General features: G+C 44.5%; 1 protein-coding gene and 2 pseudogenes across 1 annotated transcript; 1 reads left to right on the top strand and 2 right to left on the bottom strand.

Moving 5' to 3' along the window:
• Window positions 1-47,433: 47,433 nt before the first annotated feature.
• Window positions 47,434-117,503, bottom strand: NSG2 (neuronal vesicle trafficking associated 2). Its single transcript, XM_019983062.2, has 5 exons — window positions 117,317-117,503; window positions 116,272-116,422; window positions 97,812-97,895; window positions 50,981-51,091; window positions 47,434-47,736 (listed from the first exon to the last, which is right to left on the bottom strand). Exons 2-5 carry the CDS (start codon window positions 116,398-116,400, stop codon window positions 47,545-47,547), a joined length of 516 nt encoding a protein of 171 aa, XP_019838621.2. The 5' UTR covers window positions 116,401-116,422; window positions 117,317-117,503; the 3' UTR covers window positions 47,434-47,544.
• LOC109574996 (non-histone chromosomal protein HMG-14 pseudogene) lies at window positions 86,221-87,469 on the bottom strand (annotated as a pseudogene).
• On the top strand, window positions 102,140-104,143 carry LOC109574994 (stress-induced-phosphoprotein 1 pseudogene; annotated as a pseudogene).
• Window positions 117,504-144,179: the final 26,676 nt, after the last annotated feature.

Below are 144,179 nucleotides of genomic sequence, written 5' to 3'. Positions count from 1 at the left end.
AATATTACAATAAATAAAATAGGGTGATGTGACAGATGGTGAGGGCTGGGGAAGCCTTCAAGGTGACAGTGACTTGAACTGCAGCATGAGTGTCAACTGTGCAAATGTGGAGTGAGGTGTTACAGGGAAATCACAGAGACAAGGGCCCTGGGGCAGTCATGAGTGTGGTGAGAAGCAGGCAGAGGGCCAGCCATCTTGGGCGCACAGGTCCTTCTAAGGGATCCAGGTAGCCACAGAAGATTTCCATTAGGGGTGGGATGTAATCGAGTTTGTGATTGGCAAAGGGGAGGGGTGGAAGCAGGGACCAATCAGGAGACTGATCCAGTCATCCTGATGGTGAAGAATCCACCTGCATTGCAGGAGACACGGGATTGATCCCTGGGTCGGGAAGGTTCCCTGGAGGAGGAAACAGCAAACCACTCCAGTGTTCTTGTCTGGAGAAGTCCATGGACAGAGGAGCCTGGGGTGTTACAGTCCATGGAGTCGAAATGAGTCAGACACAACTGAGCAGCTAACACTAGGATCAGAGGGCGAGTATTGGAACCAGAGAATTCAGTTAGTACATACCAGAGGTAGAGAAGCAGTAGACACAAATGAACGGGATTTGGAAGAGAAGGACTGAGAACTGCTCTCGTCTCGGGTTAATGGGGAGCTGCTTATGGAAACAGGAAACCTGAAAGGGGAGAGTCTGCAGTGTCTACGAGGCAGCCTCATATAGCTGATATGGCTCAACTGGTCAATAAAACCCACTGGATGAATGAATGAACGAATGGGACTCCATGTCCTCTCTAAACTTGGGATAATAATTCCTCCCTTTGTGAAGATCAGAGGAGCTCATGGAGGTCATGGAGAAAGAACCTTGTCTCATGCTGCCCGGAAACGGGACAAATGGCCCTGGTGGTCTGATCCTGAGGGGCCCGCCTCCCTTTCACCTGCCTCCTCCAGGAGGATGGGAGGTGGCACTCCTGGTGTCCTGGGGAGGGGCCAGGACTCTGCAGGACAAAGCTGCTGCTCATTCCCTGTGCTTTCCTGTAACCCCCTAACCCCACTGTTCTCCACACCCCTCAGCTCCCTCCTCACATCTGGTTTTTTCATTTTCTGGCAGGTATTGTCTCTGAACCAAAAGTGTCTGGAAACACTGTGGATTCGTGAAAATGTCAGTGCTCTTCTTTCTGCTCCATTTCACTGTAAATGCTCTTCAGAGAGACCTACAACTTCACAGTAGAGCTATGGGACCAGAGAGATTTGGGCTTAGATCTTGTTAGTCTTGAGCAAGTTGCTTCCAGTCTCTGAGCCTCAATTGCTCACCTACAAAATGGACTACTTGTTCAGCCTAAGTGTTTACCCTCAGACAGGCCCTAGACCCAGGCAGAAGGTCTGGACCAGAAGAGCAGCAGATTGAATGTTAATGCTCAGCTTTCTCCCAAATGGATGTAAAAGCACAGGCCCCAGGAAGCTCACTTCCGAGATTCAAACGTCTACTCTCCAGCTGTTCATTCATTCAGAAGGTATTCCTGAGGCCTGTCCTGTGTGCCAGGGCCTGGGCCAGATGTTGGAGCAGATGGAGTGTGAGTGAGACAGGGAATCCCAAATCTTGGCAAAGGAAAGTCATGTGAATGGGCAGAGAGTGGGCTGCAGGGGGATCTGGGAGTCAAAGGGCCCCCCTGCCCCGGTCAGCCTCTGCACAGGCTGCAGAGAGGATAGGTGTCTGAGCTGAAACCAGGAGAGGGAAGAGCTCCCAAAGGCAAGATGGGGAATGTCACCTACTCCAGGCAATCAACAGCTCAATGAAGCCTAGAGGAAAGGAAGCATTTGCAAAAAGGAGGGAGGAGGAAGCATAAAAGGGGGAGGCCTCGCATGCCATCCCATCCCTTCACAGAGGGCTTGGCAGCTTTAGGCCACACACAGCAGTGCTATTCAATTTAAGGAGTGTCCTGAGGGTACAGACCACGTGGGTGGGCTGTTAGCAGGAGCACAGGTCTGATTTCTGGTTGCTTTGCAGAGAATGAATTAAGGACAGTAGATGGAACAGGAAGTGCTGAAATCAGGCAAGAAATCAAAGCTGAATTTCTCTTCCACTCATGAGCCCTGGAATCAGAAGGGGCCTCAGTTTAAATCTCAGATTAATATTTAGGCAGACGTGGCTAAGTCACTTTTTCTCTCTAAATCCTGGATTTCTCACCTATAAAATGAGAGTAGTTGTAACATTCATCTTTGAGCAGTTGCGTGTGTGTGTGCGTGTGTGTGTGTGCACGCTTAGTCGCTTCAGTTGTTTCTAATTCTTTGTGACCGTATGGACCCTGGCCTGCCAGGCTCCTCTGCCCATGGGGATTCTCCAGGCAAGAATACTGGAGTGGGTTGCCCTGCTCTTCTCCAGGGGATCTTCCCAACTCAGGGATCAAACTTGCACCTCTTACATCTCCTGCATTGGCAGGCAAGTTTTTCACCACTAGCACCAACTGGGAAGCCTCTTGGAGCTGTTATAAAATATTAAATGAGTTGATCTATGGACAGTGGTTGGCACGGGACAAGTGAGCGGTAATCAGAAGGTATCACTTTGCTCCTCTTCCTCCCTGTTGGGCACGTAAACACTCACTACTCTAATACACCCTTGGATTTCAGGTGAATCTCTCCCCATTTTTATAGCCTGTTCCAAAGCAGCCACTGTCAGCAGGTCTGGGTTGAGGGGTGAGTCGCAGAAAGGCCTCACAGGACTTGTGCTGTAGCTCAGTTGCCTAGCAACAGCATCAGCCTCTGCATCATTGTGGAGACAGGCGGCATCCGGCACCCATCAAAACAAAGGCAGCAGCGGAGCTGACTCACAGCCAGTCACTGGGAACTGGTGGGAGCAGGGTCTTTATTGGAGGGTGAGGGGAATCAAGTATACCCAAATTCTAGCTCGATTCAGGGACCAGCCTCAGTTCCAGCTCCGGTTTTCTCCCCAGGGGCCCACCCCTCTCACCAGCCCCTGGACTCCCTGGTACCAGGAGAGGACTGAGAGTTGCTCAGGTGCCACTGTTTGCCAGAGTACCCTGTGGGCATTATGCATGCTGTCTTCAGGATGGTTCTTCTCCAGTTCCTCTGGAGGAGGAAACAGCAACCCACCCCAGTATTCTTGCCTGGAGAATCCCACGAACAGAGGAGCCTGGCGGGCTATGGCCCATAGGGTCGCAAAGAGGTGGACATGACTGAAAAATTGCACTGCACTCAAGAAGATCAAAACTGGGCTCCTCGTCATCCCTCACCCAGCTCTTCCCTCTCCTGAGTCCTCCTCTTTGTGATGGTATTAGCACCAACAGGGAAGCCACATGAAATAAAGTAGGTGTCCTGGTGGGCCTTCCCTCCCTCCTCAACTTCAGGCCTGTCACCAAGTCAGCAACTGTCCCCTCCCCACCCTTCTTCCCAGGTCATTAATCCAAATCACTGCTGACCCTGGTCTCCCGGCTGGTGTGTGCTCACCCCTGACTGGTGACGGCTTCCCACCCCACACTCCACCCCACAGCTCCTCCCAAAGGCCAAGTCTGACCCTGGCACTTTTTGCTTCAACCCTATATGGCTCTACCCACCACAGTTTAAAGCCCAGACTGCTTACCAGGGCCTGCAAGATCCCACTATCCAATTGCCATGCCACCTGCCTACTGCACACAGATACACACAGATACACACACACACACAGCCATCCTGGAAGAGGGTCCCGCTATCCATCAAACCTTCAGATGACTGAAGTATCAGCCACCCCCTGGATTAGTGTTTCATGAGAGAACCCGATCCAGAACCACCCAGCAAATCCACTCCCAGAATCCTGACCCACTGAAACCTTGAGATAATAAAGGTTGGCTGTAAGGTCCCAAGTTGTAGGGTGATTTCCTCCACAGCCATGGATAACTAATAAGATGTCCTGGAGGAAATTGTCTAATCTCTCTGTGCCTCCATTTCTTCGTCTGTAAAATGGGATTAATAAGAACACGTGGACAGTGTGAAAATGTGAAAAGAGTTAGTGACTAGGGACGGTTTATCACAGTGTCTGGCCTCTGTGAAACATTCAGTAATTATCAGTATTGCTTATAGTTTCCATTATTATTTATTATAAAATGTTTCTTCTTCATCTCCAAAGACTCTCATTTCCAAAGTGTGATTCTCCTGAGTAACACTGAAGAACTTTTTGGTATTTTATTTTTAAATATAACTTGCTACATTGGACAGTTTGTGGGACAGCATCCTTCAGTATTCTCCACTGTTTTGTTGTTTCAGTCCCTGAGGCATGTCCCACGTTTTGTGACCCTAAGGGCTGTACTCTGTCAGGCTCCTCTGTCCATGGTATTTCCCAGGTAAGAACACTGGAGTAGGTTGCCACTTCCTTTTCCTCAAGATCTTCCTGACCCAGGGATCGAACTGCATCTCCTGCTTTGCAGACAGACTTTTTACCACTGAGCCACCAGGGAAGCCCGTCTGCTTCTTTACCTGCTTTCTTTACACTCGGCAAATATGGAGACATACCAAACCACACCATGCTCTCTTTACCTTGAATTTTCAACCATCAGTTCAGTTCAGTTCAGTCGCTCAGTCATGTCCAACTCTTTGCGACCCCATGAATCGCAGCAAGCCAGGCCTCCTTGTCCATCACCAACTCCCGGAGTTCACTCAGATTCATGTCCATCGAGTCAGTGATGCCATCCAGCCATCTCATCCTCTGTCGTCCCCTTCTCCTCCTGCCCCCAATCCCTCCCAGCATCAGAGTCTTTTCCAATGAGTCAACTCTTCGCATGCGGTGGCCAAAGTACTGGATTTTCAGCTTTAGCATCATTCCTTCCAAAGAAATCCCAGGGCTGATCTCCTTCAGAATGGACTGGTTGGATCTCCTTGCAGTCCAAGGGACTCTCAAGAGTCTTCTCCAACACCACAGTTCAAAAGCATCAATTCTTCGGCACTCAGCCTTCTTCACAGTCCAATTCTCACATCCGTACATGACCACTGGAAAAACCATAGCCTTGACTAGATGGACCTTTGTTGGCAAAGTAATGTCTCTGGTTTTCAATATGCTATCTAGTTTGGTCATAACTTTCTTCCAAGGAGTAAGCGTCTTTTAATTTCATGGCTGCAGTCACCATCTGCAGTGATTCTGGAGTCCATAAAAATGAAGTCTGACACTGTTTCCACTGTTTCCCATCTATTTCCCATGAACTGATGGGACCGGATGCCATGATCTTCGTTTTCTGAATGTTGAGCTTTAAGCCAACTTTTTCACTCTCCTCTTTCACTCTCCTCAAGAGGCTTTTAAGTTCCTCTTCACTTTCTGCCATAAGGGTGGTGTCATCTGCATATCTGAGGTTATTGATATTTCTCCCGGCAATCTTGATTCCAGCTTGTGCTTCTTCCAGCCCGGCGTTTCTCATGATGTACTCTGCATATAAGTTAAATAAGCAGGGTGACAATATACAGCCTTGACGTACTCCTTTTCCTATTTGGAACCAGTCTGTTGTTCCATAACACTTGTCAAATATGGAAACATACCGAACCATACTATGCTGTATTTACCTCAAATTTTCAACCATAGCAGAGACTATTTCTATATAGGAAGACCAACTAATTTCTGTTACCACTCTCATTGTTTGCAAAAGATAAGAGAACAAAACAGTTTCTGGGAATTCAGCTTCCCAATGAGGGAAGCCCACATCATCCATATTAAATGGTAAATAGAAAAAAAAAAAAATCACCAGCCTATATTCTGTGATCGCTGGAAGTCAATATCATTACTCCGCTTAGAAAAAATTTCAGCCTGATGATTCTCAGCCTTTTCCTGTAGAGTGATGCTTACCCTAAAAACAATAACAATAATAATAAAATAATAGGTAGCCACAGTCCTTACTACCAAGCTCTCACTCTGCTGAGTGCCTTATGTGCATGAATCCTCATGTGCGGGAGCGTCCTCTCCAGGGACAGATGGCAGACTTGAAGCTCAGAGAGCTGAGAGCTATGGCCGAGGTGCCCCAGGGAGCAAGCTGCAGAGCCAGGACACAAACCTTCCCCAGGGGCATTTGGCGATCTGGCCTCTCTTCTCACCTCCTCAGGCTCTTCTAAAAGATTGAGCTGTGGCTGCAGCCAGTTTCTGAGTCTCTGTCTTTAGAACATGCTTCCACTTGCGCATCAGGGTCACGGGAACCCAGAGAGCTCTCCCCGAAGCCGGGAGCCTGGCTTTGCTTCAGGGTGTAGCACATGTCCCAACCCCCACACCATCCATCAGCTGCCCCAACAGCCCTCTGAGGCCTGCAGATGGAAAGAAGGCGCGAAGGCGTGGAGCGAGTGAAAGTGCCATCCAATCCCGGCTGGGTGACCCCAGCATCCCCTGGCTGAGATGTGACAAAGGCCGTGGCACCGGAAAGCAGGAGGGGCCTGGCTCCATGCTTCAGGACTTCTGATTCAGAGCTCTGCCATCAACACCCTCCTTGAACTTGTCTGTTTGGACAATTCCTGTTCCACCCCCTCTTCCACCCAACAGATGCCCCAGGAGGTGGCTGGCTGTGGCTGTGAGCCCAACAGTGACCTAGCCAGCAGCTATCAGGAAAGTCATATCTTCTGGCCCTTTGTCCTGGTGCCAGAACAGGAGAATGTGCAGAACTGAGATTCTGTCATCTGTGTGAGACCCATCAGATATTAAAGTTCAAAGACGTTGGGTTCATCTGCCAAAACACAAGCTAGCTTTCCGATCTTCTTTCTCACCCAGCAAGAAGAACTGGACACCATACAGCTAAAGCGTGAAAGAGGGCAGGCTCTCCTTTTGGTTATCTCCCAGAGGCAGGGGGACAAAGAGCCTTTATCTGGTGATGTGATGTTTGCACGACCTTTCAATAGGAAAGCCAGAACTTGAGAGTGGGCGGGAGAGGCCACACAGCCTGCCTTTCACCCTGTTGCCTCTTCTATTCCCTTGTTTAGGGATACTTAGCTTCTCCTTACATAACTCTACTGATGGAGAGCTTACCGCTTCTCAAGACAGCCCTCCCGGAACCCAGATTTTGGAATCAGAGCCCTGGACTGGGTATTCGGTCCAGCACATGACCCTGGAGAAGCCACTTCACTCCTGTCAGTTCCAGCCTTTCCCTTTCCATAAACAGGGCTCCTGGTTCACAGGTCTGCAGGGAGATTCATATACAATATTGGTTATGGATGTTTTGAAATGGCAAGCTGCATGCAGACGGCGAGGGTTATTTTTATCATAATTGCCGTTATTATGAGGCTGTGACACAGCGCTAATTGTTCTGGAGCTTCTCTGATGTAGCGCCCACACTCGCTCCCCATCAGCCTCTGTGCACTGGGTTCCCACCATGGGTCGATCACAGTGGTTGTGGCGAGAGAGAGAAGCATTTGTCCACTTTCTGAAGATGCCAATCCAATGTGAGAATTGTCATTCTGGAAAAATACTGACCAAGGTGGCACTCACTTAGACTCCTCACTAATGAGCCAGTCATAAGGTCATGTGCACCCAAGAGAGGGACATGCTCCCACCAACTCCCTCCCTCTCCTCCTTTCTGCCAGCAAGCATTCTAGAAGCTTCTGTGGTAGACCAGAGTCCTTCCCAGATCACCCAACATAGTCCCAACACAGGCCGCCCCCCTAGTTCTTCTCCTGCTAATATTTTTCCTTCTCTCTGCTTATAACCATCAGATACTTCTTATTTATTTCCCCCTAGCTGTCCTCTCCTGCTAGAGTAGGGCCTTCTCTTTCATGTTTTCCACCCAGGTCCCAGTGCCAGCCCCGGACCCAGCATAAGAGATATTGAATCTATGGCAGTTAGATGAATTTATAAACAAGTGGAGAACAAAGTGTAATCTCTGGACCCATAGAGCTCTGGTGGAGGAATAAAAGACAAGTATAAAGATGGTATCAATCCAGAGCGATTAGGGCCATGATGACAGATAACAAGGAATAGCAGGAACTCTGCTCCTGAGGTGTCTGGGAAGGCTTCCCTGAGTCCAGACTTGAGCTGGACCTTGACGGGTGAGTAGGAGTTAGCCAGGTGGATGAGGAAGCTCTGTGTCCAAAGAATCAGGGTGTGGAACAATGGGATGCATTGGTGGTAGGACATTTTGTTCTTATGGCTGCAGCTGAGGGTTTGTAGGCTCTGCTGAGACAAGGGGGGCTGGGGTGGGGAACTGCTTCTGAAATACAAGGTTAGGACCCAAGCACTTCATCATTAAGAGCAATGCAGTGTTCAGAGAGCTTCTTGGCATGAGTGTGGTGGGATACAATTACAGTTAGGAAGATCAGTTTGATGCCGTGGGGAGGAGAAGGTAGTAAGAGACTGGACGCAGCAATGGACAGGGAGGAGGCTGGTACAAGAGCGCGAAGGTGTGGTTTCAGGGGAAGGACAGGTCTAGGAGAGGGGTGTGTCCAGGGGAGGGGCATGTCTAGGAGAGGGGTGTGTCCCGGGGAGAGGAAGAGCCTCCTGAACAGGGCAGGAACTGGGAGCCAAAGATGCTGCCTGAATGAGAATGTCTGGAATCTGCATAAGAACAAAATTAGCAACTTCAAAGACCTGAGAGATTTTTACATGAAAAACTCAACTGCTTTGTGACATTAGCACTAGTCTAGATTCCAGAGGTAAAAAAAAGAAGGAGATAGAGCCACATGTATATATTTACTATGTGCCAGATACTTTTGGTTCATTGCTTAGCTTGGTCCGTGAGGTGGGCATTATTTTCTCCATTTTACAGGTGAGGAAAAATGTTAAGAGAGGTTCAAGAAGCTGCTCAATTTTTCATAAGTAAGGCAGTGTCAGGAATTAAACCCAGATTCTTCTGATGTTAAAAGCCAAGCTCCTCACCTTCTATCACCACCTCCCAGAAGACTCAGTGGGCATGGGTTTTAGAAAGAGGGGAAGAAAAGTAAGTAGCAAGGGTATGAACGTGTCCCCTCAAAATTTATATGTTGAAACCCTAACCCCTAAAGATGATGATATTAGGAGGTGGGGCCTTTGGAAGGTGCTTAAGTTCAGCAATGCTGAACACCACATTGCTCCTGTGAAGAAGTGCTCGGGTCCTGACCTTGCGTTTCAGGGTGGAGCGCTCATGAGTGGGATTAGTGCCCTTATAAAAGAGGCTCCAGAGAGCCCCCTCACAATTCTCACCATGGGAGGACACAGAGAGAAGGTGTGGGCTATGAGCAAGGAAGAGGACATTCCCTGGAAGGGGGCAACCATGCTGCATCTTGATCTTGGACTTCTAGCTTTCAGAAATATGACCAACATGTTTCTGTCATTTATAAGGTACCCAGTTACAGAGCAGCCTGGCAGGCTACAGTCCATGGGGTTGCAGAGAGTTGGGTACAAGTGACTAAGCGTGCACACACACACACACACGCACACAGTTGGTGGTATGGTATTATAGCAGTCCCAACCAACCAAGACATTGCTATTGGAGCCCACCTCCATGGGGATCTTTCTTTCTGCTAAATTCTGTCTTGTTAAGTGTTAATAGTAAAGAGAACAAATTATCTTTTTTCTTCTGTGCTAGTTAGGTTAACATCAAACATTTTTAAAAATCCTGCCTCATTCCTGGATTCAGGCACCATTTTCCTTTTCATACATTAAACTGAGACTGTGGAAATGCAAACTCTGACCTGCTTTGCTCCCTCTTTTCTGGCACCAATTGTTGGAAAAACCTTTGGCTTTAAAATGAGAATTTCAGAACAGACGGTCCAAGCTCTTAAAAGGGAAGGAAAATCCCAGTTATTGAATACCCAAGAGAGTGCTATTACCGGAGATGCCTTCTGTGCAAGATTGTTGAATCATGACATATAATCATCTTCATTTTACAGATGAGAAAACTGCGAGTCAGAGGTGAACTTTTTCACACCGGGTCACACTGGTAAATGAAGATCAAACATATCAGATCCAGCACATGGATCCGTGCCACCAAGTGGCAAAGGCCATGGCCGTTTCTTCATCACTGGGCACAGTATGGGTACTTAACAAATGTTTGTGGAATGCATGAGTGAGTAGATGGATGCGTGTCACCTTGCTCACTGTGACATCTGCTTCTGTACCCACATTTCCAAGTATACTACCTGATGACGAGTGTTACTCCAGCCAGGTTTATTGAGAAGACTGACAAATCATGTCCTTCTTGGTGCGGAGCAGCAGAACAGTCTCCTGCTGGGGTCCCAACAGTATACCCGTAGTACAGAGCTGTCCCTGCCCCCAGACCATGACTGACAGAGGGTCGAGCCATGAAGGTGGGCTTGTGTAGAGCCACCGCAGAGAAGGCAGGCTGGGAACTTACCCAACCCATCTGTCTGGTTTCCTAGGCATAGAGGGACCTTCCATTTGTACGCAGATGGGGCCATGTGACTGGAAGAGGGTATGATAAGAACAAAGAGCTTGAGTCAGAAAATAACAGGATTCAGGGTTGAGCTATTAATACAATAAAGTGGTAAGTGTGGCTGGGGTCTGCCATGGCCACTTTTACCCGACATGGCTTTTCTGGGGGTCATACAAAGTTAGATAAGGGGAAAATCTTAGGCAGCAGACTCCTCTTTGCTTTCTTCTTGGACCTGCCACGGAGAGATGGACCAGCTGAAAAGATGGACAAGAGCTTGAGCTTAATGGGAAGTTGAAGATGATGGGACTGAAGATGATGATGGTCCAGGAGGGTACCACTGCGTGGCTTTCAGTTGAAGTGACAAAAAGTGCCCTGACTCTGGTTCCTTTACTAAGAGCATTTATTTATCTCTCATAGAAAAAGTCAGAAAGTGACCCAGGGTTCGTATGTGAGCTCAACAGTACTACCAGGCTAGAGCAATACCCCTGGAGTTCTCTTGTCCTTCTCATAGTTGCAAGATAGCTGTCATGGCACCAGGCATCACAGCCTCACTTGATCATCTTCAAACACGGAGGCAATGGTGGCATGGGGCAGAGTTTATCCTCACACACCTCCTTCTTATTATGGAAAGTTTTCACTGGTCATACGCTGGGAAGAGACTAGTATTTTATGTTGCTGTGGTCACCATGCCCCCACAGCTGCTATTCAGTCTCTAAAGTTTATTGGTCAGTTCAGGACAAGTAGACAAACACATATTGAGCTAATCAGTCAGCCACCAGGAGTAACAGCTCTTCTTCGAACAGCACTTTATGATTATAAAATGAGTTCACATACATTATCTCCTTATGTCCTCAAAGGCAACTTTTCAGGAAGAGGAGATCATCCCCACTTTACAGATGAGAATACTGAGGCTCAGAGAGAGAATGACTAGCATATGGCAAAGCTACATTCATCTGACTAAAAACTTCCCCCGCTGCATCTACTTACTCTTCCTCCATCCAAACCATCTGCCTGGTTGGCTAAAGGGTTCTCACTGCCCAGAAGTTTCCTTCAGAAGGAAGGGGAAGGGGAGAGGGGTCCTGGGCTGTTAATCCTCCACTCTATGCAGAGAACAGATACACAAATCTCAGAGTGATGTCTCTAGATGGTCATTTGGGGTTAGTTCACATTCTAGGCTCTACTGATCTTTCTGTAGACTGGAGGTCTTGGCATGGCCATGTGGGGAATTTGGGTCATCCAAACAGGAAGACCAAGAGACAGACATGGCAGATGTGTGCCTTACTGACTCCCAAAATCGGCTCTGGAGAATCAACAGGAGAGGTTGTGCAGGAAGCGTGGTGCAGAGTTTATGAGCCTATATTTGAAAAAGAGAAGAGGGGGAAATTTACGCCTCTCTTGCCCTCACTTATGCCCCAGGCATGGAAGGAGTGAAACCGGGGAGTGGCTCTCTTCTGTGTCTCCCTCCCTCTCTCTCTCATATCCTTCCCTCCCTCTGTCTCTCACTCCCTCTGTCTCTCTGTCTCCCTCTTTCTAATCTGTCTCTTTACAACCACACACACACACACACACACCCCATCAGGAAATCTCAGACCGATCCTTCAAAACATAAGTACACAAGGGGTTGTCCCACCATCATTATTATTTCTACTTTGACTTTCTAGCCACCCTCACATCCTAGATCCCGCCAACGTCATCTCTCACCTGAATTGCTGCACAAGCCTCCTAACTTACTCCCACACTCATCCCGCTACATTTTCCTGGCCTCGGCAGTCAGTGTGTTCCTTTAAAACCACAGGTTAGATAACGACACTCCTCTGCTCAGACTCCTACAGCACCATCTCACCTCACTCAGCATGAAAGCAAATGCCTTCTGTGCCCTGCAAGGTCCCACCTGCTGCCCCCAGAACTATCTCCCAGTCACATCTGCTGTGTCCACTCAGCACCAGCCACTCCACTTCCTAGTTGCTGCTCAGACACACTGAGCTCACCCTCTAGCTCAGGGTCTTTGCACAGGATCTACAATGCTCCCCGGCTGGCACAGAACTGACTCCTTTAATGTATTCAGGTTTGGGCTCAAACACTACCTGAGAACCCAGTCTCTATAAGTTGGGAAACATGGCTTTGTCTAGTTCTTTCATGGCTGTATCCCCAGCACCTAGGACAGTGCCTGATGTTCCTTTGTGATCAATGAATACATACTGGATAAATAAATATCCCATATTGGCAACTAACCAAGGGTCAGTCAGGTGGAATTCTGGATATTGATGGATGTTGACAAAAACCAGATTAGCCAGCTCCTTCACTCCTCCAGATCTTAGGCTCCACTCTAGGAAGAAGCAGGGGAATATTTGATCATGTCCATCACCCTAGAACGGGGACTAAAAATAGAATTAATATAAATGATAGAAATGATGTTTCTTGCGCTAAGTGTGTGGCCTGGGATTCTCAGTAGGCATATTTTCCTTGAAGCAGAAATCATTAGCCAGTTGGGGGCAACCCATCCACAGCCTTTACAGTTTTCTGTAGGGCCAACTCATCTGCTTTTTTCACTTCTGGGCATACTTAAAGAGTAGTGACTCCCTTCTCTGTGCCATACCTGGGCTGGTGGGCACTAGGCTACTGCCAATAATAATGATTAACATATATTGGACATTTACAGTTTCAGAAACTTTGCTAAAGGCTTCCTAATGACCCTGTGAGGTTTGTAAGGCTTGCACTATTATTAACCACCTGTTAGATGGTCCCTGACCTAGAAGCAATCAGCGTTCCTTTGGGAAAGCAAAGACACGAATCAATAATTACCATACAGCACAGGCTTGAGCAGAAAGAAGCACAATGCTGCAGGAACACAGGTGGGAAGCTGATTAATTCTCTTTAGGGTGAGGATCAGCAAATGTTCCTTTTTGCAGCTACCCTCCCAGCCTCTTCCTTTTTAGGGCTTCCAAGTCACTTGTGCCTTCTTTCACATACCCTGTCCTGGGCTGTTCCCATAGCTCCTCCTCCTTCAGCTCTAGTCTCCTCACAAATCTGCCCCCCAAAGTAGGATCCCATCTCCCCCACTAGAATGCAAGCTCCCTGAGGGTAGGGCCCCTGTCTATCCTGTTCACTACATAACAGAGATGCTCAGTAGGTATGTATTTACTGGACCAATGTCTATAGGAGTGTGGGAGTAAGTTAACTGAAATTACAGCAGGCTTGGTAGGCTGAGGGGAGGGGAGAGAGGAGCAGAGCATCCTTGTTTTTGGATGGCTAAAGCTGGAGAAGGGTTGCCAGAATGGTGGCAGGAAAGAGCAAAGACCCATCATAGATGTCCCCTACCCCACTCTGCTTCAGAAACCTCGTGGTCATTATTACTGGCCCCTGGTATGAGTACTAGAGAGTTCTAATAGAGCCCTTAGAACACTAAGTAGAGTTCTTAGAACCTACTAGCGTCTCTTGATATTTGATGAATGAGGGAATAACTGGAAATTACTACCTTTCACTGGCAAGAAAGGACATGATCAAATATTCCCCTGCTTCTTCTTAGAGTGGAGCCTAAGATCTGGATGGGTGAAGGAGCCTTAAAAAGGAAGAGGCTGGGAGGGTAGCTAAGCAAATGCACAGCCAAACAGGGCGGTGCCTCCCGCCAGCTTTCCTTCCTCAGCGGGTAAATGACTGTTCTCACTGGCCCACTCACTGGAAGCTTTGATTTAGGCAGTTCTGAGTTGGTACCCCAACTCCACCACCTTGGAGAAGCTGCTAAGCCCCTGACCCCCAGCTTCTGCTCCTGAAAACAGAGGTGACAGTATCTGCATGAGAGCTGAGAGGACTGAATGAGATGAGGTGGTCTGCAAAGCCCTCTACATATGACCGATGCATAGTAAAGTCATAATAAATCACTGAGGATGAAGGAATGGATGGATGAATGAATGAATGAAAAAGGGAATATGTGTTTTGGTAAGACCTTAGAGTTTGTAAATATGAGACACCTGGATGCAAGAGAAGCTGAAAATCCACATTTCCAAGCATCCTGAGAGATCGAGCTTATTGAAAAGTGTGATGTGAGCCATGCTGGAGCCTTACCTCATAACCACCCTCCTGATGGAACTAGAGTGGTGGCTTTAAGGGCATTGTCCACGGACGCTGCTGTGAGGATCAGCATCATCCTGTCCTAGTCTGGCCAATCAACCAGAGGCCTACCCCAGCACATGGAGAAGGCCTCGCCACAGCAGAGACTGGGTGTTTTAGGCAGCTCCTAGGGAGCTTACTGGACTTTTGCAAACTTAGTTTAGTAGCCGAGAGTGTGCACTCCTGAGCTGTCTGAGTTTGAAAATCAACTGTGCTTTGTATTATTTGAGCAGCTTTAGACAAGTTACATGACCTCTCTATGCCTTGGTTTCCAAATCTATCAACTGAGAGTAAAACAGCATCTGCCTCTCTGGGTTGTTGTGGGGATTAGTGAGTTCTCACAGGGAAAGCATGAGAGTACGCCTGGAGCACTGTAGATACCCAAGAGATGGATACCAGTTGAAAGCAAAATCAAAGAGATTTTATAACCCTCCCTCACTCCATGTTTGCTCTGTTCTGGATTCTGGACTTGGAGGATACAGAGGTAAATAAGATGTGACTTCAGTCCTGACGTCACACCCCATCTGGTGAGGGAGGCAGCTGTGTCAACAGACGGTGGCCCACCATGGTGACCTTGGTGCCACGGTGGAAGACTAACAGGCCGTGAACCCCCACAACAAGGGCATCCAAGCCAATCTAGGAAACCAGAGAGTCCTTCCTGGAGGCGGTGAGGGACTTTAAGTGGGAAAGGGCACTGAACCAGGAAGAGAGCAGGGAAAGAGCATCCTATGTAAAAGACTGTGTGTGCCGTAGCCCTGAGGCGGGCGAGGTTGGCACAGGCAGGGCACAGGAGGGTGAGAAACACACTGGCAAGGTAGAGGGTGGTGGTCGGCGGGAATCTGCAGAGCTCACACTGTGTGCAGACCCTGTGCTCAGCGCTGGGAATGGGAAAAGCTGACTGGAGCAGCTCTCTAGGGGGCACGCACTCTAGGAAGAGCGATGGAAACCTAGATTACTGTATTATAGTCATAGTAATAACGTAATACGGAGGGCGCTAGGGCTAAATTTTGCCCAGGCGCTGGCAGGAGCCCTAGGCAAGCACATGAGAAGAGTTTTAGATGCATTCTCAGAGGAAAAAATAACTGCAACCATGTTTGTCCTTTCCTTCCTGCTCCCAAGAGGTGGCATGGAATGTGGTTGAGAGTGCCAGCCCTCCATTTAAATCTCAGCCCTGCCTATTTGCCAGGTTACTGTGTGGCCTTGGCTGAGTCTCTTAACTTCTGCATCTTCATTGGGATCATTATAGAATTACACAAGTTAACATAACTCAAGCACTGAAAACCATGCCCCCCACAAAAGTAAATGCTCTATACGTTTGATGGAACAGACCCACTTATTCAGTGACTGTGTATTAAGGTGCACTGCATGCCAGACATAGTTCTAACCACTGGAGACACGAACAGTTCAGTTCAATTCAGTCCAGTCGCTCAGTCATGTCCCACTCTTTGTGACCCCATGGACTTCAGCATGCCAGGCCTCCCTGTCCATCACCAACTCCCAGAGCTTGCTCAAACTCATGTCCATCGAGTCGGTGATGCCATCCAGCCATCTCATCCTCTGTTGTCTCCTCCTCCTGCCTTCAATCTTTCCCAATATCAGGGTCTTTTCTTTTTTTTTTTAACTTAATTTAATTTTATTTTTTAACTTTACAATATTGTATTGGTTTTGCCATATATCAAAATGAATCCACCACAGGTATACATGTGTTCTCCATCCTGAACCTTCCTCCCTCCTCCCTCCCCATACCATCTCTCTGGGTCGTCCCAGTGCACCAGCCCCAAGCATCCAGTATCGTGCATCGAACCTGGACTGGTGACTCGTTTCATATATGATATTATACATGTTTCAATGCCAATCTCCCAAATCATCCCACCCTTTCCCTCTCCCACAGAGTCCAAAAGACTGTTCTGTACATCAGTGTCTCTTTTGCTGTCTCGTATACACGGTTATCGTTACCATCTTTCTAAATTCCATATATATGTGTTAGTATATCAATATCGGGGTCTTTTCAAATGAGTCAGCTCTTCATATCAGGTGGCCAAAGTACTGGAGTTTCAGCTTCAGCATCAGTCCTTCCAATGAACACCCAGGACTTATTTCCTTTAGGATGGACTGGTTGGATCTCCTTGCAGTCCAAAGGACCCTCAAGAGTCTTCTCCAACACCACAGTTCAAAAGCATCAATTCTTCGGTGCTCAGCTTTCTTTATGGTGAGCTATTTCTCTGAGGATGAGAAGAAGACAGCTGGGAAAGAGCTGGAGACAGAGCTGGACAGTGACTGGCAGGCTGGATAACACTGGCTGAATGCATGGAACTCAGCCCAAGACTCACGCCAGAATATCTTCCAAGAGGTCGGGAATCCATGTGGCAAGTTCAAAGAGGAGAAAGCAGATCAGTGTGGCTGGAGCCAAGTTCACCAAAGGAAAAGTGGGAGGAAATGAATGAAACGTGGCCCAGAATGATGGGGTTTGATGAAGTCGGGGCACGGTGACCATTTGCAGGCCAAAGGCTCAGATGTGTGAGTCTGGTTCTGGCTGGACTTCAGGGTGGTTGGTGTGGGTAGTGATTGGAGAAGATGTTGCAGGGATAAAAAGGCACTTGAGCTCTAGCCTCCGTGCCATAGGAGCCACCATAAATCAAACTTGATGTTTTAGGAAGATCACCATACTGTGTCAGTCTCCTTGGGCTGCAGTAACGAAGCCCTACAAACTGGGTGTTTTAAAACAGAAATTGATTGGCTCACAATGTAGAGGCTAGAAGTCTAAAGTCGAGGTGTCAGCAGAGCTGTGCTCTCTCTGAGAGCGGAAGAATCCGGCATCGCCTCTTCCGAGCTTCTGGTTATTTGATGGCAATCTTCGCAGTTCCTTGGGCTTCCCAGGTGGCGCTAGTGGTAAAGAATCTGCCTGCCAATGCAGGAGACATAAGAGATGAGGGTTCTATCCCTGGGTCAGGAAAATCCCCTGGAGGAGGGAATGGCAACCCACTCTAGAGTTCTGGCCTGGAGAATTCCATGGACAGAGGAGCCTGGCAGGCTACAGTCCATGGGGTCACAAAGAGTCAGACACACCTGAGCTAATAACAATTTAATTGTTTTTTGTTCACTAATGATCTTCCCTTGATTACTTATTTCCAAATATAGTCATTTTCACAATTACCAGAGATTAGAATTTCAGCATATTTTTAGAAGATGCAATTAAACTTGCAAGAATGGATAACCTCAGAGTTGTCTCTGGGCCAAATTAGCACATATCTGTATACTGGAAAATAGAGGCTGGCCTGGGAGAAAAGGTGAAGACACATGAGAGCTGTTTTTTCGAAATTTCAGCCATAAACATTTGCCTTTAAAACCTTCTCAAAAATGTCTGGTGGGATTTGTTGCCTGGATCCAAACAGCGGTTACCTTCCTGCTGAGGATATGAATCAATAATCTTTTCTCAAAGGCTATAAAATTCAAGACCTTATCTCCCCACTAGAGAAGTGTTTGCCTCCCCTGACTTCAAATGCATTTCAGAGACACAGCGGTCCTCCTGTTAGCTCCACCTGAACAGCAGTGGGCTCCAAGGGCTGAATTCCATCTGCCCCCTGAGAGGGACATCTCTTTGCCTCTCTGGTCTCTGCAGTGGGAGGTAGGAGGCAGGGGTGGGGTGGAAGACTGAAACTTACCAAGCTCTGCCACATGCCCAGGGGGTTATGGACTCTGGAAAGAACCAGAATTTGAAACTAAAGATGCTAAACTTATCAGCCTTTGCCACAGTCATGCCTCCCTGCCTTCCTCTCTAGGCTAGAAGAGTGCTAAGTAGGTGCTTTCAGATCCTTTGTGTGTGTCAGAATAGACCAATTGCTGTAACAAACAACCCCTGCATTTTGGTGGATCATCGTAAGAAAGTCTCTTGCTCATTCACACAGAAGTTCAAAGTGAACGTGCCTGGGTGGTAGATTCCCTAGGTAATGAGGAAGAATCATGAGGCTCTAAGCTGGCTTGCCAGCACTCCATGGATGCTGGCAGAAGGCACCGGACTCTGGATCAGAGACAAACAAGCTGAGTGCCACATTCACATTGGCTCCCCTTGCCCCCAAGCCCCATGGCAGCCAGTCTGGTGCTGCACAGCCAGCTTACATTGGATGGGGAGACCCATGCTTCCGGAACCAAAATCTTTTGGCTTGGGTGGTAAGTCTACCTGATCTTTGCCCTGGAAGGAAGTATTATCTTTATTCTAAAGGCAGCAAACAAACCTGCCCTCTGCTCCAGAAGCAGACACCTCTTTATCTTCCAAAGCTCTTCACTGTAGAAACATCCTTGAAAAGAGTAGTCCAGAGTGAAAATTGCTAGTACCTCTGCTCTCAAGACATACAGAAAGGCAAGAGCCCCAGCAAACGCTGTCTCCCAGAGGGACTCCCCGCCAAACAAGGGCTCAAGGATCCAGCCTCCTTCCAAACCCTCCTCCAGATCCTTAGAGCTTTCTCTATGTAACTGGAGGATAGTGAAAGAGAATAAAGGATCAGGAGGAGAGAGAATTTAATGGTGCAGACCTGAAGTGGTGTGGCCATATTACACTGGCCAGAACTCAGTCACTGAGCCATGACTGTCCACAGAAGGCTGGGAAGCGTGGTGTAGCTTGTGGGCAGAAGGAAGAGAAAAAAGGAATGATTTCATGAACCGCTAGCCAGACGCTGCCATTCTTTTTTTTTTTCTTGAAGTATACTTGATTCGGAGAAGGCAATGGCAACCCACTCCAGTACTCTTGCCTGGAAAACCCCATGGACGGAGGAGCCTGGTAGGCTTCAGTCCATGGGGTTGCGAACACTCAGACACGACTGAGCGACTTCACTTTTACTTTTCACATTCATGCATTGGAGAAGGAAATGGCAACCCACTCCAGTGTTCTTGCCTGGAGAATCCCAGGGATGGCAGAGCCTGGTGGGCTGCCATCTATGGGGTCACACAGAGTCGGACACGACTGAAGTGACTTAGCATACTTGATTCACAATGTTGTGTTAGTTTCAGATATATAGCAAAGTGATTCAGCTAGAGAGATAGACAGACTTTTTCAGATTCTTTTTCCTTATGCTGCTGCTGCTGCTAAGTCACTTCAGTCGCAAAGAGTCGCACACGACTGAGCGACTGATCTGATCTGATATATATATATATATACTACATCTTTCTCATCTATCCCTCTGTTAGTAGACATTTAGGTTGCTTTCATGTCTTGTCTGCCATTGTGCTTTAATCCTAAGCTAAACTTTACAAAGATGTTTCAAGATTTCCAGGAATCTCCTAGGAAGCAGAGGTAAAGATAATGGGGAGTGGGATCAAGAAACAGAAATAAAGGGAGGACCACTTCTTTGAACATACAGTGAGGTATCTGTTTAACAAGAGTACAGAGACTTCCCTGGTAGTCCAGTGGTTAAGGCCTCCACCTTCCTATGCAGGGGGTTCAGGTTCAATCCCTGGTCAAGGAGCTAAGTAAGATCCCACATGCTTTGCAATCAAACATCCAAAATATAAGACAGAAACATCCAAAATATATACGGTAACAAATGCAATAAAGACTTTTAAAAGGTCCACATCAAAAAACCCTTAAAAAAAAACAAAACCACAAGATTTGAAAAATGAGAGGCACAATTTTAGAGACTATACTTAGTATATTTAAGAGACTATTTGAGACTGTATTTCCCTGGGATGACTCCTCACCCCAGTGTGAGGAATTCTTTGGATATGGGACTTTGGGTATTTGAAGCCAACTGAAGCAGCCAATCCAACCAGTCCATCCTAAAGGAGATCAGTCCGGTGTGTTCATTGGAAGGACTGATGCTGAAGCTGAGACTCCAATACTTTGGCCACCTCATGTGAAGAGTTGACTCATTGGAAAAGACCCTGATGCTGGGAGGGATTGGGGGCAGGAGGAGAAGGGGACGATAGAGGATGAGATGGCTGGATGGCATCACCGACTCGATGGACGTGGGTTTGAGTGAACTCCGGGAGTTGGTGATGGACAGGGAGGCCTGGCGTGCTGCGATTCATGGGGTTGCAAAGAGTCGGACACGACTGAGCGACTGAACTGACTGACTGACTGCCTGAAGCAGCCAACATCTTGGCTCTGTAGCCTCCAGAAGTGATTTTGCCTTTCTGAGCCCCACGCTCTTCACGTAGGAAGTGAGACATAACCTTGTCAGCTACCTTACAGACACTGTGCTGAGGGGCCCAGGAAGATGATGGGTGGGGAAGTCTTCTATAAAGGATCTCATGCATGTGAGCCAATTTTGAAATATTGTTTTTCTAGTTTTCAGAAACTAGGAGGTTGGGGTGGAGCAAAGGGAATTGGATCTAAGCAGGGGGAAAGCTCGGAGACCTCATCATTGAACTGGTTTAACCTATAAAAGAGGAATCATGAGACTCAAGGACAGTAGACCTGAGAAGACTCATCCAAGGCCCCCCAGGGAGTCTGTGGCAGATTCTGAACCCAGGCAGTGAATGCGTGCCTTTCCGCTGCCTCTCGTGGAGTCTCTGCCTTCCAATACCTGTATCTAGCAGGACCCTTGTGAAGTCTACTACATCCCACACAGATGAGTGTTCCTGAAAGCCATTTTTGCTGTAGATGGGGAGAGCCATCATAGATGCTCAAATCCTTATTCCCCTGCTCTTCTGCCCTTCTGGTTGCCTGCTGCTGCTGCTGCTGCTAAGTCGCTTCAGTCGTGTCCGACTCTGTGTGATCCCATACATGGCAGCCCACCAGGCTCCTCTGTCCTTGGGATTCTCCAGGCAAGAACACTGGAGTGGGTTGCCATTTCCTTCTCCAATGCATACAAGTGAAAACTGAAAGTGAAGTCACTCAGTCATGTCCAACTCTTGGCGACCCCGTGGACTTCAGCCTACCAGGCTCCTCCATCCATGGGATTTTCTGGTTGCCTACTGCTACGTAAATGGAGTGATCGCAAAAGGAAATTTTTTTCACTGCCATGAGTATTTATTTCCTTCAGTAAACTCTGGCATTGTATTATGAGAGCCCTAAAATATTGATATTCCCCATGATTTGGAGTCAATAGGGAATAAAGTACTTTGCACAAATCCTGGCTTATAACTCTGAGATTTAAAAATGAACTTCAGCATTTCTGTTCAAATTTCAAATAAAAACATTGAATTCAGTCTGAGTCTGCCCAATTTTCTAACCTTCATTGGAATATAAATATGATTTGCTTCCTTCTTAAGTCCAGAAATGTGTTTGACTAAGTCTCCTAACTGTTTTTGTTTGCAAGAAGCTAATTTAGCACGGCAGCTTGTGTAGGATTAGGCAGGGAATCTGCTCAGATGGACTGCCCCCGTCTTTATCTGCAATGAAATGTTCACACGCTTCATCGTGAATGCACCATCATGTATTAACAACCAAAATAGAATTCTTTTTTTTTCCACCCCAAACCTGGTTCTCTTCCCAGGTTCCCTGTCATAGTAATGCCAGTACCATCACTTAGATGCCCAGAAACACAAGAATATTCTAAACTCTTCCCTATTCCTCTCTGCCATAGTTAAACTGGTACACGCCTCATCATTTCTGCCTCGTCGTGTATGTCTCCTAAATCAGTTGACATGCCTCAAGCCCTTTTATGTGCTTAGTTCAAGTCTTACCCTCTTTCCCCCAGACTATTACACCAGAGCCCTGACTGGGTCCTCTGACCCCCTCCCTCCTCTGATTTCTATACCACCTAAGCTAGCAGTCAAACATCCTTCTGATGGTCTGCATTTTTCTTTGTTTTACTCTTCTCTCCTTCCTCCCTGATTCTTTCTGAGCATTATCCACCTCAGCACTCAGCTTAATCTATCTCGTGTGTGTGTGTGTGTGTGTCTGTGTGTGTCTGTGTTAATCACTCAGTTGTGTATGATTGCGACCCCATGGACTGTTGCCCACCAGGCTCCTCTGTCCATGGAATTCTTCACGCAAGAACACTGGAGTTACCATTCCCTTCTCCAGGGGATCGTCCCAACCTAAGGATCGAACCTGGGTCTCCTGCATTGCAGGCAGATTCTTTACCATCTGAACCACCAGGAAAGCCCAAGGTATCTCATGTGTGACATTAAATATGCATTGATTCCTATCAGTTAAGAAAGGTTGCTTTGTATAAAATGCATTTTAATTTAAATAAATAGTATCATGTTATTAAGTTCATTTGGTTTCCCTTCTCTCTCTGTTGTGTTGCATGGAGACCTTTCCAAGCAGCTATAAATATACCCGGTTTGAGGTTTCAGGCTTCTGCAGACTATCCCAGTGGGCATCTGTTATATTTCACTTGTTCTTGCCCCAGCGGTGTTCACTCAAGTTGCCTTCCATCCTCTCTTCCTCTTCCATTCAGAGCCTAGCAATGACTGTCCTAGGACATGCTCCTTTGCAGACCTCAGAAGGGATTTATCTGTGCTGTAAACCTAAGAATGTGCTAAAGGGAATGTACGGAATATGCAGGCTTCATTTTGCTAAGTGCTTCAGAGCACTTTCCAGAAGGACTCTGCCAATCGATGTTCCTGTTTCTAAGCCAGGGAGTTCTGGTCTCCCCACATGCCCATCAGCATGTAGAATTATTTGCTTATTAATGTTTGCAAAGTCATACATGTAAACTGGTGATCACAGTTGTTCTCACTTTCACTTTCCCCCTTTTCTAGTGACTTTGAGCCCTTCTTCATGTACTAATTAGCCATATGGATTTCCTCTTCTGTCCCTCTCTTTTGCCCAATGTCCTATTGAATCCTGCCTTAAAAAAATTGATTTGTAAGAGTTCTTACATACCATTGGCTTCCTTGGTGGCTCAGCTGGTAAAGAATCTGCCTGCAATGAGGGAGATCTGGGTTCGATCCCTGGGTTGGGAAGATCCCCTGGAGAAGGGAAAGGCTACCCACTCCAATACTCTGGCCTGGAGAATTCCATGGACTATCCATGGGGTTGCAAAGAGTTGGACACGACTAAGCAACTTTCACTCACTTTTATATACCATTAACTTGTTGATATGACATACTACAAAGACCACCACTGAGTCTGTCATTTGTCTGCTAACTTTTCTGGTGCAATTCCTCATTGAGGGAGAATCCTCCACTTTAATGTCAGATTCATCCAGGTTTGCCCTATGGCTTGTCAGGAATGCCCCCTTTCCTCCCGGTTTACTCCTGGTCCCAAGCAGGTGATGACTGCTGAGACAATCTCATGCCTTCAGGGTTATCTTCCCTTCATGGATACACGTGACTGAGTCACAGGAGGGCACCTGGCTTCGCTGAGCCAGTGATCTCATTATTAAGGAAAGTGAAATGGGGACTCAGAGCAAATCAATCAATCTCTTCCCAAGTGTGGCTATCAAATGTGAGAACTGTTGATGACTATTTTCTGCTGTGATAAAGCTTCAGGATGACCCCAAAATATAACAGATGTGTGGAGAGAAGCAGAAGCAGGACTCAACGGGAGGATGTTGCAACACAGATGTCCTCCCCACTCTCTTGCTCCTGAGGTCCAGCCCCCTAAGATGACCTAGGGATCTTCCTTCTTATATTTCCCAATCACCTTACAAAAACCAGTGTTTGGGCATTCAAACACCATTTTTTTTTTATATTGATCACATTCTTTCGCCACATCTGCTACTACTTGCTAATACTTTTCTCTCAATTGACTAGATACTTTTTTCTTAACACTTTTGATTTGAAGAGGAAATTTCATGCGAAGGCTGTAAATAAAAAGTTTACAGAATTTGTCTACCCAGAAATAATAATGGAAGTGAATATAATAGAAATTAAAGGATGTAAATGCTAACTTGGTACCATCACACGCTGAAGAAATGCATTCAGACAGAGTGGACCCAACCTGAGACTTTCTTCTCAATGTAATCAGGATCCACAGAGGTTTAGAGAAAACGTAACCCTTTCTTGGAGTCATTCAGTGTGACTGCATACCTTCTCTCCAACTTCCTAAAAGCGTCTTCCTGCCTTAGTGGTTCTGAAACGTGGACACCAAAGGGGAAGGGAAGTGGGATAAACTGGGAGGTTGAGATTGACATATATATATATATATATACGCTACACTGTGTATGAAATGGATGACTAATGAGAACCTACTGCGTAGCACAGGGAACTCTACTCAAAGTTCTGTGGTGGCATAAATGGGAAGGAAATCCAAAAAAGAGGGGAATATGTATAAGTATAGCTGATTCACTTTGCTGTACACCACATCATAAAGAAACTATACTTTAATAAAAAATTTTTTAATCTAAAAAAAAAAAAAAAAAGCTAGTTTTCAAATAAATCCCTTCTCTCTCCCTCTGATAGATTTGTTCTCCTTTATCTACATCTATTAACAGCAAGGAGATCCAACCAGTCCATTCTAAAGGAGATCAGCCCTGGGTGTTCTTTGGAAGGAATGATGCTAAAGCTGAAACTCCAGTACTTTGGCCACCTCATGTGAAGAGTTGACTCATTGGAAAAGACCCTGATGCTGGGAGGGATTGGGGGCAGGAGGAGAAGGGGACGACAGAGGCTGAGATGGTTGGATGGCATCACCGACTCGATGGATGTGAGTTTGAGTGAACTCTAGGAGTTGGTGATGGACAGGGAGGCCTGGCGTGCTGCGATTTATGGGGTCACAAAGAGTCGGACACGACTGAGCGACTGAACTGAACTGAACTGACTGATTAATAGTTTTCTGATCATGGCAACCAAACACATAACAACAAAATGACGTACTTGCAATTAAGGGGCCCAGTGGTTCTAATTAACCATTAAGAACCAGGCTTGCGAGAAGATGGTGTGCGTCACCTCCGTGAACAAGTAGTCCAGGACTTGGTTACAGGAACCCCTCCTAGAAGCAAGAGTCTGGGAAATGTAGTCCAAAGCTCAACAGCTAATTCCTTGCAACAACTCTATACCACAGAAGGAATGCATAGGTCTTTTGTGGACGGTATCTGCCACACACTGTCACAGCTAGCACAGGGCCGAACAAGTTATGGGAACTCAGTTGAGGGAGGGAAGAATGGTAGAAAAAAGGGACAGAAGAAGACAATTTGCCCTAGTTCTTTTCCTTTAGGTGGAAAAAAATTCTACTCATCCGTAAGTCTCATCATTTTAAATGAGCATGAACTACTTTTTCTACAGATGTATGAATAGTTAGGATAAAGCAGTGAAAACCTTATTGTTTTATTAAGCAGATTTATTTTCACTCCCAGAATCTTTTGGGGAGTATATCATGCATAGATTTATTCCTGAAAGGTCACTTGTAAAATACTTTTCTATAAATTAAATCTTATCTTCCCTTGACCTTCACAGCGCTATCAGAGTTGTTCTCCGGGAACATATTTCTAAGCCATATCCTCTTTACGAATCCAGTGAAACATGTAATGTCACAATCTTGAGCGTGTGTGTGTAAGATGGTCCTCGAAGCAAGTCACAAAGGGAAATGACCCGGGACTAAGAATTGCTTAGATACGGTATTCGTTTCCTAAGGATGCAGTGACTAAGCACCACAAGCTGGGGTCTTAAACAACAGAAACCGATTATCTCATGGCGTCTTCTGAGATGGGGAAGGTGCTGTTGGTCCCACATGTCGACTATGAGGAGGAACCTACCCTGTGCTTCCCTCCTGGTGCCCAGTGATTTGCTGGGCACCTTTGCATTCTTTGACTTGTGGGTGTGCCACCCTGCTCTCTGCTTCCAGGTTCCCAGGGTATTCTCACTGGGGCATGTCTGTCTCTGTGTCCAGATTTCCCCTTCTCGTCAGGACACCAACCATATTGGATTATATGACCTTAACTTGATCATCTGGAAAGAACCTATTTTCTTTTTTTTACCCTACAAATTATTTTTATAACTATATTTTGTTATTGATAACACTATTGATATTGCTCTTTCAGAATACCATCTATGTGGTATGGCTTCCTTTTTAGAAGAGTTTTAGGTTCACAGGAAAATTGACCGGCAGGCACAGAGATTTCTCACGTAGCCCTGGCGCCCACATATGCATCTCCTCTCTCACTGTCGACATCCCCCACCAGAGTGGCCCATTCCTTACAACTGGTGAACCTGCTGACGTGTGTCATTTCACCCAAAGTCTATAGCTGACTGAGGGTCCACTTTGGTTGCTGTACTTTCTATGGGATTGGGCAGATGTAAAATTACATATATCAACCAGTACAGTGTCATACAAAGTAGCTTCACTTTCCTAAAGCTCCTCTATCTTCTACCTATTCGTTGCCTCTCCTCCCTAAGCCCTGGCTGATATTTTGACCGTCTCCTTAGTTTTACCTTTTTCAGAATCATATCGTTAAAATCACATAGTTGCAACACCTTGGAAAAACTCTTTTTTCCAAAGAAGATCGTATTCTGAGGTCCTGGGGTGTCAGACTTGAACACATGAATTTGTCAAAGACATAATTCAACCCATAACAGTCATTGTCTCAAAATCAAAATGTCCAAAGGAGAAATAGCAGGCACCGTGTTGGAACAAGGCGCACTGCCCGGAAGCCAGTCCGCCTCTGTGATGCCTCCTGATCCGCAGCGAGAGGACAGAACACACCTCTGATTTCTCCAGGGTTCTTTACCAGGACTGAAAACAGGAACTGACCTCTAAATAATGGATTGTGGGCTCGTCAAGAGAATTAGACGGTGGGCGCTAGAGGCGGACGGCCTGGGCCCTGATCCAGGTTTACACTTAACCAACTAAACAAATTTATCACGAGCCTTTGTTTTCTCCTCTATAATCTAGGCTGATGCAGAGCTCATAAGATCATCGTAATGACTCAGTGAGCAAAACACCTGATAAGTAGCATCGAGCTAAGGCGTACAGAGCGATGCTTAGGACAAGCTTACCCTAAAAGAGTTTTATGGTGAACAGCCATGTGCCCACCACCTAGATGAGATTAGTGCTTTGCTACATCCCCCTAACAAACCTCTCCATCTCTCCACCTCCTCTAGCCCTCCATTACTGCATCTCATATTTGATATATTTCAAAGTAAGTTGCCAACATCAATACTCTGCCTCCTTAACATTTCAGCACTCATTCAGCATTCAATATATTTTCTGAGATAAAATTTAGCATAGTGAAATGCACAAATCTTAAAAGTGCCTTGTGTTTTGACAAGTGATACCCCTATGAAATGCAAGCAATTATCAAGACACAGAACATCCATCGACTCCAGAACTTTCCTTCTTGCCCCTTCTGAATCAATCTCTACACCCACCTACTCTGCAGAAGCAGCCGTTGTCTTGATTTCTATCATTAGAGACTAGTTTTGATTGTTTCAAAACTTTATATCCAGAATCAGACAGTAGGTTCTCTTTGCGGCAAGCTTCTTTCACTCACAACATGTTTTCGAGCTACCCCTGTGTTATCATGTCTCAGTGGGCTGTTCCTTTTGTCTCTTGAGTCATCTTCCATTACACAGATAGATCACAGCTTGTTTAGCTATCCTCCTACAAAGGGACACCTGAGCTGTTTTCTGTGTTTTGGTTGTTCTAAAAAACAGTGTTATGGATATTATTACATAAGTCTTTGTATCCGATGTGCTTTCATATTTCTTGGGAATTTAACTGTGGGTCAGAGAGTAGGGATATGCCTAATTTTATTTAAAAAAAAAAAACCTCCAGAGTGTTTTACAGTGTAGCTAAATCATGCTATGCTCCCAAAAACTTCCTAAGATTTTGAAAAAGGAAGATCACCCAGGTGGCCTCTCAGGAAGGTGAACTGGAGGAAGGAGGGCCCAGACCAGGCAGATGATGGACAGAGAGGCCTTTGCAACCTTCTGGAGCAGGGGACAGGAGCTGCGTAAGGGCCTCTTGAGTCCCCAAGACCTCTCTCTTCTGTTTAAAAGGTTCGTAATGCAGCAGAATTTTGATCCTGTGTGTGTGCTCAGAATAATCCCACACTACTACCCGGACACCAGATGGGGCTGAGAGAAAGAAGTCTCCATTCTGAATTTAGACAGTAATTCTTGGGAGAAAAGAGACTTATACATGTGGACTACTTTTGTTAGAGCATATTTTTTTTTTATTAACTCTAAAGAGGTTTGACCTATTTCATACCAAAAGGGGACAGTCTGGGCCTGAAATGAGGATATTTCTGTGCTGTTTCTCATTTGTTCTCCAACTGGAAGCCGGTGCAGTGAATGGTCTCCCTGGCAGCGTCCCCCGACAGGGTTGTGGGTGCTGCCCAGGGAGCTAGGCTTAGCTTGTGTTGGAGTCTCCAGCTCTCTTAACCAAGCTATGAACCTCTTAGAATTTTTTTTTTTTTTCTTTTGGCCACACCTGTGTGGCATGCGGGATCTTAGTTCTCTGACCAGGGATCAAACTCATGTCTCCTTCAGTGTAAGGCTGGAGTCTTAACCACTGGATCACTAGGGAAGTCCCACTTAGCAAACTTTTTTTATATTTATTACTTTATTTATTTGTTTCTTAGGCTGTGCTGGGTCTTAGTTGTGGCATGGTTTTGGTGGTTTTGTTGCTAAGTTATGTCCGATTCTTGTTACACCATGGACTGTAGCCCACCAGGCTCCTTAGTCTGTGGAATTTCCCAGGCAAGAATTCCTGGAGTGGGTTGCCACGCCCTCCTCCAGGGGATCTTCCCGACCTGGAGATTGACAGCCTCCTGCATTGCAGGCAGATTCTTTACCTCTGAGCCACCAGGGATAGATTGTCGCAGCATGTGGGATCTCTAGTTGCCACATGTAGGATCTAATTCCCTGGCAGGGATCAAAACCAGGCCCTGTATTGGTAGCATGGAGTCCTAAACTCTGGACCAGCTGGGAAGTCTCCTGTAGCAAATTTTAATCAACCCCTTTTCCTCCTATACTATGTGGCAATCTTCAAACCAAGGTGGGGAGCAGATCCCAGAGAGAATGCAAAGACTCAGGTACGTTTTGGGGACTCAGTTTCCAGATCTTCAGCCTTCAAGAGCCCTGTTTGTAAAATGCACCCTCAGGTCACTTCCAGGATCTGCCTGTTCTTTCCCTCCTTCTCTTTCACAATCATGCCTCTTGCAGTTCACAAAAGAAAGCTTGCTTTTCCTCCAGGGTATTATTGCTACAAAAGTCAAACACCCCAGGACCAAAGAAAGGGTAAGAGTCCAGATGACCAGCTCCCAGCTGAGGGAGTCCCTGAGCAGTGAGGAGTCCCTCCCTGCAGTGAGGAGCTCCAAAGCAGACACCTTGCAGGAGCCCTCTAACTTGATTCAAATATCTGTCTGTCTAACTTATAGTTTTTGTTTTTCAATTGTTTTTGAAATATAGTTGATTTACAATGTTGTGTTAGCTTCAGATATACAGGAAGTGATTCAAGTTTATATCTTTAAAAGAATATATATATGATGTGTGTATGTATATATGTATGTATATACTTCTTAAGATTCTTTTCCATTATAGGTTATTACAAGATATTGAGTCTAGTTCTCTGTGCTATACAGTAGGTCCTTGTTGGTTATCTATTTTATATACTAATTTAGAATTCAGAACTACAGTAGTTACCTCATGGTCAAGTTTATTTGAAGTAAGTAATGAAGCTAGATGTTTTCTTTCGAACACTTTGAGTTGGGTGATGGTTTTAGTAAACGACTTTGCAATTTAGGTTGCCATTTTTCAAAGTTGAAAGCTCTAAATGTGTAGCTTCAAGATTTCAAAGAAAATTGATTTTAATAAAATACTTATACAATGAATAGTAAGCTATATATTTTACAACCATTTAAACTTGTCACTTAAAAGAATTTACATTATCAACCTAAAAAAAAAAAAAAACGTGCAAAGAGAAATAAAGTTTTAAAATTATTATTGTTTTAGGGGGATTTGAAGTAAAATTTTTTCAAGACCCCTGCCTTGGGACGTCACCCTTCATCCAAACTGGCTTCTCAAGGTGCTTCTTCCAAATAAATGCTATTTGTGTTCTTTTCAGGAGGAAGTCTGGAGAATTGAATTCTCCCCATCTCATGGCATTAGAGGAAGGAAATGATAAAGCTGTCCCTTTACTGAGGGGAAAGGAAATCCATTTGCAAAGGATTTGATTAGCCACAATAAAGTTGCCTGATGGGCCTGATGAAAGACTGCACATGTCAGAGACTAACAGAATCACACGGTGCTCTTTTCAGCCCATTCATATTCCACAGGCCTCCACTGAAAGAGGCTCTCTTTCCAGAATTGCAGGAAGGGGCTGCAGGCTAAAGTCCAACCAAATGTACTGCTTGTTGCTTCCCACCAATGCTGAGTCTAAATCCCACTTGCCACCTCCACTTGGAGGACAGTGCTCCCTCCAGTGAAGAGCTTTTCCCACCAACAGTGGCCCCTTGCTTGTTTAGGAAACGTGGAAAGAGGATGGATCTGGCTGCAGGGCGGGCTCGAGCCCAGCTCCATGTTCCATGTGTGCTGTTGAGAAAAAGGTCAAAGAACAACTAATTAAAAGCACCACTTCTCACGCTGGAGAAAATACAATAATGCCTTTAAAGGATTTTCCTGTTTTCTTTCTGAACACGATTACATGCCAAGCACCTTGGCTGATCTCAAGTCCAAATGGCTGATGCTATTTTATCTAACTCATGATTACAAAAGTGTTGGAGAGCTAACAGCAAATATGCGAGGGAGAGAGTTTGTTTTCCAGCTCATCTAGTCTAAATGAAGTTTCTCTTATTTTTTTTTCCCTCTGTAGGCAAGCTCATGGTTGGGCTGCAGTGGGGGGATGTGTAACAGTTGTTGTTGTTGTTTTTAAACTCTCTTTTTAAAGAACACGACCTGTTGTTGTTTTTTTAATATATATTTATTATTTGCATATTTATTTGGCTGCACGAGGTCTTCATTATGGCACTTGAGATCTTTAGTTGTTGCATGCAAAATCCTAGTTGCAGCATGTGGGATCTAGTTCCTTGACCAGGAATCAAACCCAGGCCCTTGCACTGGGAGTGCAGAGTTTAAGCCCTGGACCACCAGAGAAGTCCCGTGACAATTGTTATTATCTGTGGAGTGTGCTTCCCTCAGCACACTGTGGAACCCCCAGCATCAGAGTCTGTGGCAAACTCCCTTCCCAAAGCCCCCTTTAAACTGTTTGTAACCCTGCCTCCTGTCTTACAAGGGTCAATCTGGGAGCTCTATAAGGGCAGAGACAGGTCCTCCCATCTGAAAGTCCCAAGCAGCTGATCCAGGCCATGTGGGCACTGCCTGCATGACTCCAGGATACTTGAAGGGATGAAAGAGCATGGCTTTGGAGCTGTATGTGTTTGGTATCTGTTACTGTTTCTGTAAAGGGGCTCCCCAGGTGGTGCTAGTGGTAAAAAACCGGTCTGCCAATGCAGGAGATGTAAGAGACTTGGGAAGATCCCTGGAGGAGGGCATGACAACTCACTCCAGTATCCTTGTCTGGAGAATCCTATGGACAGTGGAGCCTGGTGGGCTACAGTCCACAGGTCACAAAGAGTTGGACACGGCTGAAATAACTTAGCATGCACACACACACACACACACACACACACTGTCTCCTTGAAGGTGAAGTCTGCATTTTAGATGTCACTGGTTACTCAGTTCCTAGCAGAGACTCAGCACACAGGAGGTGATCAGTGAACACTGAATGGGATGGATCACTCAACTTTTTATTCATTTCTTGTAATGATGCTTATTCTGGCCTCTGTATCCTGACACCAAATTAAATCTCAGAGAAAGAGTTTTGGGTGAAGTAGAAAGAATAGCTTTATTGCTTTGTCAGCAAAGGGGGCCACAGTGGGCTAAAATTCTCAAAATTTACAACCTGGAGAAGGTAGTAAAGAGTTTTAGAGTAATAGTTCAAAGAGGCTCTGATCAGCTCATGGACATTCCTCTGACTGGTTGGTGGTGGGATAAGTTGGAATTAGCATCATCAATCTTCTGGTTCCAACCAGTCTGAGGTTTGCATGCTTGTGGACAGCATACAGCTAATTTCTTTCACCTAGTGGGGACTTCATTATCTGCAAAACAGCTCAAAGATGTTGTTATGATCGTCCCTCGATCACCCCTCGATGGGGGAACTAGGACCCTACCCGAAGGCTGCATTGTTGCTTCTAGATTGTCCTTTATTGTCTCTGCATCCCCTCCCTTCTTTGATTAGCAGCTGTTTGAACATGCCCTTTGGAACTCAGGGAAGGTCATGGAGGCTGAATGAAGCCTATTTCCTGTAATCAAAAAATGGGGGTAGAGATTGGTTCAAGATGGCAGAGTAAAAGGATGTGTACTCATCTCCTTCTTAAAAGCACCAAAATTGCAACTAGCTGTTGAACAATCATTGACAGGAGGACACTGAAACTCACCAAAAAAAAGATACCCCATGTCCAAAGCAAAGGAGAAGCCACAATGAGATGGTCGGAGGAACATCAGTTCAGTTGCTCAGTCATATCCAACTCTTTGTGACCCCATGGACTGCAGCACGTGAGGCCTCCCTGTCCATCAACAACTCGCGAAGTTTACTCAAACTCATGTCCATTGAGTTGGGGGTGTCATTCAACCATCTCATCCTCTATTGTCCCTTTCTCCTCCCACCTTCAGTCTTTCCCAGCATCAGGGTCTTTTCAAATGAGTCAGGAGGAACATAATCGTGATAAAAGCAAATCCCATACTTGCCAGGTGGGTGACTCACAAACTGGAGAACAATAATACTGAAGAAATTCTCTCACTATTGTTAAGTTTCTGAGCCCCACATCAGGCTTCCCAGACTGAGGATCAGCAAATGGACTAAGAACCCCAGGGAATGTGAATTTGAAGGACAGCAGGATTGGACTGTAGGACTTCCACAGGACTGGGGGAAACAGAGACTCTACTCTTGGAGAACACAAACAAAATCTTGCATGTACCAGGACCCAGGGGATAGGAGCAGTGGCCCCACAGGAGACTGAACCAGACCCACCTGCTAGTGTTGGAAGGTCTCCTGTGAAGGTGTGGGTCACCAGTGGCTCACCATGGGATGGGGGCGCCAGCATCTTGCAAGTCACCATTAATCCTACCATAACACCTGTAGACTCCAGGGCTGGGTTGCCTCAGGCCAAACAACTAACAGGGAGGGAGTACAGCTCTACCTATCAGCAATAATCAGATTAAAGTCTTACTGAGCATGGCCCTGCCCACAGAGCAAGACTCAGTTTTTCCCACTGCCAGTCTATCCTACCAGAAAGCTTATACAAGCCTCTTAGACCCATCTACCATAGGGCACACAGAAGCAGCAAAAGAACCACACTTCTGCAGCTGACCACATCACAGAAAGTTCATCAAAATGAAAAGGCAGAGGATTATGTCCCAGATGAAGGGACAAGATAAAACCCCAGAAAAACAACTAGATGAAATGGAGATAGGCAATCTTCTAAAAAAATAATTCATAATAATGATAAAAAAGCTGATTCAGAATCTTGGAAAAAGAAGAGAGAAGATGCAAGAAAAGTTTTCCAAAGACCCTGAAGAACTAAAGAACAAACAGAGATGAGCAATACACTAGAAGAAACAGATAGCAGAATAACTGTGGCCAAAGAATGGAGAAGTGACCTGGAGGACAGAATGATGGAAATCACTGCTGCAGAACAGAATACAGAAAAAAATAAAGTGAAGACAGTCTAAGAAACCTCTGGGACATCATTAAATGCACCAACATTCACATTATAGGGATCCCAGAAGGGAAAGGGAGAGAGAAATATTTGAAGAGATAATATCTTAAAACTTCCATAACATGTGAAAGGAAGTAGTCAATCAACTCCAAGAAGCACAGAGAGTCCCAGGCAGGATAAACCCAAGGAGGAACACACCAAGATACATAGTAATCAAATTGATAAAAATTAAAGACAAAGATAAAATATTAAGAGCAACAAGGGAAAAATGACAACATACAAGGGAATTCACATAAAGTTATCAGATGACTTCTCAACAGAAACTCTACAAGCCGGTAGGGAATGGCATTATATATTTAAAGTGATGAAAGGGAAGAACCTACAACCAAGAACAGACTATCTAGCAAGACTTTCATTCAGATTTGATGTAGAAATCAAAAGTTTTACAGACAAGCAAAAGTAAAGATAATTTAGCATCACTAAGCCAGCTTTACAACAAATGCTAAAGGAACTTCTCTAGGCAGGAAACACAAGGAAAAGACCTACAAAAAATTAACCCCAAACAATTAAGAAAATGGTAATAGGATCATCAGTTCAGTTCAGTCGCTCAGTTGTGTCCGACTCTTTGTGACCCCATGAATTGCAGCACGCCAGGCCTCCCTGTCCATCACCAACTCCTGGAGTTCACTCAGACTCACATGCATCGAGTCAGTGATGCCATCCAGACTTCTCATCCTCTGTCGTCCCCTTCTCCTCCTGCCCCCAATCCCTCCCAGCATCAGAGTCTTTTCCAATGAGTCAACTCTTTGCATGAGGTGGCCAAAGTACTGGAGTTTCAGCCTCAGCATCATTCCTTCCAAATAACACCCAGGGCTGATCTCCTTTAGGATGGACTGGTTGGATCTCCTAGCAATCCAAGGGACTTTCAAGAGTCTTCTCCAACACCACAGTTCAAAAGCATCAATTCTTCAGCACTCAGCTTTCTTCACAGTCCAACTCTTACATCCATACATGACTACTGGTAAAACCATAGCCTTGACTAGATGGACCTTTGTTGGCAAAGTAATGTCTCTGCTTTTCAATATGCTATCTAGGTTGGTCATAATTTTCCTTCCAAGGAGTAAGTGTCTTTTAATTTCATGGCTGCAGTCACCATCTGCAGTGATTTTGGAGCCCCCCAAATTAAAGTCTGACATTGTTTCCACTGTTTCCCCATCTATTTGCCATGAAGTGATGGGACCAGATGCCATGATCTTCGTTTTCTGAATGTTGAGCTTTAAGCCAACTTTTTCACTCTCCTCTTGCACTTTCATCAAGAGGCTCTTTAGTTCCTCTTCACTTTCTGCCATAAGGGTGGTGTCATCTGCATATCTGAGGTTATTGATATTTCTCCCAGCAATCTTGATTCCAGATTGTGTTTCTTCCAGCCCAGCGTTTCTCATGATGAACTCTGCATAGAAGTTAAATAAGCAGGGTGACAATATACAGCCTTGACGTACTCCTTTTCCTATTTGGAACCAGTCTGTTGTTCCATGTCCAATTCTAATTGTTGCTTCCTGACCTGCATACAGGTTTCTCAAGAGGCAGGTCAGGTGGTCTGCTATTCCCATCTCTTTCAGAATTTTCCACAGTTTATTGTGAATAGGATCATATATATCAATAATTACCTTAAATGTTAATGGATTAAATGCACCAACAGAAAGACATAGACTGGCTGGATGAATGAAAGCACGTCTATGCATGCATTTCCACTCACCACATCACTCTACCTGACCCCTCAAATGTATGTAATTATTTTGTATTGTTAGGTTCATCATGTTTCCATTATGGCTTACAATTGTAATTATCTTTTATTTTTTTGGTCTGACTATTGATTGTGAAAACTGATAAACATCTTTTACTATTGTGATTATGTAACTTTTATTCATTTTAATACCATTGTATCATGATTGGTCAAAAGAAAATAATAGAATTCATTTAATAGAAAAAAAATGTAATCACTCTTTAAAATCTAGATGCAATTAGAATTAGCTTGGCATTTTTTGAAAAATAAAAATGCCCAGGTATTGTTTTTTCCCCTCCAAAGCTCCAGATATGATTCTAATGAAGAGTCATGTTTCAAAATAAATGGACTACCTGATTAGCTTTTACTTTTATCTAGTTTGTTTCACTTTTTCTATTTCATATTCAGTGCTCCCATTTCATTTAGTTTATGGTTTCCAATTTCTCCATTGGTTTTTTGTTGTTGTTGTTATTGTTATTAATCAAGTATAGTAGAAAATCTTTATACACAAAGTGTGTATAATATATATTTTAGAAAACATGAATTTTTGCTTGGCTAAAAAATTTATGACATTTTGGTTCCACTTGTTTTACTTCATATGAAAAGAATGCTAGATTTCTAATTTATATTCACTCAAAACCTTAATATAGTTTTATTTATTCTGGCATCTAGTATTACTGCTAAAAGTCTAAAAAGCTTATAATTTTAGTAATTAAAAAAAATTTGAATGAGGCTTGAAACTTCTAATCCAACTCTGAGACTATAAAGAAATACTATGTTGTAAAAAAAAAAAAAACAAAACAGGTAATTAACATGCAATACAGTATTATTAACTCAAGTAAAAATTTTACTGAAATTTCACAAAATTTTATACTAGTGTCAATTATCTGTTTTCGTAACTTATTCAAGATTCCATATTGTATTAAGCTGCACTGAGCAGCTTCAACTACCTACAACAAATTCTGGTGAATTCTCTTTTCATATTTATTCTATTACAAGCATTTTCTATTTCCTTGTTATGGCTTCTTAGATACATCCATCATTTAAAAGTAGACATTTAATTTCCAAATATATGGGTTTTTTTAAGTATCTTTGATATTAATTTCTCATTTAAATGATTTATTCTCTGCAACTTCTCTCTGTGTTTTTTCAGTCCTTTAACTTTATTGAGGCTTTCAATGCTTAAGTCAAAGATCTTTCTTGGTAAATGTCACACTGCACTTGAAAATTTGTGGGCTATTTTCAAATATCTTTTGATATGGATTTATGACATAATTCCACAGTGATAAGAGAACAGACTCGGTATCATTTCAATACTTTTAGACTGAGATTTTTGCACCTTGTTTTATGCCCCTGGATATGTTCAAGTGTCTCCTGGTCTATAGTCTATGGGAACCTGAGTAGAATTTGTATCCTATACTGGAAATTGTATAAATCTTAATTATGTTGAACTGGTTCCTAGTGCTTTTCAGGTCTATTATATCCTTCTACTTTTCTGTCTATTCATTCTACTAATTTTTGAGAGTTTGACATTCAAATTAAAACTAAAAATCTTAATTTATCTACTTAAAAATTGTAATATATAGTTGAACTGTATGTAATTTTGTTCTGTATTTTCCAAGTTCTGTATTTCCACATGTAAATGTGTTATCATATTTTTATAATTTAAAAAATAAAAAAGAAAGAAGAAAAAATAGAATATGACACAAATAAAAAACAGAAATGGGGATCACCCAGAAAGACTTTTGTTCCCCAGAGCCCCCGAGTTCTGCTTATTTTCAGTAACAACTACACAGTGACTCTTGTTACATGCAGTTCAGGGAAAGAGCACAGCTCTGAGGTCTGTATTAGTCGGCCAGGACAACAGACTGAGTGGCTTAAAACAACAGAAATATGCAGTCCTCGTGGTTCTGAAGGTTGGAAGTCCGAGATCAAGGATGGGTTGACGGGGTCTGGGCCGCGGGGGAGAACCTGCCGCTTCCCCGCTCTGCATCCTGGACATGTGCAGGCAGTCTCTGTGTCTCAGTTTCTAGCTGCATGGCTCCCATCCTCTGCCTTCACAAGGTGCTCACCTCGTGCGTGTGTTTCTGTGTCTGAACTCCTCCTTTTTGGACACTATTCACATGGGATTAGGGGCCACCTTGCTTGAACTTGGTTATCTTGCTAATGACCGTTTTCCCAAATAAGATCACAATCTGAGATGCTAAGGGGCTCTAGCATATAATACATCATTTTTTTTGGTGGGGACACATTTCAATCCACAGCAGAGTCAACCAGACACGGGTAAGTTTTCTGCAGTGGGATCCTGTGCTCTAGGGTCTTAAGAGGATACACGTGTGTGTTTTACTGCAATTTAATGTAAAGCACTGTTCTTTTCCTACTGCCAGAGTACCTTAGAATTCCCCAAACACCTGGATTCTTTCTCAAATGAACTTTCTAGCCATGCTGTGCAGTAGCGATCAGCAGCACAACTTCAAAATTGAAGAAAGTGAGGCTCAGAGAGGTGAAGTGACCTGCCCAGAGCTGGTGGGCAGAGAGCAATGAGACTGGGATTCAAATCCAGGTCTGTTTGACTCCCAGCCCAGGACTCTGGATGCCACAATGAAAGCTCCTTCATTTTCCCTTTCAAGAGCTCACTGGTCTGACTTGTGTTGTTTTTTCTTTGTTAATTAGTGGGAAAATTTGCATGGAGGGGAATAAATTGCTGGCATAGAGAAATACATCCTCCTAATCAAGTGTGTTTGTTTAAAGCTGCGGGAAAAAGAGCTGGCCTGTGGAGATGCGGTGGATGCTGAAATCATGCAGGAGGGCAGGACCAGAGGCCTCCAAACCAGATGGCGGATGGCTGCAAGGAGGATGGAGGGTGGCAAGGGCGGGCACAAACAGAGTCCCGGCCAGGGTGCTGAGGCTGGGCACCCGCACAGCAGGGAGCGTGCAAACCCAGCACTGACCCTTCTGAGCCTGTTTCTTCACCTATGAAATGAAAGAAGACGAAGAATACCGACCACATATTCTACTGAATGTATAAAAAGATTACAAAGTAAGGAATGCAATAGAGGAATAGTCAAGGAGCTCTGAACGCCCAGAGGAGGGGCTCATCCAGCCACAGCAAGTCTGTACCACGAGGCTGATGAGACTGACCTGAAAACAGGAAGAGATGAAGATGATGAGAAGGGCAGAGAGGGTATGTACCTCCCTCCATAAGTGCAGGGGGCAAGGTCTTTCTTTTCTCCCAAAACTCAGTGAACGCCTACCTTGAGCCCTCATCCTGTTGGGCCAGCAGGAGCTGGTGCCTCAGCCCTGTGAGAAGTCTGGTCCTGTGACCTGAGGCGTCTCTTGGAGATGCAATGTGCCTGTTTCGGCCACCTGTTCAGTCTACTCCGGAGCCGCAGATGGACCCCGACAGTCTCCTGGGTGACTGACCACTCTCCCAGACATGCAGTTCCCCTTCCTCTCCTGGGCCTTGGCGCCCTTGCGGGAGGGGCCCCCTGGTGAGCAGTGTGCAGGCCCCTCCTCCGTCTGAAATCCCCAACCTCTCTGCTTCATCCCCTGCTGCCTTCAGGAAGAGAATCTTTCCTGGAATGAGATAGATTTTCTGTATATTTCTTCAAGACACTTGATGTGTACCTAGGAACGGTCTCCCCTCCGTGGTATGGATTTTGGAAACAAGTGCAAGAAGGTCAGGAAAGCGCTTTCTGTTTTCCTTGCTGCCTCATCTTTCTTCCACGAAAGGAGCACAAAGACAATTATCAATCTCAGTCGGGCGTGGTGAGGAGGATGGAGGAAGGCGAAAAAGTGAAACAGTCTCCATCATAGTGCCCCAGCTCACAGGGCATATGAGACAGTGTGTGTGCTGTGAAGCACCAGTTCAGTGAGACGGAGAGTGCATGGTGGGGGCGGGGGCATGGTCCATGGAAGACATGAGGGGGTGGGAGCAGCCGGGGGTCAGACTGTGATGGGCTTTTGATGTCAAGGTCAGGGACCTACACTCAGATTCTGGCAAAGGAAGGGGCCGACTCGAGCCACTTTGAAAATGGAATGGTCAGAACTTAGCAGCCAATCCAATGTTCATTGATGTAAAGGGGAACATCAAAAGCGGCACCTGGGTCTAGAAAGCAGAGCAGCAGGTGGAGTCATCACCCCACTTAAAGGACATGGGACATAAAGCATCTTTGGGGGAAATATGATGAAGGCTCTAAAGGACATTTTGACCTTGAAGTGTCTACAAGGATATTCAGTTATCAAGGACCAGAAAGAAAGAATATACATGGAGTGAGTCTCAATAGAGAGATCTAGACTAGAAACAGACATTTAAAAGTTATTGGCATAGAGCTGATTTTTTTCACCCATCCATTCAGCCATCCATCCAGGATACCACCGACAAGTAATTTGATGACAAAAATAGATTGTAGTCATTCTGTGACACAGGGATGCGCAGAACTAGTGTGTGTGGGAAGGTAGGGACTGCTGTGGAGAATCCTATCCAGTTTGGAGAGATCACAGAACAATCGGCACCTGAACTGAGCCCTGAGGTGTGGACTGGAAAGAGCTTGATGGATGAGAGGGCTTGGGGCCTGGGGGGCTTCTTTGAGAGAGTTCACCTGAGGACAGAGCTGGAGTCACAAGCCTGACCCCAAAGGAGTGCCTGGCCTTTGTCACAACCAATCCTAAATACGGCGTGGTACCCAAATGGAAAATAGATTTCCTGTGTGTACTGGTCATGGTAATTCTTTTTACTGTAACAAATAGACCCCCAAATCTTGGAAGTTCTCTTTCATTCATATAAGAGCCCAGTGTAGGCAGACGGCTGTCCACCTGGGGACTCAGGGATCCGGGCTCCTCCCACCTTGCATCTCCATCATCCCCCCAGGAGTCCTCAGCTTCACCACATCACAGAGCAGGGAGGAGAGGGAAGGAAGAGAGATTAGAGAAGCTGCGTCACCTGCCTGCAAGTACCATCCTAGAAGGAACACACATCACTTCCACCTTCCACTCACGTTCGAATGCTGAAAATTAGTCTAATCAGGCTTGGAAATGAGGGGCTGGGAAAGAGAGTCCCTTACCAATCGAGGCCATCCTGGTGACAACTCCAGGCTATGGAAGGAAGTCACGGGGTTTTCAGTAGAACCAGTGATCCCTGTCACTCTCAGCTTCAAAATGAGAGAGAGGGGGACGTGGGGAACTGTTGTAAGGAAAGATAATATGGCTGCGGCAGGGCTCAGTAAGAAAGTTGATGTGACAGAGTCATTGTCTGCTGCGGGTGCAGATAAGAACAGTTATGGTGTGTGGCCAGTTACTTCCAACCCCAGCGTCATAGCTCTTCCTCAAATTTGCCCTTTAGTGCAGTTGCATGGATTCATGTTGGGGTCCCAGGTAGAGTGTGAAGGAGGTAAAGGCGCTGTCAGTAGAAGAACGAGTCCTTTGGTTAAACTCTGGAGGGCACAGGAAGCGCAAGCCATCCTAGGTGGGCCCCGAGAGCAGAGTGAAATGCGAAGGGAAGAGGACGACTTTCCTCACACCACCAGAGCCTGGGGAACCGTCAACTGCACGGCCCTAGCACATCAGTGGCCTCGTCCCTCAGTTTTAAAAGCTGGGGACATCCATGGAGCTCAGTGGAGAACAGAGTCAGTAGGTTCACACCTGTTCTCCAGCACATGTGGGAGTCCCCCTGGGCTGGGGAGAGTGGTCTTCACAAGGGGGCAGAAGGTCCCATAAGCAGTTGGGAGCAAGTGTCTATGACATTTAAGGTGCTATTGTTTTTTTGGTTTTTTTTTTAATTTAATTTTATTTTTTAACTTTACAATATTGTATTGGTTTTGCCATGTATCGAAATGAATCCATCACAGGTAAGGGTGCTATTGTTATTAAAACCTTGTCACTACTCTGAATGTAGGTGGTGAGACCTGAGAAACTCAGCTTAAATATAACACAATACACTGTGCTAAGTCGCTTCATTCATGTCCGACTCTGTGCAACCCCATGGACTGTAGCCCGCCAGGCTCCTCTGTCCATGGAGTTCTCCAGGCAAGAATGCTGGAGTGGGTTGCCATTTCCTGCTCCAACACAATACACTGATTCCATCCAAAATGTTAGCCTAACAAAGTAAGTGGCTTTATATACGTCTTTTGGAGAAGGAAATGGCAACCCACTCCAGTATTCTTGCCTGGAGAACTCCATGGACAGAGGAGCCTGGCGGTATACTGTCCATGGGGTCACACAGAGTCAGACACAACTGAGCAGCTAACACATATACATCTTTACAATGAAACACAAAGCAAGATGATATATCCTAAAATACCAAGTTAATTACTCAAAACATCTCTCTAGTGATGTCAGAAATTCTAAATGTCAAAAAAAGTCACATATCTGAAACGACTTTGTATGTATATAAGAGATGAAAGAGTGAGTAAATATGTTGTAAATAATAGAGTCATCTTTCTCACTATCAGAGAAAGAAGCTACAATCAAGCAAAGAGAGGATGGTACAATACACCCTTTGGTTTTGCATTGAAATCAGAGGTATCAAAATAAATGTATATTTGATTTTGATAGAGATAGAGAGATAGATAGATGATAGATAATAGAAGGTAGATAGATAGAGATATGGGGGAGAGAGAGAGAGGTGTCTGTGCATACATGGACTGCTATACATCCATCATATCCCAACTGTCCATGAAGAGGACAGTGAGAAGCAAGGAGACTTCTCTAGCAAATGAGGGTGGGTGGGAGGTAACTGACTTTTGCTATGGACACTTCACAGCCACTGCCTTGTTTTAAGCCACAGCAACCCTATGAGGGGGAGGGGTTGTTGATAAGTAATTCCAATTTACAAGTGAGGAACCTGAGTCTGAGAGAGACTTACTCAAGATACAGCAGCCACAATTTGTTGAGTGCCTGCTATAGGTAGAACTTTACATATTTCATTGCATTTTTTGCAAAATGAGGCAGATAAAAATTATTATCCCCGTTTTAGAGATGGGAAGCTGCAGCTTAGAGCGAGAAGAAGGGAACCAACCAATGCCACAGAGCCAAGAGGAGCAGAATTTGAATGCCATGCTCCTTCTGAGCTCCTCTGAGCTGTCTTGCCCTCTGCCGCACACCCCACCCCACACCGGACCCAAACCCAGCACAGCACTCACGAGGGCCCTCAAACTGAAGCATAAATTACAGCACCAGTCCACACCTCCAGACACCACTCCCTTGAAGGAGACAGAGAGGCAGAGAAAAGACAAGGACAGATCCAGATGAGAAGGGGCAGGTGTCCGAGAGGGGTGTGGCCATCTCTCCAGGCAACTTGGACTCGTGATCTCTGGGGCTGGGTTCTCTGAAACACATCATTTCTGACAAAAGAGCAGAGTCAGATGAACACCCCGCCGTGCCAGACTGCTTCTCATGGCCTTGATGTTGCCATGGAAACCAACCCTTTTCCCTCAGTGGTTCAGGCGTGTTGTTTTTCTAAAGAGACTGTGTTGTGTGCTTGTTGAGTTAGGGACTGAGGATTTCTTTCTCTTCCTCCACAAGAGACCCCCTGGGATTAGAGCACATTGTAGGGGTGGAGATGGGGGAATAAAGTGATTGACAGCAGTTCCAACAAGTGGTCTTTCAATTTGCCAGAAAAATGTACCTTTCCCTCATATCTTCAGACCTGATTGATGGCTGGGATTACCCCAGGCGCCATCCCTGCCTCTCCCCGAAGTGCAGCAACTGTACCATCATTTCTCTCCCTCCCGTCCCCCATCCTGAACCACGAGCCCCAGGGCAGTGGCAGCAGCTTCCTGTGCCTGTTTAACCTTGGGGTCTGGCACTGGCAGCGGGGAGAACTCCCAGCCCTGGGCTGTCTCCCCTTAGCACATTGGCAACGCAGTTCCCAGAGCCTGGGGGGATGACTCTGGGGTGTCTTCTCTGCACCTTCTGATTTCTCCCTGTCAAAATGCAATGGATCAAGGCTGAGGTCGAAGTCGAGCTCCTCCAAGAGCCCCACTGCCACGCTCTCCCTCCTGAGAATGTCCGCCCCAGTTCCCCTTCCTGTGCCCATGTGGAATGTGTGTCTGCCCTTCCCACAGACTGTGAGTGTCTTGAGAGGGGTCCCCACTGCTAGTGAGCAGATTCAAAAGTGCAGAAGCCACAAACAGAGCTTGTTCTATGAACCAAAGAGCTATCTTTACCATTTTCTGGCTTAACCCTTTGTCAGCCAGCAGAGCCCTGCAAGATCCCATTCTCCAAAACCCAGAGGAGCTTCCCCCAACCAAACCCCACTTGATTAAACTCTCCTAGAACTAATCTCCCACTCTTTGGGTATTTGTGGGAGGAGTTAAGCATCCTCCTTTTTTTTTCTGATGAGGAAATTCTGACTCTGCCAGGAATTGCACATAGCCCCAGGGCCTCTCTTCAAACCAGAAATTTCTGCCATGTCTCCAGTCCCTGACATGTGCCCTTCCTTCAGTCACACACTCACAGAGCCTGCTCGTTCCAGAGAAAAGATAGCTTTGGTTTATTTTTTTGAGGCAATGGAGTGGCAAATCCATTTATGACAGAATGTTTGAACATGTGTTCATTTAGTCTTTAGCTGACTCTGTGTAATTGAGAAAAATAGTGGGTGTTTACACACTGGCCGTATGGATGAGGCTGCCTCTGCAAGAGGGAGGCCAGCAAAACAGCCCTGCCTGCCCAGATCCCTGGGCCCTGAAACCGCAGTCTAAAGGCTTTGTGGGTGCAGGCGGGGTTGTCTAAGGCCTGCTCGTGCTCAGCAGCCTGTGCAGCCCCGAAGGGCAGGGCTCAGGTGGCCCCTCCTCCTTCCCGCCAGCCACGCGTGCACGGCCACCACCCCGGTGCAGCACTGAGCCTGGAGCCTCAGCCTCCAGCTCTGTCCCCAGTTAATCCTGCCCTCTCCCCCAGTGGCCTGCATCCGAGTCTGAGAGGAGTTCTGAACACACACTAGAAACTCCCAAAGTGCAGAGAGGAGCTGGTAGAATGGCACCATTGTTGGGACACTGGTATTCAACGTGTGGGTTGGAATTGGCTGCCTCCTAACGGCAGGCCTCCTTTGTAGATGAGGCACTGCTCTGAGCTTCTATTCCTTCATCTCAAAGTGGGGGTGATGATCATATGAAGACAGTGATGTTGAGGATGGGGGTACCCAACTCATGAGACTGGAGGAAGAGTTACAGGAACCAGGACGCCCAGAGCACTTAACACTTGGCCTGGAGCAGTAGTTTAGTGTCAGTCGCTCAGTCGTGTCCCACTCTTTGTGACCCACCGGACTGTAGCCCACCAGGCTCCTCTGTCCATGGATTCTCCAGGCAAGAATGGAGTGGGTTGCCACGTCCTTCTCCAAGGGATCTTCCCGACCCAGGGACTGAACCCAGGTATCGAACCCATTTCTCCTGCATCGCAGGCAGATTCTTTACCATTTGAACTGCGGGGAAGCTCTAATGGTATGTGGCATGTAGCAAGGGGCTGTTAAATGTTTACTATCCTTAACACTCACTGCTGATGCTGATTCGGGTAAAGGATAAGCTAGTTCACTTTTATAAATGTGACTTGACTTTCTGAGGCATGAACCTTGACAGTGTTGCTCTGGGTCTTATAAAAGCAGTCGAAGGGGATAAAGTAGTCACACACACACCTGAGTTTGAATCTCAGCTCATCTGCTAGAGTCCCAGGCATCTCTCCATCCTCCTGAGCCTCAGTGTCTTAATCTGTCAAATGGGTACCAATAATTTCTACCTGCCTAGGTTATAATAAGCTTTAAGTGGGCTCATTATGAAAAGGGTCCACTCATCATCCATCAGCTTCCTCCTCAAACTGTTGGCAAATGGCCAGATGGCACTCTCAGACTCTTCTCATGCCAATGTCTATTTCCACATCTGACTCTGCCTTCAGACTTCAGGGGGTGAATACGTGTCATGTGGGGCTGGGTGCCCCATACCCAGCACAGCCTGGCCCTCTGCAGGTGCTCATCAGATGCTCACAGGATGAAGGATGTTGTGCTGCAAGACAACAGCCAGCTGCATCTGTTGGTCCTTGCCTCTGACCTCAGCATCATCACTGGCAGAGGATAGAGGTCCCTCAGTTCCACCCCCAGCCTAACAGGACACCGTGCCCGCTGCATCTTTCCCACCAGGTTCACTGAGCAGAAGATGAAGAAAAATGCAAAGGAAGGTCAAGACTCTCAGACACATCTATCTTTATTTGTTTCCTGTCAGAAAAGTTCAAGAATTACACCAAAAAATACTTCAGCCTCTGCTACCTACTGACAAAAATACACCACAAAATTATAAAGCGCTCAGCAGTTTCGCTAGGGACAATTTGTTATTCCACTTTAGATGACAAATGAATTTACAGGTGACTCGAGGTGACTGGAGGGTGGGGGCGGGGAGAGGAAAAGTCAAATGATAGCTTTTAGCAGAATAGTTTGAGCTATGCTAGTCTCGTTACCCAGCTGTTGTGCAGGATGATTTCAGCATCATAGCAAGCCACTAAAAAAATGCCCTTTAAACGGCCTGTTCAAGCTTCATGGGAAAACAGAATCACATCTCAAATAGCCAACTCTCCCAGCCAGTTCTGGCTCTGCTGGGCCCAGAGCCAACACCACACAGAGGGGTCTCCCCAAAACATTAGTGGGAGAGCTGTGTGGGACTGCCTGATGTGGGTGCAAGGCAATAGGTAGCCTGGGCAATGCCAGCTGTCGCCTCCTGATCAGAAGCTTCTAGAAGCAGATGGGAAAGTTTGGACTATGCCCCTGTCAACACAGTGAAGTGTGCACAAGACGGCCATGGTTCTCAGTTTCCCTTAGACAAAACGACTTAGCATTGCTGAGACCCAGTCGAAAGCCTCCCTGGCTGTCACCTGGTCACGACCCTTCCTGTTCTTCCTGGTCATTACCACTTTGGGAAACAACAAACCAACAAAAATGTTAAACTTGGGTGCTGTGCTTACAGCTCGGTCAAATGCCACCTGCCTGTCCATCCTCTGCTTTCTTCATCCTGCAGTCCCTCCTTCCTCCTCTTTCTACCCCTGCCATCTCCTAGACGTGGGCAGCACCCAGGTGTAGGGCTAGAAACTCAAGAGAAAGGCAAAGAAAGCCTGCCTGCTGTTGAGTGTTCACTTCTATCCTCTGCATCTCCAAACCATGCAGCCCAAGCCCCGCTCTGATGCCCATACAGACAAGTTTATCCTCACTCTGCAAAACACACATGGTTGAGGCTTCTCTCTTTGGGTTGTGCATGTCCCAGCCTTACAAATGCCAAACTCAGTCTTCTTTCTAACTTGACAGTTCCTAACTTTCAGTGTTCCTCCTCTGCAGACCAGAGGCCAAGCGAGCAGACTGCCTGCCTCACTCGCATTCTGCACCTTCCAAAGCCTACCCTGAAGCAACCATCTCCCCCAGTCTGAGCAGCCCGGAACGTCTGTGCTCTTCAACACCCTTCACCACACGCCAGATGCAGCCAGTCTACGACTTCCATGTTTGTTTTCTTTCTCTCCTTTCCTGTTTTTAAATTTTCCTAACAAATAATAAGCAGTGGCTTTGAAAATATCTTACATGGGAACAGTCAACACGAAACATGCCTTTGTACATGGGCCTGACTCAGGGACGAATCAACGATACCAAAGGACGAAAAGAAATACTGATTCAGACAACTCCAGCGCACGAGATTTTCGGTGAGCTCCCCCCACCCACCCCGGCCCCACCCCCGCCCCCTTTTCCCAGGAGTACAGTGTTGTCTTGTAACTGGAGCTCGGCTTAGCCAGCGGGGTTCTCCTCCCCACTCCCCATGCTGGCTGGCAGGGGCGGCCTCTAGTGGCCCTGGGTCTTGGGCGGCTTGGGCTCGTGGATGACGGCAGCCGCCGACAGCCACGGCCCGATGGCCCGGGCGGTGCTCTGCTTGGCCACGCTGTAGTGGCTGATGACTGTGTAGAAGCGGCTTCTGGAGCTGGGGTCCTGGGATGAGTAGTAAGCATCCAGGGAGGCCGGGATACAGCGCTTGTGCTGGGGAAGAGAGAGACAGTCAGGAAGAGCTCAGCAAACGCTTCCCACCTGCCCTGCAACGAGGCCATCCCATCTGGGGGCCCCGGCCATCCCCGGCTCACAGCCAGCCGGCAGGGGATGGCATCTGGCCCGGGCCTGGTACTCGTCAGACCTTCCTTCATGTCATCACCATCACCATCATCAAAGCTGCCACCTACAAGAAGACAGAAGAAACTAACCTGATGTTAGAATCGTTTCCAGAGGCGGAGAAGGGGTGAGAGAAATGGGTCAAGGAAATCAAAAGGTACGAGCTTCCAGTTATAAAATGAGTATGTCCTGGGGGTGTAACATACAGCATAGGGACACAGTTAATAATACTGTAGTGGATATTTTAAAGTTGCTAGGAGAGTCGGTCTTAAAAAGTCTTTATTGCAAGAAAAAAATTTGTGACTATGCAGAGTGATGGATGTTGACTTACAGTGGTGATTATTCTGCAGTATTTACAAATATTTAATCACTATGTTGAACTCTTGAAACTAATACAATGTTATATGTCAATTAAACCTCAATAAAAGGAGAAGAAATAAAGGAAGGGAAGGAGGGAGAGAGAAAGAAAGGAAGGAAGAAGAAGGAGGGAAGGAGGGAGGAAATTGATGCCAATACTAATTCAAGGTCAACACCCTCTGCTTACTAACTGCAGGGTCGCAGTGGACACTGTTGATAGGTCTTTGCCTGGCTGATTCACCCATCCCCTAACTGCTTCACTGGACCACTGCCTGTAGCCAGTTGCTGCCCATTTCTTTTCTTTGATTGGCTATTTATTACTGTGTCTTCTTATATCAAAGCCTTGGTTCCTAACAACATATAATTATATATTTGCATTATCCTACAATATCAATCAAATGGTCCCAAAATAACAGCAATATGATGAGTAACAGACTACTGAACGGACTATATCATTTCTCTGCAGCTCTCTGTGTCCTTAGAATATATTCCACTGAGGGCATAGAGTCAATATAGTGTATTAAACAGTCATTTGGAGCAATTACTTTCTTGGCAAGTTTAGTCCTCAACTTGATATACAGCTGGATTTTAACTTGGTTTTAATTTTAGGAAAAATTTTTTTTTAATTTAGTTTTTCCAAACATGTCAAACATTGACAGGCACCCAGGACAAATGCTTATCAAGACAAAGGCAGAGAAGCCTCGCTTCTCATCGTTCCTTCTGTTCCCTCCCTGCCCACCTGACTCAATGTATTTCTGTTATTGTTGTTGTTTTAATTTATCCTTCCAGAATTTCTCTCTGAAAATATAAGCAAACATCATTCACACTCCCTTTTCTCACTCAAAACCAGCACCTTCTGTTCTTCACTCTTATCCCAGAGGGTGTTCTCTCTCCATGTCTGGAGACCCCCTCACTCACTGTCACAGGTTGTTCGGGGTTTCATATGCAGACACACCCTAGTTTATTCCACTGTCTCCTACTGACATCCCAACACTGATAGTGGTTGCTAGTCTTTCCGAACCCCAGGTTCTAACGTCCAAGGAGGTCATCTTAGGAAGTCATGTGGCAGAACCAAAAGACATGTGTTTTTAAGGCAGAACAGTCCCTGTTTGATTCCCTCACTTTGGAACGTAACAGCAGTGATGTCTTAGAAAACTCTAAAGACAGAATGCTCTTAATCTCCGTTTCCTCAGATGCAAAATGGGGGCAATGAAACCTCCTTTTCAGAATGGGTGGACAGCTCAACTGAGATACTACTTATGAAAATAGCCTAGGAAGGAAGGTGACATCTAATTGGTACTCAGTAAGTGGTAACTTATCAACATTCATTTCAACTCTGAACTAGATTCTAGCTTTATTACCTCTAATAGTTATTGCCAGCCCATTCTCTAGCAGGCCCTTTGCTGTCTTGATTTTACTTAAATTCTTTCCAAGATCCCGTGGGCAGACATCATTGGTGCCCACTGCAGGCGAGACACCCGAGGCTCAGAGGGGTGGGGGAGGGCTGGAGGTCATGCAGCTAGTTCAGTCTTTCAAGGGAAGGCATGCAATCAGAGTGGGGAGGAGGCGGCCCAGCTGCAAGATGGGGAGGCCACCTCAGAAGTTCTGTTCCCTGTCTTCACATCTCTGCAGGGACAAGGAATCAGCCATTAAACCAGGATCACCCCAAGGTGCAGTGTTCTGGAGATGGAACGAGGAGCTCTCCCCAACTTCTGACTCGTAGTCCGAAGCCAGCCTGCCTCCCTTCCCCACACTCTGGAGGGCACCCTCCATTGCCTACTGGCGCCCAAGTGCTTCCTGGAAGCCTGAAAACTCCCTGCCACACGTAGGACTTTTTTATTGTTATTTTATAATTTCACATCAAAATGTATTGTAAATATACAGTATTTTAGAGAGTGAAAATAATTTTAGATTGCCACCATGGATTGTGCTTTGGTGTTACTTCTATATTTCTTTGTACTTTTTTTTTTTAAACATATTTCAATTCCTTTATTGAATGCATAAAGTTTTCTTTTTTCTTGAGGTATACTTGATTTATAATACTTTGTAAGTTTCAGGTGTATAACAACAGGAGTCACAATTTCTAAAGCTTATACTCCATTCATAGTAGTTATAAAATATTGTCTCTACTCCCTGTGCTGTACAATGTATCATTATAGCTTATTATTTCATATACAGTAGTTCAAACGTCTTAATCCTCTACCTCTATCTTGCCTTTCTCCACTTCCCTCTCCACACTGGTAACTGAAGTTTGTTCTCTATGTCTGTGAGTCTGTTTCTTTTATGTCGTATTTACTAGGCTGTGGTATTTCTTAGATTCCACATATAAGTGATATCATACAGTATCTGTATTTCTCTGTCTGACTTATTTCACTTAGTATAATGCCCTTCAAGTTCATCCATGCTGCTGTAAGTGGCACATTTTCATTCTTCTTTATGGTTGAGTAGTATTCCATTGTGTGTATAACAGGTATAAAACATGTGTGTATACACATCACACGCATGTGACATCTTTATTCATTCAGCATTGATGGACACTTAGGTTGCTTTTATGTCTTGATATAAATAGTGCACTGTTATCAACATTGGAGTGCATATATCTTCAAATTAGTGTTTCCATTTTCTTCAGACACATATTACATTTTAAACAATTTGCAGAGAGGTGACCATACCCAGAATTTCGATGCCAATGAAAAGAGGTTGACCCTCTAACTGAAGTTGATGGTCACCGGGAGCCATTCCCCTGCCAGAAGCCCCTTACCTTGTAGACAAATCCCTCTGGGCAGCTATGGTCGTAAGTGAAGGCTTTGTAAACCACCAGGAACACGATGCAGGCGAGGAAAGCTAGGGCCAGGCTGACGAGGATGGTGACCTGGAGAAACACAGGACAGAAGGCTCCAGCCTCAGCTTGCCTGCTTTCTGTCCACACATGGAGCCTTCAAAACCTGGAGCTGGTAGGAGGCCTGGTATGTTAGAAAAGGTAGGGGGTGACCAGGGACCCCAAGAACCAGCTCAGTCTCAGCTCCGTCACCAACCTGCAGTCTTTGAGCCTTGGTGTCCGTCTTCCAATATTCTTGGAGGCTCCGTCCTGGCCCCATGTGTGAGGTCCACGCCCCTCCCCATGTACTCTCCCTGTTGATTTTGTATAGGGGTTGATCATCAAGCGATCACTTCTAGCAGTTCTGCCTTTGATCACCACCTCCCTGCCACTACTGAGTTCCAGTCTCAGATATCAAAGCTTGTTCTACCTCCACTTGGATGCCCAATACTCACCTGAATTGCATTCTCAAACCCCTGCTCCCCTCCCATCCAGCTCCACCCAACTTTCCCCATCTCAGAAAATGTCAACGCTACCTTTGCAGTCACTCTGGCCAAAGAATTTGAAGTTCTCTCTGACTCTCTCTTCCTCACGCTCTACATCCCAGCCACCAGCAGAAGCTATCGTTTCTGCCTCCCAACACATGCCTCATGGAATCGCTTCTTACGCTCTCAGGCAGCTTCACCGGGGCCAGAGCCATCATCACCCCTCACCCGCGGGACTGCAACTGCCTTCTAACTAGTGGCCTCCTCGGCCCCCACGTGCATTCACACAGTAACCTGAGAACCCCACTCAAAATCCAAGTCAAGGCACATCCCCTTTCTGCTCAGAAGCATCTAATGGTCTCCAAAATTGCTCACAATGAAAGCCCAGCTCTTGATCATTATCAACAAGCTTTAAAAAAATACACCACCAAACAAACTGAAGGCACCGTCAGGCTTTACTAGAAAGGATGGAGTGGCTGATTCCAGAGGCACCTTCAGGTCTGCACTGGCCCCATGTCGCCACCTGTGTACAAAGTGGGGGGGCCACCGCCCCGATGCTGCGCTCTGGGTGCTATACACAGAGCCGGCACCTGTGGACAAAGTCGGGGGGCAACCGCCCTGAAGCTGGGCTCTGGGCATTATACACAGAATTTTTTTCTACATTACTTTCAAAGCTGGTAGCCTTTTGAGTCAGTTGACCTAGAAATATGGCAGAATTCCTGTCATAGAGAGAAGGCTTATTTTGATTTGGAAGAAAAATAAAATCATCTTGGGGTGGCAGGTGTGGGGAGGTCCCTATCCCTTCTCCTTCCCACCTCAGGCCATGGTTTATAAGGACAAGAGGAGATGGGATTCTGCATTGCTCCCAAAGGAGTTGTATGTTAGCAGCCATAAATCCTGAAAGGAAGGAATCTGAAGTGGAAAAGAGGAAGATGGATGTGGGATGCAGTCATCTGAATCCTATGGGCAGACACTGTCCATGAAATTCCTCTGCATGTGGGTATGAAGTTTCAGATTAGTGGACTATTGTGATATAAGAAACATATCTATTTGGTCTTGTTCCCAGTTCCTGGCACGGAGTTAAAACCCATATAATTTCCTAGGTGATAAGAGTAGGGTAGCAGCATCTTTTGTTCTAATATTTAGTTTTTGTGCCCAGTTCCTGAAATAATTCCAATTCATAAAAGTGAAAGGAGCAACTTTTATTATTCATAACAACCCCTTTCAACTATACCTGAGTTAACGCTATGTTATGTTATGAGGTGACTTTTGGAAGGCCCCTAAGGCTGGGGAAGGAACCACTGACAGGAGGCTTGTAACTTAACTGCCTCCCTCACCTCAGAGGCAAGAAAGAGGGGCTGGAGATCAAAGTAACCACCTTAATAAATCATGAAGGCTCCAGAACCCTAACTGAAGGGCTCAAAAACCTTCCAGTCTGGTGAACAAGAACACATCATGCCTCTGAGGGGGGTGCACCCCAAACTCCACTGGGACAGGAACTCCTTGCTCAGGAGCCTTCCAGCCCTTGCTCCATGTGTCTCCTGGGCTGGCTGTTCATGTGTATCATTTAATATCCCTCACAATAAATCAGTAACAGTAAGTAAAGTGCTCTCCTGGGGTCTGTGAACCATTCTAGCAAATCATTGAGCCTGAGGAGGAAGTGGTGGAGAGGCCCTGTTTATAGCCTGAGATTTGCGAGTGGCATCTGAGTGGATGCAGGCTTGTGGGACTGAGCCGTTGACCTGTGGGGTATGTGCTAATGTAGGGCAGTTAATGTCAGAGTTGAGTGAAGTTGTAGGGAATTCAGTCAGCCTCCACCAAGAATTGGAGAATCGCATGGTGTGGGAAAAACCACACATTTGGTGTCAGAATCAAGGGTACAGAGAAAAAGTATTTTTCCCTTTTATATGGTGACAGGTGAAATTCATTTCTAATGACTGTCCACACGATGTGCTGTCCGCCCTCTCCACTGACATCCCAAGCTCTCTGCTGCAGCCTGTTGCTCACTCATCAGCCTCCTGGCCAGGACCGGGGTACAGTGGGCAGACTGGAGTCCCCCAGCAAGTTGTGGAAAGAGAGAGAGATCAGAGGCCAGAACATGGAGCAAGAGGTGCCTCAAAGACGCATATCCCCCTTGCTATGCTAAGCTGCTTCAGTCGTGTCTGACTCTGTGCAACCCATAGACGGCAGCCCACCAGGGTCCTCCGTCCACAGGATTCTCCAGGCAAGAATACTGGAGTGGGTTGCCATTTCCTTCTGCAGATTCCCAATAACCAGTGCATAAAAGGTAATTAAATGGATACCATAATTCACCATCGGCCAGACCAAAAAATTAAAGGAAAAAGTTTTAATCTTATATCTGATTAAAGATCAGTTCAGTTCAGTTCAATCGCTCAGTCGTGTCCGACTCTTTGCGACCCCATGAATTGTAGCACGCCAGGCCTCCCTGTCCATCACCAACTCCCGGAGTCCACCGAAACCAATGTGCATCGAGTTAGTGATGCCATCCAGCAATCTCATCCTCTGTCGTCCCCTTCTCCTCCTGCCCCCATCCCTCCCAGCATCAGGGTCTTTTCCAATGAGTCAACTCTTCTCATGAGGTGGCCAAAGTGTTGGAGTTTCAGCTTCAGCATCGGTCCTTCCAATGAAAACCCAGGACTGGTCTCCTTTAGGACGGACTGGTTGGATCTCCTTGCAGTCCAAGGGACTCTCAAGAGTCTTCTCCAACACCACAGTTCAAAAGCATCAATTCTTCAGCGCTCAGCTTTTTTCACAGTCCAACTCTCTCATCCACACATGACTACTGGAAAAACCAAAGCTTTGACTAGACGGACCTTTGTTGGCAAAGTAATGTCTGTGCTCTTGAATATGCTATCTAGGTTGGTCATAACTTTCTTCCAAGGACTAAGCCTCTTTTAATTTCGTGGCTGCAATCACCATCTGCAGTGATTCTGGAGCCCCAAAAAATAAAGTCAGCCACTCTTTCCACTGTTTCCCCATCTATTTCCCATGAGTGATGGGACCGGATGCCATGATCTTCGTTTTCTGAATGTTGAGCTTTAAGCCAACTTTTTCACTCTCCTCTTGCACTTTCATCAGGAGGCTCTTTAGCTCCACTTCACTTTGTGCCATAAGGGTGGTGTCATCTGCATAGCTGAGGTTATGGATATTTCTCCCGACAATCTTGATTCCAGCTTGTGCTTCTTCCAGCCCACTGTTTCTCATGATGTACTCTGCATAGAAGTTAAATAAGCAGGCTGACAGTATAGAGCCTTGACGTACTCCTTTTCCTATTTGGAACCAGTCTGTTGTTCCATGTCCAGTTCTAACTGTTGCTTCCTGACCTGCATATAGGTTTCTCAAGAGGCAGGTCAGGTGGTCTGGTATTCCCATCTCTTTCAGAATTTTCCACAGTTTATTGTGATCCACACAGTCAAAGGCTTTGCATAGTCAGTGAAGCAGAAATAGATGTTTTTCTGGAACTCTTGATTTTTCTATGATCGAGCTGATGTTGGCAATTTGATGTCTGATTCCTCTGCCTTTTCTAAAACCAGCTTGAACATCTGGAAGTTCATGGTTCACGTATTGCTGAAGCCTGGCTTGGAGAATTTTGAGCATTACTTTACTAGCATGTGAGATGAGTGCAACTGTGTGGTAGTTTGAGCATTTTTTGGCATTGCCTTTCTTTGGGATTGGAATGAAAACTGACATTTTCCAATCCTGTGGCTGCTGCTGAGTTTTCCACATTTGCTGGCATATCGAGTGCAGCACTTTCACAGCATCATCTTTCAGGATTTGAAAGAGCTCAACTGGAATTCCATCACCTCCACCAGCTTTGTTCCTAGTGATGCTTTCTAAGGCCCATCTGACTTCACATTCCAGGATGTCTGGCTCTAGGTGAGTGATAACACCATCGTGATTATCTGGGTTGTGAAGCTCTTTTTTGTACAGGTCTTCTGTGTATTCTTGCCACCTCTTCTTAATATCTTCGCTTCTGTTAGGTCCATACCACTTCTGTCCTTTATCAAGCCCATCTTTGCATGAAATGTTCCCTTGGTATCTCTAATTTTCTTGAAGAGATCTCTAGTCTTTACCATTCTGGTGTTTTCTTCTATTTCTTTGCAGTGATCGCTGAGGAAGACTTTCTTATCTCTTCTTGCTATTCTTTGGAACTCTGCATTCAGATGCTTATCTTTCCTTTTCTCCTTTGCTTTTCACTTCTCTTCTTTTCACAGCTATTTGTAAGGCCTCCCCTGACAGCCATTTTGCATTTCTTTTCCAAGGGGATGGTCTTGATCCCTGTCTCCTGTACAATGTCACGAACCTCCGTCCATAGTTCATCAGGTACTCTGTCTATCATATCTAGTTCCTTAAATCTATTTCTCACTTTCACTGGATAATCATAAGGGATTTGATTTAGGTCATACCTGAATGGTCTAGTGGTTTTCCCTACTTTCTTCAATTTAAGTCTGAATTTGGCAATAAGGAGTTCATGATCTGAGCCACAGTCAGCTCCTGGTCTTGTTTTTGTTGACTGTATAGAGCTTCTCTATCTTTGGCTGCAAAGAATATAATCAATCTGATTTCGGTGTTGACCATCTGGTGAGGTCCATGTGTAGAGTCTTCTCTTGTATTGTTGGAAGAGGGTGTTTGCTATGACCAGTGTGTTCTCTTGGCAAAACTCTATTAGCCTTTGCCCTGCTTCATTCCATATTCCAAGGACAAATTTGCCTGTTACTCCAAGTGTTTCTTGACTTCCTACTTTTGTATTCCAGTCCCCTATAATGAAAAGGACATCTTTTTTGGGTGTTAGTTCTAAAAAGTCTTGTGGGTCTTCATAGAACCGTTCAACTTCAGCTTCTTCAGCATTACTAGTTGGGGCATAGGGTTGGATCACCTTGATATTGAATGGTTTGCATTGGAAACGAACAGAGATCACTCTGTCATTTTTGAGATTGAGATATCCCCCTTAGGTCCCTCAAAGATAGTATTTGACTCGCACAGAGTCAGACACGACTGAAGCGACTTAGCAGCAGCAGTAGCAGTACAGGGACAGGAGCACCCAAGACCACTGCCCAACGCTGAGGACCTAGGAATACTCAGTGAGCAGACGTTTGGAATAAAGAATTTTAAGTGCTCAGTCTTCCCAGTAACCAACAGGTAGAAATAGCCTGAATGTCTATCAACCGATAAATGGATAAACAAACTGTGGTCCATCTGTACAACAAAATATTATTCAGCTATAAAAAGGAACGAAGTTCTCATACAAGTGTGGGTGGGCTTTGAAAACATGCTAAATGAAAGGCCACATACTTTATGGTTCCAATTATATAAAATATCCAGATAAATAACTCCATAGAGACAGAGTGCAGACTGCTGGTTGCCAGGGGGCATGGGAGATGACTGCTAACGGGGACAGCGTCTCCTTTTGGGGTACTAAAGCATTTCAGAACTAGATGGAGGTGATGTTGCCCAACGCTGTGAATGTACTCAGTGCCACTGGAGTTTTTACTCTAATGCTCTTAACTTTACGTCATGTGAATTTTACCTCAGCTTTTTGCTTTCTTTGGCTGCTCCGGGTCTTACTTGCAGCACATGGGATCTTCAGTCTTTGTCGTGGCATGTGGGGTCTTGTTTCCTGACCAGGAATCAAACTCAGGCACCCTGTACTGGGAGTGTGGAATCTTAGCCACTGAGCCACCAGGGAATTTGTCCTACCTCAACTTTAAAATACATGCCCCGAGCTCTGGCTGATTCTGTCAAAGGGACCTTAAGCTCCTGCAAGCACCCCATCACCTGAACTCCCCCAAGACTGGGACAGACATGCTCAGAGGCAACTCCACGGACGTGCAGACCTTGAACTTGCAAAGAAAAAGTTTAGAGCTTTTGCCCACCCTGCCACCACCACCAGCCTGATGCAGGGTCTGGGAGAACACGCGGACAGCCCCCCATCCTAATGGCCACATGCAGCTCCAGCCTCTGCCTGAGCAGAGAGCTGGGCCTCTCTGTGACTCAGGAGCAGGGCAAGACTCCAGCTCAGGCGTCTCTGGCGGGTCTGGTCCCCGGCAGCCCGGTGAAGCTGCTGGGACCTGGAGCAGGGCCCTGTAGGCTGGCTGTGGGACAGGTTCCCTTACAGTGGGTTTCTTTTTGTGTTTGGGTTGGTGGGGGGGTGCTCTTTCATTCCTAACAGCCCTGAGCTAGCAGCCCCCCCCTAGCAGGGGCAGTGTCTGATTCACCACAGCACTCAGGCTTGACTGGCAGAGCACAGCACATGTTTCTGGAAAAGGAAAAGAGAGGGAGGGAAAAATGGAGAGAGGGAGGATCCTAAAGAATTCAGGGCTGATGCCTGGACGGCCACCAACCGGTGCATTCTGATTTATCAGGTCAGGGACAGTGGGCCCAAGACGCTCTCCAGGTGACTTTAGTGTACAACCAGACACGAGAACCACTACTCCAGGATGACTAGGTCTGAGGCTTCTGGAGCTTAGAATCACCTGGGTAGTGCTTTAAACAATCCTGATCTTCCGGCTCCATCCAGCCCAACTACATCAGAGTCCCATGGTGTTTGCCATGTGCAGGCAAGTGTCGAGAAGAGTCAGCACAGAGAGAGACGGAGGCGTGTATGTGCGACCACAGGAGTCAAGGGTCTGATGCTGACTGGGACGCCAGGAGCACAGCCCACCCCGGGGATTCTACCAAGCAAGGCTAACTTCTGCCATGCATTCCACAGCCCATAATGAGGGGGATGGGAGGCCATTTTAGGCAAAGATAAGTCTGCCTCCCCACACTGAACCTTGGTAACTTCTGAAACAACTCGAGGTCAGTCATCCCTTAGGGGCCTGTGGAGGTCAGAGAGGTCAGGGCTGTGAGCTGGGCACCAGTCTTCGCTCAAGGCCTCACAGGCCACAGGGCGAGGGAGAGGTGGGTCCGAGGACACAGGCACTTGGAACACAAGGGTGGCACCATGGTGGGGTGCAGCCCGGGGGGCGGCTGGACCTAACCAACCTGGGGGTGGGGGATCAAGGAAAGCCTCCTGGGGGAGGCGACTCCGGAAATGACTTCAGGGAAGAAGCCAGGACAGGGGAGGAAGAAGGGTCTGAGCAGAAGAAGCCACATCTGCCATAGAGCAGACTGGAGCTGTTCTAGAAACATCATATGGCTTGTCATGGCTGGTCCAGAGGATGCAGTGAGGGAGAGATGGGCCTGGGGCAGTGGGCGGGTAGGAGAGAATAGGTAAAGAAGGACCAGGCTAAAACTTAGGCTTTAGCTCCAGGCTGACAGAGAGCCCCGTAAGGTTTTAAGCAGGAAAGTGACAGGATCAGAAGGATGGTAAAGGAGGGAAGTGAACACAGAGGCATATATAATTTGGGAGGGGCAAGGCTGGAGGCAGGGAGGCTGGTGGGAAGGCTGATGTACCAGGGCATGACCTAAATGCTGAGACCAGACCTGGGGTTGTGAGGGTGGAAGGGGTCGCCAGCTTGAAGAGGCCTGGGAGGTGAGGAGAGTGATGTGAAGAGGAAGGAGGAGGGGGCTGACTCTGCGGAGGACGTTTGAGCTGCGTCTGGATTCTTATCCTTAATGACCGAGTCAGTGTTGGCTACTGTGTGGGGGGATGGGAACACCACTGAGGTTTCTGACTGTTGTCGGGCTGAGATTTTTCCTGAAGGCGGGTCTCCATAGAGCACCCTGCAGGCAGCTACAACTTTCCCTTTCAGAGGGATTAACCTCACGGAAGGGGGAGGTCCCAGTGCCTCCTCCCGGCAGCAAAGCTCCCGATGCGGGGGTGGGGGGACTGTGGGAGCGAGAGGACCTGGGAGAGAACCACCTCCCCACCCCCACCCCACGGCTTCCCCACAGAGAGCCTCTGAACATGAAAGCCGGCCATACTTCAGCGTCTATTGGCTCAGTTTATATAACTTCGTTGCTTGCAGATGGTGGAAAGCCCTTGGCTTTACCTCCCGAATGCAACAGCCCAGGATTAGAAATAAACAAGTTCCTGGCGCTGGATTTGAGAGTTTCCTTGAGATGTGATCCTCCCTGCTCCCCATCTCCCTGCTCATCCATTCATTCCCTCAGCACATGGGGAGTGCAGAGAAGAGGGTCAGATGCTGAATAAGCAATCACCTGATAAAAAATGACAAAACCAGACCTGAGCAGGATCTGGACAGCGAACAGGAGAGGAGCCTGGATACGGTGGGCAGGGGCGGGAGGGGGAGCCCCACACAAGAAGACCCTGGGCCAGAGCCGCCTCAACCGAAGCTCCGCCTCAAAGCCTAAACAGAAGAGGAGCTCAGAGCTTGGGAGGAACAGCTGCCTGAGGTGGGGAGAGAGCATTGAGGGGAGTCCAGGGCTATGGAGACCACGGTCACCTCCTCCGACCCAGCAGAGGAGCTTCCTTCTGCTTCCATCCGGTGCTTTCCTGGACAGGCCCCGCTCAGCCTGGCCCCCCCTGCCAGCCTCTAGCCTCCTTCTGCTGGAAGTGCCTCGGGCAGCCCCCAATCTCATCCTTTTCCCCTGTGCCCAGCACCATGACTCCATGAGGAGACCGGCATTTGCTGAAGAGAAATGCTGAACTGAATTAAGACCTGGAGTGCACACACACACACACACACACTCACACATACACACATGCACACCCCTCTCCCAAGACACACACCCAAAGATATGCAACCTGCCACAAAGCACACTGTATTCCCGTGGGATGCGATGGAGCCTGAAACATCTGTTCTTCTCCGGTCACTAGTCTCAACTCCTTCCACCACACACACACAGGCTCAAACTAAAGAACCTTAACCTTGGAAAGAATCAAGGTGTGGGGTAGCTTCAACTAAGACCTGCCCAAGATTCTTCTCCAACTTTTAAGCATAGGTTAAGGAGAGAACCACTTCAGTATTCTTGCCTTGAGAACCCCATGAACAGTATGAAAAAGCAAAAAGAGAGAACAGTGAGGGTTGAACTCCCCAGGTCAGTAGGTGCCCAATATGCTACTGCAGATCAGTGAAGAAATAACTCCAGAAAGAATGAAGAGAAGGAGCCAAAGCAAAAACAACACCCAGTTGTGGATGTGACTGGTGATGGAAGCAAGGTCCAATGCTATAAAGAGCAATATTGCATAGGAATCTGGAATGTTACATCCATGAATCAAGGCAAATTGGAAGTGGTCAAAAGGAGATGGCAAGAGTGAACATTGACATTCCAGGAATCAGCAAACTAAGATGGACTAGAATGGGTAAATTTAACTGAATTTAACTCATCTGAATTTAACTCAGATGACCATTAAATCTACTACTGTGGGCAGGAATCCATTAGAAGAAATGGAATAACCATCATAGTCAACAAAAGAGTCTGAAATGCAGTACTTGGATACAATCTCAAAAACGAAAGAATGATCTCTGTTCGTTTCCAAGGCACACCATTCAATATCATGGTAATCCAAGTCTATGCCCTGACCAGTAATGCTGAAGAAGCTGAAGTTGAATGGTGCTATGAAGACCTACAAGACCTTCTAGAACTAACACCCAAAAAAGATGTCCTATTCAGGTCCCTAGGGGACTGGAATGCAAAAGTAGGAAGTCAAGAAACACCTGGGGTTGTGGCAAATTTGGCCTTGGAGTACAGAATGAAGCAGGGCAAAGGCTAATAGAGTTTTGCCAAGAGAACGCACTGGTCATAGCAAACACCCTCTTCCAACAACACAAGAGAAAACTTTACACATGGACATCACCAGATGGTCAACCCTGAAATCAGATTGATTATATTCTTTGCAGCCAAAGATGGAGAAGGTCTACACAGTCAACAAAAACAAGAAGCTGACTGTGGCTCAGATCATGAACTCCTTAGAAAAAAATTAGACTTAAATTGAAGAAAGTAGGGAAAACCACTACACCATTCAGTTATGACCTAAATTAAATCCCTTACAATTATACAGTGGGAGTGAGAAATAGATTTAAGTGACTAGATATAATAGACAGAGTGCCTAAAGAACTATGGACGGAGATTCATGACATTGTACAGGAGACAGGGATCAAGACCATCCCCAGGAAAATGAAATGCTAAAAAGCAAAATGGCTGTCTAAGGAGGCCTTATAAATAGCTGTGAAAGGAAGAGAAGTGAAAAGCAAAGGAGAAAAGGAAAGATATAAGCATCTGAATGCAGAGTTCCAAAGAATAGCAAGGAGAGAGAAGAAAGCCTTCCTCAGTGATCAGTGCAAAGAAAAAGAGGAAAACAATAAAATGCGAAAGACTAGAGATCTATTCAAGAAAATTAGAGATACCAAAGTAACATTTCATGCAAAGATGGGTTCAATAAAGGACAGAAATGGTATGGACCTAACAGAAGCAGAAGATATTAAGAAGAGGTAGCAAGAATACACAGAAGTATATAAAAAAGATCTTCATGACCCAGATAATCACAATGGTAGGATCACTGACCTAGAGCCAGACATCCTGGAATGTGAAGTCAAGTGGGCCTTAGGAAGCATCACTATGAACAAAGCTAGTGGAGGTGATGGAATTCCAGTTGAGCTGTTTCAAATCCTGACAGATGATGCTGTGAAAGTGCTGCACTCAGTCTGCCAGCAAATTTGGAAAACTCAGTAGTGGCCACAGGACTGGAAAAGGTCAGTTTTCATTCCAATCCCAGGAAAAGGCAATGCCAGGGAATGCTCAAACTACTGCACTATTGCACTCATCTCACACACTAGTAAAGGATGCTCAAAATTCTTCAACCCAGGCTTCAACAATACTTGAACCATGAATATCCAGATGTTCAAACTGGTTTTAGAAAAGGCAGAGGAACAAGAAATCAAATTGCCAATATCTGTTGGATCATTGAATAAGCAAGAGAGTTCCAGAAAAACATCTGTTTCTACTTTATTGACTATGCCAAAGCCTTTGACTGTGTGGATCACAATAAACTGTGGAAAATTCTGAAAGAGATGGGAATACCAGACCACCTGACCTGCCTCTTGAGAAATTTGTATGCAAGTCAGGAAGCAACAGTTAGAACTGGACATGAAACAACAGACTGGTTCCAAATAGGAAAAGGAATACGTCAAGGCTGTATATTGTCACCCTGCTTATTTAATTTATATGCAGAGTTTATCATGAGAAACACTGGGCTGAATGAAGCACAAGCTGGACTCAAGGCTGCTTGGAGAAATATCCATAACCTCAGATATGCAGATGACACCACACTTATGGCAGGAAGTGAAGAAGAACTTTTATCAAGAAGCCTCTTGATGAAAGTGCAAGAGGAGAGTGAAAAAGGTGGCTTAAAGCTCAACATTCAGAAAACGAAGATCATGGCATCTGGTCCCATCACTTCATGGGAAATAGATGGGGAAACAATGGAAACACTGTCAGACTTTATGTTTTTGGGCTCCAAAATCACTGCAGATGGTGACTGCAGCCATGAAATTAAAAGATGCTTACTCCTTGGAAGGAAAGTTGTGACTAACCTAGAAAGCACATTAAAAAGCAGAGACATTACTTTGCCAACAAAAGTCCATCTCGTCGAGGCTATGGTTTTTTCCAGTAGTCATGTATGGATGTGAGAGATGGACTATAAAGAAAGCTGAGTGCCAAAGAATTGATGCTTTTGAACTGTGGTGTTGAAGAAGACTCTTGAGAGTCCCTTGGACTGCAGGAGATCCAACCAGTCCATCTTAAAGGAAATCAGTCCTGAATATTCATTGGAAGAACTGATGCTGAAGCTGAAACTCTAATACTTAAGCCACCTGATGCGAAGAACTGACTCATTTGATAAGACTCTGATGCTGGGAAAGACTGAAGGCAGGAGGAAAAGGGGACAACAGAAGATGAGATAGTTGGATGGCATCACCATCTCAATGGACATGAGTTTGAGTGAACTCCAGGAGTTGGTGATGGACAGGGAGGCCTGTTGTGCTGCATTCCATGGGGTCACAAAGAGTCAGACACAACTGAGCAACTGTTAAGTGAACCAACTGAACTAAGGAGAGAAGAGAAGAAGGGAATGGCAACCCACTCTACTAGTCTTGCCTGGAGAATTTCATGGACAGAGAAGCCTGGTGTGCCGTCCATAGGGTCGCAAAAAGTCGGACACAACTGAGCTACTTTCACTTAAGGAGAGAAGAGTGGAAGAACTTAAACAGAGCATGCATCCAGGTGCTCTGGCAAAGGTGTGCTGACACCTCAGTCATCATGCCCATTCTCAGTGCGTCACACTCCAAAGAATGATAACAGTAGCAGTAGTGGTATTCATAGTAACAATAGGTGCTAAGAGTTACTGGGAAATTCAGTCAGTTAAGTTCAGTTGCTCAGTCGTGTCTTACTCTTTGCGACCTCGTGGACTGCAGCACACCAGGCTTCCCTGTCCGTCACCAACTCCTAGAGCTTATCAAACTCATGTCCACTGAATCAGTGATGTCATCCAACCATCTCATCCTCTGTCATCCTCTTCTCCTCCAGCCTTCAATCTTCCCCAGCCTTAGGGTCTTTTCCAATGAGTCAGTTCTTCGCATCAGGTGTCCTAAGTATTAGAAAAATACTGGGAACTTACTGTATATTAATATCACCACCATCATATGAAGCAAATAGAATTTTTAACCCCATTTTGCTGATGGAGAAACTGAGGCTCTAAGAGGCAAGGTGATTTGCTCAAGGTTCCACATTTAGTAAAAGATAAGTCTGGCCAATGTCCTCAAGGACACCTTGAGCTCACCATGCCAAAACCAGCCTGGTATCTTTGCCTCACCCATGATGGGAAGTCACTCTGCCCACCTGCCTCTGGAACCTGCCTTCCTGCAGCCAATCCCGCCATCACTCACTTGTTTCCTTGAACCCCACCCCAGTCGGCCACCAGTTCCCAGAGCTTCTGCCTCCAGCATGGTGCGTTTTTCTCTCTCCACCATCTTCATCATAACTTCCCTGGGTGGGACCACCATCCATGCAGTGGCTTCCTCAATGCTTCCCTGACCTCCAGCCTCCTGGCTTCCAGACCACCCTAGACTTTCTAATGAACCAACCTCGGCATGCAGCTTTCCTAGTGAATGAGCTGTCACAACTACAGGGTCAAGTCTGAACTCCTTACGCAGCAGACAAGACACTTCCTGGTGGAACCTCAGTGTGCCCCTCTGCCCTAACCCCTCTACTGCCTGATGGCACCCGCGTTTCCCCACCTCCAAACTCTTGAGCCTACTGGTCCCTCTGCCCTGAATGTCAGCCTCCCCTCCCGAGTGCATCAAGCCCCTGTTCATTCTAGACCTAGGTCAAGTTCCTCCTCTTCCCCAAAGTCTTTAGGTGATATTTAGCCACTTCCCCGTCTGCTCACAGCTCCTGAGACACTTCTCCCAGAGCACTCTAATTAACCACCACGTGTATGCCTCCCCTCCCTAGAGACAAAGTACAGTAATACTTCACATTTCCATTTACTAAGCACTGATGATGTCCAGGCACTCTTCTCATCACTGTATATGAATTTGTTCTTACAACAGCCCCATAAGATAGTACCATTTCATTTCTTTTGACTAAAGCACAGAGAGGTTATGTCGTTTTCACAAGGTAACACAGATAATTAAGTAATACAGTTAGGACTCTATGAAGTGTTTTTAGCCTATGATATATTCCTCATAAAGCATTTATTCACTAAACATTAACTGAGCACCTACAATGTGCCAGAGAATCCCACACACTGAGAGTAGAGTGCTGAGGAAGGGAGGTCCCTGCTCTCCTGAAGTTTATCTTTAATCTATTTCAACAAGTGTCCACTTCTGTAAAGCAGAATAGTAATGGAATCTGCCCCTCAGAGTTCTGAGGATTAAATCAGATGGTGCATGGGAAGCCCTGTAGTGTGTTGAATGATGACCTCTTAAAAGATAGGTCCACATATTAATCACCAGAATCTACAAATATCATCTTACTTAGAAAAGAGGTCTGTATGCTGCTGCTGCTGCTGCACTTGGAAAAGAGGTCTGTATAGATGTAGTTAAACTAAGGATCATGAGATGAAATCATCCAGGGCTGTCCAGGTGGGTCCTAAATCCAAGGACAGGTGCCCTTATGTGAGACACACAGGGAGATAAACACAAGGAGGAGAGAAGGGCATGGAACTAGAGAGGCTGAGATTGAAACGATGCAGCCACAAGCCAAGGGACACCTGGAGCCACCAGAAGCCAGAAAAGGCAAGGACAGATCCTTCTCTAGAGGCTTCAGAGAGAGCGTGGCCCTGCCAACACCTTGATTTTGAACTTCTGATCTCCAGAAATGCAAAAGAATAAATTTCTGTTGCATTCATCCAGTGTGTGGCAATTGGTTGTGGCAGCTCCAGGAAACTAACCCACTGCCTTCCCACACTGCCTGGCATATGGGCTACAGATGTGTGTGCTCCCCTTTCTTGCCATGTCATCTGCCATGCTCTTCAGCATGCACTTCAAGGGCTCCAATCACTCAGGAAGACTGCCATTTCTCAACACGGATTTCTCTTGTATACATGTCCAGCCCTTTTTTCCTTGGAGAACTCCTATTCATGCTTCAAAACCCAACTCACAACATCTCACCTCCTCTAGGAAGCCTTCCCTTGCTAACTTGTTTTCTCACCACACTTTGCTTTCCCTTCACCACATAGCACTCAGCCACTGCATCACGACTATCCGGACCGTACCTTGTTGGCCTCTGTGGTCCAGCTCACGACTTGGCACAGATCAGATTTCCCATCCCACATTCTGATGCCACACGTCTTTCTTCATTTTTGGCACAAAGCGCTTCCTTGAGTGAATTTTAGGGCCCCATTTAACTGTTCCACACCTGACAGAGTAACCGGATAAAATCACTGCATTGAGCCATCTGAGGCAGTCTGTCTGATGCTGGGAAATGATTAGCCTTTCCCATGAAGCAACCTCCTTGTCTGCCTGCTATGCCCTGAGAAGATGAGAAACTTCTCTCTGATGGCTGGGAGAACTAGAGTTTTCGTTCTAGGCAATGTCCATGCAGTTTTCTGCAGTAGCTGTGGCCCCATCCCAAGAAGGTTCCCATTCTGCTTCAGATTCTGATGAGCTGTGTGACCTTCCACAAGGTGCTTCTTCTCTCTGAACTCCTACTTCCTCTTCTGTTGAATGGAAACGAAAATTCCACCCCACAAGATTGGTGTGATGATTGTATGAGATGATGCCTGTAAATTACCTGGTCTTGTCCTGGTCCCTGGCCTTAACCGATAATAGCAGTCGCTTATTGACTGTTCAGTGAGGTGCCGGGTACTGTGCCAAGAGCTTCTTATATAATATCTCCTTTAATCCTCATGATAGCCCCATATGCCTCATTATTACATCCATTTTACAGCTCTGCACACTGAGGCACAAAGGCATAAAGTAACTTGTCTGAGCTCAGGTGGTTATTGCAGTAACAGAGCCTGATTGGAATTCTGGAATATCAGCTTCTGAAGCCCTCAACCCTAAATGCTACCTTAACAGCCCTTTGGATAAATATTTCTCCGCCCTGCAGTTGCATTTGCTTGGAACAGTGCAATGAAGCAAGATGATGTGTACAGTAAACTTATTCCAGGAAGATAACGTCACAGCAGACATGAAACCCCAGGAGTGAGGAAGAGAAAAGAGAAAAACACTGTCTGTTAAGCCAGGGCGCTGATCTAGGACACTCATTATGCAGTGAAACATAAACTTCATTAGCATTCATGTACTGCACCATCTCGGCACCATGATACCCAATAAACCATCCTTCTTTATGAAGAATGCAAACCCTGGAAACCTCAAAACAATAGAATCACTCACATCGGAGAAATAAGACTTTGTAGGGAGATAAAAACAGAGCTGCCCGACAGATATTTGTCTTCCGTATGTGACAGCTGGAACCTCTAGAGACAGAATTAGGCCTCCCGACGCCATGCTCCTGGCTCGGCCCCAAAGCTCCTGACAAAAGGGCTTGAGTAGAAAGTGCAAGAGGATCGCCGAATCCATAAATTCTGCCCAAATGACACCCTCTCCTACCCCTCTCCCTAGTACCAAGCAGCAAATGGAGTAGAGTCTCCAGGGGGGGTCTAGTCTTCAAGTCCAGCTCCGACTCTTATTTGCTGTGGCCCTGGGCAAGGTGATTGCTTTTTCAAATCTTCAAAAGTCCTTTCCACCAGCTGTTGTGAGATAGAATTTGATCGTGTCTGAAGCCCTAAAGCATAGGCCTAGCCCAAGGTAATGACCTCAGTTAGCATCCAGAGGGAACGCACACACATCACTTTGTGTTCTGCAAATCTGTGGGAAAGGTATGAATAATGTACCCATTTTACAGATTATCTATCAGAGGTAGATGGAATGACTTTACCTACATGATGGGAGACAGGATTTGAACTCAGGTCTGTCTAACTCAGAAGTCAGCTACCTAACCATATGTATTCTGCCAATAAATCACAATAACTGTGTTAGAGTTTATTTTTACTAAAAATGTATTGTGTTATAAGAACAAAATGGGAAATCAAGAGGAGAAACACCTGTTATGACGTTGCCACCATCTCAAGTCCGTTTTTACATGCTTGCTATATGTTTCTATCCATATAGAAAGTCCTGATCCCCCTGCTCCTTCTCATTTTACCCATTTGTGGTCGATCCAACTTTTTCTGATCACGTAGAACTTCATCACAAGCCCAGTCCAGGCCATCCCAGAACAAGACAGGTCTCAACTTCATCATCTACAAAATTACTCCAAATCATTACACTAATCTGCACAAAACTGTCATGAGGTGCAACAAAGATGAGTGATGCAAACGGCGAGTCACTCATGTAAAGGCAAAAAAGATAAACTCATGCTTCTTATTGCCACCAATGCTGTTGTTACAGTTGCGCGTTACTAGAGTTAAGTTTAATTCAGTTACTTCCTCAGCACAAGGACCGCTGGGTGTTACGCTGCATTACCATCACCTGTGGCCTGTCCTCCCAGACTGACCAGCAGCCCCTCAAGAGCGGAGCAGTGCTCTGTCTTTCAGCGTCTGGGGCCCTGAAAGTAGAGCGTGTTAGTCCTGGGCCATGCACTCACAGATCTGGGTTCCTCTGGTCTGTGCAACACTCACGAATCAGCATTCCAACCTAAGTCAGGAGGTTTGGATGCGAGTGACCTGGAGCCTACAGTTAGATCCAGACATGGGCCAACATGCTTCGCCTGGCTTCTGAAGAGAAGGTGACAAGGACCGTACGTCCTTGAGAGTCAGATATTCAGCACAAAGAGGGTCTCAGTCGGTCCCTCCCAGTGTCCCATTAAGTGGGTACTGCCCACATTCTTGCTTCTCAGATGAGGAAACTGAGGACCGCAAAGGCTGTATAGTTGTCAGGATTTTCCAGGCCATCAGTCATAGAGCAAGACCCAGAAGCCAGGTCTGTGTGGATCTAAAACACGTTTTCATCCCTTGGCACTGCATTTAATCCTCTGGTCCTGCTTACCTATCCTACACCACCAACCGCTGTGACCCTAGGAGCCCTCTCTCACGCACACAGAAATGCACAGATACACAGATACACACACAGGCAAATACAGACACACAGAGACACATGTAGACACAGAGACCCATAGACACACAGACATAAATATACACACACACACAGACTCATGCATACAAATATACAGATATACACAGTAACACAGACACTACAAATACACCCAGATTCACACAGGCAGAGGCACACACAAACACATGCACACACACACACACACACACACGAACACCCAGAGACAGAGAAACACAGCCGCACAGACACATGCAGACGCACACAGTATAGGCCTGGTCCCTTAAATCCCAGACTCTCTGCTGCTGGACGCCTTTCCACTGTCTTCCCCTGGAGGGTGTCTCCCCGACACCCCAGGAAGCTGCCCCAGACCTCTCCCTCAGGAGGGTGGTCTCTCTGGGTTCCCCCAAACTCCACCCTGGCCACTGTCACGTGCTACTCTGTGTCATCAAGACTTCTAAACCCATCAGCCTGCTCCACCACACCATGAGCCTCTGGGGGGCAAGGACTGTACCTCACCAACCTCCAGCCCAGCTCTCAGCCGGGGCTCAGCACCACGAGTACACAAATGAGCTTCAGAGATCTCATATCCCTTTGCTTCAGCCAGCCCAGAGCTAGGCCCAGCACGGGGCAGGTGGTCCCTCCTCCAGGGTACCAGCCACACACGTCTTGGCCACAATCAGAGGTGCGCCACTGCCTCACTGCCTCCAGCCGAGCCTTGTCCAGACGCAGCCTGCATCTTCATCTCCATGGAGATGCCAGCCCTGCAGCCCAAATAGCCTGTTCTGTTAAGCTACTTTCTTTCCTCAATCCTCTTTCTTGGCAGAAGAACTGATAAAAAAAAAAAATCAGGTCAGCAAAATTGGTTTGGAAAATTAGAAATCATCTTCTCCAAGTTCCCATGTGTGGCGCCGCTTGGATGCCAGCGGGGGGTTCTGAGCCAGATAAGCTGTTCCACGTCTTCCTGTAATTCCTGCAAGGCTGAGCGCCGATGCCTGCCAGTAACACAACAGCACACGCAGAGGGATCGCCTCTGTACAGAAGGTGGCCACGTTTGGGGGAGGCAGCATTTCTGCCTCTATTCAATTCGCTATTTTTGTCCACGAGAAGGAAGGAATCTCTACCCAATCTTCCACCTCCTCACTCCTCCCACCCTACATATATACATGCATACACACACACACACACACACAGGCACACACTCCCTACCTAGGAGGAGTCTTGGAGGAGTTTTCACAGAACACAGTTAACATATCAGGCCTGAGACTACTTCCCTTGGCAAGGTCCACTTACTAGCTGGCATCCAGGAATTTGGTAACAGGAGGGTTCCCATGATGCTTGCCTGGTGGCTCAGATGGTAAAGAAACTGCCTGTCATGCAGGACACCCAATTTTGATCCCTGGGTCAGGAGGATCCCCTGGAGAAGAGAATGGCAACCCACTCCAGTATTCTTGCCTGGAGAATCCCAGGGACAGAGGAGCCTGGCGGGCTACAGTCCGTGGGGTCGCAAAGAGGCGGACAGACTGAGCAACTAACATTTCCCATGAGTCCCAGAGCTAGTAAGAAGGACTCGCTGTGCCTATACTATTCAAACAACATGGTTTACGCTGAACACCTGCATTCTTTTTGGAGTCCAGAATTAGGTACATGCAAGTCTGCTGATGTGACCCAGCTCCCAGCAGAAGCCCTGGGCACTGATATCTAGCTAGTTCCCTGGTCTACCACTCTCCATGAGTATGCTCACAACCCCTTGCTGGGGCGCGTGAGCATGTCCCGTGTGACTCCCGGAGGAGAGGCCTCTGCCAGCTCCCGCCTGCTTTCCTCTGGCGCGATCCCTGCACCTTTTCCCTTTGCTGCCTGTGGTTTGTATCCTTTCACTGCAATAAATCATAGCTGTACTACAGCTACACCCCGAGTCCTGTGAGTTCTTCCAGTGAACCATCCTCCTCAGTTACCTCTGATACAGCTCCCTTGCTGTCCCCTTTTTGGTTTCCACTGGATCTTATTTTTCAGAGCCTGGCAGCAAAGGTTACACTTTACTACAGACACTCTGCCTTAAAAGCAGCGCCAGGTTCCAGCTGTAAACCTTTCCCTTCCTGCCCCCAGCACCCAGACCCCGTGCCTCCTTGCCACATGGGTCCGGATGGAGGGAAAGTTCCCACTCTTCCTATGTGGAAGGAGCCTGTGCCATCTCTTTTCCATCCATCCTTCCCCATACTTGCAGCATCTTGACCAAGGTTATCACTGGGTGAGACCGATTCACTAAGAATTAGGAACAAACACTCTCCTCCTGCCTTCTGCCTCAGTTTTCCCTCCAGGGATGGTGAGTATCCATCAGCATGAGATCCCTCCCTGGGGTGAGGGTGGGAAAAACAGGCTGAGAAGCTAGAAAACCGCCTGGGCTTCCCATCCAGAGCCTCAGGTCCAGCCATGCTCATGGGAGAAGCTGCCTCCTGGATTACCGGATGCCTGGCAGGTGAATAGGGTAGTTCTTCATCTGCCGTTTGGGGTCCATCCTTATGTTCAGATCTCCTTGGCAGTAGCCTCAGAAGGAAATAGTGGAAGGATACTGGCACTGAAAACTCTTTCCAGCCCTCGTCAGTCTACAGCTGTGGGTGTGTAGGCTGACCCCTTCAGCCAGCTGACTTGGTCAAGGGTTCACCATTCTCACATTTTAGTCTCTCCTAGAAGCTGAATCTACCCTCCAAGTACAAACGTTCCCAGGTCAGCGAAGTATGTTTCAGTGTGGCCTTAGATGGAAAATTTTCCATCATCCTGTTCTGTCTCAATAAAGAGAGAAAAATGGGGTGGTGGCCAGAGCCCTGAATTGGAAGCCAGAAGCGCCCAGGTTTGTATTCTAATCCCACCACCTCCTGGTTCCCTTTTTATATTTCCTGGGTTTCAGCTTTCTCATCTGGAAACTGGGATCCTAATAACTACCTTGGAGTATCAGTGTAAAGATGATATGAGATCACTCAGTGAAGACACTGCAGACAACACCTGTCAGAGAGTCAGTGCCCAGAGATGTGTCCTGAGGATCCAGAAAGAAGGGACACATCTCAGGATATAAAACCATGTGCCTTCTGACTGTCCCATTGGTCCACGATTTCAGTGATTTTTTTTTTTTTTTTCATACCAAACAGACACATCCACTCAATCAGTGCTAAGGAATTCATTCTCCTGTTTTGGACTCATCAGACTGATGCACATAGCAATGAATGGGAAATAACCAGAAGGACCAAAGCAAAGACCTACAGCATTTTTTGTTGGATGTTTGAACTAATCAGAAGAAAAGAAACTGTTTCCTTTGGTGGGAGGGGGGGAGGTTGTGAAATATTGGGACAAGACTGAAGACAGCCATCAGTGCTAGCCAGAGCCAGGCCAGAGCCAGTGCAGACTCTGAGAACACACACGTTCTCCACTGGCAGCTCTTCCTGCTACTACCCAGGTGACTTCAGACAAGTTCTGTGACGTCTCTAAGGCTCAGTTTCTTCATCTATGAAATGGAAGTTACAACGATCCCTAGTTCCCAGAGGCGAGGGTTCAGGATGGGGAACACATGTATACCTGTGGCGGATTCATTTTGATATTTGGCAAAACTAATACAATTATGTAAAGTTTAAAAAAAAAAAAAAAAAAAGACAACATGAGGTCATACAGATCACCTGCATGGCTTTGGTCTGAAGCAGTGTTCAGTAAGTGGCTTCTAAGTGAATGTATCAGAATGCTTTCTATTGAAATGTTCTCTCTCAGGTAGGAATGCCAGCCCTAAGATGGCAAGATCGGCCCGGAGGGTGAACATCTGTTCTGTTTACTGCTCGTATTCTGTTTAAGTCCTCAGTCGGGGTCAGTTCCTAGAGAAGGAGTTGGTTTTGCTTATGAACTGTGCTCCCATGAGCAAGATGGTTTCATTGGAAAGGCATAAGATAAACATTAAGGATTAATGAACATGGTATATATGTGTATATATATATGTATAATTTATTTCTTATTAATAATTTTTAAAACCTAGAAGATAGGTCTTTTAATTTTTTCCTGTTTTATAAATGAAGAACCAAAGACCCAAGGAAGTGAAGTCACTTGCCTAAGTAAATTCAAATAGTGAATGAAGTAGATTTTGAACTCAGGTATCAGCCCCAAGGCTGTGTGTGCTACTCACTCCCTCCACTTCCCCTGGAATGGATGCTACCAGATTAGCTGTTTGGAATACAAGTTTCTCTCTATCCCAAACCAAAAAGATTATGTATCATACTGGTTAGTCAGTTCCCCATGAAAGCCCTCCAATATCCATTAAAGAAGCCTATTATCTAGGGCCCCAGTGAATCCCGTTGAGTAAATTGCCTTCTGAAAGGAAAGGGAAAATGAAACATCTGTGGCCTCAAACTTTATACGAGCAATAATTCAAGGGTCTCTTTCAGAACCCAGAGAGGACAACTCCCCATGGAGGCAGGGGCAGTACAGAAGCGTGAACCTGGCCAAAGCCAGAAATTCATTAATATCAGCAGAACCCTTGAAAGAGAGAAAGCACAATTTAAATTGGAACACTCCAAAGCAATAACTCATTTTCCAATTTAATTTGCTATTGGCACAATCATTAGAAAGAAGAAATGGGGGCCTGGGGCCCAGTTTACGTAGGAGATAAATCTCTGACCTCCTGAAGCATTTTTTCATTTTGAAAGTGCAGACCCTTGTTCAACTTGGATCAGAGGATATCTGTGAGAGTAAACTTCTTACAGGTTGGAGAAACTGAGGGCTTACTTCACAAGGTTGTGTCTTTATCAGTTGATTAACAAAGGCAAATGTAGAATATAGATCTTAACCAGTATGCACGTGTGCATGCTCAGTCACTTCAGTTGTGTCCAACTCTTTGTGACCGTGTGGACTGTAGCCCGCCAGGCTCCTCTGTCCAAGGGATTCTCCAGGCAAGAATAGTGGAGTAGGTTGCCATGCCCGCCTCCAGGGAATCTTCCCAATCCAGAGATCGAACCCATGTCTCTTTTGTCTTCTGCATCTTCTTTACCACTAGCACCACCTCGGAAGCCCCTTAACCAGTGTACCTAGATTGAAACAACCTAACAAAGGGAGGAGTCGATGTTTCCTGGTCACCTACTCTGTGCAAGCCAGGTAACTGAGGGAAGAGGGCCAGGTGTGGGGAGTGGAGGGAAGAGGAGGGAACGTGCCACATCCACATGGGGCAGCTGCCCAGTCCCTGACAATTGTCAAGGATGGGAATGAGGCCCTCATATGATTGGTGTTCTGCGCTTTCCAGGAAATACGAAGATTTTGTCCATAAGCAAAATGTCCCGATCTTCAAACTAGGGGCAGCTGATACACTATGCTTTCTTTCATTATTTATTCTAAACCTTTCAATGACTCTGTAAAGTCAGTCTTTTAAAACCTATTTTACAGGAAATATGGTTCCAAAAAGTGGTTGGTCCAGGGTCAAACAGCCAGCAATGGTTGAAACCAGCACATGCTCCCAATTTGTTCTGAAAGGGAGGTGCCCAGGTCTAAGGGGATGAGCTGGGGAGTGTGACTGGTCTGGGGCTGAGTGGAAAGTCAGTGCAAAGTGGAAAGTCAGTGCACCAAGAATATCTGTGACACTGTGTCAGGCCAGGTGGGGATTAGAGGGGTCTGGAGTGCATTCTAGAAAACAGCTGAAAGTACTATCTACCATGGCGGAAGGATTGGGGGTCATGGAGAAGGAGGACCTGATGTTTACCGAGCAGCTACTAGACGCCAGACCCCAGGCTCTACATGCATCGCTTTACTGAATCTCCACACAAGGCTGTATACTGTCACCCTGCTTATTTCACTTCTATGCAGAGTCCATCATAAGAAATGCTGGACTGGATGAAGCACAAGCTGGAATCAAGATTGCCAGGAGAAATATCAATAACCTCAGATATGCAGATGACACCACCCTTATGGCAGAAAGCGAAGAAGAACTAAGGAGCCTCTTGATAAAAGTGAAAGGGGAGAGTGAAAAAGTTGGCTTAAAACTCAACTTTCAAAAAATGAAGATCAAGGCATCTGGTCCCATCACTTCATGGAAAATAGATGGGGAAACAATGGCAGACTTTATCTTTTTGGGTTCCAAAATCACTGCAGATGGTGACTGTAGCCATGAAATTAAAAGACGCTTGCTCTCTGGAAGAAAAGTTATGACCAACCTAGACAGCATATTAAAAAGCTGAGACATTACTTTGCCAATAAAGGTCTGTCTAGTCAAAGCTATGGTTTTTCCAGTAGTCATGTATGGATGTGAGAAGTGGACCACAAAGAAAGCTGAGCACCAAAGAATTGATGCTTTTGAACTATGGTGTTGGAGAAGACTCTTGAGAGTCCTTTGGACTGCAAGGAGATCCAACCAGTCCATTCTAAAGGAGATCAGTCCTGAATATTCATTGGAAGGACTGATGCTGAAGCTGAAACTCCAATACTCTGGCCACCTGATGTGAAAAACTGACTCATTTGAAAAGACCCTGATGCTGGGAAAGACTGAAGGCAGGAGTAGAAGGGGACGACAGAGGATGAGGTGGTTGGATGGCATCACTGACTTGATGGACATGAATTTGAGTACACTCTGGGAGTTGGTGATGGACAGGGAAGCCTGGAGTGTTGCAGTCCATGGGGTTACAAAGAGTCAAACACTACTAAGTGACTGAACTGAACTGAACACAACTCTTTGAAGGTGTTATTATTGCTGTCTTCCTGAGGGCACTTCCCAGGGCCACACAGCCAGCCCAAGGTGAACCTCTTCATTCTAACATTTACTCAAAACACCTGGGCTTTAGGCAAGGCGAGGCCTGGAGCTTCCACTGCCATGTGGTCAACCACCAGCATTTTGTGAGTAACAGTCCAGGACAGAAGGCCTCACAAATCTTACCAGGGTTATTTTGCACGTAGTGAAACTCAGTAAATTAAGATGTCATACAAGCTTTGCTATTTCCACGGCGAGGGACTGTAGCTACAAATCTGTCCCAACGTTCAGGCAAATGGGCTCTGAGCAGATAGGTCATGAAGTTTGTTTACTGCTGCTGTGATTATGATTTTTATTTACTGTTAAGAAAATGAAAGGCACCCAAGGGTCCAGGGTCCAAGGGGGTGACAGTCCGCTTGTGGCTCTGCAGAGACTGGGATACAGACATCCTACAGGGAAGCAATTTCAGGTGGTGTGAGAGCGAGCCAGGCCCTAGCACCACACTGACCTGGATCCAATCTCTGCTCCACCACTTACTGGCTGTGTGACCTCAGGCAGGTGATGCCACCTCTCTGAGCCTCAGTCTCCTTATCTGCAAAAATGGGATTCATCATAATGCTCACTACCAGGCACATTGGTAGGACTCCCAAGGACACTGGGTATAAAGCTCCCAGCAAAGCTGGATATCATCACTGGATATCATTCATAACTGAAGTACATTCCATATGCAGTTGCCCATAAAGCCACCTGCTTGACATCCTGTCACTAAAATAGCAGGATGCCTGGACCTCTTAATTTCATCAAAATCATCTGTTGAGTCACAGCTTCAATTAACCTTCCCATGGTTTCACTGGGAAACCATGTTTCAGGCCCTTGCCTTTCGTCCCTTCTCCCTGGCTCCACATGATGGACGTTACGTCTCTTATAAACCATTCTGACTCTACACAGATGAGTAAATCACCCGTAGAGTCACACGCTCAACCAGACTGCAACAATGCAAAGCTGTCCACAGAGCATTACGGAGGCAAAGGCTTGGAAACTAAGGAAATCGCCTTCCCTCAACGAGTTCCCTACAGTAGCTGCAATCTGGGTCCCCGGATGGTGAGCGTATTCAACTGTGACCTCAGGCCGCGTCTTCCCAGCACCCCTGGAGGGGTGAGCTGGGCTTGGTGACCCAGAGCAAAGGGTCAGTGTGCTTCACATATGTGAAGCTGCTCTTTGCAGGGTTGCTGGAAAGCATGGGGCTGGGAGGTGAAGTTCAGGTCGGGGCTGCTTCCTGGGTACAGAAATAAAGCAAGACAGGATATACCGAGAGGGCAGGATGCTCTGAGCTACAGGCTCCGTGGTGGGAAACTGCCAGCCGGCTGAGAAAGCTTGTGTGGGACTTGAATTTTGACTGAGCTGTTTGCTCCTTGGGGGCTCCAGCCCTTGAGGATTCATCTTGGTAGCCCCTGCGTTTGACTGCAGTGGGTGCAAGATAAATCAGTGCTTAGTAAATAAACGCCCTTAACTAGTTTCATTCATCTTATTTTCATTACACTCCTTTTTCCAGAAATAATTTAAGGCAGCTTACAGGCTACATGATTAGTAATTACTAACATTTGCTAAGTGCTCCCAATATGCTAGGTTCTGCCCTAAACATTTTATATGATTTCCTCATTATGTCTTTACAGCAATCTTTTATGATAGGTATTATTATTATTGTCCCCATTTTACAGATAAGGAAATTTTACAAATAAGGAAAACAGAAACACAGTAAATGGAACATCAGGAACAGACCCTGATGCTGAGAAAGATTGAGGGCAAGAGGAGAAGAGGGCGGCAGAGGATGAGATGGCTGGATACCATCACTGACTCAATGGACCTGAGTTTAAGCCAGCTCTGGGAGATGGTGAAGGACAGGGAAGCCTGGTGTGCTGCAATCCATGGGGTCACAAAGAGTCAGACGTGACTTAGTGACTGAACAACAACAACAAAATGGAAAAAGATGAGTGTTCATCAGAAGCAGGTGTTGCAATAGTGCCTGTACTTGCTGCAGGGGGCAATACATTGGTGAAAGGTATTTCAGAAGCCTAGCCAAAGACAGGAACTGGATTCACTGTAACATTCAGGAGTCCAGAAGATAGAAACAAACTGATTGCTCAGAATATGCACAAATTGCTCCTATCTAATATGTGGTGTTGGAGAAGACTCTTGAGAGTCCCTTGGACTGCAAGGAGATCCAACCAGTCCATCCTAAAGGAGATCAGTTCTGGGTGTTCTTTGGAAGGACTGATGAAGCTGAAACTCCAATACTTTGGCCACCTGATGCGAAGAGCCGACTCATTTGAAAAGACCCTGATGCTGGGAAAGATTGAGGGTGGGAGGAAAAGGGGACGACAGAGGATGAGATGGTTGGATGGCATCACCGACTTGATGCACATGGGTTTGGGTGGACTCTAGGAGTTGGTGATGGACAGGGAGGCCTGGCATGCTGCAGTCCATGGGATCACAAAGAGTCGGACACGACTGAGCGACTGAACTGAACTGAACTGAATATGTGTGGCCATGGGTAAGTCACAAGTCACTTCTTTTTCATCCTCTGGCTTCTTGGTTTTTTTTTTTTTTTTCCTGTTCAAAGAGAGTGATTACAATAATGTCCCCATCACAGAGCAGTTACAAAGGTCAAAGGAGATGATAAATGCAGCAAGCCCAGTGCCTGGAACCCAAAATCTGTTCCATCAACTCAGCCTGTCATATTTCTGGCCTTCTCTCTCCTTCCACTTATTGAAGGAGGCCTCTTGGAGCGTGGGTGTTTAACTGTAAAATCATTGGCAAGACTGCCCAGCCAGTTCATTATTGCCTAAGGAGAAGAAAGGAGCTGTGCAAGGCTTTTCAAGCATCCCTGCTCCTAAATTTCACGAGCAGTAGGCAGGTAAATGGTTCAGTGAGTTCCAGTCTGGGCCCTGCTTAAATCCACGTTAAAATGGAAGGTGCCTCTTACTCCCCATTATAGCGCTGTGCCCTGGGATGCTCAGGAAAGTCACGCTTTCCATAGTCTCCTGCAGCCAAGAAATGCAATTGATTTTCCTGGCCTCGTTTTCATATTTTAAAGAACTGTGTCCCCAGGGCTCCTCAGAGAACTGAAATGGGGAAAATCTCATCCATATTTTACCATGTAACCCAAAGACTAATCATGTACCTGACAACAGATCCTGGTGGTACACCTGGTCCAGAGCAGGGCCAGGACCAGACACATGGGATGCAGGATGACATGCGTGTGGCCTCTGTGCTCACGGGAGACTTCAGAAGGCAAGGCAAGAAGCACTGTGACGGAGAAAGCACTGTGACGGAGAAAGCACTGGAAAAGGGGTTCCTAAGCCAGCCTGGGAGGAGATGGAGAAAGGGTAATTCAGGCAGAGAGGACAGTCTGTGCAAAGATATGGAGGTGTGGGTGGTACATGAAAGATGAAGCTTAGAAGGTAAACAGAGGCAAGCTCAAGAAGGAGCATGGCTGTCAGACTAAAGGGTTTATTGTGAGCATTGGCAAGCTAACAGCTATTTGATATCTGGTATTCACTGATATGGCTTCATTGTTTTAAAATGAAATTGGATGGGTGGAGATTTAATTGGAGGAGATAAAACTGGGAGGTAGGAGAACCAGGCAAAGGCTCTAAAAATAGTCCAGACCTAAACAAGTATTCCATGAGTGTCTTCTTCACAGCCCAGTACTGAGTTACTTTGGGAAAAACCAAAAATAAAGAGGGAGAGATAAACTGACTGGGTGCCAAATGTATTTCCATGCTTTACAGATCTTGTCACATTTAAGTATCACAGAACAAGATTAGTACCTCTGTCTTACAGATTAAAAAGCCTAAAGTTCAGGAAGGTAAACAGAAGTGGTTCATAGGGGGAAAGCCTGTGATAAGGTAGGTCTAACAGGCTCCACCCCCTGCTGACCAGTGTGGCTCTACCCTGGAGACCAGTATCAGAAATGGGGCAGGCTCAAACACAGAAAGTGTGTGTTAGTCGGTCAGTCGTGTCTGACTCTCTGCAACCCCATGAACTGTAGCCTGCCAGGCTCCTCTGTCCATGGGATTTCCCAGGCAAGAATACTGGAGTGGGTTGCCATTTCCTTCTCCAGGAATAGAACCTAGGTCTCCTGCATTGTAGGCAGATTCTTTACCGTCTGAGGTATCAGCCTGCTGCTGCTGCTAAGTCGCTTCAGTTGTGTCTGACTCTGTGAGACCCCATAGATGGCAGCCCACCTGGCTCCTCTGTCCCTGGGATTCTCCAGGCAAGAATACTGGAGTGGGTTGCCATTTCCTTCTCCAATGCATGCATACATGCTAAGTCACTTCAGTCATGTCCGACTCTGTGCAACCCCATGGACAGCAGCCCACCAGGCTCCTCTGTCCATGGGATTCTCTAGGCAAGAGTACTGGAGTGGGTTGCCATTGCCTTCTCCAAGCTACCAGGGAATTCCCTCAAATACAGAAAGGAAAGACAGTTTGTTGCATCTCTGTGTGCAGCTTGGAATGAGAAGTTGTAGTCTCGATCCAAAGATGACTAATGTGTGCCTAAAGGGTGATCTATAAACACAGAGCCCCGAGCTCTATTAATATTCAATGATAAATGATGTTGCTTTCAAATCAAATTCATACAAATGGAGGTTTCAGCTGTGTGCCAGCATCCCAGGAACATTAGGTTGGGGGCCATGCCTGGTACATCCATGAATCACCTATACACCTTCTTCAAGGCTGGAGACATGGTGGCTACTGTCTAAATACATATTGACTGAATGGGGCCACTACAAGAAAAATTACTAAAGGGAGCTACAATTAGGAGAATGTCAATGAGTGCACTTCGTATGTCACCTTTTAAAGCTTCAGAGAGATATCTGGGTACAAACGGAATTTGTTTATTATTAATAACTCTCCACTTGTTTACTGAAAATGACCCACGCCCTCCCAATAACACTAAGCCAAATGACTTTATGGGTTAAACTTTGTTTTATAAAGGGCTCAACGAATCATTATTTCTCGGCCTTTCCAATATTCTAGAGTGTGGAGAAAGGAAAAGGCATGTACATTCTCTTTACAAAACCAGTATAACTCTAATAACCTTACCTGACAAAAATGGCACATACACGAAAAGAAGCTCAACAAAACTTTTCATTATGATTAAAGTGACAGTGTTAAATAAGATATTAGCAAACAGAATGCAGTGATACACAACGACCAAATAGGAAATGTAAGAGTGAATTAATATTTAAAAGTCTATCAGTATAATTTACCAGGTTGAAGAAAATGAACCATATGATCATCTCCATAAATGCAGAAAGAGCTTTTGAGGGGGAAAAAAATCATCAAAATTTACATGGTGAGATGCTAGAAACAGTAGATCTAAAGTACTGACCCGTGCAAAAATGATATTAGGAGCCTAATAATTTCAAGGAGGAAATAACATAAGAAAACTAAATATACCAAAAGGGAAGCAATATTAGTATTATGGACAGAAGATATAATTATATATGTAGAAAAGACAAAGAATTGAATTTTTAGATAAACTATTAGAAATAATAAGAGAAATTGGTAACTGTGTGGTGGCAAATAAAAGTACAAAATTCAAAGTATCTTTATTAAGTATAAGTAATAACTTAATAAAAATTAAGTTAGCAAATATAATGGCAGAAAAGGGCCTTTTAGGATACCAACAAAAATTAGGTAAAATACTTTGGAATAAATTTAATAAGAACTGTAAAGATGATTTTAAAGTTTAACTGAGAACCTCAAAAGGAGATTTTAACAAATGCAAAATTAAATCTTATTTGATATCTCTTATGCATAGAGTCTACAAAATTGTACAAAACAGAATTAGAATTATAGATGTAGAAAATAATCATGGTTACCAGGGGTGAAAGTGAGGGGAGAGATAAATTGGGAATTTGGGATTGACATATATGTACTACTATATGTAGATAACTAATAAGGACCTACTATATAGCATGGGGGTACTTTTGCCTAGAAAATCCCATGGACGGAGGAGCCCAGTAGGCTGCAGTCCATGGGGTTGCTAGAGTCAGACACGACTGAGCGACTTCACCTTCACTTTTCACTTTCATGCACTGGAGAAGGAAATGGCAACCCACTCCAGTGTTCTTGCCTGGAGAATCCCAGGGAAGGGGGAGCCTGATGGGCTGCCATCTATGGGGTCGCACAGAGTCAGACACAGCTGAAGCGACTTAGCAGCAGCAGCAGCATATAGCATGGGGAGCTCTACTCCATACTCTGTAATGACCTATATGGAAACAGAATCTTAAAAAGAGTGGGTATATGTATATGTATAACTCATATATATATGAGTTGTACCACAGAAAGCAACACAACATTGTAAATCAACTATAGTCCAATACAAATTTTTTAAAAATAAATAGACTAAATAAAGATGTAGTCCTCTTCAAGTTAATCTTTGAATTCATGCAACCCAAATTTGAAAGTTAACAAGAGTTTTTGGACCTAAAGATACATTAATATGTATCTGGAAAAGTAAGTGTGCAAGAATGGATTGAGAGTTCTTGAAAAGTAGAAGAATACAGATTTTTAATACACAGATTTTTAAGAAGTATTATAAAACTATTAATTGAAACAGTTTGGCATTGTCTCGGTTATTGATAGCAAATAATTGTCAGATACATGGAAGAAAAGTGCAGAGAAGTAAACTCAAATGCATAGGAAATATCTAAAAAATGTGGCATGTCAAGTCAGAGGAAGGACGAAGGAGTAATCATAGATCAACCGTCAAACTGCCGTTCAAAAAGAAGTAAAACTGGACTCCCAGTCTACTGTTTACAAATTCCAGATGAATCCAAACATTAACACAAAATCACAAAAGTGGCAGAAGAAAACATGAGTTTACGGTGAGAGAAGGCTTTCATTTTTATAGTGTCAAATGTACCCATAATCGGGAGTCTGTGATTAATTTGAATTAAAGCAAAAGTAAGAAATACTGCAGGCTGAAGAAAGAAGTTTTACCATAAACAAAACAAAAAGGCAAAGGACAACTGAGAAAATACTAAATAAGTGAGAATGACTAAGTTCTCAGCTTCTGGAAGAGGCCATGCAAATCACTAGGAAGGAAGAGCAAATGGTCTGACCAAGCAGGGTGTGTTCCAGGAAGGATGCGTTAAACAGTCAATTGGTATGCGGGAAGAGGCACGCCCTCACCAGCAATGAAAGACATACAGACCGAAGCAAAGGTGAAGAGCCTTTTTCTACCCATCAGACTGATGAAACTTTCTTTAAAATTTAATTTAATTTTTTAATTTTCAAAGTACAGTCGATTTACAATGTTGTGCCAATCTCTGTTGTACAGCAAAGTGACTCCATTATACACATATAGACATTCTTTTCATATTCTTTTCCATTACTGTTTATCCCAAGTAAATATATCCAATCTTCCAGTGAAACTGTTAAACTTAATTAAAACAGATGCTGGCAACATGGGGGAAAACACATTTGTAGGCACAAAGGAGGATGTATAGATTCTTGGGAACTTTTTGGAAGGTAATTTGGTAAAATTTATTAAAATTGAAGACTCTCATTAACTCTGGAAACTTTGACAATACAGATTCTCATACCTTACAAATATACTTGTAGAAATATATGAAGGGTGTGTGTGTGTGTGTGTGTAAAAACACATATACTAGGAAACGTACTGAAGCAGAGCTCTATGCAGCAAAAGACTGAAAGCTGAAACAATAGGGGACTGATGGAGAAAGACTGCAAAAATCCTCAGTCTACAGTCATTAACAAGAATAAAAAAGGAGCCCAATGTGCTGATGTGGAAAGATATCTGAGATACATTATTAAGAGAGAAAAAAAAAGCAAGGTACAGAAGAATGTATATATAATGGTCTCATTTGAGAAAAAGAATATCAAATGTGCATATGCATATATATGTATATGCTGATGTGTAAAAAATGCCTCTGGATAGAAACATAAGGCGATGTTCCTGGGCTAGTCAACAGAGCTTTCTGCAACATGATGATGCCCTGTAAATCTGTCCAGAATGGTAGCTGCCAGGCTCACGTGATTATCGAGCACTTGAAATGTGGCTTGCGTGACTCAGAAATTCAATTTTGAATTCTAGTTTATTTTGATTAATTTAAATATATATAGCCACACGTGGCTAGAAGCTTCCAATCTGGATAGCACAGACATTGACAATGGATAGTTTGGATGAAAAGGATTGTGGAGAGAAGGGGAGACATTTTTTCAGTTTTTGTCTTTCTATAATGTTGGAATTTTGTGCATGTACTATATGTATTACTTTTTTATAGTTTAAAGCAGATTTTAGTTATCGTCACCTTCTTATCTGTGTAAAGTTTTCTCTACCCAGCAATCTAAGTGCTCTTCAATGGGCATTTCCTACACAAAATCTCCAAAACTTTTGCTTTATTTATTTCTCTCAGTTTTATTGAGATATAATTGACATATAGCGTTGAATACGTTTCAGGTGTACAGCATAATCATTTGACTTACATACCTTATGAAATGACTGCTACAATAAATTTAGTGAACACCCATCATCCCATATGAATACAAAATAAAAGAAAAAGTTTCTCCTTGCGATGAATACTCTTAGGATTTACTCTCTTACCAACTTTCATATGTAACATACCGCAACATTAATTATATTTATCATGTTGTACATTACACCCCTAGTATTTATCTTTTTATAAATGGAAGGTTGTACTGTTGAGTACCTTCATCCAATTCTTACGCATATTTTAAAAGTTACTGACCCCTAAGGTCCCAGGGTCGATAGTCAGAGGAGAGGATTCAGAAGTGAACCAAGGGTGGTGCCTGTCCTCAAGAGCCCAGGCTTTCATAGGGCCGGAGAAAACACATGCAAGAAAACCACTGCAAGGAGGAGGTTGAGCTGACAAACTCCCCAGTGAGTGAGGTCCCAGGGGAGAAAGGGGCAGGACCACAGCTGACAGTGGGGGTGCGACTAGGGGCTGTGAGAACAGCCTTCACCCGGAAGGGGATGCGTGAGCCAGCCTGCGCGATGAAAAGGTGCATGCTAGGCCACAGCAGAGAAAAAAGCATTCAGGGCAGAAGAAACAGCTGTTTGGAGGAGTGGACGCAGGATAGGACAGACTGCGTCCAGCATTCCATGAGTAATTTAGGTTGGTGTGAGGGGTGTGCAGTGAGAAAGGAGAGGAGGCTGAAGAGATGAGAAAGAGGTTCTGAGGACCAGGGACAGTAGACTTAGGAGTTTAGATTTCACCCTGAGGGCCAGGGGAAGCCCCAGAAGAGCTTTAAGCAGCAGGGAAAGGTGGTCACAAAATGACTCTCAGAAGAGACAAACACTGGCTAGAGCTTGGAATGTCAAAATCAAAGACAAGCTGGAAAATGAGGGATGCAGTTGAAATATATACATGACTTATTTTTGTCCTACCTATAAAGATAATAAAGGTATTTATGGATTTAAAATTGCATCGTGTACATTTTACTTTGCCCATGAACAATCACCTTTGATCCATTAAGAGTTATGCAGTACCAAGGGAAAAGAAAATTCAAAAGAATTCATTTTGCCCACTTTCTGTGACTATCTCGTATTTTATCAAGTCCCTTAGGACCTTGAGAGGTCTTGTTTTTACCTTTACTAATTTTTCTAGGGCTTCAAATCTCCAGGAGACAGCTAGGATAAGAAACTGAATATTCAACAAATCTAATATGTCATGGTAGGGTGACAGGGGCGTAATTCCCATTTTCAGACCAATAAATATAGTGATAAATCCTGGGCCAAGTTTTCCTCAGCCTCAGCACTATTGATATTTTAGGTAGGGTAATGCTTCATTGTGGGGAGCTGTCCTGTTCGTCATAGGATATTTAACAGCATCTCTGGCCTTACTTAACCCACTGGATTGGAGACCAGTAGCACAGATACATTCAAACACACATACAGACTGGTGACGACCAAAAATGTCTCCTGGGGAACAAAGTCACCCCTGATGGAAAGCGCTGCCTTAGAACATCTCAGACAGAAGCGCCCTTGGGGACCCTCCCACTCAACTCCCTCATTCCACAGATGAGCAAACTGAAGCTCAGAGACTAAGACTAGAAACCAGGTTTCCTTACTCAGGTTAGAATATTTTTTAGAGATCAGATATCTTTTTTCTTAGCCTCAGAGAAATGCAATTGTTTTTAAAGTGTTGGAGGAATTCTAAATATCAGTTTCACATGGATGGGCCTAAAGATTATCATACTAAGTGAAGTCAGACACAGAAAGACAAATATATGATATCACTTATATATGGAATCTTAAAAACACACACACACACACAACAGAAATAACTTATTTACAAAGCAGACTCACAGACTCAGAGAAGGAACTTAATGGTTACCAGTAGGGAGGGAGTGGGGCTAGGGCTAGACTGGAGGTGAGGGATTGACATGTACACACTGCTGTATTTAAAATAAGGTAACTGACAAGGATCTACAATAATAGGTCCTTGCTTGTTGTCCATTTCTTTTTTTTTTTTTTTTCTTTTATAACTGAGATTTTATTGGTTGTTTTGAGGATCACTACACAGACATTTCAATTTGTACACAATTCTTCACATATGTACCAGAAATCTAAAATATCATGTAGTTGTGATTCATAACAGTTATTCCAGTGACTTCCAGCTTAAAATTTGGAGCAAACTTTCCTTAACAGGATATCAAGTACCAATATCTTCAAATATTGATATGTTGTTACATCATAAGTCCCACTGATTCACAATTTAATATCATATACACTACATACCCAAACTGTCAATCGTTCACAGCACATTAACCAAGTTACTAGGAAAACTGGACTACCACGACCAAAGATGTTATAGTATAGTGCACAAAATTCTGACCAGGAGAGCCAAGATCAAAAAGTGGTTTGCTGTAGGAAATAATTCTACCAAAACGATATGGGAAGAGAAGTAATTTCAAGTGCTCAAGACATTAAATGCACAACTGACTCCAAACTGCCATTTAGTATGCTTTTGTGTTACAGGATATAAAAGCTACCCCCCATCTACGGAATGTTAAGCTGACACCCAAGACAATCAAAGCCTCCCGTATCCAATATCCCACTATTTTCTGGTTGTACCAAAAAATAAACAACCAGCAAATGATTTCACCTCTTAAAAAAAAGCATTTACACTTAAAAAATGGGATGAGGTGGGATTCCCTCCTTTTTAAAAATGTTTCTAGAGCTACTAAAAAACTTGCATTTACAAAATAGTTGATAAAAATATTCCTCTGGATTGTACAAGAAGGGAAACAGGGACCACTGACAGGACTCGGTATGTGGTTATTAATCAGACTTGGCTTCTTTCTCTTCTGCTTCATCAGAGGCTGGGCTCTCCTCGTTTTTATTCTCTCCGTTTTCTGCAGGTAAGTCTTCTTTAGTCTCCTGGTTGGCCACTTCCGCCTGTTTTCCCTTTGCTCTTTTTCCTTTTGTTTGCACTTTTTTGTCTGAAGATTTATCCTTTCCCGCCGCCTTTTTTGGCTTCGTTTCCACTTTTGCAGGAGCCGGTTTAGCTGACAACCTCGCCGACCTCCTCTTGGGCTCCTCCTTCGCCGCCCCCTCGGCGGAGCTGACCTTCCTCTTGGGCATCGTGGCGACGGGTCGGGCGAGAGCCGGGTGCCTGAGGGCCGCGGCGCGCCGAGAGCCTTCGCGAAGCTGAGTAGCCTGACCGCTGCCGCTCCTCCCGCCCGAGCTCTGTCCATTTCGAATACAGCACTGTGTACATGACCTTCCCAAACTCCCTAACTACCCCTTCCCCCCAGCAACCGTCAGCTCATTCTCTAAGTCTGGGAGTTTCTTTCTGTTTTTGTAAGTAAGTTCATTTCTGTCATTTCTTTTCAGATAAAAGAATTTGAAAAGGAATAGATACATCACTTTGCTGTACACCTGAAACTAAAACAATACTGTTAATCAACTATGCTCCAAAGTAAAAGATAAGAAAAAAATAAAGCAAATTTAGTTTCATCTAGCTGAATCTTCATTTGTTTTTCCTCTCTCCTCTCTTTTCAACTCTCTCTCCTTGATATAAATTATTCAGCCTAGAATTTCTATTTACTTGTTTTCCTAGATACAAATGCTAACAAAATTAATAATAATAAAAAAGATTATGAAAACATCCATACTTCTCTAATTCAATATTTTTCTTTTTTCATTTGTTAGCAGTGAAGAGGTGAAGCGGAAGATGTTCAATATATATATTCGAGTGTCTGTGTGCCAGGCACTTTGCCTGGCACACCCTAAACACGGTTATTACAACAACCCTCAGAAGTGGGCATTGGCAAGCTTACTCATATTCCTAAAGAGGAAACTGAGGCTCAGGGAAGTAAGGTGACATGCTCACACAGCTAGTGAGTTCTCAAACTGGCATTTGAACTCAAGTCTGTCAGACTGTATAGTGAAACTGAGCTCAGGTTGTAGAGACTTAGAATGGGTTCACGATTACTGCCCAAGAGAGAGCTGAATCCCTTCAGAGAAACAAACTCCCCCGCAATTGCTCGGATCACAGAGCTGAGGAGCTTGCCAGCATCTCCAGGAGGAAGCCAGGCCTCTGAGGCAGTTGCTATGACGACTAGTTTTCTTATAATTATAGAACATGGTGGTGACACGACAAAGCTGCACAATCACTTTGTTAGGACCTGTCTTCCTCTGACAGTTCCAGGAGCTTAAATATCATAATTTTTTTAAGTCCCATTTAAAATAATCATGCATTGCAGCAGCAGAGGCCCAGGGAGTGAGAAAGTCGAGGAGATTAACCCTCCTACTATGTGAGAGGACCAGGAGGCAAGCCACACAGCAAGCCATGAGGAAAACAGCATTTCTCCCTTGGGAAGTGTTTGCTTCTCTTTTTCCTTTTGGATCAATGCTTTTAGGATTTGGCCAAACAGCGTATTTAAAGAGAAGAAAAAAAGAGAGCCAAAGAAAAATTGGCCTAATGCTTGGCAAATAACAGGGATAGGCAGCAAAATTTTAGCATTCTAGTAAACTGCTTTTCAGTTTAGTTTAATTTAGCCAATTCCCCATATGTGTAGGGTTTCCTGATTTGGAAGCTGATACAGACAAAAGGGCACACACACAAACATATATGCACATCACAGACAAACATACCCCTCTGAGCCAGAAAGCCTGACTGTACCTTATTAGCTGTGTGATGTTGAGCGTCTTAACTAACCTATCTGATCCTCAGTTTCCTTACCTGTACGTCAGAAACAATGCCTACTTCATGAGTTAAAGATAAAATGGAAAATGACCAGCAAACTACACAGCACATAATAAGAGCTCAATGAAATCAATTAAGTAAAAATAATAAATTTTTAAATCTTGTTTCACTTTCCATGAACATCTATCTTCCTTTTATTATCCCAGCAGGGGACGTGAGAAAACTTTATGAAGCCCTTCACTACTTTCAGCAATCCAACCAGGTATCACGGGAACTCTAGGTGAAGTCAATGTGCCATCTCAGGGGAGTGATGGGTGCAGGAAAGGCTGGGAGTCTGGGACTCCAGATGAGAAAGTGACTTGGGGAATCAAGGGTAAGTTTCAGAAGGAGGTGAGACCTGGTCTGAGTCACAAGGCAGAAAATGTAGGCAGTCGAGCCAGAGGAAACCGCATGGGCAAAGACCAGGAGAGGTGAAAGGAGAGGTGGTTTTGTAGAACTGAGAGAGGCCTGAAGCACTGAGAACAGGGAATGGCAGAGGGACGAGCAGCAGGGGCCACCTCTGGGGAGCCTGCAGTGCCAGCTAAAAGCTCACACTGTTGACCACAGGATGTGGGGGCCGCCGGGGATTTCTCAAGCAAGATCTGACGGTTGTCCTAACCACACAAAGGTGGAAAGGCAAAGGTGGGATGGAACTGGAAGGCCAAAAGCTGGCCTGGTGGAAAGGGTGGGAGAGGAGAAAGAGCTGAGCCACGGTGTTGAGACAGAGGGCCTAGTGAGATGCAGCCGGCTGTGGCTCCCCACTGAGGCCCGCCCTAGGTGGGAGCATTCCATCCACTGCGTGACCAACTTCCCAGAAATGAAACAGGAGGAGATTCACATTTCTAAAGCTTCTGTGGGGCTTATGTTGTCTCATTTTGTCCTCAGGCCAGGCCTATGGTGCAGACAGCATTGTCTTATTTTACAGCTTGGGAAATGCAGGTTCAGAGACATGAAATGACTCGCTGTCATTCGTATAAACCCACAGTGCCAAACCTCCAACCCACGGAATTCCCCTTTTCTGTACTGCTCTTCCCACAAGCGTGCTGGTTAACTGCCCTGGGCTCGGAAAGGAGGGTGATGCATGATTTAGTGTTTGCTCATTGCCATGGTATAAATATTCCCCCAAAGCTTGGTTACATACTTCTAACAGTTTAACAACTGGTGTGCAGACTTTAAATCGGCCAACTCCCTCAGGAGTCCCACAGGAAATAAGAATATTCACTAAATTCTAGGAGTCTTCTATACCAAACTTACTAACAAGTAATTTGCTTTATTAAAGCATTTATGTGCCAGTGTTTGAATCAATGAGAATGACAACCTGGCAATAACAGCAGCCCAGGCATGAGGCTCTGGAGTGGAGCTGTCACCGAGTCATCCAGGGCTTGCACGAGCCTCACACCCTGCGCACATTCCGCCTGAGACAGCACCACAGACGTTTTCTCTCCCAGGGAAATGTTTTGTTAAAAAAAAAAAAATAAGCCACATTCGCTTTTCAATTCTCAGTAATATATGTTTCTCAAGGTTACTCCAATAGTACAATTTCATGAGGCCAGGAGAAAGCACCCAGCCATAAACATAGGCTTGCATCTTTGTTCTGATTTTCAATAAAGCCCTAGCCAGAAGTGCAATAATAAACATCAAATACTCTTGCAGCCTTTTTTTTCCCACCAAGCACTCACATGCAAATTCTCTTCATGCCAGATAATGACTCTGCTCCTAACCCAGCAGGCAGTGTTTTTAATAACTTACCTAAAGTGTTTCTCAAAATTAAAAAAAATAAGAGAGCAATAAAAACCAAGACAACAGATAATAAAGTAAAATCGCTTATCTCCATTTGCTGCTGTCAGCAAATATTAGAATCCCGTCAATGGAAGGCAGCCCCTGGGATTTTGATAAAAAACTGGAAGAAGCAAATGGCAAAGCTATAAAAGAGGTCTCACCTCCCGGGGAATGTGACATCAGGAAGAGGACATCTATGAGAATGTGTCATCAGCAAGAAGCTTAGAAGCAAAGATATGGCCCCAATTTTAAATAAATATATTGAAAATGAGTCAGCCAGAGCTCTGGTGTTTATCAGCATGGAGTTCTTCCATCAACCATGGGGATATTTTGTTTGTTTATTCATTTACCTGCTCATTTATTAAAGATATCATTTGGTGCCTAGGGTGGCCAAGCATTCACTAGGCTTTTGGGGTGCAAAGATGAAGATAGTGGGAGACACAGCAGGTAAAGCTGATGCCAACACTGTGTCTCTGGAAGGTTATACAGCAGGTGTGGGAATCCCGAGGGGGAGGGACAGACTGCACATGGGTGGGCAGGCAAGCCTTCACAGGCAGGGCCATTTGAGTTGGGTGCTGAGGGGTGAGAAGGGAGTTTGCCCAATGGTGGAGGCAGGTAAGGCAGTTTGGTTGGAAGAGACAGCATGAACAAAGACGGGGAGGCATACGACGTACGTTACGAGGAAAGGACCAGGACTTAGGGCAGGTGAGGGCACCTGTGGGAGGAGGCAAATGAGCAGGGCACCTGTGGAAGCCGTGGGGTGGTTAGAAGGGCAGCAAATGCATCATGCATGTATGCACCCATACATGCATTAGGAAGAGTCTTCCTTTGGGGAGCGAGGAGAATGGGCAGGAGGGGGCTGAGAAAGGAGGCAGAGGGAGCTGGAAGGAGGCTGGGCCAGCAGATGATGAGTGGGACAGAGACCAGAGCAGAAAGCGTGGTGACCAGAGACTTGCAGGCGGGAGAGGGGTCTGGACTCTGCTGACTGTTAGACATGGCCACCCTCCTGGGGAGACTGGTTCTGGCATTCCACCGTGTAGTATTGGGGGGAAGGTGAGAAGAGTTGTGGCCTGAGACAGAGTGCCAACATCCCCAACCTTTGGCCAGAAGCGGAAGAGAAGAAGGAAAGAGGTGACTGGCAGCTCGGTGGGCTCAGCAGCAGCCCCTGGCTGTGATTCTCTGGTAGCCGGGCCCCCCTTCCCCTGGCAGCAGCTTCCCTCACCCCTTACACTCAGCCAAGGCCCCTGCTTCAGGCCTGTAAGTACAGCCTGGCTCCACAGCCTCCTGGGCATGGAACTCGGGAAAATGCCCAGCCTCTGTGAGCCTGTTTGCCTCACTTGCAACCAGGGTGACAATCTCACCAGCGGGCTATCTTACATAGTGCCAACCACAGGTCAGGCCGAAAGCAGAGCACAAGCCTCAGACGCTGAGTGGACCGACAAATGGATGGAACGCTAAGTCAGTATCCTGTAATATGAGTCCCGAGGCTTCAGCTGGGTATCTGTTTCTTTTTGTTTTATTGGTGTGCTGTCGCCGCTTGTTTTTAGCAACAGGCCACAGACACCAACCCTTTAAAAACTGCTAGCTTCTCACTTCTAATTCTCCCCACCACTTTTATGCTAATGTGCCCATCTGCCTGACAGGAATGATGAGGCCTGGCCCCTTTGCACTGATGCGTCCCTTGCATTCCGCATTCTCCCCACTGACTGTGCTTTGGGTCTGGTCTACAGGCACCCTCAGGATCTTTCCCCACATACCTGGACACCCTCCAGTCTGAGGGTGCCCAGGTCATAGCCACCAGGGGCAGGTTTTCTGTATCCTGACTCAGGATGTATTATCAGGGATGGACGCTGAGGCAGTCCCAAGACTGGGTGGGGCTCAAGCTGTAACACACCGGACACTCACTCTATACTATACCCCCTTCCGAGAGCTGAGAACACACGAGTGGGCCACTGCCACCCTACCCTCCAGGGACCAGAGGCTGAAGGTACCAGAATAGCGCAGCACAGTAGTACGCATGACCCCCTTATGACCTGCAGAGCTCAGACCAGTCATCAGACTCGGAAGATCAGGGGAGGCATCTCAGAGGAGGTGCCCCTACAAGGACACAGACAAGAAGTTGGTTGGCATCTTCTTGTCTAAACCACACGTTTGCAAGCTCCTCCAGAGCAAGGCTTCGGTCTTGCCCGTCTGCGGGTCTCCCAGCAACACATCTAGTGCAGCCCAGTGCAAATTTGATACAGACAAAAACAAAAGGGGAGAAAGGGCAGAAAGGGAGGAAGTCAGGCAAGCCACAGCTGGGCAGGGTGTCATCGAGGTATAGCAGAGAAAATGGGTTATGGAGCCATAGTTCTGGGTACTTATTTGTCCTTAAATGTCCTTGCTGCATGGCCTTGCCAGACACTTCACTTCTTTGAGCATCAGTTTCCTCAACCATAAAATGGAGGTAATAATAAGAGTGGTGATAATATAATAATAAAAGTGGTACTGATAATAATACGAGTAGTAGTACATAAGGTTGTCGTCAACCTGAAAAGTGGATATAAAGGCATTTTTAACAAGTACTAGGATTATTCATGTTATAACTGATGTGTTGAGAAGTAGCTTACCAAAAAATACTGCCTGCATTCCCCAAGAGGCAAAGAGATGACTCCCGAGGTCACTGTAGAGAGCCAGAGGCAGCCCATGGGTTCTGACATTGAATTGGCTACTCTTAGAACAGTTCCTCCCAGAGAAGGCAATGGCAACCCACTCCAGTACTCTTGCCTGGCAAATCCCATGGACAGAGGAGCCTGGTAGGCCGCAGTCCATGGGGTCGCTGGGAGTCGGAAACGACTGAGCGACTTCACTTTCACTTTGCACTTTCGTGCATTGGAGGAGGAAATGGCAACCCACTCCAGTGTTCTTGCCTGGAGAATCCCAGGGACGGGGGAGCCTGGTGGGCTGCCGTCTCTGGTGTCGCACAGAGTCAGACACGACTGAAGCGACTTAGCAGCAGCAGCAGCAGCAGCAGCAGAACAGTTCCTCCAGGTTTATCCAGTCACTTTCCCAGGAGGAAAAGCCAGGAAAGGGAGGACCAGGTCTGTCTCAACCAATTGTCAAAATCCAGCTAATTAGGCAGAAAACTTAAGAACCCAGGATGAAGGAAAGGGATCAGAACAGGAAGAGAATAAAATGATCATTCACTGAGAACTCGAGTGCTCCAAGAACTTACAGTTCGGGCTATCTCAAGACTGTGTCTCAGTTAATGGATGAGGAATCAAGAGCTCAGAGAGGTGAAGAGAATTCCCAAGGTCATGAAGCTAAGAGATGACAGGGACATGACCTGAGTTGCCGGTGAATCTGGTCCCAAAGTACAGGTGTTCCCTAGAATACCTCTCCTCACGTTAGCACAGCTTCCAAATGCAAGACTCAAGTTTCTTCTCTCAGGTGAGCCTGGGGACAGACAGCTCCTTTCCCAGCAAAATCAGCTTCAGAAGAAACTCCAGCTCTCCGGACTAAGAAAGAAGGCGGGGCTTCTCTCTACATGCTCCCATCTTCTCAAAGAAGCCTGATGAACATTCTCGAAAGTCTGTGACCCTTGGCAATGACTGTAAGAGCCTTCATGTTTAAAAAAAAAAAAAAAAATTCCAGGCGATTCTTTCAATCTTTCTCCATTCATCTCTCCCTCCCTGCTCTCTCCTCTCATTCTCTCTCAAGGTACAATTGTTATGAGCTGATCACCCCAGGTCAGATTTGAGCTGTGAAGTCACAAGCTGTTCCACTTCCTCGAAGGTACTGGGACTAAGGGTCAGATGCATCTTTGTCATCCCCATGGTTACTTCTGCCGTGGGTGATATCCTGGAGGGGGAGCCTGGCCATTGTTTATCAGCCTTATACTCTCTGAAATGAACTGGGATTTTCTGACTTCAAGCTCCAGTTCCCTAGCCTCAATTTCCATCCTGAGCTCCAGACCAGTTACATCCAAGGGTGGCCAGACTGCCTCCTCCCCCACTCACCTCTCCCATGGTACCCCCACACCCTCCACTCAATGTGCTCCCCACTGTCCAGTCCCCCATCTCCCATCCAGTCAGCCAAGCCAAGCACCCAGAAGCTCCTGATGGAGCCTCTGATTCTCCAACCAGGAACAAGTCCTGCAAGTTCACCTCCGTAACAGCCCACCTGGATGCCTGAGTGCCCCTGCAGCTGACGCTCAGACCCTCAGACTCCTCTCAGTCACCACCAGCCTCCTCCTTAGACTGCAGCATCAACCATCACCCCAGTAGAAACATCCTCCATGTGGCCCAGGGGAAGCTCTCGTTAAGGAAGTGAAAAGCTGGTCAAATGGATGCTTGCAGCTTTACAAAAGCAAACAAATTTGCTCCATTCCTTCCATTTTGTTCCAAGTGGCAGGGCCCTCCACCCACACCACTGCTGACAAAGGTCTGACCCCAAATCCCAGCACCCCTTTTTTTCCCACCCCAGGACCAAATGAGTCCAGTTGTGGGGGGCTGGGGGGCGGGCTTCCACAGGCCCTGATCCCTGATGAACTACTCATTTTTTCTTGGCTGACTCACTTCTGTTCTAACCCAGAGTTACCTATGGCAGGCCGCGTGGATGAACAGACAGTCCCGGCCACTTGCTAGTGGGGGAGCAGGTTGCAATGCTGCTCTGAGCTAAAGTTCCTCTTGAAAAAAAAAAAAAGGGGACTATATCAGCCTCTCAGGGACCCATGGGCCTCATGATATGATATGATGTTTACCATATGATAAAACAGCCACATCACCGGAAGCTGCCAACAAAGAGGAAACAAAAATGAAACAACGTGATCCCAGCGCCGCTGCTGATGACACAGCCACAGACGACATTCTGAGACATTTCTTTCCTCTGTATACTTGTGGTCTTTTCATAGTTCCAATCATAGAAAACATACAATTTTAATCTCTGCTTTTTTCACTCAACCTCCTCTATAATAAGTATCTGCCCAAATTATCACATGCCTTCATAACCATCATTTTAAATGATTGCTAAATAAGGATTAATTTCATCAAAAACTGTAACACTCTATTTGGTAAAACGAGCAAAATTTTTAAATGTGTCTAATTTTTTATTGTACCAAGTCATGCTCTTGTAGAATTGGGAAAGTAAAAGAAAGAAGAAAATATCTCACGAGCCCGTAATTCAGAGTAAACTACTCACCCCGCAAAAGTGGTTCTTAAAAAATTGTTGAACTACTCCGTCCTATGCATGTGGTCTTACATATGGAATCATGAGAAAGTTGCTGAAAACCTAGCATTGTTTCCAATGCTTTGAGTTTACCAATAACACTGCAATAAACATTTGTGCTCATGAATCTGGACATATTTCTGATGATCTCTGCTGCTAGGAGGACAGGTCAGCTTCACTCCCTGGCCTGGTCCCCACACACTGTGTACCAAGACACTCCCACCCTCCCCTCATGGCTACCTGCTGGCTCTTGCAGGTAGGTACCTGCACGCAGTTCAGGCCAGGTCAAAGTTCACTGGGCCCATGCTGTGTGCCAGATACTAAAGCCACAGTCAGAAATAAAAGCAATCCTTGCCCTCTAAGAGGGGGTCAACATCTAGCGAAGTCCCACATGCTGGGGGATGTACACAGAGGTGCCGTGCTCCCTCCCAGGCTCACACACCCAGCTGCTCTAATGTAGATCGAACAGGGAAAAACACAGGGACAGAAGCAGACCAGCATATGCAGCCGCATACATACTCCAATCCCCAGACAAGCAACCAAGGACTGGTTTCACGTCCAAAGCCCCTGAGCCACAGTTGACACGAAATAGCTGCTATTAGTCATATACTTCTTCTGCTTTGCGTGTATTCTGTACGTCATCCTCACAGTGACCTTCTGGTATTTCCCTTTGATAAGTGAGGTTTACTGACTTGTGTGTGCTTCCCAAGTGGCTCAGTGGTAAAGATTATTCACCTGCCAATGCAGGAGATGCAGGAGACGTGGATTTGATCCCTGGGTCAGGAAGATCCCCTGGAGAAGGAAATGGCTGCCCACTCCAGTATTCCTGCCTGGGAAACTCCATGGACAGAGGAACCTGGTAGGCTACAGTCTATGGGGCTGCAAAGAGTCGGGCATGACTTAGCAACTAACAACAACTGACTTGCTTGTGGCCACATGGCTGGTATGAGGCAGAAACAAGAGCTCAAACCCTGCCAGACTGCTCCAGCATCCTTCTACAGAACCACTTTTTCTACTGCCTCCATGGCAGATTTTGCCTCCAAAATATCTCTTAGGTCTCTAATCCACTCACCACCCTTCTCAAAGCCACTACTGGTGTTTGAACGTGGACAAATGCAGTAGCCCAGCAGTCTCTGCATGTTCCCTCTTGCCCACTACACTCTGTTAGTCATGTAAAAGCCAGTCTGCTTTTTCCAAAAACCAGCTGTAATCATGTCCTTCCTTTACCTGAAGTTCTTCTAGGGTGTCTTCATAAAAACCCAAATTCCTCCATACAGCATATGAGACCTAGGATTGTCTGCCCTCTGCCTATTTCTCCTGCCTCCTCCCCACACCTCTCCTAGAGCCCAGATTCGCTGCCCTTATGCCTATTCAGTGTTGGGTCCAACTCCCCTCCAGCCTCAGGGCCCTAAGTCCTAAGTGACTTCCCCACGGTACTTTCCTGAGGTTCCTCCACACATCTTTGCAGAGCAGGTTTCATGGCTCCTTCGTGCAATTCATCACAGTGATATATACTCCTCAGTTCTCCTAGTGACCCCTCTACCAAGAAATAGAAATTCAATCATCTAGTTTTTACCACTAAGTCAACTTTTCTCTACCTTTGTTGTTTTCGTATTTGTTGCAATCAGCCACTGTCTACAATTTGCATTTCTTTACACATTTCCATCACATTTCCTGGAGACTGTGATGGAAAGGCAGAGAGATGGGGACCAGATGTAAAAGAAGAAATGAGACACATTTAACAATTATCAAATTGTCTGAACATTTCGGGGCCAGAGAAAGGCTAATTCATCCTCAAGAGGCAGAGTTTTGTTATTTGACTAGACTCAGTGACTCATATGCAGTCTTTCTGTTACACCATCAAGACACTGACCGTAAATTCGGCAATTTTCGGCACCCGGAACTTCCCTTTGTTCTTCTGTTCAGGCTGATATTCTGTTCTTGTCTTCACAATCACCTAAAATGATCAACCAGTGTTAGCACACATAAATACTTGGGAGAGTTGTCTCTTCCTTTTTTTTTAGTAACTAGAATTAACTATATATTGCATAAAGATCAGAAAACACACACTTCCTCAAACACACACAAGAAAATTAAAAATTAAAATTACCCATAATATTTTCCCATTCCAACAGAGACAACCATAGGTGACAATTCTGGTGACACCTTTTCAGACGTTTTTACACGCACATATACGTGGGCTGCTGTCTCTGGGGTCGCACAGAGTCAGACACGACTGAAGCGACTTCGCAGCAGCAGCAGCAGATGTATTATATTGCATTTATGTATTAGCTATTTATACAAATATATTTTTGTGAAATGGACTGGCACTTCATTTTATCACACAACACTACACTAACATTTTTTTCCATGTAGACAAATATATGATTTCAGTTTGCCTTTTGATGTCCTTTAATATTTCATTGTATGTGTTACTACAATTACTCTAAGCAGTATTGACCGTTGAACATGTAGGGTGTTTCCACGGTTTGGATTATCTAAGTAAGTTATGATGAACATCTTGTAGCTAAACTTTTGCACATATACTTAATTCCAATTTAATTTGGAGACTTCCACAAAGCAAAATATAAAGGTCTATTGAATCTATTGTATCATCCTATTTTTCTGAAGTCTGAATATTTTGCAGAGGCGGCTAATATCTTTTCAAGATAAGCTGTCAACCTGCCAAGACATTTATGGAACTTCATCCCACTGTGTAGGCAAAGTGGAAGAAAAAAAGAAACTTGACAGATAATCAATAACTATTGCTGAGTGCCACAGTGTCATGGGGGGCACAGGAGCTGTCTGAGCCTTGGGGTCTCACCTGTAAAGTAAGGACAATGATCATAATAATAACCCCTATTTAACAAGATTGTTTTGAGGGTTAAATTAGATGATCATGGGCAAAATTTTTGGAATAATTTATTATGTGCCAGGGCTAGATCAAGCTCTCCATATACTTTATCCACAAACCACTACTATTTCCATTCTCCTGAAAGGGAAACTGAAGCAGAGAGCTGCCAAGTCACATATCCAAGGTAACACAGCTCAAAGGAAGCAATCTTCTAACTATGATCAGTCTTCTCATTAGAGCTTAAATTAACTGAATTTTCACTGAAAACTTTCACCCTGAGTTTTCCGAGAAATGACAGTCAAGTGTATGGACTCCTGCAAGAATTCTATGAAGAATGCTCTTTAAGGTCTCTGAGGCATACTGTGGACAAAATACAGCTCACAAAGGAAGGGGCAGGGGAGGAACTTCCATGATTGAACATCTCCTGTATGGCACTTAGATATGTTGGTTAGGAGGATCTGGGTCCCAACCCATGCAAAACACCGCTCCCTCCCTGACACACAGAATTCATCTGCAGATGTAAATTCTGTTGCTGTGGCCCACCCTCTTTCAATTCTGCTCCTCCAAACAATAAAAAGTGATCCCTGGCTTCCTTAAACTAAGAAATGATACAGTCAAATAAGGGTGAGGGATTTGGGGGGAGAATGGGGTTAGGGAATGTTCAATTTTTTTCCATCTCCTGCTCTAAAGAAGAAGAAAACAGAAGCCTCCTTGCCACAAGTAAAAAAAAATATCCCTCATGCTTTGCAAATGTACTGTACAGCAGACACTGAGCACTTGACAGGCACTACCTCATTTAATTCTGTGTTGTGGGGCAGATACTGACATTGTCAGTATTGTAGGGAGGTGAAAGATTGCACAATGTGCTTGAATCCCAACTCTAGCGCTGAGCCTTCTGTGTCTTGGTTTTCTCATCCATTAAATGGGAAATAACCATAAGTTTTTAGGAGGCTTATGTGAGTCAATATAAGTCAAGCACTCACATCGTTTATTCAATAATAAATGCTTTTTTAAACACTGCCTTTGAGTGCTGCCAAATGTTTTTCCAATAGATATCTGAAGCAGATGTAGCTTGGGCCTGGCTTGCACATGTCAACCTGTAGGTCCTTCCTATCCAGCCCTTACAGAACAACACAAGGAGTTCTCAAGAATGATGCTCTTCAAGCATGGTCTAAAAAAGGGGGCTTTCAAGGATGAATACCGTTTTCCTGAGTGGACAAGCCAAGACATTTTATGCAAAGTGAACCACACGGTTTAGGAAACAAAAGTGTGAAACAGCATGTAGCCTACGTGTTTGGATGCTTTGGTGTCACATGAACTTCAATGTATAAGTAAGAATTGAGAGCTAATATAACTACAAGAGCAAATGCAAAAGCACAGCTCATAGGCAGTGCTGTGTGCTTAGTTGCTCAGTCGTGTCCGACTCTTTGCAACCCCATGGGCTGTAGCCCACCAGGCTCCTCTGTCCATGGGGAGTCTCCAGGCAAGAATACTGGAGGGGGTCACCATGCCCTCCTCCAGAGCATCTTCCCATCCCAGGGATTGAACCTAGGTCTCCCACATGCAGGCAGATTCTTTACCGTCTGAGCTACCAGGGAAGCCCAAGAATACTGGAATGGGTAGCCTTTCCCTTCTCAAGTGACTAAGCACAGCACATCACATCCCTTTTCCTGGGGATCTTCCTGATCCAGGAATCAAACTGGGGTCTCCTGCATTGCAGGCAGATTCTTTACCAGCTAAGCTACCAGGGAAACCCTCTAGAGATGGCTGTGTGGCCTCCATAGGCTAGCTGTTTCTATTAGAAACTCACAATATTCTGGGAAGGGCCAAATGAAATATGCTGGTGTTTTGTGAACTTAAAAGATACTCTATAAATTGTAATCATTAAAAATTGTTGGGATAGTACTAGAAAAACTGGCAGGTTATGAAATGTATAGAATATTTAGATGTCTGACCATTTTAAAAAATATTTACAAACTGGGAATTATAGTTTCTTCTCCCAATTCTTCATGTTATATGTGTGTATATGCCTAATGTGTGCATGTATATATAAACATATTATAATACAACTCAGTGTCTATTTCTAAGCTTAGTAAATTTCCTGGTCAATGTGCTATGTAACCCATAAAACTTGGGGCAATAATTGCCTTTGCCTTTTATGCTAGACAGCATTCTAAGATAGTCCCCAAATTTCCCAGCCTATCCCCACCCCCATATAATCTCCTTCCTCAACAGTGTGGACAGGACCCATGAATATTATGGCACAGTCACTCCCATGAGTATGTTATGCCATCTAAAACTCCATCAGAGCAGACTGGAGAGAGATGCTCCTTCTGGCCTTCAAGTAAGTCAACATGTTGGAGAGGGCTATGTAGCCAATGCCTGAGGGTGGACTCTAGGAGCTGAAAATGACCCGGGCCGATAGTAAGGTCATGCAAGAAAATGGCACTTCAGTCCTACAACCACAAGTAACTGAATTCTGCCAATAACTGGCATGAGCTTGGAATAGGGCCCCAAGCATCAGGTAAAATGCAGCCCAGCTGAAACCTTGACTTCAGAACTGTGAGACCCTCCTGAGCAGACAACCCACCTAAATTGTGACTGGACTTCTGACCTATAAAAACCTGTGAGGTTTCTGACCTGTGAGGTGTTAAATTTGTATTGTTTTGAAGTACTAAAGCTTTGGTAACTGGTTACATAAAAACAGAAAAACCAAAATTCCTCCCCACATTATCAAGTCCATCTCAACAATCTCTTAACTAGACTTATTCATTTCTAGATCCTTAGCCATCAGACTCATCTCAAGCATCACACATCAAATGTCAAGAAGTATTTGCCACTTAGTCTTCTCCTCTGCCCTTCTATTTTATAGACATCTTTCTCAAAACTTCTCAAAGAGTTCTAGACCATATATATCATTCCATTTAATTTAAAAGACCTCACGCAGCAGTCAATATGTTGAGACAGGAACAAAGCTAAACAAATATTACTGCTGAAATAAGACAATGAATAACCATTACAGGCATATCATTCTGCTATAAATGCCATAATAAATATTTTGTGGTTGTTTCTCTAGTATCCATTCCCTTCTTCAATCAAAAGCCCCTAGTCCTCCTTTTAAGAGCCCTGTCCTATGTAACAGCCACGTGGTTTGGTGGAATTGTTGCCTTCCTTGAGGGCAGGGATGGTCCCTAATTAAGTTAGGCCAATCAGAACATACTGTTCTATTGATCACAAAATTTGATTGACTCAGAGATGCACATGTTACCCAATTTGGATCAAAGTATATGAGACGGTTGGGAACACGGAGCCAATGGAGTCTATTCAATGGGGTTCCAGACCGGGCAATGGAGCAGGTAAATGAGCTCAACAAGAAGGGCAACGAGGCCCTGAGAGCTGGCAACACTGACGATGCGCTACAGTGCTACTCTGAAGCCATTAAGTTAGACCCCCAGAACCATGTGCTCCACAGCAATCGCTCAGCAACCTATGCCAAGAAAGGAGACTACCAGAAGGCTTATGAGGACAGCTGCAAAACCACTGACCTAAAGCCTGACTGGGGCAAGGGCTATTCACGAAAAGCAGCAGCTCTTGAATTCTTAAACCGATTTGAAGAAGCCAAGCAAACCTATGAGGAGGGTTTAAAACATGAAGCAAACAATCCTCAGTTCAAAGAAAGTTTACAGAATATGGAGGCCCGGTTGGCAGAAAGGAAATTCATGAACCATTTCAACATGCCTAATCTATACCAGAAGTTGGAGAGTGGTCCCAGGACCAAGACTCTGCTTGCAGATCCTACCTACCGGGAACTGATCGAGCAGCTGCAGAACAAGCCCTCCAACCTGGGCACGAAACTGCAAGATCCCTAGATCATGACTACTCTTAGCATCCTGCTCGGAGTTAATCTGGGCAGTATGGATGAAGAGGAGGAAGTTGCAACACCTCTGCCACCACCTCCCCCCAAAAAGGAGACAAAACCAGAGCCAATGGAAGAAGATCTTCCAGAGAATAAGAAGCAGACGCTGAAAGAAAAAGAGCTGGGGAATGAAGCCTATAAGAAGAAGGTCTTTGACACAGCCTTGAAGCGCTACGACAGAGCCAAGGACCTGGATCCCACCAACATGACTCACATAACCCACCAAGCAGCCATGTACTTCGAGAAGGGTGACTATGGTCAATGCTGGGAGCTTAGTGAGGAGGCCATTGAAGTGGGGCGACAAAACCGAGAAGACTACCGACAGATTGCCAAAGCTTATGCACTAATTGGCAACTCTTATTTCAAAGAAGAAAAGTACAAGGATGCCATCCATTTCTATAACAAGTCTCTGGCAGAGCACCGAACCCCAGATGTGGTCAAGAAATGCCAAAAGGCAGAGAAAATCTTGAAGGAGCAAGAGCGGCTGGCCTACATAAATCCTGACCTGGCCTTGGAGGAGAAGAACAAAGGCAATGAGTGTTTTCAGAAAGGGGACTACTCCCAGGCCATGAAGCACTACAGAGAAGCCATCAAACGGAACCCCAAAGATGCCAAACTGTACAGCAACCGAGCTGCCTGCTACATCAAGCTCCTGGAGTTCCAGCTGGCGCTTAAGGACTGTGAGGAGTGGAGCCAACCTTTATCAAGGGTTATACCCGGAAAGCCACCACCCTGGAGGTGATGAAGGACTACACGAAAGCCATGGCTGTCTACCAGAAAGCACTCGACCTGGACTCCAACTGTAAGGAGGCCACAGATGGTTACCAGCGCTGCATGATGGCCCAGTACAACCAACACGACAGCCCTGAAGATGTGAAGCGGTGGGCCATGGCCAACCCGGAGGTGTAGCAAATAATGAGTGACCCAGAAATGTGGCTCATCCTGGAACAGATGCAGAAGGACCCGCAGGCACTCAGCGAACACTTAAAGAATCCTGGGATAGCACAGAAAATCCAGAAGCTGATGGATGTGAGTCTAATAGCCATCCGGTGATGACTTGCTCATCATCCCCTTCCCTTCGCCCTCATGTGGAAAGAGGAGCTGGGACCGCGCCAGGCAGCACGGAGCAGAAGGAAGAGAAGGGGAGACAAGCGAACAGCATATCTATATGTTTATACAGACCTACATGGAAGATTCAGAGACTTACACTCGTGTATTCGTGCAGCTGCTGCCTCTGGGCCCTCCCAGCACACACATGGCCCTTCCCCTGCCCCCCAGTCGCTGTCTCAGCTGCTCTCCCGTAGTTGGTTATTTTTTATTTGGGGCAGTGGGCTTGTATGGGGAGGGGAGGGTGTTCTTCCCAACCTCAGGTCCCAACTGTCTTCATTCACATTGTTAACTCCACGTCCTCTTCTCCAATAAAACAAGCCAGTCAGGTGTCGTTACATAAAAAAAATGGATATGAGGCAATACTGACTGGAAACTTGGGGGAAGATGCCTCCTTGCTCTTTACGAGTGCTCCTTAAAGAGCACGGTCTTCCTCTGGACTGTATAGTGAGGACCTCATTCTGAAACTGTTGATGCATTTGTTGCTACTATGAGGAGGAGCCAGGATGAGGTCAAAGGCAGCATATAAAAGAGGACAGAGTCAAGAGGAACCCGGAGAAATGGATGTGAGCCCTGATGACACCCTGCCCTCTGGATCATACCTTGCCTGAAACCAGACCCACACTGAACCCTGCAGTCATGGGGCAGGGGTGGAGGAGTCAAATCTTACTCTTTGGGCCTTAATCCAATTTATGCTGGGTTTTCTGATATTTGATGTGAAAAGCTTTCTATCTGATACAAGTGTGTTCCAAGAAAAATGAACTGAAAAGCTATTAGAATTTAGTAAGATAGCCATGTACTAAAATCATAACAAAAGCAATAGATTCTTGGCACCAGCAAAAAAAAAAAAAATCACCTCAGAATATGATGGATCCACCCAAAGATACATACAAAAATGTTCACAACCACTTTTTTTCATGATAGCCCAAACTGAGAACAACTCAAATGTCTATTAACAGGAGAATGGATAAATTGTGGTTTACTCATAAGATGGAATGTTAAACAGCAATGCTATACACATGGGTGAATCTCACAGGCATTACATTGAACTGAAGGAATCTGATGCAAAACATTTTTTTATATCCTGCGTGATTTCATTTATATCAAGTTCAACATAAATGAAATAATTTTTATATGATCTTCTACTGCTTCTAAGTCGCTTCAGTCGTGTCCGACTCTATGCGACCCCATAGACGGCAGCCCACCAGGCTCCCCTGTCCCTGGGATTCTTCAGGCAAGAACACTGGAGTGGGTTGCCATTTCCTTCTCCAATGCATGAAAGTGAAACGTGAAAGTGAAATCAGTCAGTCGTGCCCGACTCTTAGCAATCCCATGGACTGCAGCCTACCAGGCTCCTCTGTCCATGAGACTTTCCAGGCAAGAGTACTGGAGTGGGTGCCACTGCCTTCTCCATTATATGATCAAAACAGATATATATATACTATATATGTATACTATATATAGTATATACATATATAATACTATATGTATATATAGTATCCCAACTACCATTTACAGTAATAGGAGGGATACTGAGTTTAGTAGAGTCAGGGTCATAGCCCTCCACGTCCTGCTTTGCCCTGAACACCTAAGCGATGTTGCTTATGCTCTGAATGAGTTTCTAATGAAAACACTTCTTTTGACTTCAGAATACTTCCCAAACTGCCAGGTTCAAACTAGGCCAACAGACAAGGGGGCCCCTGACCCCATGCCCATCCTCAGTCATCTGCTCCTGCCTTTAGCTAAGCCATACTTTCTCCAAAAGCAGCCCAGCTAATATTTTACCTTTGCCCCAAGGAAATATTAGCTTATTAGAACCCCTTCTCCACATCAAAAGCAGGTCTTTGCCTGTTTGCCTGGAACAAATGGGCAGTCCTCTGGACTGGTCTTTTTCAACCTCTCAGTTATATTTGACAGGCTTGCTCACTCACTCCTCCATAAAGGTCCTCCTCCCAGGACCATGGTCCTCTTCCTGCTCACTGACCATCCCTCCTCAGTTTCCTCCTCAAGTCTCACCCACTCTGCTTAACCTCTCAGCATTAGAATCTCTCAGGGTTAGGTCATGGGATACTTCTTTCCTACAAATTCCTTCTGAAGGTTCTTACTCCTATCACTTCAAGCTCCATCTTTATTCTCCTAAGTCTCAGATTTACACCTCCAGTTCAGACCCTATTCAGCATTCAGATTACCCTGCTGGATGTTTGCCCTTGGACAGACACACCTGAATTTATCGCGTCCACAGCAAAGCTCTTGGGTTCCCTGACTCACCTTCCCCAGCCATCTTGCCCTTGACATTCTCTTCCTTGTGTAATCCCTAGCTAAGAAAAATAGCAGCATGATAAGCCATGGTTATGTCAAGTCATACACAGGAGTCCCTCATGATCCCTCCCTTCCCTTCAGTCTCCAGATCCATCCCACCACCACTAGTCTCCGCTTCCTCAAAACTTTCTCTCAAATAAACCCATTTGTCCAGTTATACTTCCCTAGTCCAGAGCACCATCCTCTCTCCACGAACATTTGCTCCGACCATCTTCCTTGCTTCCATCCTTGCCTCCCAAAATCCAAATAAAAAGAGCTTTCTAGACTAAGAGAGCATCAGCCAGCAAACATTCAGAAGACATCCAGGAGGCTGGACCTGGGAGGACCACAAAGACGTAGTTTTTTTTTAATATAAATTTATTTAATTGGAGGTTAATTACTTTACAGTATTGTATTGGTTTTGCCATACATCAACATGAATCTGCCACGGGTGTACACATGTTCCCCATCCTGAACCCCCCTCCCACCTCCCTCCCCATACCATCCCTCTGGGTCATCCCAGTGCACCAGCTCCAAGCATCCAGTATCATGCATTGAACCTGGACTGGCGATTTGTTTCATATATGATATTATACATGTTTCAATGCCATTCTCCCAAATCAGTGGACTGGGAACAGAGCGGGTGAAGTGAGGGGTAAGCCGAGGCTCTGCATGCCTTGCCTCACATATTAAAGATGAACTCGAGAGCAGTGAGGAGCTAAGGAAGGTTTATAAACCAGAGAATGGCTTTCCAGGCAGGCATTACAATTAGAGGAGAAGCCTCTGGCACAATGGAGATACACTGGAGAGATGCAGAGAGCAAGAAAAAACAGCCCTACAGTTACTGGAACCAACCAGCTATTGGGCATGTGATGAAGCATGGTGTGCTGTTCCCATGGACTGCCGCCAGAACAGATCCTTTCTATAAAAGGAGACATAGTAACAGTGACTTTTTTTAGTACTATGAAGGAGAAAGCATAAGAAATGTTAGCCAATCATTATTAATTGTACCTTGGAGGAATCAGCTTGCTTATGCAAAGAAAGAGAGAAGAGAGAAAACAAATTTGGTAAAAAGGTTCTATTTTCTGCAGTTGAAAAAAAAATGGAGCAAAATGGAGCTCTGAGCTGCTTGATTAATAACTGAAATGTAATGAAAAAGTGGGGAGGAGGGAGGAAAAATTCTTTCTACTTGTTTTTATTAAAAGTAGGGTTTTATAGATACTTGGAAGAATGAAACTCCTGGTTTTCAAATATCGTTTTGAATTTAGGCAAAGAAATAAATTTGTTTTCTTCTCATATCAATACATCAGCCCCTATTGTTCTGTTGGCAGTTGATATGAAAAACATAATTTAACATAATTGGCATTGTGAAAATGGGATACATTATTCATCCCAAAAGGACCCCTTGTCTGGATATATTCCCCCTTCGCTGGCAAGGCCAGATAATACATGGTGGTTCAGATGGCGCAAAGTACAGATCATAAAAATTTAAAATACTACTTCCCAGGATTATCAATAGTGAAGAGGTTCCCACATGAAGAGGCCCCAGGATTGGCAGGAACAATAAATAAAAGTGCAGAAGTGCTGACAAGGAGCATAATTGTATTTTTACGAGCTGGACTGGCACAGGCCAGAAATAGATCTAAGCTGTACTTTCAGCTCATTCTTGCAGCAAAGAGAGAAGTTAGAGCAGGACAATGAACCTGCCTCTGAGCACTTCCTGTGTGCCAGACACAGTGCTACTCATGTGTACTCATAAAGTCTCACACACCCACTCCCCCGCTTATAGATTCTCTCTGACCTTCACGTCTCTCCTTTAAGATCATTATTATGCCCATCTTTCAGATGAGGAAATTTAGCCTCAGAGACTTCAGTCACTTGCCTGTGATCAAATGACAGGTAAGTGGTTGAGCTGGTATTCAAACTGAAGAACATGATGCTCTTTTCTATAATTTTTAAGGTACCTGCTATGTGCCTGGCACTGTACCAAAAGCTTTACATCCTGTATCTCAGACAATCCTTTCAATCACTTTGAGGAAGGAGAGAGTACCCCCATTTTACAAGAGCCAGAGTCTCGGGGAGCAGAAATGACGGCACAACCTCACGTAACCACTAATGGGCTGACTCAAGGCTTGAGCCTGGGCTTCTGGCTCAAATCAATTGCCACTAGTAAGGCCATCATTCAAAAATCATAGCACTCAAACTCTGATCCTGTGGCACCTGATGCTCTATAAATGCTATTGAATGAATGCCCTAATGAGTGAATCCTGCACCTAAAGAGACAAGGTGAAGCTACCCCAATGGGGCCTGGGTACAGAGCTGGGAACCTTCTCCCATTTACCACCTCACTCCTCAACTCACACTCCATCTCTTTGGGTCTGAGTCTCTCCCTGGGCCCTTGAAGTTTGGTACTAGGCCCAGAACACAAGTAAGATATCAGTGTTCAAAGAACATTAGTGGTAGTATTGTCCAATCCCACCGATCCACAGATGGGAACATGGGAGCCCAGAAAGGGGGAGGGATTTGCTTGAGGTCACACAGCAAAGACTGCAGTATGGACCTGCTGCCTCCCAGTCCAGGGCTCTGTCTGTGGGCTCAAATCTCTTTTCCTTGCTGGGCCTTTGACTTCTCAGGGTAGAATTGAATATTGGCCTGGAAGGCCACATATGGATGGGCTAGCCCAGTAAGTCTATGACTCTTCAACTGTGACAAGGCATATAGCTGGGGAAGATGAGGGACTCTTCATTGGTCCTACAGGGACTGCCAACTCCTGCTCTGAGCAGAGGCTAGTTGCCTGGGCTGGAGTCTCTACAGCCATCCAGACCCATCCTCTACAGGGCAGAAGCTCAGCCCCCCTCACTGTTCAACCTTTCTTGCACCCCTGGGCACTCCAGGAAAAATGATCCTGACTATGGGACTGAATTGATGATGATGATTGTAACACCAATTGTAACAACAACCTTGCATTAAGCACCTACCCTGTGCCAGGTATTGTGATAGACATTTGACATGCATTTTCTCATTTGACCCTTTAAACACTTCTTAAAGGAAGATACTATGGTCCTCAATTTAACAAGAAAACAGAGGGGCAGAGTTAATTAGTAAACTTGCCCAGGGTCACACAGCAAGTAGGTGGTAGAATTAGGATTCGAATTCCAACTGCATTGTTACAATGCATGTGTCTCTGTTTAGGCCACCCTTTGCTTGCAGGGGCACTGGCTCACTAGCTCGCTGTCTCTCTGTGCATGAACATAAGCAAGTAAGGCACTTCAGCTCTCCGAGATTGCTTCACCATCTGTGAAATGGAAGTGATTTATTAAAAAATACATAAAATTTGATATATCCTCATGGTAAATAAAATAAGTATGAAACTTGTAGAATTATATATATATATACATACATACAGTCTTCAAATGGGCCCCAACCACCCCATCCATAGTCCCTAACCATTCGATGGTTTTTTGTGTGTCTTTTCAAGACTGTTTTATGAGTTATAAGAATGAAACATACACCCGTATTTCCACAAATGGGGCTCCATGACACATTCTTCAAAGTTGTTTTAAAGGAACAATGTGTCTGTTGCTTTTTCCACATTAGCACAAACACAAGCAAATCTGTCTCATCCTTATAACAATTGCTTACTTTTCCACATCCATGCACTATGGTTTATTTAACCACTTCAATCTCATAGAACATTTGTTTAACCACTCCAATCTCCACATACATATATGGCTTTGCAGATTTGAAAAATATATCCATAGGATAAATTTCTGCTGCCAGTAGCAACATACCAATCAAATGGGATATACAGTTCTAATTTATAAGCAATGTCCAAATACCCTCTAAAAACCACTGCATCAAATTATATAACCAACCGGAGTGCAACAAGAAGATCTGCTTTCCCCTAGCGTTAGCAACACCAGGCATTATCACTTTATTTATTTATTTTTTTTGCCAATCAGATATGTAAAATGTTATGTTCCATTTAAAATTATTATGTTTTAAATTATAGAGAATTTTCAACCTGCTTATTGGTCACTTTCTGTCTGTTTGTTGGAATCACCTAGTCAGAGCCTTTGCCCCAATTTGGGGTGATGCACAGTCTGCCTCTTGTGAGCCCCTGAAGAGCAGAACAAGGGGGCTCTATCAGCTTGGAATCTGCAGGGATGTGCATTTTCTGCTTCCCAGGGAAAGGCTGCTGGTTCTCTGATCCTGTGTATCAGGGAGAAAAATAAATCCTCTGGTGAAGCCACTACAAAGACCAAGAAGGCATGCAGGACTCAGTGACAGGAGCAGTGTCTCCTTTGCTCCTTTCTTTCCAGATCTGCCCCATCGAACCCTGAACCTCCACCATTGAAACCCCATCCTTCTCAGCAAGTTTTACTTTTATAGTCATCCTCCAGAAATGTCACTTTGGGGAGACACAGTCTGAATATCCAAGGAGAGGAAGGAAACTGTCAATGAGCCCCATGTTTGAGTCATTAGACAATTTTGACTTGTTTCCTCACAGTAACCCTGTTAGGTAGCGATTATGCTCATTTCACAGAAAGAAACAAAAGGGCCCAGAGACACCAAGCAACATGCCTAAAGCCACACAGTACATGAATAGTTTAGCTGAGGTTTGCATAAAGTCTCTAGGACAACAGAGCACACGTGGTCTACCACACAAAATGTGAAACGTGCCAAACATTAATAACTGATCTTTTAAGGCCTGCATTCCTTTCCTCCCACAGGCAGGTGAGCCAGCCTCCTGTGGGACGTGTAAAGATTAGTAATCAGGAGAAAGGAAAGGAACAAACTGCCTAGAGCCTCACAGCTGGCTTTGCTGAATACATGATTCATCTGGGCCTTTGCCAAGGAGCATTGTGCCTACCTGGCTTGCTTTCAGGGGAATAACCATCCTTTAGCTGGCATTTCCCAGACTCCTGGGTGCAGATCTTGGTTGCACCGTTTTCTTTTGGTGTGTCCTAGGATAGTATTTTACTTCTCTGAGCCTGTTTTCATATGGACATAGTGGTCATGACCTCATAGAGGAATTGTGCAGTTATCTGGGTTATCGTGGTCACTTAAATAAACCAAAGGCACATTCTGGAGTTTGGTATCTACAGACTGATGTCCCAACTTCTCAAGAGCTTGCTCCCATGGCCTGGAGGGAGCTACCAAACTGCATAGATTTAAATGGATTAGCTAAGCCTACCTTTACACTAGGCAAGGGGCCAGGGGTCTCATTCAGCCATCATTTCCGATTTCCCACCATATGCCAGAACCAAGGCTGCAAAGATGAGACAGAGCCAGGACCCTCAGGCCTAGTGGGAAAAGCTCCTCAGGGCTGACCCAGCACTGCCATAATCAATCCGTCCATCTCCCCATTTCTGTGCCGATCACAAACACAGCAGAGACTTTCTAGTTGATGTCCTGCCCGCCACTCTTCTCTTCCCCGACTCATGGAAGGGAGGGTGCAGCTAGAAACCCAGTAGCCTCTATTTGGGGGAAATTTCTCTGGTGCTGCCTCGTTTGGAAGATGGATTGGAAGAAAGGGGGAAGAAGAGACCAGGCCGTTGGGTAGCCCACAGCAGCCAGAGTAATCTTCCTAAAATAGAAATCTGATTCTGTTACTCGACTTCTTTAAACGCCTTCCGAAAACGTACCACGTGAACTGGCGGCCACTCCACCTCGCGTGCCAGGCCGACCCCGCTCACGCACCCAGCAGCTCGACCTCCTGACTGTCCTCCTCCTCCTCTCGGCACCTCGCGTGCCACGTCGACCCCACTCACGCACGCAGGCAACTCGACCTCCTGACTGTCCTTCTCCTCTCGGGGCTTGTCCATATGCTTACCCCTCTGCCTCTACCCCCCTCACCGCCCCCCCCACCCCACCACCCTCCAGCTCTCAGCCAGGGATGCTTCTTCAGAAGGACCTTCCCTGACCACTGTTCCACCATAATTAAGCCCTCTTAAGTCTTAGCCTTTACAATCTAGCACCTTACTCTTTCCTTGATAGCCCTTCTTGCAAGTTGCATCTCTGAACTTCTATTTGTGTGCTGGCCTGTTTGAAGACCCTCTTTCCCACTGGGACTAGAAGCTCCATGAAAGTATTGACCATACCTGACTTTTCCTGGCTGTGTATGTATAGCCTAACGTAGCGCCCAGCACATAGAAGGTGCCCCATAGAAATGCTGGATGAGTGAATGAAAGAATGAGTGAGTTCCTCCCAGCATAGTAAGTGTAACCTTAGCTATAATTATGAGTGGCCTGGGAGGGTGTCCAGGAGAGCTGCCATCTGAACTGGGTTTCAAGCTACCATGAGCACTGGCTTATCAGACAGGAAAAGGGACAAGCAGGGCATTCTGGGCAGAAGGAATGGCATGGGCAAGGAGGAGGGAGCAAGAAACACCCTGGAGAGTATGGAAAATTCCAGGGCTGGTTTTTCAACCTCAGCACTGTAGACATTTTGGGCAGGACAGTTCTTCAGGGGTGGCATTTTGTGCATTGTAGGGCATTTACCAGCATTCCTGGCCCAAAGCACCCCACCCCTTATTGTCACAACCAAAAAGTGTCTCCAGACACAGCCAAATGTCCCTCTAGCAGGGAGGGGAGTCACCCCCTGGTTGAGATCAATGGCTCAAGGTAGCTCTGCCATGCTGGTGTTTAAGGGACAAAGTGAGAAGTGGTAGGAATGGAAGCCAGTGGGGCAGGTGATGGAGGACCTGGAGTGTCAAGGTCAGGATTTGAGGACTGTACCCTGCAGGGAGGACTGTATCCTGCTGGGAGGACTGTACCCTGTGGGGAGGACTGTATCCTGTGGGGAGCACTAGAAATGCTTTCCAAGGGAGAAGGACTGATCACAGCTCTGGGGGCACTACCACAGGTGTGGTGTGGAGGACTGATCAGAGTGATAGAAGAGGTGGGGAAACAGGCATGAGGCCTCCTCTCCTAAGGTAGGCACAGCTTCTCCAGCACTGGGGAGGGAGGGAGCACTGGAGGCTGTGATGCTCTCTTTCTAGGATGGCCCCAGGCGTCACCTGCAGGCCCAAGAGAGCACAACAAGGAGCCTCGGCCAGGGATGAAGGGATGTAGAGTGTGAGGAAGCACTGCCTGGGGTGGGAAGTTTCTCGTTATTGAAGGCAGCAAGGTGCAGAAGGGGAAACCGAGGTATCAGGGGCACTGGGCTTCCAAACTCAGCTCTTCCACTCTCTCTGTGAAGCTTGGGCAAGTCTATTGATCCAAGCCTCAGTTTCTCCACCAGTGAAATGGGTGCACTAACACCCACCCCATAGGGTTGCTGGGAAGATTAACTGAAACCATAGCTGTGGATGCCCTGCATGGCCCATTTCTGGCCCAGAGCAAAGGCTTCAGACATACTCCTCCTCTCCACTTAGCCTCCAAAACCTTTCCCCCAGAAGCTCACATCCCATACTAAGAGTACTCAGTGGACAAGTCTAGAAATAATTGTCAGTATTACATGCCAAAGCACACTCTGTATTTTACATTTTCAGGAAGAAAACTCGTGATATTGGGGTCTAATATACACCTTTCTGATAACTTTTTAGCTTTAAACCCTCACCATCTGGCTGGACCCAATGAGAGAGCTGACAAATGTGTCAGAGCTCGCTTCACCTTCTCTAAAGCCCTGTAAGGTTGAGTGTTCCCTCTACCCACGAGGAGGCTGAGGCTGAGCCAGCTGGCCCCCTATTCCTGCTGAGGTGGAAGTTTCTAGAACAGCACTGCCTGGGCTCTGGATCCTCCAGGAGGCTTACCAACTCTCGGATTTGGGAAGTGACTTTACCACCATGCCTGAGTTTCATCATCTTTAAAAACTGGATTAAAGAAGCAACTCCTTTATTAGATCCTATTAACTACTGAAAGGATGAAAGAAAATTCTGTGTTTGTGTGTACGTGTGTACTTCTGACTTAAAATCTAGCAAAAGTAGCAAATGAAAATGATAATTATTATCTCTTATGGCTAGTTTTGTGCCAGGCACTGTATACATATGGTCAAATATAACACTGCTCCGACTATTAACGAAGTAGGTGTGATCCTCCTCACTTCACAGAGGACACTGAGGTCCACCTGGTATGAAGGCTCTGTTAAGGACACCTGCCAAAGTCTGTGAGGTGCCCCTGGGGATGTGTCCACTCAAGGATTTTCACCCTTCAGGATGCACTGATTTCCCTTTCCATGCCTGCAAGTCCACAGTGTACTTATCTTCAGGCTTTGGGACAGTTTTTTGGCACATCTGGACTGGCTTAGTTGTTATCAGGCACATTTCCTGTCTCAAGGAGAGAAAGCAGTCCTTGGAGGTGGGAAATGGGGTGAGGAGGAAGGGGTGACAGAGACCATGATGTCTCTGGATGGCCCGCAGGTGTGTGTAGAGTTAAGGGGAGAGGTAACCTCACCAGTCCCTTTTCCTTGCATGCCTCTCAGGGACGTAAAGATTCTTGAGACTACAGGGGAAAGATTCTTCCTAAAACTTTGCAAAACTTTGAGTGAATATCCCCTCTGCTTGTCCTCAGTTTCCACTAAATCTGTGATCAAATTCCAGCATTGCCACTTACTCCTCTGTGAGTTTGGATAAATCACCAAATTTCTCTGATCCTCCTCCACCTTTTGCCTGCAAACCGTGGATGGATGTATAACCCCCCAGTAATGTGCATCTAGCACAGTGGTTCTCAACTTTGGCGGCACACAGGAGTCTACCTGGGAAGGTTTAATTAATAGTGATGCTTGGGTCTCACCCCCCAGAGATTCTGATACAATTGTTCTGGGGTGTGGCCTAGGTATCAAGATTTTCCAAGGTTCCCCAGTTAACTCTAATATACAGTCACAAACTGAGAACCTCTGCTATACAGGTAACCAATACCCAATTCATATTACTCCTTCACAGTAACAGTGTTAACTGCCTGTTAGCAAATTTTATTTTCAAAGGGCCTTATCAGTTTCTCAGGATGGCTCAGTGATTCTTTATTTCTGGAACCCCTATGCATATTTTCATATTGACAACCTCTGCACTTTCAAAACAGATGACTCAACCCTCAGCCAATCAGCCAGGCCCTTTATCTAGCTTTGACTTCTCTTCTGTTCATTGGATACAGCCAATTGGTTAAGACACACAATGCCCTCCTGGAGATGCCAATGAGAAAATCAAACAAATGGAATGATCCATTGTTCACTCTTCAGCTAGGGAACTTCATCATTTGCCTCCTAATCTATCTCTTATGGCATGCAAAAGCTCACATTATAAAACCCCAAGTTCTCTCAGAGGGATCTTAATATCACTTCTCCCACCTGTGCTCATAGGATAACTCCCCCACTTTTGTATAAATGCTCACCTCCATTCTTCATGGACTACTCCCATGTCAGGAGATGTGCCATCAGCCAGTCACTCATTTCCAGCCACGCCTCCCCAAAAAACACTCTATTCCAGTCATGCTATTTTCCAAAAGCTCTCCATGCTTTGCACATTTGTGCCCTTTGCCTTAGATGCCTTTCCCTCCAATGGCCTACCTGGGAGGATTTTACTCACCTTTAAAAACCAATTTCAAATGTTCCCCTCTGCAGCTGACCTAACCTGTCCTCCCAGTTCCCTCTCTGCCACAACAGAATTTAGCTGTTTCCACCCCAGTGATCTCACAATCTTTGTAACGCTCAGGCATTGCATTTACCATGATGCTTTATATTAAGTCTTATATTGATGAGGGATTTTGTAATGTGTGTTTTTATAACCAACTTCCAGGGTAGGAACATGGCTTTAGCAGATGCAAACTAAATGCTTATTGGACTGAATCCAATTCTCTGTCCTCCGATTTGTAGCACTCAATTTTTAAAAGACCTTCCTCAAATAATCAAGACCATTTTCTTTTTCTTCAAATCTAGAAGCTTATTAGTATTCATCCACTGTGATAAAACTTTTTAAAAGAAAGATTAATGTTTTTGCCTACATATGTGAACAAAAACATGAATAAGCACTTACCATAAATCTGAAACAACACAAGAGGTGTCATGTCTCTAGAAGGAATAACTACATTTTACAAGAAACGGAACGTATTTGGCTGGTAAGGGAATGAAAGGGTTTGAGGGAGGTGGGATTTTCTTGCTGCTTTATTTCCTGAGATGGGGGAGCACAGGGGCTGCTGATGAGGACCGGGGCACCTGCTTTACCTTTTCCGGAGCAGGCAGCTGTAAGTGATTAACCTCCAGGGGCGTGATGAGAGGGACGGTCTGGAAGCCGTCCTCAACCGACGGTGGTTTGGCTCCCTTCTCGCTGGGGTTACTGTTCAGCTTCACCATTCTGACGCCTTTCTTCCCAGACCTAAGACAAGCAGTAGAATTCTAGTTACAGTGGGGAGAGAGGCAGGAAAGAGAGGGCTGATGACAGAGAAGACAGCACTGCCCTCAACAGCTCCACTCTGGCGGCTTCAGTGTAGACATCAGTCATCGGTCTTCCGCTAGATTTCCTGACATGATCCCTATTATCCAGGAAAACTTCTTTAATCATCAAGAAATGCCACCTGCCTATGGCACTCACCAGCTTTCAAATTTGAGGAAACTCAAGGAAAATCCCAGTCTTATACACAAAATATACAACCTTAAAAATATAGCCAAGACACCAGAGCTAACATAATCACATAATCTCAGTGGAAAGCTAATTCTTAGTGAAAAAAATAAATCCTATTATTCTGGGTCATCCTGCAGTATGATAAATTTCACCTTACCATCTTGATAGCTATTTTATTATATTGTGTTTTCCCCCCATTAATCTCCCTAAAATACAATAAACACATTTAATGCCTCTGTGTAGTATACCCTTTTACACAATATGTAGGTTGTACAGGAGATACAATTTCTTAAAACAAAAAAGGACTGTCTTGAACCTGATCCTGTTATTCAGCCATGGAATGCCTCCATTTCCTCAATAGCAAAGGGCCATTTTTTTTTTTGTTTGTTTCCACGGAAAGTTAGCAACCCCCGAATTGCAAGATTGCCAACTAAATAAACAAATCACATTTATTTCTTTCCAGCTCCCTTGGAAGTCAAACGGTGTTCTCTCCCCACCCCCAGAAGCCCAGCACAACTGAATTTTTCTTGTCAATCCTGCTGATTGGAACGTTACTAGACAAAATAGGGTTGTTGTCGGGGTGAAAGGGATGGGCAAGGGTTGGAGGATACTGGGGAGTGGTTATAGCAAAAACAAATGCCTACTTACTGTGCAGCACTCTGGGGGTCAGAGCAGATTCAAACCAGTTTGAAGAGGAGGAGGGCGGCCAGGAGTCCTGCCTCCTCAGCCGGAGCTTGTGGTGCTGAAAGGACAGCGCCTTGCGTGCGTCTGGATGGGGAGCTTCTGAGAGCGAGGCGCCAGCGAGCGGGCTCCTGGCAGCTGTCTGCCGCTTGCTCGCTCGCTCGCTCGCGCCCCCTCCCACCGGGAAACGGGCTCCCACACCATCTGTCATCTGGCACCACCTGCTGTTTCTCATGCATGGCCACAACCACAGCATGGGACAAAATGGTTTCAAGAAAGTGGGAGGGATTCTGGCCATTTAAAAAAAAAAAGAAAGAAAGAAATTAATAGGCACTGTATTATTATACAAGCAACCCTTAAGCCTTTAGAAAAACTGGAGGAGGCTGCATATTCATTAGGTAAAGGGACCACTCCGAAGATTTTCCAGGACAATATTATGAAACACAAAATTGTTCAGGACTTAACACCGTGCTCTGACCTGTGTATGGAAAGAAGAACTAATATTTATTATCTACCATGCCTTGGGCCCTTTTCCGGGTTATTTCAGACTATTTCTTTCATTTGCAAATTGTGATTTCTAATAGTGCCTACATGATGGGGTTAGAGTGAAGTGTGAATGTGATAACTTGCAGAAAGCGTTTAGCTCAGAGCAAGGTGTATGACTAGCAGTGCATAAACATAAGCACCTTTTCTCACAATGCTGTGACCATGCAGGTCAGCTAAGGTCACAGAGCTAGCAGAGCACCAGGTATCTGAACCCTGATCCACTGTTGTCAAAATTTGTATGCAGTCCACGTTACAGAGATTCTAGGTTGGTGTCTGGAATCAGAGAGGGCAAAGTGCTGGAGTCAGTACTATGCAGTTCCGGCTGTGGGGACATTTTGAATTCCCTCTCCAAGCCTTCTTTATCTCTGATATGGGTATAATAACATCTCCCTTGCCAAGCGGTTGTGAATATGAGAAGATATTGCACTCAAGGAAGCCCCTTTCAGCTCAGGGACAGGGTTCTGAATGGTTGAACTGTTTCATCCCTGGAGATTGCTCTTACATGCCCTTTCAATCCTCTGAGGTCAAGACTGTTTCCACTAGTTCCTCCCAGACGTATCCACATCACCACTGGCCATTCATTCCCAGCTGCAATGCTGTTTATGATGTACTTCATAAGGTCTCGGTATAAGTAATAGCATCCTCTTTCACTGTCAAAAGTATCCCAGCTTGCACGATAAATTATTTGGTCACCTTGGCTGGTGTTCACATATGGAGCATAGCATACACTCTCCTAGTTAAAATGCCAGGAGAAGACACATATATTACCTGTACTGTTTAGGAATGAAGTGGGTGTGTGTATATGTGTGTGTGTGAGTGTGTGTTTGTGTATAGAAAAAGAGATGTTTATGAGACAATAGAGGCTATATTGCATTAGAGCTGAGTAGGACACTTCTATTAATAGAAGAATGCATACATATAAGAGGGAGGTATTCCAATAAATGTGAGCCCTCCCTTCCCTGCTTTTCCAAAGACCTGGGTGATTTTCAGGTGCAGGCACTAAGGGCAACCTAATGGAAGCAACTGTGAACACTTGTACTTGATCCTGTTACTGCTGCCTCCAAAGGAAAAGGGAAGTCCCCTTAACACAGCTTACGACAGAGTCACAAGCAGAAAACCACAGGACCTGAGAGTTTAGTAAGGTCCAGGATAAGGGCCTGCCTCGTGTAAAATCCAGGATTCTTGATATTTGAGGCCAGGAGAGAGGGTGCAGAAAGAAATGAGGGTCTGGAGTGATGTAGAGAAGCCCTTTGTTGGAGAATGATATGAGGGATATTTAATATAATGGACAATTATTCTCTTGTAGAGCCCTGGAAAAGATGTTTGACAATTGACAACAAAAATAATGACATTCTGTCATGAGGTTCTCCAAGTATGTATATGTAGATGTAGTATATAAGACAGTAAGTGAAGGGTAAAGGGGCCAATCTGATGGTATTATTTCTGTATTCCACTTGAAGTGGTAAAGTATTGATTCCAATTAAACTATAAAAATTTAATTATGCTTATTGTAACCCCTAGCATAACCAAAACATACCAAAAGGTGAAGTCCAAAATGTGACATATAAGTTTAAATGAAATACAAAAAAAAAAAAAAAAAAAGTTCAAGTAGCCCAAAAAAAGGCAGGAAATTGAACACAGAGGTACTGGGTCAGGCTTTCGGCTTTCAGCTCAGAGGAGGTCACAGTGCAACTTTCTTCTCTCCTCCCACATCTGGGTTTATCTGACACCAGGTGCCTCTGTCATGCTGCCCAAGTTTGACCCCAATGAGATCAAAGTCATGAAACTTAGGTTCAACAGTGAAGAAGTCAGTACCACATCTTCCCGGACCCCCAAGATCATCCTTCTGGGTCTGTCTCAAAAAACAATGTTAGTGATGACATCACTTAGACAACTGGTTACTGAAGGGTCGAAGGATTACAGAGAAACTGACCTGACTCAAAAGAGACAGGTGAGATTAAATCTCAGCTCTGTCACTTGCTATATTTCTGATTTTAGGTAAAAGTTACCTAACCTCTCTATGCCTCAATGTCCTCATTGTAAATTGAGGGTACTAGCAATAATTCACAGGGTCATTATAAGGATTGGATAAGTATAATGACCCTGTGAATTATTGCTATATATATACATATATATTGCTATATATATACATATGTATGTATATATATGAAGAAAGCCTTCCTTGGTAGCTCAGATGGTAAAGCATCTGCCTACAATGTGGGAGACCCGGGTTCGATCCCTGGGTCGGGAAGATCCCCTGGAGAAGGAAATAGTAACCCACTCCAGTATTCATGCCTAGAGAATTCCATACACCAAGGAGCCTGCAGGGCTACAGTCTTTGGGGTCGCAAAAAGTCGGACACGACTGAGCGACTTCATTTTCACTTTCACTTTATATATATGGGCTTCCCTGGTGGCCCAGATGGTAAAGAATCTGCCTGCAATGCGGGAGGCCTGGGTTTGATCCCTGGGTTGGGAAAATCCCCTGGAGGAGGGCATGGCAACCCACTCCAGCATGCTTCCCTGGAGAATCGCCATGGACAGAGGAGCCTGGTGGGCTACAGTCCATGGGGTTGCGAAGAGTCAGACACGACTGAGCAACTAAACACACACACACACACACTGCACTGAACAATACCTATAAGTGAAAAACAAGTATTTATTATTATTATTCAATTATTAGATAATCATTTTCTATAATTAGCTTTCAGGGCTTTTTTAGTTTTATAACCTATCAATTTATTTTTAAAAATTATTTTCTTATTCTTTACTTCCTTATTTTTGTCCCATTTTTCTGTTTTGAGCTTCCCCAGATATCTAGTTTTGATTTGCTTTCTGTTTTATAATGAATGAAATTAATGCTACTACTTTAATGTATCTCTGATTAGTGATGCTTTTTATTATCCTCCTTCAAATAGTGTATAACTGAGTATTTGCTTCTTTGACTCAAGTCATTCAGTAATAGAGTTTTGTTTCATAAAATGAAAAAAAAATTTTTTTTAAATGCTTGACTTTCATGGTTGCTAATTTATATCTCTTGAGACTAGTTTCTAGTTTCATTGCATGTAGTCCAAGACTGTTTTCTGTATATTTTCTGCTTTGGGGAGTGTATTAAATTTTCTTTGTAGCCTAAAATATGAACTATTTCAGCTAAAATCCTCTGAGCATAAGGAAAGAAATAATATTCTATATGTGTGGACTGTGTGGAAAGTCACTCAGTCGTGTCCAACTCTGCGACCCCATGGACTGTAGCCTATCAGGCTACTCTGTCCATGGGATTTTCCAGGCAGGAGTGCTGGAGTGGACTGCCATTTCCTTCTTCAGGGGATCTTCCCAACCCAGGAATTGGACCTGGGTCTCCCACATTTCAGGCAGACGCTTTACTGTTTGAGCCACCAGGGAAGCTTTTATATTCTATATAAATACAGATTATTATACATAACTATTAAGTCAAGTCTCTTCCTTAAGTTATTCAAATCTTCTATACTCTCATTGGTTTTTTACTTATTTATCTATCAAGAAATGAGAGAGGGGTGTTTCTATTTTCCATTACTGTTGTGATATTTCTCCTTGATGCCACATCTTATGGGTTTTGCTTATAGATGTAAAATAACCTATTAATCATAATTAATGTTTCATGATTTGAATTCTTGTCTGTATAAAATGTAATTGCAAACATTGTAAATACAAACCCTAGTTTGTATTTTACTCTTTCAAACACAGGAAAACAATAGAATGGGAAAGACTAGAGATCTCTTCGAGATAATTAGAGATACCAAAGGAACATTTCATGCAAAGATGGGCACAATAAAGGAAAGAGATGGTATGGACCTAACAGAAGCAGAAGATATTAAGAATAGGTGGCAATAATACACAGAAAAGCTGTATAAAAACAATCCTAATGACCCAGATAACCACAATGGTGTGGTCACTCACCTAGAGCCAGACATCCTGAAGTGTAACATTAACGGGGCCTTAAGAAATATCACTACAAACAGCTAGTGGAGGTGATGGAATTCCAGTTGAGCTATTTCAAATCCTAAAAGACAATGCTGTTAAACTGCTGCACTCAATATGCCAGCAAATTTCGAGAACTCAGCAGTGGTCACAGGACTAGAAAAGGTCAGTTTTCATTCCAATCCCAAAGAAGGACAATGCCGGAAAATGCTCAAATTTTCATACAACTGCACTCATTTCACATATAGCAAGATAATGCTCAAAATCCTTCAAGCTTGGCTTCAGCAGTACATGAACTGTGAACTTCCAGATGTACAAGCTGGATTTGGAAAAGGCAGGTCAAATTGCCAACATCTGCTGGATCATAGAAAAAGCAACGGAATTAAAAAAAAAAAAAATCTGCTTCATTGACTATGCTAAAGAATTTGACTGTGTAAATCACAAGAAACTGTGGAAAATTCTTAAAGAGATGGGAATACCAGACCACCTTACCTTCTTCCTGAGAAATGTATGCAGAACTAGAAGCAACAGAACCAGACACAAAACAACAAACTGGTTCAAAATTGGGAAAGGAGTACATCGAGGCTGTATATTGTCACCCTGCTTATTTAACTTCTATGCAGAGCTCATCATGTGAAATGCCAGGCTGGATGAAGCACAAGCTGGAATCAAGATGGCTGGGAGGAATATCAATAACCTCAGATATGCAGATGACACCACCCTAATGGCAGAAACCAAAGAGGAACTAAAGAGTCTCTTGATGAAAGTGAAAGAGAAGAGTGAAAAAGTTGGCTTAAAACTCAACATTCAAAAAACAAAGATCAAGGCATTGGTTTCCATTACTTCATGGCAAATGGAAGGGGAAAAAGTGGAAACAGTGACAGATTTTATTTTCTTGGACTCCAAAATCACTGTGAATGATGATTGCAGCCACGAAATTAAAGACACTTGCCCCTTTGAAGAAAAGCTATGATGAAACTAGACAGCATATTAAAAAGCAGAGACATCACCTTGCCGACAAAGGTCTGTCTAATCAAAGCTATGATTTTTCTTCTAGTAGTCATGTATGTATGTGAGAGTTGGACCATAAGGAAGTCTCAGGGCCAAAGAATTGATACTTCTGAAGTACAGTCCTGGAGAAGTCTCTTGAGAGTCCCTTGTACTGCAAGGAGATCAAACTAATAAATCGTAAAGAAAATCAACCCTGAATACTCATTGGAAGAACTGACACTGAAGCTGAAGCTCCAACACTTTGGCCACCTGATGCAAAGAACTGACTCACTGGAAAAGACCCTGATGCTGGAAAGATTGAGAACAAGAGGAGAAGGGGGCAACAGAGGATGAAATAGCTGGATGGCATCACTGACTCAGTGGACATGAGTTTGTGCAAACTCAGGGAAATAGTGAAGGACAGGAAAGCCTGGTGTGCTGCAGTCCATGGGGGTGCAAAGAGTTAGACCTGAGTTAGCCACTGAACAAGTATTTTATAATCGAACTTTCTTGATGAGGTCACTTTACGTAACTTTTTTAAATATGGGAATTTGACTCCTTATAATTAACACTTGGAGAAGGCAATGGCACCCCACTCCAGTACTCTTACTTGGAGAATCCCATAGACAGAGGAGCCTGGTAGGCTGCAGTCCATGGGGTCGCTAAGAGTCGGACACGACTGAGAGACTTCACTTTCACTTTTCACTTTCATGCATTGGAAAAGGAAATGGCAACCCGCTCCAGTGTTCTTGCCTGGAGAATCCCAGGGATGAGGGAGCCTGGTGGGCTGTCGTCTATGGGGTTGCACAGAGTCGGACACGACTGCAGCAACTTAGCAGCAACAATTAACACTTACCATGAATGAGCAACTTTACTTTCACTTTTCACTTTCCTGCATTGGAGAAGGAAATGGCCACCCACTCCAGTGTTCTTGCCTGGAGAATCCCAGGGACGGGGAAGCCTGGTAAGCTGCCATCTATGGGGTCGCACAGAGTCGGACATGACTGAAGTGACTTGGCAGCAGCAGCAGCATGATGTGTATTGTCCTGTACTTATTATAATTTTGATAGTTCCTTTCGAGCTCCTTCATTGTTTTCCTACAATACACTTTTGCTACAGTAACCCTACATGAACTTTTTTCCACCAGTAACTTGGAAGACACAAATAATTCTTTAAAATCATCCTTCAGTTATTTTTTAATATGTCAAAAAAAGATATGAATAGACATTCATCTCCTAGCCTTCAGAATAAAACAGATTATTTTGATACCCACTATATGTAAAATGAGATAATTAGCTCACATGTATTTCTTCTCCTTTCCTGCCTCTCATTTCTCCCATATGTATCAGATGTTAAACCCAAGTTTTTATTTTCACTAATGCATATTTTCCTGCTTTATTTCCATTTCCTGTTACACTCTTGTCAGAATTGGAAATGGAAGAAAAGTGAATACAATGTGAGCCATTTTCCAATGGGCTTGATGATGACTTATCTGAAAATAATAATTCTGCATACATAAGTTTCAAAGGATCTGTGATGCTTCTGTGATTGGTTTTCAGTATATCTTAGCACTTAAGATCCGTTTTGTTTTGTTTCCATGCATAGATACACCTCCAGTGAAGAGATGATAAAAGCACTTTAGATGTCTCATTATAAATCTCGTTGTCAATTTAAGAATGTATTCAAAGTTTAATAGTATGATAGGAACATAAGCTTTTTAGAAATCTGTCCTAAGAATCTCCCAGAGGCAAGTATAAAAGGAAGCTATTCCTATGTTATTGCTAGGGTGCTCTATATTTAAATTTCAAATAACGGCAGTTGGAAAGCTATGAAAAGCTCGAGATTCTCTTTCTTCTTAAAAAGGGAAGCAGACATTACCTACTTCTGATTTAAAGGGAAAAGGGACAATGAAGAGGCAGAAAGGCAAATGGCAGAAAGGCCAGCCCACATTTCTCCTCTGATTGGCTAGAAATAGATGAAGGAGACACTAAAGGAGGCAAGCCCTGGGGGTGAAAATTGACATCAGCTTAGTTCAGGCAGGAGGCTCACAAAGAACCTTTGCAATTAAAGTCTGGGGATCCACTTAGAAAGAAATAAGCTGATAAGAAGAAAGGCTTTTTGAGGAAGTTTTTGAATTTTGCCTGGAAATCTGTCTTTAGAAGGCATTCCATGGGACTCTTTTCCTATTAAATGATCGATCCAGTTGTGTGTCTCTTCCAACAAAAGCCTTCGCAGTCTAGGTTGTAGAATTAGTCCCAGTTGAGTAGAAAGTTTTGTTGTGGGACGGATTCCTCCAAAAGCTGATTTTCAGAGTTTTGAATGCACAAAGTTTACTCGGGAGTGCTCTCAGGAAAAAGAACAGAAGGGAAGAAAGCAGAACTGGTTAGAGGGAGAACTTGAATGGTGAAACTGTCCCGAGGAAGCCCTCAGCCAACATCAACACGCACCTATAAAGCTGGGATAAGCCCTTTGTAGTTGTGCTGAACTGAGATACAGATGAGCGCCCTTCCCCAAGAGAGCAGGGCCTGGGCAAGGCGTCACTCTTCAGCCAAGGGCAATTCCCGGAGAGGGTTAATAGCTAAGGCTGTTAGCTAGCAGATGAGGAACAAAGGCCGGACTTCCCAGCCTGAAGGGGGGACCTATCTGGGAGCGTGGCATCCACCACGGGTTCTGTCCTCGTCTGTCTTCACATCATACTTCCTCATGTAACCACCACAGCCTGAGACTTCAAACGCCGTTCATATATTTGTAAGTCTTAGATTCCAGCAGACAGATTTCTTCTGGACTCCAGACCCTATCTGCAACTATTTCCTTGGCATCTGCACTTGAATGGTACACAGCCACCTGCATCTCAACATGTCCCAAACCAAACTCCTGATCTCTCCCACAAAACTGCTCCTTCTCCTGTATTGTCTTTCAGTGAATTGCCCCACTGTCCCCATTGCTCCACCCAGAAAACCGAGAGGAGCTCCTGATGCTTTCCTCAGTCCCACATCGGTCACCACGCCCTGCTTCTTCTCCCTCCCAAGTGCTTCTCTCAGCAGTCTGCCTTCCCTTTGTCCATGACTCTCCCTATGTGCACTCTACCTCCCTACCCAACAAGCTTTCTAACAACTGTGCTTTCCTCGCCACCAACCTATTCTTTAGACGATAGTCCAAGCAACTTCTATAAAATAAAATTCTGGTAGTGTTGCTTCCTTGCTTAGACCCCTTGAGAACTTTTCTTTTAAGATAAAGACCCAAATCTCAAACTTAGACTGTAAGGCTTTCATGATTTCTCCCGACTACTCCACAAACTTCACCTGCTGTCACTCTTCCCTGGAAACTGCATTTCAGCTTTACTGACCTTCCAAATACGTACTCCTTTCCCACCCAGGTGACTTCTCACCTGATGCTTCCCCTGTGGTTTGCTCGAGGGCATGCCCTTTCCCACTCCTTTAATTAATGTGTCGTGAGTCTTCAGACTCATTTAAATATTACTCCCTCAGAGAAGTCTCCTCTGAGACACTAGACTGTATCAACTCCTCTTGAACTCAGTGCTCCTTCCTCTATGCTTAAATACCTTTTCTCAAAAATATAACATATGATTATCTACATAATTACAGTTTAGTGACAGTAGGGACTGAGCTCTTGGAACCTAAATAACAGCCACTAAGGAGTGAATGGGTGAATTTTGGTTCATCCCATATTGTGAAACAGTATGCAGTCTTTAAAAATATAATAGAATAGTGAATAACATGGGAAGTGTTTATAATGTTGAATAAAAAGAGGAATCAAAATTGTATTAGATAGTATGATTTCAACTATATGAGAACATAGAGACTGAAATAACAACTACTAAAAAGAAAAAAATTATGTAATGTAATAGAGGTGCTAATTTTTGCTACAATGACAATCATATTACAATACATAAATGTGTCAAATTAACATGTTGTACATCTTACATTTATAGTGTCATATGTCAAATATATTTAAATTAAAAAAAGACTGAAAAAAAAAAGACTGAAAGGAATAAAAATGCTTATAGATTTTTTTTCTGGATGGTTTATGGGTGATTTCAATTTTAATACTTTTTGTTCATCTTACCAAAACACATTATTTTTAAATCAATCTTTAAAAAATGAATAATTTCCTGCTAGAGAAAAAAAAACTACCAAGTTCTAGAAAACATAAAGCACTTTTTCAAAACAGTGAATTTACAGAGAGACTAGTAAGCCAACATGGTGAAATCAAATAGGTGAATATTAGTTCACTTGCTGTTATGAAAGACCAATGGAAAATTTCTTTTATTCCCCTGTGATGTACCAGAGACGATTAATGGCTTATAAATATCTACTAATATTTTTTCTTCCAACTTTATATATAATTAACAAATAAACATTATTCATATGTAATCAATGTAGTATGTTAATATATGTATACATTGTGGCATGATCACCACAATCAAGCTAATTAACATATCCATCACTTCATATAGGTTCCATTTGCATGTGGGGGGAGGGATAAGGACATTTAGGATCTACTCTCTTAGCATATTCAAAAACATGATACAGTATTATTGACTGTAGTCACCAGGCTCTACATTGTATCTCCAAAATGTATTCATCCTGAATAACTGAACTTTGTACACTTTGATCAACATATGCCCATCTTCCCCTCTTCTCAGCCCCTGGCAAATACCATTCTACCCCCTATTCCTATGAGTCTGACTGTTTTGGATTCCATATATAAATGAGATCAGGCAGCATTATCTGTCTGTGCCTGGTCTAATCAGTTAGACAGTCTCCTTTTAAGGTAGATAGTGCAGTGAACATGAGAGTGCAGATGTTACTTCGAGATAGTGACTTCATTTCCCTTGGGTATATGCCCAGAAGTGGGACTGCTGGTCATATGGTAATTCTATTTTTTATTTTATTAGGAACCTCCATACTGTTTTCCATAGTGGATGAACATTTCCATCAACAGTGCACAAGGGTTCCCTTGTCTCCACACACTTACCAATATTTGTTATTTTTTACCTTTTTGATAACAGCTGTCCTAGCAGTGTGAGCTGGTATTTCACTGTGGCTTTGATTTACATTTCCCTGATGATTAGTGATGTTTAGCAATTTTTCATGTACCTGTCATTCCTGAAGTGCAAGAAGAATGTGAGTGACCTGTCCCAAAAGGTGGACTATGTATCTATCTACACCAAGGAGGGAGAGCTTATATTTGCAAATTCCAATGAAAAGTTCCTCTTTGTAGAGAAATTTCACTTGCTTGACTTTTTACGTCCATATTAAAGAATGGAAAAAAAAAAAAACTGTCTCTGTATCATATAAGAAAGGCCTGCCTCCTTCTAATCCATTCTCAAAGCAGTTGCCAAAGCAGTTCTGTTAAATGTTAGTCCATTCTTGGCAGTTCTCTGCTCAAAACTTTTTAATAGTTTTCCATCTATGGGAAGTACTCAAAACAGCATACTTCACTTCTCTACCCTCTCCCCTCATCTTCTACCACACCTTTCTTACTCCACCAGGACTCTTCTGCCGGGGACCAGCCCCGGCTGATCCAGGGTATTCGAAGGAGAGACGGCGTAGGCAAGGATCAGGAAACAATTGCTTAATTAAATGTTAATTAAGGATATAAAGAGTAATAGAATGAGGATAGCTCAGTGAGGAAATTTCAGTGAAGAAAAGAGGCTGAAATAAGTATAGCTCAGTAGGAAAATTCAGTGAAGAAAAGAGGCTGAATAACTCAGCCAGAAGGTAAGAGAAAGTACGACATGGTGAGACCAAGTTTCGGTGAACAAGGCCCGCACTTTATTTTCCAAAGTAGTTTTTATACCTTAAGTTATGCATAGAGGATAATGGGGGAAGGGGTAGAGTCCTGCAGCAAGCCAGGCTTTCTTCCTGCAAACCTATCATATGCAAAAGCTTAGGTGATTTGCATCATCTTCTGGCCCGGAGGCCTGTTAACATTTTAAGACCCTTTCTTCAGAAAACTTATTTTTCTCTAAAGGTGATAAGTCAAGCGCCACCCTCCAAAAGCATTAGATAAAGTTGCATTCCTATAGGGCAAAGGTGTGGTGGGCTATAACAAGAAAAAGAATTAACTCAAGGGTCCCAGGTTACAAACATTAAAGCTACTACTTACACCAATTATATTAATCAATACACTGCCAGGGACACAGCAGGTAAGGGATATGGAAACTTAGCAGCAAACATTGGCCCAACAAGTGAAAATCCCTTCACCAATACAATTTCTAATCAATCTTTTAACTGCTCAAAGGAATCTGTATTTAGACAGTTTAGAACATCTCCTGCCTCTCACAGTTGGGAGGCTCTGAACAATCACATGTGGCCAGAAAAACCTATTCAGGTAGGCTGGAGGATTTCCAAAGGAGTTTGTAGGTTGAAACACTGTCACACCCAGGAATTATTAACTGGAGCTGTAAGCTAACTCTTTTTTCAGAGAGAGGTAGTGGGGGACAGCCCCCCGTAAAGTCAGAGGTGTAGGTGAAAGCACAAAGCAGAAAGTAGGCAGACTCTGGTTTTGGGGGTAGATGGGGGACTCCTGAGGCTCGATCCCGCCTTTGCGTATGCCGAGCCTCCTTCCTCATGACCTTTGTCATGGGCGGAGTTCCTCACTGGCTCCTGGCAGTGATAGAATTCCAGTTGAGCTATTCCAGATCCTGAAAAATGATGCTGTGGAAAGTGCTGCACTCAATATGCAATATGCAATATGCACTCAATATGCAATATGCCAGATCCCGTCACTCTTCCTTTTTTTTTCCTGATCTCCAGCCTCAGGTCCTTGACCTCTACCCAAACATTCTATGCTGCTTCTGCATGTCTGACTTCCTTACTTTAGGTTTTTATCTAAATGTAACCATCTACATGATTTCTTCTCCTCATCTCCCTAATTAACAGGGCATCCCTTGACATACCCTCATCTCCTTTATTTTTCTCCAAAGCATTTTTTTCTTACACTGTACATCTTAATTATTTTATGTCTTTCCCTGCAGATATTGATTTTTGCATATTTTTTCACTTCTGTTTCCCCAGGTCTAGAACAGAATCAGCAGTGTGATATGGATTCAGCAAATATTTCATAAATAAATGAATTAGTGAAGAATGAATGCCTCACTGCAACGAGACTCATATAAGTTAGGGTTAGATGTCACCACTCCTCCACAAGCTCTACCCTCAGTTCAGTTCAGTCACTCAGTCATGTCCGACTCTTTGCAATCCCATGAACTGCAGCACGCCAGGCCTCCCTGTCCATCACCAACTCCCAGAGTTTACTCAAACTCACGTCCATCAAGTCGGTGATGCCTTCCAGCCAACTCATCCTCTGTCGTCCCTTCTCCTCCTGCCCCCAATCCCTCCCAGCATCAGAGTCTTTTCCAATAAGTCAACTCTTCACATGAGGTGGCCAAAGTACTGGAGTTTCAACTTCAGCATCAGTCTTCCAATGAACACCCAGGACTGATCTCCTTTAGAATGGACTGGTTGGATCTCCTTGCAGTCCAAGGGACTTTCAAGAGTCTTCTCCAACACCACAGTTCAAAAGCATCAATTCTTCGGTGCTTAGCTTTCTTCGCAGTTCAACTCTCATATCCATACATGACCACTGGAAAAACCAGAGCCTTGACTAGATGGACCTTTGTTGGCAAAGTAATGTCTCTGCTTTTGAATACGCTATCTAGGTTGGTCATAACTTTCTTTCCAAGGAGTAAGCGTCTTTTAATTTCATGGCTGCAATCACCATCTGCAGTGATTTTGGAGCCCCAAAAAATGAAGTCTGACACTTATTCCACTGTTTCCCCATCTACTTCCCATGAACTGATGGGACCAGATGCCATGATCTTAGTTTTCTGAATGTTGAGTTTTAAGCGAACATTTTCACTCTCTTTCACTTTCATCAAGAGGCTCTTTAGCTCCTCCTCACTTTCTGCCATAAGGGTGGTGTCATCTGCATATCTGAGGGTATTGATATTTCACCCAGAAGTCTTGATTCCAGCTTGTGCTTCTTCCAGTCCAGCGTTTCTTATGATGTACTCTGCATATAAGTTAAATAAGCAGGGTGACAATATACAGCCTTGACAGACTCCTTTTCCTATTTGGAACCAGTCTGTTGTTCCATGTCCAGTTCTAACTGTTGCTTCCTGACCTGCATATAGATTTCTCAAGAGGCAGGTCAGGTGGTCTGGTATTCCCATCTCTTTCAGAATTTTCCACAGTTTGTTGTGATCCACACAGTCAAAGGCTTTGGCATAGTCAATAAAGCAGAAGTATATGTTTTTCTGGAATTCTCTTGCTTTTTCAATGATCTAATGGATGTGGGCAATTTGATCTCTGGTTCCTCTGTCTTTTCTAAATTCAGCTTGAATCTGGAAGTTCACGGTTCACATACTGTTTAAGCCTGGCTTGGAGAATTTTGTGCATTACTTTGCTAGTGTGTGAGATGACTGCAATTGTGCAGTAGTGTGAGCATTCTTTGGCATTGCCTTTCTTTGGGATTGGAATGAAAACTGGCCTTTTCCAGTCCTGTGGCCACTGCTGAGTTTTCCAAATTTGCTGGCATATTGAATGCAGCACTTGCACAGCCTCATCTTTCAGGAGTTGAAATAGCTCCACTGGAATTCCATCACCTCCACTAGCTTTGTTCGTAGTGATGCTTTCTAAGGCCCACTTGACCTCAAATTCCAGGATGTCTGGCTCTAGGTCAGTGATCACAGCATCATGATTATCTGGGTCGTGAAAATCTTTTTTTGTACAGTTCTTCTGTGTATTCTTGCCACCTCTTCTTAATATCTTCTGCTTCTGTTAGGTCCATACTACTTCTGTCCTTTATCGAGCCCATCTTTGGTTCCCTTGGTATCTCTAATTTTAATATTCCCTTGGTATCTCTAATTTTCTTGAAGAGATCTCTAGTCTTTCTCGTTCTGTTGTTTTCCTCTGTTTCTTTGCTTTGATCACTGAGGAAGGCTTTCTTATCTCTCCTTGCTGTTCTTTGGAACTCTGCATTCAGATGCTTATATCTTTCCTTTTCTCCTTTGCTTTTCACTTCTCTTCTTTTCACAGCTATTCGTAAGGCCTCCCCAGACAGCCATTTTTATTTTTTGCCTTTCTTTTCCATGGGGATGGTCTTGATCCCTGTCTCCTGTACAATGTCACGAACCTCCATCCATAGTTCATCAAGCAATCTATCAGATCTAGTCCCTTAAATCTATTTCTCACTTCCACTGTATAATCATAAGGGATTTGATTTAGGTCATACCTGAATGGTCTAGTGGTTTTCCCTACTTTCTTCAATTTAAGTCTGAATTTGGCAATAAGGAGTTCATGATCTGAGCAACAGTCAGCTCCTGGTCTTGTTTTTGTTGACTGTGTAGAGCTTCTCCATCTTTGGCTGAAAAGAATATAATCAATCTGATTTTGGTGTTGACCATCTGGTGAGGTCCATGTGTAGAGTCTTCTCTTAAGTTGTTGGAAGAGGGTGTTTGCTATGACCAGTGCGTTCTCTTGGCAAAACTCTATTAGCCTTTGCCCCACTTCATTCCATATTCCAAGGCCAAATTTGCCTGTTACTCAAGGTGTTTCTTGACTTCCTACTTTTGCATTCCAGTCCCTATAATGAAAAGGACATCTTTTTGGGGTGTTAGTTCTAAAACGTCTCATAGGTCTTCATAGAACCGTTCAACTTCGGCTTCTTCAGCATTACTGGTTGGGGCATAGACTTGGATTACTGTGATATTGAATGGTTTGCCTTGAAAACGAACAGAGATTGTTCTGTCCAAGGAGTGGTGGCTGCGCGAGTCGAGAGGAGCTACTCCACGTTCAAGGTCAGAAGGAGCAGCCATGAGAAGATACCCCTCGTCTAAGGTAAGGAGCAGTGGCTGCACTTTGCTGAAGCGGCAGTGAAGAGATACCCCATGTCCAAGGTAAGAGAAACCCAAGTAAGACGGTAGGTGTTGTGAGAGGGCATCAGAGGGCAGACAGACTGAAACCATAATCACAGAAAATTAGTCAATCTGATCACACTGGGACCACAGCCTTGTCTAACTCAATGAAACTAAGCCACGCCGTGTGGGGCCACCCAAGATGGACAGGTCATGGTGGAGAGGTCTGACAGAATGTGGTCCACTGGAGAAGGGAATGGTAAACCACTTCAGTATTCTTGCCTTGAGAACCCCATGAACAGTATGAAAAGGCAAAATGATAGGATACTGAAAGAGGAACTCCCCAGGTCTGTAGATACCCAATATGCTATTGCAGATCAGTGAAGAAATAACTCCAGAAAGAATCAAGGGATGGAGCCAAAGCAAAAACAATACCCAGCTGTGGATGTGACTGGTGATAGAAGCAAGGTCCGACGCTATAAAGAGCAGTATTGCACAGGAACCTGGAATGTTAGGTCCATGAATCAAGACAAATTGGAAGTGGTCAAACAGGAGATGGCAAGAGTAAAAATCGACATTCTAGGAATCAGTGAACTAAGATGTACCGGAATGTGTGAATTTAACTCAGATGACCATTTATCTACTATTGTGGGCAGGAATACCTTAGAAGAAATGGAGTAGCCATGATGGTCAACAAAAGAGTCCAAAATGCAGTACATAGAAGTTCTACCCTTCAGTTCAATTCAGTTCAGTTCAGTTGCTCAGTCGTGTCCAACTCTTTGCAACTCCATGAATCACAGCACGCCAGGCCTCCCTGTCCATCACCAACTCCCAGAGTTCACTCAGACCCATGTCCATCGAGTCAGTGATGCCATCCAGCCATCTCATCCTCTGTCGTCCCCTTCTCCTCCTGCCCCCAATCCCTCCCAGCATCAGAGTCTTTTCCAATGAGTCAACTCTTTGCATGAGGTGGCCAAAGTACTGGAGTTTCAGCTTTAGCATCATTCCTTCCAAAGAAATCCCAGGGCTGATCTCCTTTAGAATGGACTGGTTGGATATCCTTGCAGTCCAAGGGACTCTCAAGAGTCTTCTCCAACACCACAGTTCAAAAGCATCAGTTCTTCGGCGCTCAGCCTTCTTCACAGTCCAACTCTCACATCCATACATGACCACAGGAAAAACCATAGCCTTGACTAGACAGACCTTTGTTGGCAAAGTAATGTCTCTGCTTTTCAATATGCTATCTAGGTTGGTCATAACTTTCCTTCCAAGAGTAAGCATCTTTTAATTTCATGGCTGCAACCACCATCTGCAGTGATTTTGGAGCCCAAATAAATAAAGTCTGACACTGTTTCCACTGTTTCCCCATCTATTTCCCATGAAGTGATGGGACCAGATGCCATGATCTTCGTTTTCTGAATGTTGAGCTTTAAGCCAACTTTTTCACTCTCCACTTTCACTTTCTTCAAGAGGCTTTTTAGTTCCTCTTCACTTTCTGCTATAAGGGTGGTGTCATCTGCATATCTGAGGTTATTGATATTTCTCCCAGCAGTCTTGATTCCAGCTTGTGCTTCTTCCAGTCCAGCATTCTCATGATGTATTCTGCATATAAGTTAAATAAGCAGGGTGACAATATACAGCCTTGACGGACTCCTTTTCCTATTTGGAACCAGTCTGTTGTTCCATGTCCAGTTCTAACTGTTGCTTCCTGACCTGCATACAGATTTCTCAAGAGGCAGGTCAGGTGGTCTGGTATTCCCATCTCTTTCAGAATTTTCCACAGTTTATTGTGATCCACACAGTCAAAGGCTTTGCATAGTCAATAAAGCAGAAATGGATGATTTTCTGGAACTCTCTTGCTTTTTCCATGATCCAGCAGATGTTGGCAATTTGATCTCTGGTTCCTCTGCCTTTTCTAAAACCAGCTTGAACATCAGGAAGTTCATGGCTCACGTATTGCTGAAGCCTGGCTTGGAGAATTTTGAGCATTACTTTACTAGCATGTGAGATGAGTGCAATTGTGCAGTAATTTGAGCATTGTTTGGCATTGCCTTTCTTTGGGATTGGAATGAAAACTGACCTTTTCCAGTCATGTGGCCACTGCTGAGTTTTCCAAATGTGCTGGCATATTGAGTGCAGCACTTTCACAGCATCATCTTTCAGGAGTTGAAACAGCTCCACTGAAATTCCATCACCTCCACTAGCTTTGTTCGTAGTGATGCTTTCTAAGGCCCACTTGACTTCACATTCCAGGATGTCTGGCTCTAGGTCAGTGATCACACCATCGTGATTATCTAGCTCTACCCTAGACCATTATATATTGATAATTGAAGACTCCCACCTTCAGGCGGGAGTGGGTAGTACATGTTTGGGAACAATTTGGTATGACTTGTGTTGAGATAAAATCCATGGACGGAGGAGCCTGGTAGGCTGCAGTCCATGGGGTCGCTGGGAGTCGGAAACGACTGAGTGACTTCACTTTCACTTTTTACTTTCATGCATTGGAGAAGGAAATGGCAACCCACTCCAATGTTCTTGCTTGGAGAATCCCAGGGACGGGAGAGCCTGGTGGGCTGCCGTCTCTGGGGTCACACAGAGTTGGACATGACTGAAGCAACTTAGCAGCAGCAGCACTGTTGAGATAATTAAGTTTTCAACTGGTCTCTGTCTCTTGATATCCAGAAGACTGCATTTTTTTTTTTTTAAAGAAATTAAAAGATCAGGGTCAGAGAGAACATTTCCTCTCTGGCATATACTTGACTTTTAGAAAGCTCAGAATAAAACAAATGAACCTCAATGACAGTCAACAGTATGTATAATATTTAAAAAGTAATATTAATGGAATGTTAAAAGTCTAAAAAGATTATATGCAACATAATGTCCTCTTTAGAAAATTCAACACCTAGATTTATAATGCAAGTTTTAAAAAGATATATAATTGCAATAAAACAATAAAAATCCATAAAAAGCAAAACTGCATGGATTCAGTATGATACTTATCTTGAGTAGAAGAGGTAATAAAAATGGGTTGCGAGGTACTGGGCAAAATGATTAGTGTAAGTTATTTTCAAGGTAATATTTTGATGGTAGGCTCACAGTTACTTAATGTATTATTAAAATATTTTATATAAACAACATAATACACAGTTAATTTTAAAATATAGCTATATATACAATTATATGAATATACAAATTATATATAAATTAAATATTTTATATTAAATATAATAAAATTAAATATAATTTAAATTAAATTATAAATTTAATATAATTATATTTAAATATAATTTAATATAATAAAAATAAATATAATTTTATATTTTTATAAATTAAAATGTAATTTTATCATAGTTAAATACAACTGTTAAAAATAACTAAATAAAAATGGGCCATGCACTGATCATTAGAATGTCATGAACCAAGGATTAGTGATGAGTCCAATCTATATTTTTGAGATCCATAAATCTGACAGGGAAGAGATAAAATGTTTATAGCGACACCATAACATGAAATTAATTAAAATCGACTGGGGAGTCAATGGACCAAATTTCTGAATTCAACTTAGTATGTACCCGACTGGAAAGATCATCACTTCCACTCTAACAGAAAGAAAGGTACATATCTGCAAAATCACAGTTTTTCTTTAATTCATCAGATTTCTGAGGTAGCCATACAACCTACTTACTTGAAATCTGAGGGAAAACAGGCATCTCCAAGCAGAGACAAGATGCCAGCATTTTCTTACCTGGGGTAAATGCCAGACATTGTACAAGTTGGCAAGAATAATTCAGCTTAAAAGTGAAATGGAAGCTAAAAGCTGAATGTGAGCCAGTGTCAAAGTACAGAATCACCAGAAACCACATACAGGAGAATTTTCACCTACTCAAAGGTCTTCTATTCACATAGTCACCTATTCATATATCTTACCAGGTGCTCACAAGAAAGACTTTAGTCAGAACAGAGATCACAGACTTAGCAACTAAGCAACAACAACGCAGTATAGAACTTGGACAGGAAAATAGCAGCAGGGCAAGAAAGGCACTCAGTTCTGTTCAGACCCCTTTTTCCTGTCTCCCCTCCAAGCAAAATCATTCAGCACTGGTGGATCCAAAAACTAGGAGACACACAAGGAAGCAAGGGGAAAATTCAACACACAAAGAAATCAAAAGAAAAAGATCCATATGTGATACTGATGTTGGAATTAACAGACAGAATTTAAAATAAGTCTGATAAACAGGATAAAGTCTCTAGTGGAAAAGATAAGGAATGGCAATGCCAGACAAGGAATTTCATCAGAATAATAAAAACTGTAAGAAGGAATCAAGTGGAAGTACTAGGAATTTTTAAAAATGCTAGAATTAAACATGTTTAATGCCAGTAACAGAGATGAAGAAGGCCTTCTGAAGCCTCATCAGCAGACTTGACACAAATGATGGAAAGAATCAATGAACATGAAGATAAAGCAATAGAAATTACACAAACGGAAAAACAAAGATACAGAAGAATGAAAAAATAAAACAAGAACATCCACAAGCTGTGGGACAATATCACATCTCTAATATATGTGTGATTTGGATACCAAAAGAAGAAAGAAAGAACAGAACTGAAGAAATATTGAAGAGATAATGGCCAGGACTGTCCCTTAAACAGAAGGAAACTCTTGATGGCAGCCAGAGACAAAAGAAACTTCATACACAAAGGAACAAACACAGAAATAACAGCAGACCTCTCATCGGAAACTATGCAAGCTAGAAGACAATGGAGTGCCATCTATAAAACGCTTAAAAAAGAAAGTTGGCCCAGAGTTCTATACAGGGAAAATAGTCTCAAAAAATGAAAATAATAAATTATTTTTTTCAGAAAAAACAAAAATAAGAGTAATCATTACCATCAGACATGTAAGAAATGTTAAAGGAAGTTCTTCAATCAGGATGAAAATGGAAAGAAACTTACGTTTCTTCTTGATAAAGAAGATCAGTAGAAATGCAATAATGACTGTAAGGCATATAATTCACATTTTTATTATTTTTAATTGCTCTAAAAGATTATTTGAAGGTAGGATGAATAATTTAATATGTATATTGAAAACCCTAACATCATGTCAGTCGTCGGTCGTGTCCAACTCTGTGCAACCCCATAGACGGCAGCCCACCAGGCTCCCCCGTCCCTGGGATTCTCTAGGCAAGAACACTGGAGTGGGTCGCCATTTCCTTCTCCAATGCATGAAAGTGAAAAGTGAAAACCCTAAAGAGATGACTAAATTTTTCTTAGGAGTTAATAAATAAAAAGCTGTGATAGGTACACTTCTAAGATCTCCACTCTGGTGTTCACCTCCTCAGGTAATTGCTTCCTCCTGAATACAGGAGAAACAGTGACTTGCTTCAAACTAATGTAACTTTATAAAAGTGATGAAATATCACTTCTGGCTATAAAAGACTATGATTTCCACATTGCTAGCAATACTTTCACTATTTTGAAGAGGCCCACATGACAAGGAATTGAGGGTGGGAGGAGAAGGGGGCAACAGAGGATAAGATGGTTGGATGGCATCATTGACTCAATGGACATAGTTTGAGCAAACTCCAGGACATAGTGAAGGACAGGGAAGGCTGGTGTGCTGTAGTCCATGTGGTTACAAAGAGTTGGACATGACTGAGTGACTGAACAACAATAAGCTAGTAACTAAAAAGGAACCAAATGCTGCCAATAACCAATGAGTGAACTTGGAAGTAGATCTTTCTCCAGTTGAGCCTTCAGATAAGACCACAGATGTTGAGCTGATACTTAGAGGCCTTGAAAGAGACCATGAAACAGAGTATTCGGTTCAGCTGTGTCTGTATTCCTGACTTATAGAAATTGTGAGATAATAAATGTGTGTGTTTTTAAGCCACTAATTTGGGGATAATTTGCTGTGAAGCAATAGACAACTAATACATAAGCCAATAGTTGAAATAAAATGGAATAATAAAAAAATACCCAATCTAAAAGAAAACAGAGAATCAAAAGAGACAGAATCACAAAAAATAGCTTAGGTGGTAAACTTTAATCCAATAACATCAATAATTGTACTTATTCTAAATGGCCTAAACATACCAATTAAAAGCCAAAATTTAAAAACAATTATAGGCTTTCTACCCAAAATATACTTTAAATATAACATGGACACATTAAAAGTAATAGCATGGAAAAAGATATATCATTCAGTGACAATCAAAAGAAGACTGATGTGGCTATGTTAATATCAAACTACAGTTCAGAAGAAGAAACATTACCAGGAATAGAGGTATTACCTAATAATACAGTTATCAATTGACCTTTATCATAGGTCATTACAGTTCTAAATATGTATTCACCTTATATTATATGAGAATAGCATTACTGTGATACCAAAACCAGACAAAACATTGCAATAAGAGAAAATTATAGATCAACACCCATCATGAATATAAAGGCAAAAACCCTCAATAACAGCAAGTCAATTCTAATAATATACAGAAAAGGATATCACATCATACCCAAGCAGAGTTTATCTCAGAAATGCAAGGCTTGCTCAACATTTGAAAATAAATCAATAGAATTCACCTTATTATAGTTACATGTACTTCTCTCAAGCTCCCAACTCTCCCTTAATCCCTGGAAACCACTCATCTATTGTTCATTTCTATAATTTTCCTATTTCAAGAATGCTATATAAATAGAATACACAAGAGATGGGAATACCAGACCATCTGACCTGCCTCTTGAGAAATCTGTATGCAGGTCAGGAAGCAACAGTTAGAACTGGACATGGAAAAACAGACTGGTTCCAAATAGGAAAAGGAGTTCGTCAAGGCTGTATATTGTCACCCTGTTTATTTAACTTATATACAGAGTACATCATGAGAAATGCTGGACTGGAAGAAACACAAGCTGGAATCAAGATTGCCGGGAGAAATATCAATAACTTCAGATATGCAGATGACACCACCCTTATGGCAGAAAATGAAGAGGAACTCAAAAGCCTCTTGATGAAAGTGAAAGTGGAGAGTGAAAAACTTGGCTTAAAGCTCAACATTCAGAAAATGAAGATCATGGCATTTGGTCCTACCACTTCATGGGAAATAGATGGGGAAACAGTGGAAACAGTGTCAGACTTCATTTTTCTGGGCTCCAAAATCACTACAGATGGTGACTGCAGCCATGAAATTAAAAGACGCTTAATCCTTGGAAGGAAAGTTATGACCAACCTAGATAGCATATTCAAATGCAGAGACATTACTTTGCCAACAAAGGTTCATCTAGTCAAGGCTATGGTTTTTCCTGTGGTCATGTATGGATGTGAGAGTTGGACTGTGAAGAAGGCTGAGCGCCGAAGAACTGATGCTTTTGAACTGTGGTGTTGGAGAAGACTCTTGAGAGTCCCTTGGACTGCAAGGAGATCCAACCAGGCCATTCTGAAGGAGACCAGACTTGGGATTTCTTTGGAAGGAATGATGCTAAAGCTGAAACTCCAGTACTTTGGCCACCTCATGCAAAGAGTTGACTCATTGGAAAAGACTCTGATGCTGGGAGGGATTGGGGGCAGGAGGAGAAGGGGACGACAGAGGATGAGATGGCTGGATGGCATCACTGACTCAATGGACGTGAATCTGAGTGAACTCCGGGAGTTGGTGAGGGACAGGGAGGCCTGGCGTGCTGCGATTCATGGAGTCGCAAAGAGTCGGACACGACTGAGTGACTGATCTGATCTGATATAACCTTTTGGGACTTTTTTTTCACTCAGCATAATTCTCTGGAGATTCATCAGATTGTATATATCAATAGTTTGTTTCTTTGTATTGCTGAGTAGTATTCCACAGTTTGTCTAGTTATTCATCTGCTGAAGGCTATCTGGATTATTTTCAGTTTGGGGCTATTACAAACAAAGCTGCTTTGATTATTCATGTACAGTTTTTTTTTCTAATTTGATGAACTCAAACTTACCTGCTTTGAATTCTTTGCTTAATCCTCTGTCATGAAGACCTTCTATATTTTCTTCTAAACATTTTATGGTTTTACATTTTACATTTAGATCCATGATCCATTTTGAGTTAATCCTTTTTTTTTTTTTTATATGTAATGACTGTAGTAATCAGTTTATTACACAGATTAATCATTCTTGAACATACAAGCTCCAGAGGAGCAACTGGGTCTTTAAATATACACAAGTATTTCCATCAAATGAATTGTCACCCTTACATCCAGATAGACCTAAGCAGTTAAAAACATAAGAAAAGTTAATCCTTTTTTCTTATTGCTTCATTATTTTATTCACTGGATCATTTTACCTGGAGTATCTTTGCACCTTAACATGTAATTAACATTTGAAAATAAGCCAATTATACTCTTATTTTTTATTCAAAATCATAGACCATTGTTACAATTTGATGACACTGTCCCAAATGAGATGGTCAGAGCCTTGCCTGCAGCCCAGGAATCCATATATTCTCACCACGAGTCACTTCTGTAATAAATGAATGAGTGGCTGTGCTGTTTTCAACTCTGCTCTTTTCCCTTTCCAGGACCTTTCATGGCCACTCTGGAACATGACTGCCATGCTACCACCACATATACTGGCTTGCAATCATGATCAAACCAATGCATCCAAAAACCAGGGCTCAGACTTTCCCTGCTCTTTCAGCTGGTTGTACTGTACGAGACTGCCCATGTGCCCATGAGGTGCAAGAGGGGGAGTGGAGCTAGTGCAAGTGATGCAGCTGACCTACTTGCTCATGTGCCCTGTGTTCTCCGGTCCTGCTTGGTCTTCCTTCCCAGATGCGGTATTTCCATCTTATGATAGTCTGCTGCAGGTATTCTGATTTTTTTGACGAGATAGGTTCAACCGAATTCTTTTCATAAAGTGAAGTTTCAGATTCAGTCTTTGGTGCTTCATTACCATGCAGTCTGTCTCTTCCAGAACCCAAAACATGTTGGAGCTATTTCTCAAAAGGTGTTTTGTTTCATGCTGTAGACATAAATGTATAACTCTATTATAGTTTATAATTCTATGATGGCGTGTGTAAGCTTTTCATAAGCTTCACAGTACCTCTTTTCCCACTGAAAGTATCTCCAACACCATAGGGCCTTCCAAAGCTTAGGACCCAAGCAACACGACTGCTTACACCACAGCCTGGACCTACTGCAGAGCTCTTTCCCGCACTGGGTCACGAGGTCCCACTCAAAGTTGGCAACCCTTCTATGTCACCTATACATGGACCAGGTCAACATTCCTTGGTGAAAAATGTATTTCCTCTAGAATCAAAGAAGCCTACCATGCATGTGCTTCAATTTCTGTGGCAAAGGATTCAGTACACGTTTTTTTTTTTCCCCTTTGTTAGGGATATCTTGGCATATTTCTGACCATTGGACCCTAAAAACATCAGTGACGTTTTCTTCATTGGAATCCTAAAATCTTCACTAAAAATTCAAGAAAGTTTTTGAAACTTTGCAGTTTATTTTACACACTCTGGAGCACATGTGCATTGTCAAGGCTTTCAGAGTACTAGCCCCCGCTAGTTTGACTTGCCTGATCAGCATTATTAATGTTAATGGATCACTGTGAGGTTTTGTGGGATGACCAAGCAGTCTGGATCTCTTTGTACTATAATATAATGAAAGGCAGGAAAGTTAACATAGCCCTAAGGCAAAACTAAATGAATATTGTCTGCCCTGCATGAATGCAACTGTCTCTGACCCTTTCTGATTGGGATGGAAAAAAATTCATTTGATGCATCAATAGCTATATATCATGTTCCTGCTCCATTGGAGAAGGCAATGGCAACCCACTCCAGTACTCTTGCCTGGAAAATCACATGGACAGAGGAGCCTGGTAGGCTACAGTCCATGGGGTCACCAAGAGTCGGACACGACTGAGCGACTTCACTTTCACCTTTCACTTTCATGCACTGGAGAAGGAAATGGCAACCCACTCCAGTGTTCTTGCCTGGAGAATCCCAGGGATGGGGGAACCTGGTGGACTGCTGTCTATGGGGTCGCACAGAGTCGGACACGACTGACGTGACACAGCAGCAGCAGCAGCAGCTCCACCATGATACTTTTCTAGCACAGCAGCTGAAAACTGGGCTACTATTTGGTTAAGTCTGAGGTAGTTTACAATCATTCTCCAGGATCCATCTAGTTTCTTCATGGATAAGACTGGTAAATTTAAAAGAGGCATGATAGGAATCACCATCCTCAAATCCTTTAGATCTTTAATGGTGGCACTAATCTCCGCCACTCTCCCTTCATCCCATAGAATATAATCTTGCTTTTCAAATTTAATATCTTGGCTGAGGAAAGGGGGAAGTTTCAGACATATCCACTTGTCCTTCCCCACTATGAGACCCTTACCACAAAGGACAAGTATCCGGTATGGAGATTACACCAACTACCAGGTATATCAACTGTATACCTGAGGACTATGGAAACGACCATTGAGTAGTTTTCCCGACCTTAACCAGGATTCCATTTATCACCTGGTCCTGAGATGCCCCCACTCTCTGGAGTGCTTTGAAGATGTTTTGAAGCTCCAGATATTCAAGTAAACTCAAAACATATGTCCAAGAATCCTGAGTATTCTTCTTTCCCCATTTATCACAAAAAAGTTCCCCCATGTATATGAATTCTTTATTAAGTATGGTCTTATGTTTCAGCCCCTTTGATCAAGCACCTTCAAAATCCAATCCCTGGGGTATGCTCCTTTCTCATGACACTGCATGCTAGCTAAGTCCTAGAGCTCCTATGTGTAATCTCTTTCCTGCCTTATCTGGCCTAGCTCTTTTCCAGGTGGCCTAGTAGCTGGGAGAGGAGGTGAGGGCAACTCCTGAGGAGGACACTCACTGCCTTGAAGAGGAGGGGCTTCTGCAACACCCTGAAGCACAGGGAAAGGGTAGACTACGAACTCCAAGGGAAGGGAGTCCGCAGAGCCAACACCTTCTGGGAAATCCATCTCGACAGTGCAGTTATACATTCCAGGGCCTCAGATTTCTCCAGCCTGGGCCCTGACTTTGTCACAGATCTGGGAACACCATCCAGACAGTGCCATTACATATTCCAGGGCCTCAGATTTCTCCAGCCTGGGCCCTGACTTTGTCACAGCAGACCTGTCTTGACTGATTATTTATTCATCTCTGGAGCTCTGCAATTTTAGCTCTAAGATCCTGTTTGCCACTTAACAAAGTCTGCTCTTCCACTGCAACAGATAAAGACTTTTCAATAAACTACCAGAGAGATGCACTGGTCCTTACATTTATTCTTTAACTGTTTGTTAATGGACAAAGAGTTTCTTACTATCCTGTCTGTAGGGTGTTAACACAGCATAGCAGTAAACAGACAACTGAGCTATATTTGAGGCATTATTCACACTGTATCTTTCAAATGCTTGGATCAACACACCTGTCAAGACATTTACTTCACTGTGAAGTTTTTCCAAGAGACC

This window comes from Bos indicus, chromosome 20 (assembly GCF_029378745.1).
Source record: "Bos indicus isolate NIAB-ARS_2022 breed Sahiwal x Tharparkar chromosome 20, NIAB-ARS_B.indTharparkar_mat_pri_1.0, whole genome shotgun sequence".
Lineage (NCBI taxonomy): Eukaryota > Metazoa > Chordata > Mammalia > Artiodactyla > Bovidae > Bos > Bos indicus.
The sequence above is the reverse complement of the archived record's forward strand: the minus strand, read 5'-3'. Positions and strand labels throughout refer to the sequence as shown.

Excerpts from the sequence above, each read along its gene's own strand:
- NSG2 (XM_019983062.2), bottom strand. The coding sequence starts at position 116,400 with ATGGTGAAGCTGAACAGTAACCCCAGCGAGAAGGGAGCCAAACCACCG. Across the intron at positions 51,092-97,811 it reads CGAAAATTGCCGAATTTACG|GTCACCATCCTCGTCAGCCT; the intron begins GTCAGTGTCTTG and ends GTGTTTCTCCAG. Across the intron at positions 47,737-50,980 it reads CAGAGGGATTTGTCTACAAG|CACAAGCGCTGTATCCCGGC; the intron begins GTAAGGGGCTTC and ends TCTCTTCCCCAG.